At 42.1% G+C, this 143761-nt stretch overlaps 5 protein-coding genes across 7 annotated transcripts; 3 read left to right on the top strand and 2 right to left on the bottom strand.

Annotated features, from left to right (window-relative positions):
• The first annotated feature begins 25820 nt into the window (after positions 1-25820).
• CERS4 (ceramide synthase 4) lies at positions 25821-81358 on the top strand. 2 transcript variants are annotated; one of them, XM_084302740.1, is made up of 12 exons: positions 25821-25922; positions 30930-30984; positions 47213-47386; positions 63078-63195; positions 66617-66735; positions 69098-69155; positions 70241-70291; positions 73452-73544; positions 74160-74288; positions 74571-74677; positions 75076-75232; positions 79410-81358. In XM_084302740.1, exons 2-12 carry the CDS (start codon positions 30965-30967, stop codon positions 79599-79601), a joined length of 1218 nt encoding a protein of 405 aa, XP_084158866.1. In that variant the 5' UTR covers positions 25821-25922; positions 30930-30964; the 3' UTR covers positions 79602-81358. The 2 variants fall into 2 exon arrangements, with proteins under 2 accessions (XP_084158866.1, XP_084158867.1); XM_084302741.1 differs by lacking the exon at positions 25821-25922 and adding an exon at positions 26028-26105.
• Positions 81359-84126: 2768 nt separating this feature from the next.
• Positions 84127-94478, top strand: LOC311219389 (ceramide synthase 4-like; the record flags this gene model as incomplete). Its single annotated transcript, XM_084302509.1, has 10 exons — positions 84127-84293; positions 86958-87075; positions 88031-88149; positions 88648-88705; positions 89192-89242; positions 90010-90102; positions 90664-90792; positions 91077-91183; positions 93599-93743; positions 94397-94478. 10 exons carry the CDS (start codon positions 84127-84129, stop codon positions 94472-94474), a joined length of 1065 nt encoding a protein of 354 aa, XP_084158635.1. The 3' UTR covers positions 94475-94478.
• Positions 94479-96395: 1917 nt separating this feature from the next.
• On the bottom strand, positions 96396-102685 carry LOC311219388 (kelch-like protein 23; the record flags this gene model as incomplete). The annotated part of the gene is made up of 3 exons (XM_084302508.1): positions 96396-96715; positions 100616-101027; positions 101764-102685. The coding sequence occupies 3 exons, from the start codon at positions 102683-102685 to the stop codon at positions 96403-96405; spliced, it is 1647 nt and encodes a 548-aa protein (XP_084158634.1). The 3' UTR covers positions 96396-96402.
• A 1804-nt stretch (positions 102686-104489) lies between these two features.
• LSM7 (LSM7 homolog, U6 small nuclear RNA and mRNA degradation associated) lies at positions 104490-108509 on the bottom strand. Its single transcript, XM_084302463.1, has 4 exons — positions 108448-108509; positions 108145-108235; positions 106652-106723; positions 104490-105538 (listed from the first exon to the last, which is right to left on the bottom strand). Exons 1-4 carry the CDS (start codon positions 108502-108504, stop codon positions 105396-105398), a joined length of 363 nt encoding a protein of 120 aa, XP_084158589.1. The 5' UTR covers positions 108505-108509; the 3' UTR covers positions 104490-105395.
• A 131-nt stretch (positions 108510-108640) lies between these two features.
• Positions 108641-135366, top strand: SPPL2B (signal peptide peptidase like 2B). 2 transcript variants are annotated; one of them, XM_084302920.1, is made up of 15 exons: positions 108641-108729; positions 115452-115571; positions 116564-116746; positions 117784-117873; positions 118538-118677; positions 119448-119590; positions 120399-120495; positions 120650-120766; positions 124150-124231; positions 125025-125099; positions 125234-125296; positions 126587-126686; positions 128403-128480; positions 130289-130449; positions 132046-135366. In XM_084302920.1, exons 1-15 carry the CDS (start codon positions 108673-108675, stop codon positions 132331-132333), a joined length of 1794 nt encoding a protein of 597 aa, XP_084159046.1. In that variant the 5' UTR covers positions 108641-108672; the 3' UTR covers positions 132334-135366. The 2 variants fall into 2 exon arrangements, with proteins under 2 accessions (XP_084159046.1, XP_084159047.1); XM_084302921.1 differs by having other exon boundaries at positions 130289-130517; positions 132046-132121.
• The last annotated feature ends 8395 nt before the right edge of the window (positions 135367-143761 follow it).

Raw genomic sequence — 143761 nt, 5'->3', positions numbered from 1 at the left:
TCTTTCTGATCTCAGCCAGCAGACACTCCAAACTCACCAGTGCTGACTGGTAAGGACCATACACATTTCTCTGCCCTTGCTGCCACAGCCTCTCAGTAGGATCGTGGCATAGGCACACATTTGGTAAGAGCACACTGATTTCTTGAAACAGTGCAGTTGACTAATTGGTACGAAATCACTTAATTCTTTGGTAGTTTACTTGCTGACTCTGAAAGGTGAGACACAATGTATAGTCCTGGGCAGGAAAATCCCTTAGGAATCTTGCCTGACAAGTAATATGTGAGAATCAGGCAGACCCTCGCCTCCTCTAGCAGCAGGGCTGTGGGACACTTTCTGCAGGCAGAGCAGCTCATGTGGGAAGAGATATACCTCCAGTACCTGCTTCAGGTGATGTAGCTAAACACCATGTCTGTTCAGAGATGATGACAAGGACATTCTCCCCTCTGAGCATAAACAGAGGCAGCAGGGGGGGTGAGCAATCCTTCTTCCCTTTTTCATGAGACTGGCAATGGGAATGCCTTGGGCTCCCTTCCCATGTCTCCAGGCCCAACTCAGGGAGCAGATGGGCCTCAGTCAGCATGCTTTTCCCTGCAAGGAGTGGCCGGAGTCCTTGATCTGCAAAAGGATTGCCATATATCCATTTTGCATGGGCAACGGCCAAGTTCTATGCAAGGAGCAGGCAAAAGTGTTTACCTGTATGAAGCATCACAAGGACTGCTGTCACTTCTCCCTGAGTGTGCAAACTGGTCTAGATGTGCAAGTGAGATTATGGACAGGGCTGAGCAAAGGCTATGCATTGGCTAGTGGGGGATAGAGATCTCCCCAGAGCTCATCACGGTGACTTTTATCTCCATAGGCCCACATGCTCCTGCAACAGTCACCATCTAACTACATTCGCCTTACCATGGAAACAAATGTTGGACAGAGATCTGGGGATCTACTGAGACCTACTCAAGGTGTAGTTGCAGGTATTAACATACCTAAAATAGCTGTTGCCTAAGCCCATCAGGGTGATTCAGAGTAAAATGAGTACTTGGGGTTTCTGCATAGGCAACAGGGAGACCTAGATCAGGACCTTCTGAAATGGTGCACACACAGACTGCACATAAGGATCCAGATTCCTAGAAATACTCGAGAGTATGCAGCCTTAAATGGATGCTCAGATAATAAAGATATTTCAGGAATTGAGGAATCTACCAAATATCCTGCAACTTGCTCATCCCCACTGAAGCTTAGTTTTATGTTGCAAAGGCCAGCTCTTTCTCTGCTTGCTCCTAAATCACAGAATCACAGAACTGAAGGGGTTGGAAGGAACTTCGAAAGATCACCGGGTCCAACCCCCCTGCCAAAGCAGGTTCCTTAGAGCAGGCTACCCAGATAGGCATCCAGACAGGCCTTAAATATCTCCAGAGAAGGAGACTCCACAACCTCCCTGGGCAGCCTGTTCCAGTGCTTGTCATCTTCACTGGGAAGAAGTTCTTTTGCATGTTGTTGCGGAACTGCCTGGGCTCGATCTAAATCCCACCATATGGATCATTTAGCTCTAGACGTACATACACACAGACATAGGGTAGTCTTGTAACTATCAAGAGTCTAGCTGAGACCCTCAAGTATCTCTAAGATCTTGGCCTGAATTCTGAGAAATGACAATGAATAACAAAGCCTGGCCAAGCAGAAGCACATTGTAGTACCCATTCTATGGAAAACTACCAGCAGAAAGCAAGCACAGTGGGATAAAGAGCTCCTGGGCAGGTTTTCAGCTTGATGCTATTCCCAAGTGTTGGTTCTCCATTCAGCTGAAAGCCATTAAGAAGCAAAGGATTCAATTAAAATTCGGGAAACTTCCCTTGCAAAGTAATTTGGGGCCATGTCCGGACCATACTTCAAGAAACTGAAGTTCGCTTAAGGTCCTACCTTTGTGTTTACAGACTCTCTCCCAGCCTGAGCATGCAAGAGTTAATGTCTCTAGCTCTTCCCTCGATGGAGTGCAGCCCAGCACTGTCTGAACTGGCATGAACTGCTGCTTAATGCTCCAAATGGTTTCAAGCACATTCCAGCTAGGCCCCCAGAGCTGGGCTGTGTTCTGGCCAGACCAAACACCACAGTCTGTTTAACAACTGCAGTGCAAGGCACAGATCAAAGGCAGCAGCCTGAACGCCTGCTGCACACTTTTTGCCTTTTATCTCCCTGCCTGGGAAGCACATCCTACAGCTACTCCCAAGAAGAGGTTGCAAGTCAAATGTTCCTCTCAGTATATTTCTTGCCCTAGTGACGACAAGTGCATTATGAACATGGGCTGTTGGTCTTGCTCTTGTCAGAGAGGAAGAATTAGTAAGGTAAGCAAGAGATGATAAAGGACATTAGATATTCTCCTGCCATGACTGCTAGAGAACTCACCTTAGCCTTCCAGAGACGTGATACAAATGGCATGAATTTGCAGGGTTGGAGGGGGAGACAAAACCCTGAATTTCCCTCATACTGAGTGACAGACAGTCTACCCTGGGAATGGTGGGAGGAAGAGGCAGAAGGGAATGGCTGGTGGGCTGGGGCCTTGCCAAGCTTCGAGACTAGTGGCTGCCAACAGCTCTTAGACACCTTCTAGGCCAGACTATAAAGAGGTAAAGAGGGGAGAAATTTCTTTCCTTTTCCTCCTTTGTACTCATGGAAAAATCTGTTGTCTAAAAATAAGCCGTAAGATAGCTGCTGCCCAAGGGACATCATGTACCCAGGCCAGGAAGCAAGCTCAAGGAAGGTGAATTAATAAAGTTGGGATCTAGAGTGTAGGAAGGAGACCATCTGGACCTATCAGTATACCTAACATCTTCCCAGTATCCCAAGGTGCCTCTGCTGGAACTCTTCAAAGATACTGGCATTCTGGCCAGTCACAATGGAAGCAAAATGAGATGAGAAAATCACGGAAGAAAACTAAGCCCTTTCACTCATCCAAAGGTTTAATTTTCTAACAAAGAACGAAGTCCATCTCTCCTTACCCTGAGCTGAAAGTCTTTGGCAATGCCCAGGGGTTTGCATTGCACTGTGCTTTGGAGGGTTCCCAATACGGTCTCATGAAAAGCTTAGGGGTGAACAGGGTCCTTTTTTCCCCCTACTCTCTCCTGTAATGCATGGAATTGAAATTACTTCTTCCTTTTCGTTTTGTTGTCAGTGGCTTCTTAATAAAAGAAGATGTTAACTATTTTAACTATAATTTCCCTCACTTTGGTAACTGATAGTTAAAGATTCAATTTCCAAAGTTTTAGTCAAGTTTGATAGTATCTAGTCTTAAACCTTGATAAGCACCTTCATATTTCACTGAATTACAGGAGAGAGTTCCTATTGGTGCCCTCCAGGGAAGAAAAGGTGGTGGCGTGAGCTCTTGTGCTATTACACAGCACAAACGGGAAAGAAATGTTGTGTCTGCCCTAGCTGCAAGGGAAATACTTGGTTTTGGATCTCACATGTTATTAGGCACCGGAGAATCCAAACATGAGATTCTGATCCATGGGAAACTGTACTTCTCTAGTCCAGCTGCTCCTGGAACAGCACCATTTATCTAGGACCAGGAATGCCTTAGCTACTCCCACATGGGGATCCTGCAAGCTTTTGCATTTCCAGTCAGCTGTTGACAAAGTATCTGTTTCTCAGCAGCACTGGAGTTCAACAGACTGTTCTATGTTGCTCACTCAGTTGCACAAGTTCACAGGTTTGTTGTTTTGCTTTACTATGTTCCTGCTGAACTTTGGGCTCACTGATAATTTTGCATGAAAACAGTTTTTCAAGAAAAAATCTATTAACCAAATTTTTCACAGATAGTGTCTGTTCTCCATGTTCATTTTCAATATTTCACTGAAAAAAAATGAAAAATGCTTTGATTTCTCCCCCTCCCCCCTCCCCCCCCCCCCCAAAAAAAAAAATTAAAAAAAAATCCTAGGAAATGAAAATTTACTGTGGAAGAAACATTTGCTGAAGAGTTCAGCAGAGAAGCAGGAATCTGTGCTCCTGTGGCCAGTCCAGTCCTGAGCTTTACAGCAACAATAATATACAGCTCAACTGACTCCAGCTATATCACCTCCCAAAGAAAAGTATTAGCTACCTTTTCTCCAGAGCCAAAGAAAGTCAGAAAAGTCAGTTGTTTGTCACAGTGCTGAGGTTGAGGAACTGTCCTCAGCTCATCAAAAGCCTTTGGAAATGATTTTTTTGAAAAACAAAACGGAGAAAGATGAGAGAAGGCAGATTTCTAGATTTACTTTTTCTTCCATCAAGAAAGAATGAGACTTTTGGAACATGAAAATGGAAAGCAACTTGAGTGAATAAATGTTAACTGAGTGATTTTTATAATTCCAAATCTGGAAAGAGGAAACAGAAAAACGGAATAGATTTCAGTCAAAGACATGGTAGTTCCCCTCCTGGATTGGAAGTGTGAAAGCAAAAGACATTCAGGAGAACTGGCAGTTCCTTAAAGAAATTACTGAGAACGTAAGTGCAAACTCCCCATGCAGAGGAACTACAGGAAATGTGGCTTCATTGCTTCTTACTTGCATTTGAAGTTGCACAAAGCTTGGAAACTAGGTCAAAGTAATAAGGACAAGACTAAAAGAACAGTATGAGCTTGTTCAGGCAAAACCAAAAAGGCACAAAATGAAATCAGTTAAGGGACACAATGCAACAAGAAATGTTCTGTAAGTACTTTGTTAATAAGTTGATGAAGAACCTTCTGTTTGACTCCTCAGAGGAGAAAGAAAGGAAGCTGTAGACAGATGATGTGGCCAACATATTTGATGCTTTCCTTGAAACTCCTTCTGCCTAAAAGGGCAACTGCAAGCATCATCAGGAACAGGACAAATACTTACAGGTTAGAGTGTATGTGGAGAGGTTACATTTCATAAAATACCTGGCTTAAAGAACACCATCCCAGTATATTCAGAGGTGGTAGTTACACCCAGGGCCACCAGCAGTTGTCCGGACAATTAGGCAACAGTGGAGGCATGAAAAGGTTTAGAAGACTTCTAAGAAAGGAGATAAATGAGAGACCCAGAATTCTGTCATTGATAGAATTAAGAGTTGCTTGGATTCTATAGACTCAGCATCTAAAACTGAGGAACACAGCTAACAGTTTTCTGAAAATAATACTTAAATTCTTAAAAAGAATAAAAAAAAAAAAAAAAAAAAAAAAAACCATTAAATACTAGGAATTATTAAGAAATGACCATAGAATAAAACACAATGTTAGATGCTACTGTGAAAACTAATGGTTTGCCCACGTCTTTTGCACCTATGGTCCTCAACTCCATCTCAAAAAGGATACAGTAGTACTGGAAAAGTGTCAAAGAAGGACAATAAATAAGGATGTTGAATCCATCTTTGCTGATAACAATTAAATAAAGCAATGCAAGAGGTAACTGATGGATATGTAAAGTCACAAGTGTCATGGACAGGAAAAAGATGAAATATCTATCCCCAGTGACTTCCCTGGCAAGGTTCAGAATATATCAGATAAAGCCATCATAAGGCAGATTCAAACCTAATACAGAGAGATGAGTGTTCACACAACAGAGTTTATGTGTGGAACTTCTTGCCACAGGACACTGTAGATGAGAATATTATACACACATTCAGGTGGTGATTAGACAAATTTATGGAAAATGAGGACTCCAGATACAAACGCACTGCATTTTGCAGAGGAAGTGTCTAAGCTGAAAACTGCTAGAGGCAGGGTATATGGGGAAAGTATAATTTATTCTTCCCCATTCCTACATGCTTTCCCTAGGCATCTGTTGTCAGATGCTGCTAGAGAAATTTATTGGGCTGGATAGACTTATTTTTTGACCCAGAGCAACTGATGAGATTTACATGTAGCTCAATACCCAGAACAATTCCTTAATAAAATTGCAGACAGTCCTCTTGTAAGTATGTTATAAGCTGACAAGATGAGAAGCTATGAACATTTATTTTTTTCCAGGACAAATTATGACAATCCAATTTAATTTCCATATGCACTGGGTTTCTATAGATAGGGAAAAAAACATCTGGTGACAGTTATTTTGACCTGAAAATGGCTTTAGACTTTGTTTCATATACATTCTCATTAGGGCTTAGGGGAACTGGGATGATCAAAAGCCATACTGAGAGAAGAGATCTCAAGGGACAATTGTCACTACAGAGGAACATAGAAAGTAGACTTTGCAGTGGTTTCTTGGGTCCACTTCTATTCAGGGTTTTTACTAGTGTCCCAGATGGTAGGAAGGAGAAAGTGGTGTTTTTTTTTTGTTGTTTGTTTGTTTTTGTTTTTGTTTTGTTTTGTTTTGTTTGTTTTGGTTTTGTTTTGGTTTTAATTTGTAGTTGACAGGAAGTTAAGACTGTCTGTCACTGGTGCTCTGGGGCTCAGGCATGGTGTTGCTGGCATCCACATGTGAAGTGTCACCTGGGCCAGGTTGCTGAGAAGATCCTCTGAATCCAGGAGTCCTATAAGTCCTGGAGAAAAGGCAGGACCAGAGGCTCTGGTCCAGTCCTTGAGTAGCTCAGGGTTTGGAGGTCAGGCTGCAGGAAGAGAGGATGTAACAAGCACAGGTGAGGTGCAGAACCATCCCATCACCTCTCTGATAGTGGCATGATGGAAATGCCTAAGATCTTGTCCTGCTTGGGTCCTTGTGGTGCCACCTATTTACACTTCATCACCATGGTCTGGTGCAGCATCACAAAAAGTGTTCCCACAGATACTCATTTGCACCACCTGCCCATTCCACTACTGGGGTAGCCACAGACAGTGCCAGAGAAACTTTGGCCAAGACCAGGCAAGGAGAAGCCATTTGAGCAGGCAACATGGGGAAAAGAGATCAAGAATCAGAACAACTGGTGCAGAGGGGTGATTCTTCCATCAAAATGTGGACACAAGAACAGTCGAGTGAAAATAAGATGATCCCAAGAGACTGTGTGATGAGCATTAGGATGCTCCAACTCATGGGAGCTCTAATCAGGCTGTACCATCATGTGTGGGTCATTGGCGCCACTGAGTGGTAAATCAAGCCTCCTACATTGTACAAGTCCCAGCTTGCTGTCTCCATCAATTTATTCTCACCTCAGCATCCCTACAGGTGTGTGTGACCAAGGAAAGCTTCAAGGCACTCTGCCGCCCCTCCATCCCACAGTGCCTGGTAGGCAAGAGATTCATGAGGGTGCACACACAGAAGCCACTCTGGTTTTCTGAGGTACATTTACTGCATATGTTCTCCTCTCCACAAATCTAATAACTTGCTGGGTCTGAGGCTAATTGGGTGGGGAGCTGGGGGTCAGCCTCTTCTCACAGGTGATAAGACTAGCGATTGAGGATGATAGGCCTCAAGTTGCACCAGAGCTGGTTCAGGTTGAAAATTAGGAGACATTTCTTCTCAGAAAGAGCAGTCGGGCGTTGAGACGGGTTCTCCAGGGAAGTGGTGGAGTCACCATCCCTCTGGTTTGCCCTCTGGCTTGCCCTTTAGAGCACATATTGAGCAAGCACTTCAGCCTTTCATGTTTCATTGTCTCCTCCCAACCTGCTTTCCTCTCCCTTCCATCACTACTTCATTTTCGCAGCTCCAGCTCCACCCCAGTTGGGCCAGTCTGACTTGCTCCCTACAGAAAGTCTTCCTCTTGGATCTGCTGGCAGCCTCTTCTTAGCCCTCTGCATGCTCCCAGCTTCAGCATCCTACAGCTTCAGCTCAGTCCTCCTCTACAAACACTTCACAGGAATCTGGACCCCAGCTCTCTTACTTCAGTTGGCACAATCCAGGATTCAACTATTGCTAATAATGTGTTTGCCACAAGACAATCTAAGTCCTGTTCTGAACACAGAATCAATTCCCCTGGGTGATTTCCTGCAAAATTCGGAAATTTGAGAAGGGTGATTCATGTATTTTCATATATGTGCGTACACACACACTTGTAACTAGCAGAAGTGTTTACATCTTCATCTGAGGAACTGTACCACAGCAAAAGTAACACCAAACCCTCCCAGTAACTTGGGGTTCCCCTAAAAACAAATGAGGATTGCTTATTTCCAATAAACCTCTTCAGTGATTTCAGGTGCAGAGGCTCAGCACCACAGGATCTCAAACTCCAGGACAGGATAGCAATCCAGGCACTGTGAAAAGACACCATGTGTCTCTGAGACCACCCATGAACCACCTCTACAATATTCCTTCTCTCTGTGTCAGAGATAGGAGTTTGTCATGGTAGCATCATGTTAAGCTATGAGATTATCTTTTTCCTCCTTGCTACTTTCCTTCCCACTCCTGAAGTGTTTGTTGGAGGCTCACACCTGGATCACAGTTGCCACAGATTGGGTGTGATGGGAAGCGAGTAGCTGCACATCATAAAATGTGTCACTTGAACAATGGGTGTGCAAGCAGTAATGAAATAAGGTCATGAAAGCAGTGATGGAATAAGATCATGAAGAAACAGGATGACATTTGATGTCATCATTAATAATGCTAATTTAATTCTGTTTTCCTTCCTTCTCTCCCCCTCCCCACCTCCCTCTCCTCCCAGCCTCTATTCCAGATGATCCTTGTCCCTACTCCCCACATTCTCTGGATCTACTTCAATATCGTTCCAGAGTTACAGGTAGATCACCTTTGAAAGTAGTTTTTGTTTCACACCCCCACAGACACATATTCAAAGTTTGGGGCATTATAGCTTCTCAAAGAAAAGGCTGTCAGATTGTTTTCTTCATATGTCAAAACAATAGTTTTTTCTTGGCCTTATTTCAGAAATGGCCCAACTGTTTCAGCCCAAACTTTTCAAATAATTCAGCCACAGGCAGACAGGGAATGTGGTGTGTTTCAGACTGTGTGGTTAATGCTGGCAGAAGTACAAGGAACAGAAAACATGGTGCTACAATGGAAAGCATCAGGAAAACTTAGCTCTAGGCAATGCTATCAGCTCTGAATATAACAAGCTTCTTTCTTTTAAACTGAAATAATTTTTCATGCAGGAATTTTCATCAGTTTAACTAAATGGCACTTTTCAGTTCCTAAACCAGAAGCCTACCATCTGCACCACCATTCCTCAATGTTCAAAGTAGGCTTCAAAAAGGAACAAGGAAAAGCAAACACTTTCTGCAGTTCTGTCCCTCTCTGGAAGCCCTTGGAAGAAATTGCACTCCAAAGTTGTTGCAAGTTGTGCACATTCTCTCCATATGCCCTGGATATGCCCTTAGCACTTTCTTCATGAACAAAAACACTGCTGGTCAAATACCCTCAACTGAACCATCTCAAAATATAACAAGGTCTAACAAAAAAGAGTGAAGCAACTGAACTCTAGAGATGTTATTTGATTTAACCAAAGTCGTCTTCTCTCCAACATCCATCCACCACACAAACCTCTCTACAAGCTGTCCTGTGCACACACAGAGCATAGGGTCACAAACCAGCCCTTGAGTGGAGTATGGAGCACGGTGTGCCAATATTTCCTCTGTGCTGAAAGACTGCGGCAGGCAAAGAGCCAAAGCAAGCGTGCTTAAATTGCTGTTTTACAGTCCTGTGGAATGGGATGAAAAGGGAATGAGGAAGGTGAAGAATGTACTGTGCACACACCACTTGCTCTGCTCAATGGCTCCACACACTGTATGGAGCTGTGCCAGGGGTGACGCCATGGAAAGAAGCCCGTAGCACTGGCCAAGTGGTACAGAAATTGTGCTGTTCCTAGCGGGCTTCTTCGTCCACTGCCCACTCAACTCACAGCTGAACCTGTGAAGCTTGGTTTGGAGTCAATACTCCATCCCACACGCAGAGCAAGTTTTTGTCTTTCCTGCCAGCAAGGTCTGAAAAACACTTGATTCATCCACTTTTATGTGGTGTCAGCCAATATCTGCCTTGAGGGTTTTTTTCCATAAAAACCACACAGAAGTCATATGGTCATGACTCAATAAAGCCCCTAGCTGGCATCAGCATTGCCAAGAGCCCACCCAAACATCCTCTGCAAGTACATCTGAACTAGGCCCTCTCATACCTGATGTGGAAAAACAAACTCCTAGATCATTCCAAAAACACTTCTTGTTGTCCCTTTCTCTGTGACCTGGCCACCTTTCACCATCAGACATCTATCTAGCAAGATAGACTGCAGAAGGTGTCATTCATATAAGTGTCTACCATTGACCTAACTGAATCTTCAGGGCCACTAGGAGCAAGTTTAGGGACATGTGATGATGTTCACAGTCGGTGAAATGTGAACATGCATGTGTGTGGCTCCTTCTGCTGGGAACTGGATTTTCCTTTGATGTGTTCTTCATAGCTTGCTCACCTCGAAGGGAAATGAATCTCCTTAATCAGTAGTCATCACTCACTCCATCAGGCAGCAACAAAGTTGGGGTTACTCCACAAGAGAAGATAAACCAGGAGACCACAGCACAGACAGAGAACCCACCATGTGCATTTCTATAGTATCCGGGCAGGACTGGTGACAAAAGGCCCCACTGACAATCCCAAACAAGGCAAGGGTGTGAATAAGGTCCAGGGTCCGTCCAGGGAGTCTGGTCAGGAGCTGCAGGAGATGAAGCCAACCGTGCCCTGGGGTACATCAAACACGGCATTGCTAGCTGGTCAAGGGAAGTGATTGTCCCGCTCTACTCCACATTGGTGCAGCCTCACCTTGAGTACTGTGTGCAGTTCTGGGCACCACCATATGAGAAAGATATAAAACTGTTAGAGTGTGTCCAAAGGAGGGCAACAGATGAGGTAAAGGGTCTAGAGGGGAAGACATATGAGGAGCAGCTAAAGTCACGTGTATTGTACAGACTGGAGAAGAGACTGAGGGGGGGCATCATCATGGCCTACAGCTTCCTCATAAAGGGAGCAGAGGAGCAGGCACTGAGCTCTGCTCTCGGGACCAGAAACAGGACCTGAGGAAATGGCTTGAAGCTGCGACAGGGACTGTTCAGGCTGGATATCAGGAAAAGGTTCTTCACCAAGAGGGTGGTCAGGCACTGGAACAGACTCCCTAGGGGAGTGGTCACGGCACTGAACTTGCTGGGCTTCAATAAGCATTTGGACAATGCTCTGATTGTCCACGATCTGATTTTGTTATTATTATTATTTTTTGAGTGGCCCTTTGCACACCCAGGAGTTGGACTTGGTGATCACTGTGGGTCCCTTCCAACTCGGCATATTCTACAATCCTTATGAGAACCTTCAGCTAATCCTAGCCCCTTTACATTGTCAGATGTAAAAGCACATAAAACCCTTTAAAAGAGACCGCAATATTTCTTTTCAACCCCATTCTGCCTTACTTCAAATGGTCTGAATACATAGTATGGAGCTCATCTTCAGTCTGGAACTTATTGCATGGATTCAGATAAAACTTGATGCTCCATGGGACTGCCTTCCCTGTCGTTAGCATGGTTACAGCCGTCATTTTCTATTACAAATGTTGTTGTACCCATTGCTTCCTCCACTGACAACCAATAGATGGAGTCAATGTCTAGCGATATGTTTGAGACTTTATCAGAAACTCTCTCATATTCTCCTTAAGTGCCATAATTCTGAATTGGTCTCATTAATAAGTGGAATTAATAACTGGAATCTCCTTTCTAAGATATTTCCTTAAAAGTGGCCTAACTACATTCAAACGAGGCACTAATAGATGTGCTAACACTTTCTAATTTGGCATGCAAGTTTTCCTGAGTTTCTTTTGGGTTTTCTCCCTTTGCTCTTGTGCTATTTAATTTCAAATCTCTATACATAATCAAATACACTTTATTTTAGGGGACATACTCTACTTGATACCCTACACAAGAGAAAAGCTTCCAAAAGTATCAGATAGACAGAAAGTTAACTGAGAGGAAGTTAAATGACTTTATCCAAATAAACTTGATGATTCACTTGAAGCCCAAGTGTCCCATTGGTTTCTCCTTCCCTTTGTGAATTTGTAGAAGAGCCCCTGAATACCCCAGTGTCCCTAACACTGAGGTCTGAGCTGTGTGCTTCACATCTGAGTTATTTTTAGAACTTCTTCAAAACTTCAACATCAGGCTGAGCCAAACCCAGGAATTAAGACTCAATAATGCTTATCTGTACATGCAAGACTCTGGAGGTCTCCCCCTAGGTCCTGAAGGCAGAGTGAGTGTCAGGGATGCAAGAGTGCCCAGCTGGATGAGCTCCTCAAACAGGTGGCTTTGTTGCAAGAGGAGCTCACAGGACAGCATAGCATTTGGGAATCTGAGTGGGAGATTGACAAATCGTATTATGTCTGAGCAACAAACCTGCCTTAAGTCTTGGCAAGGGGAAGGTAAACCAGCTTCCAGCCCTGAACGAGCACATTTGAAAGACTCACAGGACAAGGGATCCTTGTCTCTGCATGGACCCAGAGGTGGGGTCTTCCCCTTGCACCTGAAGTGCCCCTGTGCAACAGATATGATGCTCTAGGGCAGGATGGAGGAGACTCCCAGAGAATTAGTAAAGACCTCAGAAAGGCCAGCCAAACAAAGGTGGCTCAGTCTCCCAACTCAGAATTGGGAAGTGGCTCCAGATCAGATGATACATCCCCCAGAGGTGTCATTTTCTTTTCCAGCTGTTAAAGGAAGGTTTATTGGCTGCCTAGTAGGTAGACATCTACATTTGTAATGAACTCTGCCCACATAATCAACAACCCCTCCACCCTACAGGCAGGAGTTGCAGCATTTCCCCTACCCAGGGCCTTAGGTAATGGTAGGAGCTGCCCGGGGAACTCTCTGCACACCCATCTGGCACCACCAGGAAGCACACCTGCTCCTGTTACCCTTTCCTTGAAGGCCATCCTCAACACACAGGAAAGAACCATCAAGCAAAAAGAGCAGACTCCTTCCAGATGTCTTGTCAGGCAGTGACTGCACAGCCAGGCTGTCCCAGTGTTAACACCTCAGCCAAATGAGCAGAGATGACAATTATTTATGTGGGGGAATTCATCTGTTTCCTTGGCAGCCGTGTATGACTGTAAACCAGGTGCTTGGGTCATGGCCAGACTTCAGAGAGCTTCTTTGGAAACCTGATCTGTAAGGCAAAGTCTGCCATCTAGTTTCTGATGTGTGATTAACTCCAGTCTCTCAGCCTGGTAATATCAAGAAGAATTTGAGAATTTGTTCCACGCTCTTATCCCAGGGCTTTACATGATTAATTTCCCTTCCCCTACTACTCTGCTGGCCATTTTCTTTGGTCTCTGGGGAACTGCTTCAGTGACAGACCAATTTTCCTCTGTTGATGCTGGGGAAGAAAAAAAAAAAAAAGAAAAAAGAATAAAAGAAAAAAAGAAAAAAGAAAAAAAAAAAGAAAAAGAAAGAAAAAAAAAAGAAAAAAAAAGAAAAAAAGAAAAAAAGAAAAAAGAAAAAAGAAAAAAAAAAGAAAAAAGAAAAAAGAAAAAAGAAAAAACATAAGCAGCTTCTGCAGCTGCTGTGGTTTGCATGGAACTGAATGAAGAGCATTCTTCTTTGGGGCCTATCTGCAGAGCATGCAACCACTTTTCAAATTCTCTCTGCTCTCATAGAGTCCAGACTAAAGCCCCAGGAAGACTTGCAGCAATTATGCTTTTTTTTTTTTTTTTAATTATTTTTTATTTTATTTTATTTTATTTTATTTTATTTTATTTTATTTTATTTTATTTTATTTTATTTTATTTTATTTTATTTTATTTTATTTTATTTTTATTTGTGTGTGTGTGTGTGTTGAGCCTGCTCTCAGAATAGTAATACTGTTCTGTTCACGACTCACTGTGCTCCTTTGCCCAGTGATGATGCTAGTGGCCATTACGGTGTCATGTCCATGAGGGCATATTGTTCTGAAGCTGCCATTTCTTTTGGGACATGTACAGCCCTCCTGTACTTGCAAGACTGATGTGTAAAATGATTTTTCATACCCTGAAGGTAACAACCATGTGGTGAGGGGCAGTATGGCAGTAAATGCCATACTGAAAAATGTTCCACTGAAAAAAGTGAACAGTCACAAACCTTTCCACTGAATTTGCAAACTTGACTCAGTCTCCAGATAAGATGCTCTTGGTTTCTGCTCTAACTGAAGATCAGACATTCAGGCTAATGACCCTTAAAGCCCAAGGATGCGTAGCTTTTGCTGTATTACTATACATTCGTGTTTTTAAAGAACCAAGACCCTCAGAAAAACAATCAAGTCTTTCACTTAAGCCTGTAAGTCTCAATTCCAACTATAGGTAAAAAGTTTAATGTTTCAGTGTTACAGGCAATGACCAGAGGATAAGACAGGCTTTTTCTTTGCAGTGCTCCACTTTGCTACCTGTTACCGCAGTGTTTAGTAATGTTAGACCTGGCAAACTAAATGCAAAACACAGATACAAGTAGATGCAACCATGCAGCTTATGGAAATGGCCTGGCTGATGTAACAGATGTTTTTCTGACAAAAGGAAAAGGAAGCAGAGCAGTACCTTAGCCGTGAAGCATCTCTGAGAAAAGCATCATGGCTCCCAGACCATCAGATGTCACAAGTCAGGAGGGGATTTTGCAGAATAAACTGTGGTCAGGAACAGAAGAATGCAATATTCCAATCTGGATTTTCCATCTGCTGTTTGAGGCTGTTTTCCAGCACCTTGCAACTGGATGAGTAAAGAACAGCTTGTAACACAGCTTGTAAATATGTAACAGCTTGTAATATATTTATCATGTCTTTGGTTATATCATAAATGTTGGTTACTGGAATAATTGATTAGAATAAGGCCCAACATAAACCATATCCACACCCCAGTGAGATCTCCTGAATGGGGGACATGTTCCCTATCGAGTGAGATCTGACCCAAGGTACTCGTGGGCCTGAAGCCTTTCCCGCTGCCTGATAAAGCCTGCACAACAAATCAACAGATGTGAGACTGATGCCCATATGCAACCACACTCAAACTGTCTCATTCAGGCATTCAGCTTAAGTGATACAAGACCTAAAGACAAGATGGTTGGCCTGGCAGTATAACTCAAGGCTATCAGCTAAGAAATTAGGCACTGGGAAGTTGAGAGTCAAAAAATGGCAGCTGCTTTTGGTCTCTGATTAGTTACAACTCCTTCACTGAGCAGGAGAGACATGAAGAGGCCCTAACCCAACTTCCAGCACAAGCTCAGGTCTTTGTACATGCTTCAGCTCTGGCCTGGGCTCTCTGTGCAGGAGCCATGTAGTGGGTTTACGTGGCAAGGTTTTGGTAGCAGGGAGCCATAGGGGTGGTTTCTGTGAGAAAGATCTAGAAGCTGCCCCATGTTTGGGAAGGGCCCCATTGTTTTCCAGATCCGAGCCAATAAGCGATGTTGTTTTGTGCCTCTGTGAGAGCATATTTAAGACAGGGAAAAAACGCTGCGCCACACAGCAGCCGGGAGTGAGAGAACAGCCTTGCACCAAGGTCAGTGTAGAGGGAGGGGGAGAGGTGCTCCAGGCGCCGGAGCAGAAGTCCCCTGTGGCCTGTGGTGAGGACCATGGTGAAGCAGGATGTCCCCCTGCAGCCCATGGAGTACCACGGTGGAGCAGGGTTCCACGCTGCAGCCCGTGGAGGAGACCACGGTGGAGCAGGTGGCCCTGCACCGACGGAGGCTGCCGCCTGTGGAAGACCCCTGCCGGAGCAGATTCTGGGCCGGACCTGTAGCCCGTGGAGAGGAGCCCACGCAGGAGCAGGTGACCTGGCAGGAGCTGCTGCCCGTAGGGGAGCCAGGTTGGAGCAGTTTTCTCCTGAGGGATGGACCCCGTGGTACGGACCCATATCTGGAGCAGTTCTGGAAGAGCTGCTGCCTGTGGGAAGCCCACGCCGGATCAGTTCATCAAGGACTGCATCCCGTGGGTGGGACCCCACAGCACAGGGGACGAGAGTGACCGAGAAGGAGCGGCAGAGAAGAAGTGCTGTAGACTGACCATAACCCCCATTCCCCGTTCCCCTGCGCCGCTCGGGGGGAGGAGGTGGAAGAGGGTGGATGGGGGGGGAAGGTGCTTTTGGTTTTTTTTTCCTTTGTTTTCTCACTTCTCTCGCTTGTTAGTTGTAGGCAATAAATCTTACTATCTCCTTATGCCGAGTCTGTTTTGCCCGTTACAATAATTATTGCGTGATTTTCTCGTCCTTATCTCAATCCTTGAGCCCTTTTCACATATTTTCTCCCCATTCCTCTTTGAGGAGGGGGAGTGAGAGAGCGGCTGTGGTGGAGCTCGACTGCCCACTCGAGCGGAACCACGACAAGCCATGGCACACAAGTGTTTGTCTAGGTCATGTAATGTTATTGCTGGCTTGGGTGATCATTATTGGTTGTGTCTGTTTAAAGTATCAGTTAAAGTGCAGATTTTGATTAACATCCAATTTGGAAGTTTTCATTTTGTTAAGTGGTCCCTCAATACAACTTAGAATTTCTTTATTTAGATGCATATTTGGGGATAGTTTATTTTATTTTTGACATTATTTTCTGGAGCAGAAATGCCCTGTGAAAACAATAGATAACACAACTTTTATCACTACTTCGCCAATTTAAAAGAGAATTTTAAGTTCCAGGATTTGTTCCAGGGATTTATCACCTACCATATATATTTAAATGCTTTTCTTTCTAAGCAAGAGCATTGTTGTAACCTCTGAGGATGGACCTCAGATGGATTCAGCTCCCTCCAGTACAGGCAGTTTGGATGAGGTTTTTGGTAAAAGGTAATATCACAGACAATATTTTAGAAATCAGTGATTTGGGGAGAAATTGGCAAGCATAAATTGCAGACACGTGTATCTCTATCTCTGACATCTGTTTGGTATATGTTCTTGACACAGCCCAGAACGATGTTTTAAATCAATTGGACTTAATGAACTGCATTTTTTCATTTTTTATTAATCAAAACTAATATAGAATTATGACAACTGGAGACGTGTTTTGTCCACATTCACTGCCAACTCATGATGGGTAGGAAAGGTAAATGCTAAAAACAGCACAGCCACGAAATCACAAAGAACTGGCAGATGTTGAGGACTCCTTAGCCAGTGTTGCCTATTCTCCATGTTACTGCAAGTGACCCTGTCCAAACCACTTGCACACATCCATACCAGTACTTGTATATGGATATGAGAGAATCAGTAAATTAAATTCAAGAGAGGATGAATATGGATGAATCAATTTTGTTTAAAATAAAATAACCTGTACAGTGTGCTCTGAGTTTTGCTGAACAGGCTGTGTAAGGGGAAGGGGGGAGGCAGGATGCTCTGACATTCTCATGGCATGCTAGGCACTCTCAGGACACTTTTCTCTCTCAGAGTGGAGGAGGAGGGACCAGTGACACATTCACCCTGAAAATGGTGCTGCAGGTTGAGATCACAGCAGGACAGGGCAGAGCCTAGTAGTAGAGAAAGGGCATGGGATTGCTTGCTGAAGTTGCAATACCTAATAATAGCCACAGATCATATACTTTTGTAGCTCTGTCAAGAAAGACAGAGATCCCAGGACAGCTTTCCTCTCTAATCCCCTGGAGCAGCACAGTCCCTTGAGGTTTGTAATTCAAATCCTGCCAGACTATACCGGGGAGACAAAGTGGTTGTCGGGTACTTTGGTCTGTCCTTAAAATAGGAACAAATCTGCTCCCATGTGGCTCCCCATACAGCCTTGGACTGGGGGGAGGGGGTTGCACGTCATCCAAGAGCACTCACAGTGCCTGCATTTCTCTTTTTTCTATTACCCGCCCAAAACCATAAATTTGGCTCAAGCTACTGAGCTTCAGCACCAGGCAGTAAGCCAAGTTCTCCTGATACCTGAGGCCATAAGGCCCAAGGACTACCAAGTCAGGCTGACACACAGCAAGAAAAATGTGCAAGTGAGGCCATGCAGCAGACACAGGCAGCAGAGGTGGGTAAGTGGACTGTGGGAAGCACTGAGACACGCACAATATGTTCGAGCCACTCTGTGCCATGTAAATGGCCCTGATGCATGTACATTTGTTTCTGCTGGTGGTCTTTCTGGGTCTTCTGGTGGTCATTGATAGTCTTCCCCACTTTGTTCGCTGGTTGAACCCAGTTCTCATGCATGCTCAGGCTCAGGAGGGATGCTGCAAAACAGCTGTGAGAAGGGGCTCTGCAGCTGTCTGGAGGCTATCAGTATTACTTAACGGTATTGGTATCATAAAATTGTTCACCATTGCCTGCTATGTGATTGTAGTAATGATAAAGACACCAGGAAAGCATCACATTCTCAGTATTACCATCAGTAATATCATCAGCATTGTGAGTATTTTTCCTTTGGCAGAATAGAAAGCTAGCATCATCTCTCAGGCTCACATAAGGAGAACAGTCTGCACAGCTCAATGGCCTGGGTGTCCAAGAACAATGCCTGGTTTTGCCCATGCTGCAAGGAGACTGCCTGTGAATGTACCCTTCCCATCCATTTATCTCTATTAATATCCCACTGTGGGATTTCTCATCACATTGGCTATTACAGCTGATTTACTTTAAATAACTAAGACTTATCTTTGGAGACTTTCCTCCAGCAACAGAGGGCCTTAAGCCTTTGCCTAATCTTCCCAGATGCAGCTGCGGAGCAGACTTTCTCATGTCAGCTGTGTGATTCTTGAGAAGTTATAATTTAAAGTGGCAGCACTCCTTATTTAGTCAAAATGTCATTCTCTGATGACAAATAGTGTCTCTGTAAATTTTCAGTACAACTGTTTGTTTCTAAAATAAGCTGTCATATCTTAATCGACCTCCTGGTTAAGCTGTGTCCTCCAACAGCAATACCTAAATCAAAATGAGATAAAACAGCTTTACTTCTGAGAAAATAATTGTGTGTCAGCGTCTAAGCCTTTGTCTCTGCAGTCTTAGAGAACACTAATATATACAAGTTATCCAAGTTATCTTCAAGAACAGGGTTGAAGCTGTTTTCATGCTCAGAGATGAATATACGATATCTTTAAAAAGAAACGCTGCTGACATCCCGAAAGCTGGGTCATAAAACGTTTGTACCAGATACTTTGCTGACAGTAGAGAATGCAGACAGGACTGCAACACTTGTTTCATGAGCAAACTGACTGTTTGAATTCAAAAAAGCAGCTGACAAAATTCAGCTAAAGGAATGAGGTAAGATAGATGGCAGGGTCTGAGGGCTTCATCTTTGCTTGCACAAATCTTGGCATCAGAGCTGTTTCCAGCATGCTATTGCTTCTTCATTCTGTGTGGCATGTAACACGCACACCTATCAGATTTTTCTGCTGGTCATTTCAGTTACACAGTTTCCCTTGTAACCCTGATTTCTGCAGCTGCTAGTTGGCTAAAATCACTTATGCATACTGGAACATCATCAAGGCTGAAATAATCTTTGTTAAATTAGGACTAAGGAAAGAGAAAATCTTCTTTTATTTTACTTTCAGTGGCATTGCTGCTAAATTGCAATGCCTCTACATGAGTGTTTGTGCCGGTACACTAGAAGTATGAGGACCATGAAGCCAGGAATAAGGTGTGGGCCAGGTTTGTAACAAGCTGGAACAGATCGATTTAACCTGCTGTTGAACTGCACTGCACTGCACGAGCTGCTGCCTCTCTTCAGTCACATGCATCTGGCTGAGCCAGTTTAAGCAGCTAAACTAGAAGAAAACTAACCCTGTATAAGATCTTTCTTACAGTGGTTTAATAAAAATAATAATAAGTTTTCTGGTGGTTTAGCTCCTCAAACTGGCCCATCAGAAGGTAAAATGAATGGCAGGACTGTGCCTCTGTGCCTGAGGGAATACAGGCTGAAAAAGTCAGGACAGCCTCTTTCTGCAGCAGGTAGCTACTGGGTAGATTTGTTGTAATTCAACGCTGCTCCCTTAAACAAAGGAGTAAGTCCGGTGTGTCTCAGACTGAGTAACTCAAAACTGTGATTTAGCCCTCAGTCCTTTCCAGGTGCACCAGGCCCGTGCTCAGTTCACAAAGATCTGTTCTCTCTGTCACAGTTTTACTTTTAGAGTTACAAAAAATAACATGAACTTTTATGTCTTCCTTCCTGAAGTGTGACCTACCCAAGAGCAGAGTCCATTGTGAGGGGCTGTAGTGGCAGTGGGTTCACCATGCAAAAAGCACCTGAGTAACTTGTCCGCTTTTCTGCTACAGTACTTTGCCACTGGGCCCTGCTCTTCCTTAAAATGCAAGGGGAGGAGAAACAACTGCCTCCTTGCCCACTGCTGTGAACAATAGAAACTTTGCAAGAAGTGCTCCAGTATGTGCATGAACAGCCTTTCACACCTTGGGTCACTTACTTGCTGCAACCCTCCCCGACTGCCATAGCACTAGGAACATTATCAACACTTGAACTGCTGACACAACCTCCCTCTGAGACCAAAAAAGGTCACCGGAGGGCACAGTGAGGTAAACAGAAGGGAAAGTAATTGAGAGGAAAAGAATTCAGTTTTGTTCCAAAACAGTCCAACATCACTGCAAGCTGCAATGTTTTGGATCATTAGAGAAGATTACGGCACTTTTTTAGCGCTTTTGGGAGCTCCTAAAAAGTGGAAGTGGATCCTGTTTGAACGGTTTGTCACGCTGTGATGTGAGGAAGTTCAGTTCTATCTGCATTTGAACACCTGAAATCAAAGTGAAAGAAGCATTTTAACAGCAGGAAAAGACTGGCATTTGTCTTATTACAGAGTCACTAGCAAGAAGTGCACAATTCATATTGCATTTGAATTTTTGCAAAAGTGAAGCTTCACACGTATGTTATTGGAAAGATAAATGCATGCTAAGATATCAGAACACTGGTATCTGCAAGCACAATTCCTGAAACTTCACCTTATTGTTACAGCCCTGACATTGCATCAGCAAGTTTTTGTGAATCTGAGGTTGTGCTGCTGCAGGTACCCAGAGGTGCCACTGCACTAGCTGAGCAGAGTTTCTCAGCACCCTTTTTTCACCTACACAAGCCAGATATTTCTGTTCCTAAATCCCCTGAAAACCAATGCAGGGAGAATTTTTTTAGAGTATGCCTACCCCTTAGAAATAACACTGGGGTCACTATGAAGCTGAGTGTTCATGAACACACAAATTAAAAAGCTGTAAAATAAATTGAATCGATTAAATTAAAAACATTAAATGGTATCTCCATTTATATCTAAATACATGGCAATGCTTTCTCAGAGGGGAAGAGGACTTCATTCCCTCCCTGTTTCTCCCTCTCGAGGTCTGTAAGAATGGGTTGGGGCTGGGGATTCCCTGGGGGTCTCTGGTTCTGTATTCCAGACTGCAGGGTTTACAGGAAGAGGTGAGATGATGGGAGACAATGGGGAACTGTGTATCCCAGAGAGGAATGTGCTTTCCTTCTGTGCTGCGGGTCCTGGTGGACGACAGGTTGATCATGAGCCAGCAGTGTATCCTGGTGGCCAAGACAGACAATGAAATCCTGGCGTGCACTAAAAGGAGCGTGGTCAAGGGAGGTGATCCTCCCCCTCTGCCCTGGTCAGGCCTCACTTGGAGTACTGTGTCCAGTTCTGGGCTCCCCGGCACAAAAAAGACAGGGATCTCCTGGAAAGAGTCCAGCAGAGGGCCACAAAGATGATATGGGGCCTGGAGCATCTCCCCTGGGAGGAGAGGCTGAGAGAGCTGGGGCTGCTCAGCCTGGAGAAAAGAAGACTGAGAGGGGACCTTATCAATGTTTATAAATACCTGAAGTGTGGGAGACAGAAGTATATGGCCAAACTCTTTTCAGTGGTCTGTGGGGACAGGACAAGGGGCAGTGGCCACCAAATGGAGCCCAGGCAGTTCCGCACCAACACGCCAGAGAACTTCTTCCTGGGGAGGGTGCCGGAGCGCTGGGACAGGCTGCCCAGGGAGGCTGGGGGGGCTCCTTGTCTGCAGATATTCAAGGCCCGTCTGGACACCTCCCTGGGCAACCTGCTCTGGGGAACTGCTTTGGCAGGATGGTTGGGCCCAATGATCTCTGGAGGTCCCTTCCAACCCCTACAATTCTGTGAGTCTGTGATTCTGTGACCTACTGTATATTCACCAGTACCCATTTATGTTTGAAGTTCAGTTGTACCGAGTGGGACAGACTGGGTGTGCAGGGACTTTGGTTTTCCACTTGAGGGTGCTGTCCAGGCTGACACAGTTCACCTTCAGGGTGTCCAGCACATCACAACCAAAGAGATCAGAGACAAACTGCCCACCAGATCTGGTCAGAGATTTATTTGGACTCGATGAACAGGATGTCAGAGGGTGACTCTTTCATAGACTATGAGCAGAGGACTTGTTCAACATCTGGCCCACGTTAAGCAGCTAGTGTATAAATGATCACATTCAAACTACCAGTTTTTCTTACTCATAGATATATTGTAATATAAATAATAAAATGGGTTTGTCAGCCTATGTTTTAAAGTTATTTTTAAGTACCTCAAATCCTAATTATTTCCTGAAAAAAAAAAAAATTGAAGAAGCCTGATATTTAGAGACTGAGTGTCCATCTTTGTGTTCCAGAACCCTTTGGATGTCTCAAGGTGCATATTATAAAAAAGAGTGGTAACTTTTAAGTCTTTAATGGAGCACCCTCTATGGTCAGAATGAGGGGCACTGTTCAGCACTCATAGCCAGAGTTCAAAATACATCATGATTCATATAAAAGACAAGGTATTCACAGGTCATGTCCCTGTGCACCAGGGCTCCTCACCAAGGCTTTGTGTCCCAAATTGCTGTGGGGCATGGAGGTTTGTGCTGTGTTTTGATGATGGCCCTGTGTGCTGGTGACTGGTGATTAAGCAAAAATTTCTGTTCCAAGTGGCATGACTCATATTCTACCTCTGTAACTGAGGAAGTCACAGCTAACCGGGGTGAGGGGGTGAGAAAGACAAATAACACCCTGAGCAAAGCCCCTTCCTTTGTTCCAGTGTTTTTAAATGTTTCTGTTTTATTTACCCTCTGCTCTGACATTAGCAGATTTTTGCCCAAGGAAGGCCCAATCCAAGTCCTTTGGAAGTCAGTGGGAGCTTTTCACTCAGGTCAGCAGGCTTTGGATCAAACCCAGAAAAGCTGGATTTATAATACAAAGACTGCTGGTCAAGCACTGTTTTAAATTGGTTTTGGTGATGCCATTCAACTAGCTACAGGAACACTAATGCATGTAGGAGCGTTGGGGTCCACCCAAGGGAATATGATATGGCTAGAGATTCCTGACATTATTACTCCATGGCCCAAATACTTTGTGCAAATATTCACCAGTATATTTGTACAGATGCTAGTACATTCATGGCAATCTTGAGCAGAAACCATTTTCAAGCCATCAGTCAGTTACATGTTTGACTGTGTATTGCTTGATTGGAACTGAGCATGTGAAATACAATCAGTAAGCAAGAAAAAAAAAAACTTTAACAAGTGACTAAATTTGGTTTTAAATTCTTAACAGCTCTATCTACACAGGTATTTACAGCTATATTTATCAAAACCATACTGGCTACAGCTTTAGAAAAGTCTGGAAATAAAGAACTGATGGAAAGTGTTTTAGTAAGATGAGAGAACAGTCTTAAGTGCTCCAAGAATGCATTATAGCACACTGGCAAACAATAATAGTACACATGATCTGTACTCTCAAGACTTGAAAGCAAGAATGATGGGGTGGAATTTTTTTTGGCCTACGTAATTCAGGAGGACAGAATAGATGAGCTTAACATTTTTTTTCTGGCCTTAAAATCTACCCAGCTGTACTGAAGTGATTCCAAAGCTGTAGTCCACCATATTAGCTCTTCCTCCTTGTTTTGACTTGCCTCATCAAGAGGCTGAAATAACATGTAGTACTCAATCCTTGTTTTTTCATGTAAAGGGCAGCTGCAATTTGCTCAGGGACTTTAGTTTGTCTCCTTTTTTATAATGTTTACCAAGAAAATACTGGGTTAAACTAACCAGGTTCACTGTTGGCAAAAGAAACATGGAACTGTAGAAATGTGCTCCAGCATCATCCATTTAAGCATTTATAGGCTGCTGTATGTCCTGCTTGATGCACAATGCTTTGATTTTAAAACATAATGGCTTATACATACTTTCATATGTGTGCATTTTTAAATGTATTTTTACACAAGTGATAGAGCAGGCATGAAATTAGCAAATCTCTGATCTAAGAGAGTAGTGGAGGTAAAAGAGGTAACTAGCAAAAGAAAAGGGGGAAACGTATGATGAGAAAAGGAGCAGGATCTGGTTCATAAGGTCAGTGGCAGGAAGGCTGTCATTACATCAAACTGCAGCAGGAGCAGGAGTATCATGACGAAGATTCCCATGACACCTTCCTTATCTTTTAATTTGCACTCATGAAAAGTGCATGTAAAGTAATAGTTAGGCTAATTCTTTAGCATTTAATTCTCACTTTGACAGCTATAAATGGTACCATGCAAAAAACAGTATTGCCATGCAGTGAAAAATCAGAGAAAATAAGGAAATGAGTGTCTTTGTTCCCGTGGTACTCCATCTGATCTTGGAGGTCTCTTGCAACCTAGATGATTCTGTGATTCTGTGATTCTGTGATCTGTATTACAGGTGTCACGGCATCTCTGTCCTAGCACAGCTGTTCCTTCCAGTTCATGACACCTGCTTCTCTTCCTGGAGACATTAATTCCCTCTTGGGGAAGGCAAACAGGCCAAATTTTCCTTTTAATGTTGAAACACACGTGGACATTCATATAATGGTCCTGTCATCTCCTAGGTGCGTCACACCTGGCAAGGCTCATCCAGGGTCACCAGAACCAGCCTCTCCTCCCTTGCTGGTACCCCCACACTCTCTTCACATCCTGGCCCCTGCAGTCCTGGGTGCCCCTGCTCATGGCCTCCTGGCTTTGGATGTCCATCAAACGGCCACAAGTTGCACCTGGGGACATTTAGATTAGATATCAGGAAAAACTTTCTCTCTCAAAGAGTGGTCTAGGGAGGTGATCGTCCCCCTGTACTCAGCTCTGGTGAGGCCGCACCTCGAGTACTGTGTTCAGTTTTGGGCCCCTCGCTACAAGAAGGACATCGAGGTGCTTGAACGGGTCCAGAGAAGGGCGACGAAGCTGGTGAGGGGCCTGGAGAACAAGTCCTACGAGGAGCAGCTGAGGGACCTGGGCTTGTTCAGCCTGGAGAAAAGGAGGCTCAGGGGCGACCTTATTGCTCTCTACAGCTACCTTAAAGGAGGCTGTAGCGAGGTGGGGGCTGGTCTGTTCTCCCACGTGCCTGGTGACAGGACGAGGGGGAATGGGCTTAAGTTGCGCCAGGGCAGTTTTAGGTTGGATGTTAGGAAGAGCTTCTTTACCGAAAGGGTTGTTAGGCACTGGAACAGGCTGCCCAGGGAAGTGGTGGAGTCACCATCCCTGGAAGTCTTTAAAAGACGTTTAGATGTAGAACTTAGGGATATGGTTTAGTGGGGACTGTTAGTGTTAGGTCAGAGGTTGGACTCGATGATCTTGAGGTCTCTTCCAACCTAGAAATTCTGTAATTCTGTGATTCTGGTCAGGCACTGGAGCAGCCTGCCCAGGGAGGTGATGGAGTCACCGTCCCTTGCTGTGTTCAGGAAGCGCCTGGACAAGGTGCTGAGAGAGATGATTTAGTAGCTTAATGGTAGCATTGATGACAGGAGGACAGTTGGACTAGATGATCTGGTAGGTGCTTTCCAACCCTATGTTTCTCTGATTCTATGATCAAAGCCCTCTGGCCCCTGGAGACGCTTCCCCGCGGGGCTCAGCACAGAACCATCCCACACGGCTCATGGAATAGAATCATTAAGGTTGGAAAAGACCAACTGAGACCACCCCGCGGCAGCTCCTCGAGGCCGGGAGGCCAGGCCCGGCCGCCGCCCGGGGTCCTCCTCCCCGCCGCGCTGGGAGCAGCGCCCGGCCCGGCCCCGCCCCGAGGCCGCCGCCTCCTTCATCGCGCCCGGGGCCAGGCAGAGCCCGGACGCCTCTCGGGTCTCCGCGGAGACCGGGACGGCGCCGCCCCGGGGGAAAGAGAAAGAGAAAGAGAAAAAGAGGGGGCCGGGGGAGGTGGAGGTGGAGGTGAGGGGCGGATATAGCCCGGCAGGTGGCGGCTGAAGGAGCCCGCGGGGGTGTCGGGGACGGGGGGAGAGTGCGTGAGCGCTGGCGGAGCGGGGCTCGGACGGTGCCTGGCGGGGGAGCGGGCAGTGCTTTTGGGGGGCGAAGGGACAGTGCCGGAGCCATCCGGCAGCGCCCGAGGGTCAGGTACCCATGCAGCCGGCGGGGAGCCGGCCGTGAGCGGAGGGGTGGCGGGGGCGGAGGTGGGGGGCACCGGGGAGCCGCGGGGGCAGCGCGGGCGCCGGGCCCGAGCAGCGGGCGGCGGCCCCTGTGTGGCCGAGGGGTTGGGATCGCCGTGACGGTGCGAGGGGCTGCTGAGGCACGGGTTCCTGCTGGGGCTGCAAGGAGCAGCCAAAAGGGTGCCCTCACGGCAGCCCCCAGCCCCAGTAGAGCAGTGCTGCGGGAAGAGCGGGCAGGATCCGTGTCTCACCTGCTGCCGGCTGGGGTGCTGGCCGGCCTGCTGCTGGCTGCCGGTCCGGAGGGGAAGAAAAAGCCTTGGTGCCGTTCTGTTGTAAAAGGAGGGCTTGCCGTTCTTCTGGTATAGCACGGCCAGTTAGTATGAAATCAATACAGAAATAAGGGGTTGTGTTGAGCTGTGTTTGCGGTGAAGAAGGTCAGAGCAGGCAATCGCAATGGTACTTTTTGAGAAACCATTCTGCCTTCCTCTAGGTAGCTGCTGGTTGAGTCTCCAGTACTTCACTCTTAGCCCTTTGCATGAAAGGAGGATGAAATTAAAGAAAGATTTTCCTTGGTGGCAATGAAAACTATTCCCAGAAGAAAAAAAAATACGGCAAAGCTGCCCACAGGGCTGCATGAATGCATTTGTAAATCTTTTATAATTATAAATCTTTTTAAAGATGATATGTTTGTTCATCAAAATTCAAGTGGTAAAATAAAGGAAAAAAAAACAGCTTAGGCTAAAGTTGAAACCAAAAATAATTTAGATTGTACTTTGCACTTCTGGAGTCATTTAAAGCCAGCTTGTATGGTAAGTTTATGAAGCAGTAATGGTTCAGTCTGAATCAAGTTAGGTATCAGAGCATGAAATGAATGTTTCCAAGATAGATGATGATGAATTACATGAATTCAGACATCTGAATTTTAGCTAGCAAGATTTGAATATGGTTACTTTCTTACCTACACCTTTATCTACATCTGAAGACAAAATTTTCGGGTTTTGCAATTTTAACATGAAGTCTTATTAAAGTTTTGCAAAAGTCAGACAGAAAGTGTGTTTGAGGGGACAAACGTGGAGACTTCTGTCCTCCAAAGGAGCCAGTCTTTCTTCTGACTGACCAGAGACAACTGCAAGATATGAAAATGTGCTGGTGACTCATCTATCTGCAAGCTCAAGTTTATCAAGATATTCAGGAGATGTATGGAGACTTAAAAACACAAAGGAACTTTTTTTTTCCAATTTCTTTTATATTGTTAACCCAATGCTGTATGTTGGAAAAAATCAGACTGATATGCTGATGCTTCAGTGCATCAAAGCTGGCAAAACTGAACAGTGCATCTGATATGAAGCCAAAATTTCTCTTTATCTAGAATCAATGCTACCCCGTGAGGAATACCTGTTCTGGGTTATTAGCTGTAACAAACGGATGAAATTCATATAAAATATTAATTTTATTAATTCCCTTCTTCTACTAGAATTGCATTAAGGAGATAAAGCAAAGAGAAGAGATTTCTCAGTTTGATAGTTGCTTCCGGTAGGAAGGAGAGCAAATAAATGCACTGAAAAGTAATTATTACATTGCCCTTCCATTGCAGTCCACCTAACTCCACAGAAATTGGATTTATTATTGTAGCCTATCACTCACATAATTCAGAGAGACTCAGCTTCTCTATGCACAAGTGAAAGATGAGATTCCTGCTGCAATCTCTACAGGCAGTGGTTGAGGAATTGATGATATATTTCAGCTCTAATCAAAATAAAAATGTCCCTTCTGGGCTGGTGCCTTTTCTGCTTGTTCTTAGAGGATGTCTAAGGACACCCTAGTCTACAAAGAAATGAAGACAGTGGTGGTGCTTGGGGGTGTCTAAGCTATCCACTCTTTCCTCCCAAGTTTACCTGTGGACACTCAATGACCTGTCTGAAATCTGAAGCCCAGAAGTTGGGGCTTCACCTGAGGAAGTCCTTTTTCTTCTCTGCACAAGGTCACAAGCGTGATGGAAGGCATTTTTTTTGTGGTTTTGAAGGTTACTTGTGGTTTTCTGACATCCTTTTCTATTCAGAATTTAAATAGTATTTGGTCTCAAGGAGAGAGCAAGTTCTGAAGGGTTAGTATCACAAAGATAGCCAATTTTAGTGGTGTCCAGTAAACACAAGAATCACTTTATCAATCATTCCTGAAATTGAGAGTTTTTCAGAAAGATGATTGATGTGGATTATGTTCCTGAGCCTAAGAGGGCTCAAGAATTAAAAAGGTTTCAGGAAAGTCTAATGGCTTTCTGTTTGAGATAGATACCCATGTTAAAAGTTCAGCTATCTTTTGTTCATAGAATCATACAATGATATGTATAGGAAAGGACCATCTAGTCCTTCCCCCCTGCCATGAGCAGGTACATCTTTCAGTAGATCAGTGAAAGTTATGGATGAACAGCTTCTGGAAGTGTTCAGGGCCAGATTGGATAGGGCTTTGGGCAAACTCATGTCTTACCACCCTCATAGTGAAGAATTTCTTCCTTATATCTAGTCTAAATGTACTCTCTTTTAGTTTAAAACCATTGTCCCTTGTTCTAACACTACACACCTTTGTAAAAAGTATCTCTCCATCTTTCTTAAAAGCCCCCGTTAAGTATTGTAAGGTTACAATAAGGTCTCCCCAGTCTTCTTTTTTTCCAGACTGAACATCTCTAGCTCTCTCCTTCATAGAAGAGGAGTTCCAGCCCTCTGATCAGATTTGTGGCCTTCCTCCAGACCTTCAAGTCCGTGTCCTTATATTGGGGGTCCCAGAGCTGGATGCAGTAGTCCACATCAGGTCTAAAGAGACTGAAGTAGAGGCAGGGAATCATCTCTCTGAGCCTCCTGGCAACTCCTCTTTTGATGCAGCCCAGGGTACAATCACCCTTCTGGCCTGCAAGCACACACTGCTGGCTCATGTTGAGTTTTTCATCCACCCATACCCCCAAGTCCCTTCTCCACAGGCTTGCTCTCCATCCACTTGTTACCCAGCCTGTACTGATGTTTGGGATTGCCCTGGCTCAGATGCAGCACCTTGCACTTGGCCTTGCTGACTTTCATGTATGCCCACTTCTCAGGCCTGTCCAGGTCCCTCTGGATGGCATCCCTTCCTTCTGTTGAGTCATCTGCAGCACTCAGCTTGGCATCATTAGCAAACTCACTGAGGGTGCACTTGATCCCACTGTTTATGTTGTTAATAAAGATATAAAGCATCACCATGGATGTCCACCTGAACATAGAGCTGTTGACTGCAACTCTTGCCATCCAGCCAATTCCTTATTCATCAGCCAATTCCAGTCCATCAGATCCATCTCTCTCCAATTTACATGTAAAGCCAAGGATATTGTGTTGGAATGTATCAAAGACCAAACCGAAGTCCAGGTAGATAACATTGCTCATTCTTCCCTTGTCAACTGACATAGAAGGCCTCCATCATAGAAGGCCACCCGGTTGGTCAGGCATGATTTGCCCTTGTTGAGGGCTGTCTCAAATCACCTCCTTGTCTTCCATATGCCCTAACGTTGCTTATCTGATCCATGATATTCCCAGGCACAGAGGCAAGGTCCACTGGTCTGTATTTCCCAGGGGCTTCCTTTCTACTCTGTTTTAAAGCAGGTGAGCTGTTTCGCTTTTTCTACTCATTGTGGACTTCACCTAACTTCCATGACTGTTTCACATGTTGTTCCACACTATCATAGATTTGGGAATACATGTAATATGTAAAGAAAGACCCAAAAATAAATTTCTACCTGTAGCAGGACCTTTTGACAGCTCTTGCTGGCCCGTTAAAAGTCTTTCTCCCAGATGTGGACATTTTATTGAGCATTACCTCAAGGCAGCAATTCAGAGCTGTGGCAGATGAAGATGCATTCTTAATTCCTTGGACAAATGTGTCATTTGTCTTGCTACTTTATCACTCCGCTAAGTTTTCATTGAACAGAAATAGGATCAAGCTAGGATGTACCATCCAGTAACTACTTTGTCAATTGCTCGTACGTTTTTTTTGTTTTGTTTCTGATCATTAACAAAACTTTGGAAAAGTTGAGTGCAGAAAAGTTTCTCTATGCAACAAAGAATCCACCTGCTTTTGCATACTTGTTGACAAGGTCCTTTAGAAACACAGTATTATGAGACAAGACAACTAACACTGTTTTCTAAATTTTTATTCTGTATTGTAACACCAGCTTCTAAATTATTCTAGAACCTTCCCATGCAAAGTTTTTGGGGATAAATTTGCTTTCTGTCTCATAGATCTAGACAAATTCGTATTTTCTGAAATAGGTACAGCTGAGGACAATGCTTTACAGACTAGTGTAGGAACAGAAAATCTCTGTAGCAGATGGTAAGGCTATAACCATGTAGGCATAGCTCTGACTTTTGCTTATTTTACAACTCTTTTGTGACCACTGCAACAGTTTCTAACATCCATCCTCTAGCAGCTGAGTTGCCATGTTAAGACTTCGGAAGCAATTATTTAAAATGAAAGATCTCTCAGGGAATTTTAAAATCTTAATTCATAGCCAGAATCTTAATTCTTCTCACTAAGAGGATAAAACGCAGCTAGGGTGTTATCATGTAGTGTTTGTTTTTCCAAGTCAAACATGAGTAAGGGAAGGTCTTGTAAGCTTCCTACTCACCTCTAGGAGAAATATGGGAGGAATATGGATGGAGTGATGTGATGCTGAGATTCCCTGCAATTTATTTGAATATGTACACTCAGAATTTACTTTTGGCTATGCATATAGAATATTTAAGCTTTTTTGTGTTTGTTTTTTTTTTTTCAGGTTCCTTTTCCAGAGGGCAATAAAGACTTGATGACATGAATCCAGATATTACCAGGTATGATGTAGCAGTTGGAGGTTTTTATTGTTCAGCAGAGACGTTTTCTGCAGCACTACAGTTTGATCAGATTGAGGTCAATGACAAATGAACCCCTTTGTCCTGCCACAAGCCACTTGGGCTTCTCTTCCCTATCTTGTTTAGCCTGCACAAATGATCCTGAAACCATGTGGTAAATTGCACTGAGGAACTGGTGTGGGGTGAAATCAACCCAAGTACAAAGAAAAAAAAATGTTTTAACACGTTTATTTAACACATAAATGGGAGTGCTGGTCAGGAATGGGTGGAGGCCTGGGGCCTACTCCCAGTTGGCAGTGTTGGTTTCAGTTGGCAGTGTTGTTAACACTGTATGGTAAGTTATCAAAAACCTGTGACAGCAGAGGAATCTCTTCACTCTGGACAGAGCAGTAGATTCATTTCAAAGTTTAAGAGGTTGTGTTGAATCTCTCAACCCATTGATATAATCTTAAAGGAAACGTCTGATTCCTCCCTCACTGTGGTCTCCTGTGCTGCAATCTGGCTTTGTTCAGGTGAAACCAAATTCACAAGAGGGAAGATTATAAAATTTCAGAGGACTAACATCCACAAATCAAAACAAATAGTCTGTCTTGTTTTCTGTACTCTGGGCACTGATTAACATATATTTGCCTTTGAAATGCTGAAGATTGAGTCCATAACTCACAGCACTATCTGGAAGATCGCTTTTTTGTTTCTTTTAATTTTGACTCTTTGTATGCATCCAAGCATTACTATGATATAACAAGTTCACAGTAATATCCAATCTAAACAGGTGAGAGCAGTTTTGAGCTGACTCTACTTCAGTTGTGAACTAGATAGTATATAGATAGTATATAGCCTGTTGATAAGAACAAAATTGTAATGAGATTTACAGAGTCAGGACAGTTTATTGTACCCTGTGTTTTATCTCATGCTTGTATTCCTGATGTCCATTCCAAATTTCTTTCCTGTAGCAGAAAACCTGTGCCTTCACCTGAAGAGAAAGGGGAAAGCAAGAGTCTTTATCTGACACAAGAACTTAAAAACAGATCATGTAATTATTTCTTACTAGTAAACTGAATTATTCTAGTTAATATATTAATTGAGTGTTGCAGGCACATCTGCAATGTAACATGTCACAGGTGAAGAATTTATGTGATGCTTTTGATGGCAATGCAACATACTGCAGGTTGTGTTGTAAAAGCTCCAGCTAACACAGTCTTTAGATCTGGAGTGCATCTGATGAACAGGTATGTAGGAAACTCTACCAAGAGCTGGGGTACTGCATAAACAGTGCAGGTTCTTGTATTGTTATGTTGGGTTTATCAGTTTCAGGAGCTGTTACCTAGCCTGGGCTGATATCTGTTGAAAAGCTACCAAAGCTAAGCTGAGCAAGCCAATCCTCTCCACCAGGTACATCCTTTCTATCAGAAGGAGACAGAGCTACTCTCCTTGGTCCTGCTAGACAGTCATGGTCCAGACCTCACACACAGGCTTTCTAGCTGTGGGCTGTTTTCCTCAGATTGCTGAAATATATTGCAGGGCTTTGTTCCACATCCTTGACTGTCCTTCTGTTTGAAGTAAAGGCTTTAATTTTATTGTGGGTCTCTATTACATATATATATCACAGAATCACAGAACTATCTAGGTTGGAAGAAACCTCCAAGATCACCGAGTCCAACCTCTGACCTAACACTAACAAGTCCTTCACTAAACCATATCACTAAGCTCTACATCTAAACATCTTTTAAAGACCTCCAGGGATGGTGACTCAACCACTTCCCTGGGCAGCCCATTCCAATGCCTAACAACCCTTTTGGTAAAGAAATTATTCTTAATATCCAACCTAAACCTCCCCGGCGCAACTTTAGCCCATTCCCCCTCGTCCTATCACCGGGCACACGAGAAAATATATATTATGTATGAAAAAAAAAGAAAGAAAAAAGAAAACATGAAAGAGGGAAACAGGCTCTGTTTGGGTTATTTTTCTGTAACAAGGGTTATTTTTACCGACTGGGGTACTGTCACAGTTTTTCTGGGGAACTGCTTCCTTATTGTCCATCTGTCTTCATACGGTATATGAAAGGTAACCTTCTTCTGAAAGATTTGAAAGATGTTATGCCAGAGATTGTTTTTAATATTTTTAAAGAAAAGATCATTGATTTTTTTTTTTTCTGTTTAGAGATGATACTAAAGAAAAACAACTTGAAATCAGAATTCCTGAAATAATTATTATGTGATTTATCTTGTAAAGTTTTTTTCCCCAGTATTTACATCGATTTGTGGTGAACTGAAGAAAGGAGAAAGTGACCCTGAGTATCTGTATTTTAAAAATAAACCCTGAGCTCAGCTAACATGAATCAGGGCTGTGCTGTGACAGCCAGAGATGTTAACTTTGTACAGGGAAATTGAAATGGCTGTGGCTGTCACTCTGGCCTGGTTTATGTTCACTTATCCAGTCACTGTAACTGGTAGAGGTGTAATTGTCTGAGCTCACATAGTTTATATGCAATTTTTTTAAAAAAACTAAGTATCTTCATATGGTAGATTGCATTACTCATTAAGCAGTAATGATTGTGAAAAGTGAGTCAGTTCTTTTAGTTGTGGAGAAAGGGAAATCTTTCTGTTGGTTGCTGTTTCTCAGACAATGTTTTAAATGTATTTTGCTTTTGCTGTAGCGTTGGGAATGTAGATGCTATTCTCAGATAAAGTTTTAGGTTTTATGTTTTGAAATGAAAGAAAAATAATGAAAACATACTAGTTTTAGAAGTATAAGGGTGTCATTTTTAAAATCTTAATTTTAGTAATTAAAATTTCATTTTTCTCTCTAAGCTTTGAAACAGCCTGGGGAGTTTGTGGGAACAAATAACCTGGGAAACTGATGGAACTGTTGATACTGAAATTCAAAGCCAGCTGGTAGAAAGTAATTAAAGCTTGTGTGTTCCTTGCGTGAGGGAGGAGAATGGAGATTGTGTGAAAAGTTATGATCTGCATCTGTAGGTGTGCTAGGTTATAATAAAGGATGCCTCCCTCAACCTAATGCAAACAAGCTCACCTAGCGTGGATGATAGATAAGAACTTTTCTAGTCTCTGTTGGCATTCAGAATGATCCAATTCCACTTTGATGTTTTATCTTTGTTAGATCTGTGGCATAGAAGTCACATGTATTTGTTCCTTTGTCTTACCGTTTCCTTATTATCACAACTGTTTCTTTCATTTTGTCTGAAGATTAACAGTTCAGGAGTTCAGTGCTTCGCTTAGCTGAATGTTCTTATTGCTGGGGGAAAAATGAGAAACACATATTTGGGGAAATGCCCCATTTGTGGTAGAGTGAAGGGTAACATAGGGCTTGACTCACTGCAGGGACTGACTGTACAAACAAGCAATGGTGAAGCTTTGGACTTCAGGGCAGTAGGAACTTTGGATAATACTAGGGATGAAGACCTTCTGAGAGCTGCTACAAGCTGTGCAGAACTAACCGTGTGGCCAGAGTGGCAGAACAGAGCAGGAAGGCCTTTCTGTTCCAGAACAGAACACAAACCCCTTCTGCCAAAGGTGATTCCTGGAGAACAGATTGGGAGAGGGCCATCAGACCAGAACCATACCAATATTTGCTTTGTAATGTGCTTTGGAAGTGATGAAGAATCAGATGACACATTGGACAAGCATTGCATTGTCACATGAATGTACATGAAAAAGACTTTGACAAGGGTTGTGCAGGATTTTAATTCTTCCTTTCAAATCCTGACTTAGAAATTGTGTTGAAATTTCAGTTTATATGGCAAGAAAATTTCCTAACAAATGTGGTTACATCAAGAAGTTTGAAGATATGACTTAAGATACAACCTTGGAAACCTGAACCTACTACCCTCTATTTGTTTTTCACAGTTTTTCAGTTTCACTGTTATAATTAAACATTTTGAGGCCTGATGTGTAGTTGTTGAGTAACAGGAACAGTGATAATCAGTTGAAAAATTTCATATGGCAGTAGAAAAGATGTTTGGGGTATGTACATATTGAAAGGTATGGGCTCATGGTTCCCATTTCTCCAGCATACAAACATCATGCACAGGACTTTAGGTTGTATAACAAGAACTTGCCTTTGGAAGAATTTTGTGTATCTCCCATAGCTGTCACTGTTACAGGCTTAAAATTTTGAGCCTTACTCAGTGTGTATTCTCAGTGTGTGATTTCTTTTATTTTCTGTTTCCCTCCAAAACCTGTGAAAATGTCTCTATCAGTGTACAAACTACTTGTTTGTACAGTCTTTGGGGATAAGTAAGCTTAGAGAGCTTTTTGGCAGTTTTTTACTGTCTTTTATCTCAGTTTGAAGGAAGATGCCTCACTAAGAAGCATCTAACATACTCTTGCTTTATTGAAATTGAGAGAAAGGAGATGAGTAGTTAAGATCAAACTAAGTTTCCTCTTGGTTTCTTTATGTGATCTCCCAGCGTGAATTCTTAGCTTACTGGCCTGAGTCCAATAACTTGATTTTCTTCCTTAGTTCTCTCAAGTGATGTAATCCAGTGAGTCCTATTTCTACAGAAAGACCAGAGGAGATAGCAGGCATTAGAAGAAAGAATGAAGGAAAAAAATCCAAAGAAATTGCTGAGTAGCTGGTCTGGATTTTATAAGTGCCTCCTTCTTGCATTTCATGTTGGTAAATGTATGCTTTCAAGAAACACACATAAAGATGTTAATACCTGTGTATATATTTTGGGGGGATGTTCTAGCTGGTACTTTGGATGCCTGAGTTGCCTTACTTGGATACTAGTAGTGTCTGATGTTCTTGCTAAGAGGTAATCTGTGTGTAGTCTTCTATGCACTGATGGAAGAACATGGTTTTCTTTACTCAGAGGGTGGTGAGGCACTGGAACAGGCTGTCCAGAGAGGTTGTGGATGCCCCATCCCTGAAGGTGTTCAAGACCAGGCTGGATGAGGCCCTGAGCAACCCGATCTAGTGGGAGGCATCCTTGCCTATGGCAGGGGGGTTGGAGATAGATGATCTTTGAGGCCCCTTCCAACCCAAGCCATTCTGTGATGGTTCTGTAGTGCTCTTATGCCTCACCGAAACAATCAGCATGCAGGTTTTTTTTTTGTTGAAAAATTGTTTGTAAACTTAGCATTCAGTAGCAGAATAGTGATTGTTCCAAAGTGTCAGAAAAACAAAGTTGATGTTACCTCACCCCACCCAGGAATTAAAAAAGGAACATTATTTCATTTAATAGTAGAGACCTAGGGTAAGTGCCAGACAGAGTCTGCAAAGGTCTTCAACTTTAGTCTCTGCTGCTTTTTACGCTGGTGACATACCACTTTATTTTTGTGACTTGTTTGACTAACAGGTGCTGCAGTTCACCATGAGTTTCTTCAGCCTTAGCAGGGAAGCATCCCCAAGGGTCTGGAGAAGCAGTATGGATGAAACAGCCATGATATTATTTCTAACTGTGCATGTAAGGATGACAAGTTCTTGTTGTTTTTTTTTTTTACGATTCAGGAGGACAGTTTTGGCTTGTTTGGGGATCTGCTTGGTAGGATTTCATGGGGGACTGTCTTGGTAGGTAAAGGGGTTGGACAGCTGGTTGGTCTTCAAGGTTGGCCTCCTCTAAGCACAAGTGTAGTCTATTCCAACATGCAAAATGTCAAACAAAAATAGCAGGAGGCCAGCAGGGATGAACATGAAATTGTTGATGGAGCTCAAACACAGAATAAAAGTATCAGGAAGGTGGAAGTGGGAGTGGCATGCAAGAATTGAGATGGGAAAGTCTGAGCTGTGCTGGGACTATGGATGTGAAGGGCAAATAGAAGGGCTTCTCTAAGTACACTGTCAGCAAAAGGCATGCTAAGAAAAATTTGGGCTCACTGTTAGAAGTACCTCCTGACCAAAGACCCGTAGAAGCCTGAGGTCCTTAGTGCCTTTTTTGTTTTTGTTTTTTCCTGGTTAAACCAGTACTTGGTTTCTACTGAGTAAAATCAAGGAATCTTACTCATCCACCTCAATAAGGAATAATAGAGTGAGAAGAGCTGTTGATTTGCATTCTGACGTGGATGACTGACATCAGTCTGTAAGCTGTGCTGTCAGTCAGACCTGGCAGTTTGCTTTGGAGTCAAACAGTCAGAAGTCAGAGAAGCCTAACAAGCAAGAAGCTGGCAAGCAGACCACAAGGTACAGCAATTAGTAGTTTATATTGGCTAGGGAAGAAAAGTGTTTTTCTCTGGACAACTAGGTAGTGAAGTTTGTTTATTTGCTAAACGCTGATTTGTAACTTCTAGCACTTCTTTTGTGTTTTTATGCTTTTTTGAGGGGGAACAGGGGACTCCCAAAAGAGCGTGTAAATGAAAATTGTTGCCTTTGAACAGAGCAGCACATGACCAGCCCACACTGAAGCATGAGGTAGGGCTAAAATTGGTGAAAAGTTGGAAAGTTTAGGAACCCCAGTGAGTTGAAAAGAGATGTTTTCTTAGTCAGAGGGTTGTGGAAGCAAGTTTTGTCATTCAGCTTTTAAAACAATGAGTAAAAAATTAAGCTTCTGTTGGACTAGTAATGGAACTAAACAAATAGAGAAATTCAATTCAAACAGATGAATTGCAAAATTAATTTATTCTTGAGTGGGCAGCAGACATAGTTGAGTATAACTGATCATTGGTGGCAAGACAAGGCTGCATAAATCATTGCAAGTTTTCAGCCTTTTTTTTTTTTATAAGCCTGTGAAGACTTAGTGTTGATGATTACAAAAGGAGGAAGATTTTGTTTTTTTCATTTCTAGTCACAGTTGGAAAAGTCTTATTTGACAAAAAAAAAAAAAAAAAAAAAAAGGTGGAGATTCTGCCAGAGCTTGAGGTTTTAGAGAAAATAAAAGCTCATTCAGAATCACAAGAAAAAACGATGAGAAGGCTGGGGAACACAGGAGAAATTAAGCAGAATTAGCTGCAGGTAAACAGAGATTCATACTCAAGATTCATACTAGAATCTGCCTGTGTGTTTGGAGGAGGTTCTGTGTCAGTTATGGTCAGAGCAAGCAGTCTTACAATGATCTCCAAAAGAGGTTCAGAGAAATGGTGGTGTAGAGGGCAATGGCATTTGTAGGAAATATAACTTTGACAAATAAAATGAGGAGAAGGCATACCAAGAGAGTGAAGGTTAATAAATTGTTCATGGACTGGTACGATAAGGAAAGATTTTTATTTATTTATTTATTTATTCCATCAGAGGACATTCTTATGCATTGTTCTTAATTAATAAATATCAGCTGAGTCCCTTGGACACTGGCAGGCTGTTGTTGAATTCACTTGATAGGTAAGGAAAACTTTAAATTAAAATGGGGAAGAACTAACAGAGGGAAAAGGGAAAGGGAGCAATCTCTGGGAAATGAAACATTGATAAGATGATATCAGAAAGCAGGTATATCCCTAGGGATGAGGGAAAGGAAATGAACATATCCAAGCTGAGATAAAATTTGAAAAGTTTAATGTATTCCCCTAAGGGAACTAGAACTTAGGTAATCTTTGTCTCAGCATGCTGGAAATACTAGTACATGTACTTAAGAATATTTGAGCAAAGATTTCTTTTTACCTATACGTTTTTAACAAATTGACAGTACATTAATAGTATGTTAGATGGAAAAATCATCCCACCAACTGTAATCCCAGTATTGTGATCCTAATGTGAAATTTTTACAAATAAAATTGGGGACAGAAAAACCTTGGAGACTGAGATGAAGACGTTGAAGGTAACATGGGTGTAGAAAAGATAGCCTATGTCATGTTAATCTAAGTTTTCTTTGTTAAAATTATTTCTCTAGAAGAGAACTGCAGTAAATTTCAGGTCTGAACTTGTAATTTATGTAACTGTAGCAAGTAGTTCGATGGGGTACTTAGGGACATGGTTTAGTGGGTGACATTGGTGGTAGGGGGATGGTTGGACCAGATGATCCTGGGGGTCTTTTCCAACCTAGTGATTCTATGATTATGGGAAGTATCAAATAGGTAGAAAACTGTCTAGAAAAGCTATTGGAAGGGAATCAACCTATGGAATTTTTGAATAATCGATTTCTTAGCTAAATTAGATAAAGGTTCAAATGCATAACATATAACGATAACCCAAATTTAGAAAGCGTGGATAAGTGCAGGACTGCAATACAATGGCTCTTCCTATCTGAAGTAACAGGAAACCTTTATGAATATGCATAGGATATATATGCATCTGTTTCTACACCCCAGCTGCTTCTGGAGAGCAGTGAAAGGGAGAGGGACCCGAGGGTCCTGGTGGACAGCGGGATGACCATGAGCCAGCACCATGCCCTTGTGGCCAAGAAGACCGATGGCATCCTGGGGTCTATCAGAAGGGTTCCTCCCCCTCTACTCTGCCCTGGTGAGACTACATCTGGAATATTGTGTCCAGTTCTGGGCCCCTCAGTTCCAGAAGGACAGGAAACTGCTTGAGAGAGCCCAGCACAGAGCCATGAGGATGATGAAGGGAGTGGAGCATCTCCCTGATGAGGAGAGGCTGAAGGAGCTGGGGCTGTTTAGCTTGGAGGAGGCTGAGGGGTGGTGACCTTACTGAGGATGTTCTGCTTAAATATGAGCCAAAACTTTTTTTATGGTGTGACAGGCTGCCCAGGGGATTGTGGAGTTTCCTTCTCTGGAGATACGCAAAACCTGTCTGGATGTGTTCCTGTGTGACCTGATCTAGGTGTTCCTGCTCCGGTAGGGGGATTGAACTAGATGGTCTTTTAAGGTCCTTTCCAATTCCTAACATTTGGTGATTCTGTAATTCACAGAAAAATAGGGAGAGCCTCTTCATTTTGCTCTCCAAAATATCAAGATTTAAGAGGCTTTTTTTGGATTTTGATTATTTCAGTCATAGCCCCATGCAAAAAATAGAGCAAGTTGAATCCAGAAGCAATATAACTGCATCCGTATGGTGGTGTGCTTCCACATTAACTAGTAATTTCCCCTGTGGCACTAATGTGCTGCTGGGGGTTAATTAAGTCCTAGGAAAACTGGCTATTCCAGGAAGTCTACTACAGGAATACCCGTGCTGCTTCTGGCAGCAATGTCGTTAGCATGATGCTGCACTTAAGCTAATAAGACTTGACAGACCTAAACAGCTTGGCCCAGAGGCACTTGGTGGATGTTTGTACCTGTGGCATTATCCACCCACAAACTCAGCTAATCCACCTCTAGACAATAGACCATCTGCGGTATCATCAAGAACTGGAAGGCCTTCCTAGCCGGAGTAAGAGAAGCCAGGTGGCATTTAATAGTAAAAAGTGCAGAGTTGTGTATCTGGGGACTAATAAGAGAAATTTGTATTAAAAATGAGGGTGTTAAAGCTAGACACTCCTCTCAGAAATCCTGTTCACAGTCTAGTCATAAACAGAGGAATGTGCAAGGAAAGGTTTTCTGTCTTTTCAACTATGGCTAGTTATATTAGGAGAGAATTAGAAGCCATGGACTTATTTAGCCTAGAAATAAAGGATTAGATAAAAGTACTGTTCTATAAACAGTAAGAAGAACTTGCTCGTGGTAAAATCCTGTGCTAATACAAAAACAAATGGCATTTAAATTCTTGATTGTAGTTGGTTTGTTAGTAGTGCAGTACCATAGTAAAACTACATTGCTGCTGGAACTAGCACTGGCATTCCTATAGTAAACAACCTTCCAAGGTATTTGCTGCAAAAATGTTGAGACACCTCTAATACATCTTGGTACCCTTCAGTAAGAAGATATTATTTTTGCCTCTTATAGCAAAAAGCTGAAAGTGACTCAGCACAGTCTTGGATGTTCCTAAGATTAACTGCTTCCTGAGGTAGAGAGGAGGAGGAAACAAGTTCGTGAGTTGTATTTAGGAATCTTGAAAGAAATTGGAAGTTCTGTGCTATTTTGGGCCAGAATTCCTATAGCAGAGACCTAAATCACTACTGCATCTATGTTCCCAGTATGTGCTGCGTAAACATTAAGGCAGGGGCAGAAGGGTTTAGGGGAGGAAATATTGATCAAAAAGCAAACTAAAAACTCCAGTGTAATCTCTTTTTTATTATTATGGATTTTTATATTATCTTCCTCCAAACGGTGGCTAATGCAATAACATCTAGCTTGACACTGCAGTTAAAAACTGGACAGCAGATACCTACACCTAGTTTTCTTCAGAGTGGGTAGGTAATTACCCTGTTCGTTATGAAGATTTTTAAGTCTTTTCTCTCTCTTTTTCCCTCACCCTTATCTCCCGTATTCACATATGCAAATTTATCTGAGTATTCATGTAGCTATATTCTAATGTTTTGCTTGGGAATAGATTCTGTAAGGGAAGCAGCAGAATGACTCTTTGAAGATATAAGCAACAGTTATGCTTTCTGGGTAAACCTGCTTGGCCATTTTAACTGTGAGACGAGGAGTAACCTTTCTAGCCAGATTCCGTGCTGCTTCTCAAACAGTTCAGCTTTGAAAGTGAAACTATATAAATACATCCCTACGGGAATTAAGTGTAGTGGTGTTACTGATCCACGGCTCAGATTTCATGGAGCCCTGTAGTGCTGTTCTCTGCTGCGGTGCTTAGATACTGCAGTTGCATTCGTCCTGCAAAGCAGAGTAATTTCTGCTTTCCCAGCAGCAGTTCAAGTGCAGCCTGATAGGAGAGACCTTTGTCACTCTAAAGATTCAGATAGAAATGTCAAGTTAAAAAGAAAAAATCAAGAAAGGTAAGATTTAACAATGTAAATGCAATTGGCAGGGCTGCTGGACTGTGCTAAATCCAGTTGCCTCAAGACCTTCTTGTGTTGACTTCAAGGAGCCATGTTCATGTATATATTGAGTGCCTGATCTTGTCATGGTATAGACTCAGCCTTGTTCTAAGCCTTGCCCTCCCTGTCCCCATGGCATAACTGTGATAATCCTCTGTTTTTGATTTCATTTTCACATGCATATTCTACTTCAAACTTAATGCTGTTTTCTCAGCATTTACTCTTATGCTCACTGTGAAATCCTAATGCTGATCTGTTCAGTGTCACGTATGGGGGAGTGTTTTGCAGTGTTGTTTTTTCCTTTGTTCTTGCTGAACTTTTCTTTGTAAAAGAAGCTTTTTGTTTCTCTTGTATTCAGAGCTGGAGGGCTTCCTCCTGTATATTATTACAAAGCTACAACTAATAACACAGGATGTTCTGTGAGGTGTAAAGGACTTTTGAAAAAGAAGTAGGCCAGTTGATGCTCTTCTGGGGGCGCTCAGTGGGCATTTTAGAAGCACCATGGTCTTCAGCTTCCCAGCTGCCTCAACTTGAAAACTTGTCCTGTCTAAATTGCAAAAATATAAATATGTTGCTTCACACTGTACCTTCTTCTATATTTTTGTGATGTATAATGATAGCTGCTGAGATAAAGAAAACTTTGAAGAAGGTGATCCTGACTGTAGTTTGCACATGAGAGTAGATTAGATAATGGATGTTTACTTCTTTAGTATTTTGAATCTTAGAATATTCCCCCTAAGCAAATTGCAGGACTTACTTTAAATATTCCCCACTTGGCAGAGTTATGTTGCTGTCCTCCACCAAGCCTGTGTTTGCTATCAGATACATAGAGTTCTGGAGGGAGAATTCCTGGTTGTGTAATACACCATGAAGATACCATTATACATCACAAAATATAGAAAAGGATACAGTTTGGTTTAGTGGAGGACTTGTTAGTGTTAGGTCAGAGGTTGGACTCGATGATCTTGAGGTCTCTTCCAACCTAGACAATTCTGTGATTCTGTGATGTGAAGCAACATATTTAACTTCTTGCAATTTAGACAGGCTGAGTTCTCAAGCAGAGGCAGCTGGAAAGCTGAAGACTGGAAAAAAGCTGTGTTTCTAAAATGCCCATTTGAGCACCCTCAGAAAAGCAAAGCTACTTATTATAGCATCTTTCCCTAACATGCCTATTGTCTGCCCTTTGGAATAACCCCGTGGTACTGAAGAAATGTGTTCTGAAGAGCTGAGGAAGGGGCGAAACGTAATTTCTCTCTAGGGTTCTCTTGGGTATTCCTGATGTCCTTCTTAGTTACAATAATCTAACTGCAAGCTGAAGCTGTTCCCAGGCTATGTCACTAAATTATCACAAATTTACACTCCATTTCAAGGATGTAACTCAACCTTTCTGCTCCATCCCAGGATGGAGTAGAGGAATCGGGTGCCTTGTCCCCAGGCAGGCATGCAGCAGCTGCAGCTATAAGACCCAGGCTTTTTTGGCCACCAACCAGATAACTTCACGAAATGCAGCCCGCTATGTCCATATGCTAGAAACTGCATGCGGGTTATGACAAGATAAGCCAACTGTTAGATCTGCTTTTTGCTGTGCAGTGTCTGTGGTCAGTTGTATCACCACAATTCACAGCTGGATGTGTTTAATACTAACTGCTAGCTCATGTTTTTCAGACACTACCCAGCTTTTCTGAGAACACAGTCCTGTGTGATTATGATAATGGGCAGCCAGAGGTCATACAGCATCTTGGTAGCTGTTTGAGAAACCCAGGAGGGCGTTTTCCAGAAACTATTGTCATGGACAACTCAAAATGCATGGCCTCTGTGCTCTTGCTGACTACACTTCCTAGCTTTAGTATTCTTCATATCTGTGTGGTATGTAGGTCATTAACTAGTCCTGTGACTCTAGCCTGCTCCAAGAGAAGAAACCAATAACTTATTTTCCAGACTTCAAGCACAACTGCACCACTATAGTGTTCTGCTTTTGGTAGCACACGTCATGTTATCCAAAAGCTCATTGTTTCCCACCATGAAATATGTTTGTGTTTTTTTTTTAAGATAACAGAATGTTTAATTTGCTGCTGGCACATGTAAATCTTTTGACCTATAGATATTACAATAGAAAATTATCACTTCTCTTCATAGCAATACTTGGAACATTTGTTCTGCCTTTGCCCCCATTATGCTGCTGATCAGTAACAACTGAAAGGATGAAAACCATAACAAGGATGGTTGGAAAATATAAATAGTACAAGCCCATCACAAGAAATTATGTTCCACTTCTGGAATCAAAGAAATACCAGCTTCTTTCCTGAATGGTTGTGTCTTAACCCACTTGCTAAATATTCTGAACTTTCCTTTGTTTTGTTAACCTTAGAATCACAGAATCATAGAATGGTTTGGGTTGGAAGGGACCTTAAAGATCATCTAGTTCAACCCCCCTGCCATGGACAGAGATACTTTCTACTAGATTAGGTTGCCCAAAGTGTCCTTGAAAACTTCCAGGGAAGCCTTATAAAGCTTATTTTTCCTCCATCACCTCTTGTAATTCTTGTGTCTTAACCGAAACATTTTGCATGTCAAATTGGATTTTGAGGATGGGAAAGCCATTTAAAATTTGACTCAGTTTCATATCAGAGAGTCCCATTATTGAAAGATGTGTCCAATGTATTACTTTTTCTGACTATGGCTGAGATTTTTATCAGCTAAGAACATTTACCAACACTGTTGAGGATGGTGTCTTTCATGCCTTGTGTAGCTCTTTCTAATTCAGACACCTTGCTTAAGTTATCTGACTTTTCTAGCTGCTGTCAAGTATCTATCTGAAGTGTACAAACTGTTTTGGAACATTATCACCACACTTCATAGTGACAACATGCTGAATTGATTGCCAGCTAAGTCAATACATATATGGTTTGCTTCTACATACACACTTTCTGGTCTATAACTATAGAATTTTGTGCAGAAACCTGTATTCTCACAGTCTAAAGGAGACTTAGGGACATCCTGAAAACTTGGTTCACTGAGGCTCTGATGTTCAGTGTATTTGACAGCCTGTCCCAGGGGCTTGTATCTTTGTCACCCAAATGGAACTATGCTAGTTAATAGCATGTTTACCAGGCAGTCTGAAAAGATTTCTCTAGCATTAAAATCACAGAATCACAGAATTTCTAGGTTGGAAGAGGCCTCAAGATCATCAAGTCCAACCTCTGACGTAACACTAACAAGACCTCCACTAAACCATATCGCTAAGTTCAGCATCTAAACGTCTTTTAAAGACCTCCAGGGATGGCGACTCCACCACTTCCCTGGGCAGCCCATTCCAACGCCTAACCCTTTCGGTAAAGGTATACTTCAACTAGCTTCTCTCTTTTTAATGTACAGTGAATCCTGTCGTGACTCTTCTGTGGTCCTGGCTTCAGCTGCCTTTGCTGAATCATCAAAGGCAAGACAGAAAGGGAATTATCTCTGAAGCATCCTATGGCAAGGGGACAGATGTGGATAGCAGATTGTTCCCACCTTAAAACACCCTTCATGCGGGAAATTAGCTTATAATCTATGTCCCAGAGAGTCAGAGAGATTCAAGAGATTTGGCAGGCACTTTAAAATCTGTTACATCTTGACTGGCAGGTTCTTAAAACACATTCTGAAGAGTCTATAAAAGGTGTTTATCTTCATTTTAAGTAACCAATGATCTTTGTGCAGACATTGCACTGGAAGAAGGGCAATTCCACAGACAGACTGGAGAACGGCCTGGAATTGGGAAAAAGCCAGCAGTTTGCAGAGTTCTGGAAGCTGCACGAGAAAGAAAATGCTGTGATTATTGTCAAACTGAGATCTGGCAAAAGAACTCTGTGTTCTTTTCAGTGCTGGTGAAGTTGGGTGCTGCAGCAAGAATGGATATCGTTTTTGTGGCCATACTGCTTCTACTCAGCTACACACCTACAGGGTAGCAGGCTCCAGATTTTTCAGAGTCATTTTTGTGTTGTGCATTTAGGTATCAGATGCTGAAATCAGGGAATGCAGGGAGGAAGAAGAGAATGCATTTTTAGTATGTTGTTTTTCCTTTTTCCTTGTGGAAAAGGGGAAAGTGTTTTCCTGCTTTGCATATCTTAAATGCTCTGAAAATTGCATACACTTTGTGTCAAATACACATATACATTTGCAATCAATTTTGTCATCATACTGAATTGGCTGTGAATGCTTCAGGAGAAATGAGAGTCAAATGTGAAGAAATAGGGTCCTGTTCTTCCCTGTTATAATCAGATCAGAAGACACACTGAGCTGAATAAGAAAGACCAAATCAAGAAGGGAGGTTGTGCTTCAGATGATATCCCTCAGACTCTCCAAAATTCTGGAATAAGCCATATCTTCAGTTTAGCTAACAAATGAACTAATCCTGAATTAAAGGTATCTTCAAAATAAAATGTATGATTTGTTTTCAATCTGTTAAGCAATTCTCTTTGCAGAAAATGGGCCAGGGTTTGGGCCTCTCCTGCATGAGATGTCTTATGATATTCGGGTTAAAATTACATGTTTTTTCTCATTGCTTTCGTAAGATGGCATTTCCTGTGTGCTGTTAAAATAATCTCAATGGGCATCTAATTCCCTTACGTAGTTTGTACCTACACAGAGTCTGTTTGATTTACATTCAGAACTTGTGTTCAGGATATTTGTTGTTACCAGTCAGAGTGAGAAGCCTGTGTTGGAGAGCAGCGCAGCTCCTGTTTGTGTGTGAGCTAGAATTACCAAGCAGCAGTATTTTCATGCTGAATGGTTTGGTAAACCCATTTCACTCTTTTATGCTCCTAAACTCTCTGATCATATATGTAAATCACACCTTCAGTCATGGTCTTTAAGATTCATTGAGATTTACCACTTAGCACAAAATTCTTACCTGGAAGTACTTTCCTTAATCATGTAAAGCAGAATATAGATTTTTTTTTTTTTTAAAGGACAAGCCTCAGAATAGTATTAATTACCTCACAGATGTACACATACACGCACAGTGGAATTGTAATATGTAAATAGAAACAAACAAATACAAAAGATCAAAGACTAAAAAGTAGGGATATGTACATATAAAGGAGAACTGGTAGCCAGCCTTGGAACAGACTTGCCAGATCTTCATAATACCAAGCTGTTGTTCCTATAGAAAGGGATCTATGAACCTGAGAGGTTACAGTACTCAGATTAAAACTTTCTGATACATCTTGCTGAGCATGACACTGGTGTGCTCTTTTGAATTTTTGGAACACTTTTCTCCATGTTAGCCTTTTTTGATTCTGTGCCAGGAATCTGCAGTCACTGAGCACCTGATAAAAATCTGTGAGTAGCTTATCAGGTCCTTGGGCATTGATGCATTCCACACCTCATCTACTTTCATAGCCAGATGCAACCTCAGCTAGGGTGTAATCCTTCCTCTGCTTCGCTGGCTTGTGCTGACAGGTTTGCTATGTGCTAGACTATCCTCAGTGTATTCTGGTCTCTCTTCTTTCCAGGATGGCACGCGCTCTGAATGAATGGCTATGGCAGCATGAGTTCTGGCTCCCCCCAGGAATTACCTGGGAGGACATGAAGGAGTCTGAAGACATCCATTATCCTCAGCCTCGTGATCTCCTGCTCAGTATTCCTTTTGCTCTAATCTTGGTTGTCATTCGATACGTCTTTGAAAGGTAAGTTATTTAGTGCTCTTTGGGGTGTTTTAGGGATAATACTGTCAGTTTGGGTCCAAAAGCTGGCTTTATTGTCTGTATCCAATCTATCATTGTGGAGGTTCATGGAAACTCCAGGTCATAAAGTGTGCTGAGGTAAATGTTTCAGCTCTTTCTATATAGCTCTGTTTACTTACTAAAGAAGCGCGTTGAATATAGGACACAAATCCTACCCTTAAGGTCTAATTAGAAGCAGTGTGACTTCCCACACTCAAAACAAGCAAGCCCTAGAATTAGGTTTACGCTTGTGCTCTAGAAGGCAGACATGCAGTTTCTATTGCACATTACTTGCTATTTCTGGGCCAGGTGCAGTGGAAATAATGCTTAGACTACCCAAATATAGTTAAATCTCCTTTATGTTGGCAAATGGGGATCTGGGATATCCCACCTTACAGAGGAGCCTGAATAAGATGCAGTAAGATAAGCTGAGACATCAGACCTCAGAATGAGTACTGGCATAGCCCATGAATGTATGCATTTCACTGCCCACTGTTCTGGATTCAGGAAGTGTAATTTCCTTGGGAGCACCATGTAAAGATGTTTGTAGCAGCTTCCTCTGGGTTGAGGCCTGCCACAGCCACTTCCAGCACTAGGCTACCAGAATCTCTCTTCCTTTTCTCCTTCTGCTACCAAAGCGGCTGCTTTTTGCAAATTCTGGGATATGACCTTCCAGGATCAGCACAAGAGTAACTCTGTCTCTAGGATTTTTCTGGCCAGAACCATTTCAGTATTTTACACATTACTATTCAGCACAGAAAAATTGGGAATTATGTGAAAGCATGGCTAGAAATACCACAAGGTTTGCTGGCTGTGACTTTCATTAAGGTCTTGAACTACTGCTGTTGCTATAAGCAGTTTAACCATAGTCAGTATTGTGTACTACTGAATATAATTTGCTTGTGGATTAACTGAGTGTTACCTTAGTGTCAGCCATTGTCAGGGCTGCAGAGTAAGAGCCCTTTTGAAAATTGTCTCAAATGGTCTTCACTGGATTGAAAAATTGCTATTACAAATTGTCTGAAGAGGTGTTCTTCTGAAATAGCTTAGTCAAAATCTATAGTGGTTTTAAGTTCAGAAAGATCTTAAACAAAAAAAAAAAAAATTAAATGAAAATTTTTGAAAATTAAAATTAAAAAAAAGCTTTTTTTTTTTCCTTTTCAAAAAGAGTCTGCACAAGAAAATGGTTATAGACCTTTCTGAGGGCTTGAAACATGTTTCTTCTCCAGATTCTCTGTGATACAAGGACAAATTGAAAAAGTGTTTACAAGTAGAATTCTGAGCTCTGCTGTGAGAATATTTTTACATAAAAATACTGACATTAAATTGGGTTTTTACTAAAAACAAATGCATGAATGATTACTTAAAGAATCTTCTTTTGATTATACAAACTTGGAATCCAAGTCTTTTCTTTGTAAATAATATGTTTAGTGTGCATTCCATTAATTCCATGGTTTTTATCCTGCATTTCCCTGAGGACATAGGTGTCTCAGTTACCTCCACTGATGTGGGAAACAAGGTGCTGTAGGTAACCATTAAAACAGAAGTGAATCACATTTCTTTCTTGCTGACCTGCAGGACATGGCTGTATACAGTACTTCTTTAGGCAGGTACTGTCCTTTGGTCACTTGAACACACTTTCAGTGTGAAGCTAGAGATTAAGCCCCAGTGTTCTGCATTGGCTAGAATAGTCCTATTGTGAGCTCTTCAGTACAGGGAAGACATGGACATGAAGAAGGATCTAGGCTTTTCTCAGTGATGCCCAGTGACAGGACAAGAGGCAGTGGGCACAAACTGAAACATATGATATTCTATCTGAACACAAGAAAACACTTTTTAACTGTGAGGGTGGTCAAACATTGGAACAGATTCCCTGGAGAGGGAATGGTCTCCATTTGTGGAGACACTGGACACCCAGCTGGACACAGCCCTGAACAGCTTGCTCTAGCTGACCCTGCCTGAGCAGCAGAATTGGACTGGATGATCTCCAGAGGCCACCTCCAGCTTCTATGATTCAGTGTTTTTGCAACTCTGTCCCTTTATTCCTCTCCCCCCGCCATACTGGTCCTAGTCAGCCTACATATCTTTACCATCTCCTTTAAGATGCTCCTGACCAGATCAAGAGATTCTTATATTTCCTTTCCAAGTTCTACCTAAGTTGGGAGAGTTTCCACAGGCGTAGGCCTACTCATGCATTTTAAAACTGTTTTGATTCACAGACTTCATTAAATAAAAGCTTCTTGTCACACCCTTAGGAAAGATAATATCTCAAGCCCATTTTACAGGTCCAGGAACCCTGTAATCATACCACCATCTTACCTATGCAAATTACAAACTAGTGTTCTGAGCTATATTCTTGTTTGTCCTAACTCTCCACAGTCATTTATTTCAGCATGAAGTTTTCTCATTCTTAATAATTACCATTTCACATTCAGTTCATCCTGGAGAAGAAAGGTTCCCTTAGAGAATGGGAGGTATGAATCAAGTCCTCTGTTTCTCCGTTACCTTGCGTATACAGTAGGGTTAGGACCGTTTAAACTCATTTGCACAGAGTTTTGAGAATTGCAGATTGAAAGGATGGGTGTTATTCTCCATGTAGATGGCCATAACTTTGTAGCTTTATATACCTGTGGGTCAATATGAGTGTGATTTCGGAGAACATAAGTAGGCTAACAAGTTTAGATTCAATGGCCTTAGCTTGGCCTCTGGCAATTGATTCTACCCTCATCTGTTACTTGCAACTGTGCATCAGCATTTTTTTCTCTAGATGTGCACCTTCTTCCTTGTGGTGCCTGCCCTAGGATTTCAGAAATGCTGTAAACTGTTACCATTACCTGGGTCAGAATTTCAAGAAAATACAAAGAAACGAGAAGTTCAGAGAAGGTTCTGCACACCCTGATTCACCAACTGCATCAGACCATGCTTGGCAGTTTTTAATAGTGCCATCTTCTTATTTTGGAGATTAAACCCAGGAAAGACCCTGCTACCTTGAGCATGTTTATTCCTCTCCTTGGCACCTGCTGGCTGAACTTGGAAATACCGAGACAACAGCGTCTGACAACCACTTACTGTGCATTAGGTGGTGGCTGTGGGAAGAGGCTATGCAGTAGCTGGGTGGGGCCTGGGAGAGCTAAGGAGGTTGTGGGTGCAGCCCTAGGGGAAAAGAAACAACTCACACTTCTGTGAAGCAACTCCTCTGTGAGCTTGTTTGCTCTGGATAAGTTGGGAAAATATGGGGCATTCGGTGCTGATGAGAGCAGAATGCACACTCCTAGCCCCTGCCACAATATTGAAGCAGATGCTGGGGGAGGTCGGTAGTTCTGTCCTGACTAGAGAGAGGACCTGGAAGTTGAGAAGCCCTTTCTCTAACAGTTCCAGATTGTGTTTACGAGAATGAGGAATGTCCTGCACCTGTATCTGGTGCCTGAGTTTAAACTCTTGCATACCCTTACTTGTGCCTGGGATTGCCCCGACCCAGATGCAGGACCTTGCACCTGGCTTTGTTAAACCTCATGAGGTTCACACAGGCCCACCTCTCAAGGCTGCCCAGGTCCCCCTGGATGGGCATCCCTTCCCTCCAGCGTGTCAACCACACCACACAGCTTGGTGTCATCGGCAAACTTGCTGAGGGTGCACTTCATCCCACTGTCCATGTCCCCAGCAAAAACGTTAAACAGCACCAGTCCCAATACCGACCCCTGAGGAACATCACTCATCACTAATCTCCACTTGGGTGTTGAGCTGTTGACTGCAACTCTTTGGATGTGACTATCCAGCCAATTCCTTACCCAGTGAGTGGTCCATCCATCAAGTCCATGTCTCCAGTTTAGAGACAAGAGACAAGTTTTATAATGTTTGAGACTTCACAGAATTGTAGGGATTGGAAGGGACCTTGAGAGATCATTGGGTCCAACCCCCAAAATGAGACTTCTTTCAAATGATGGACTTCTTTCCATCAAAGTCAGTTTCTTGGAGTTTGTGGTTATGAAGAAATCACAACTTTTATTGCAGTGTTTCTTGCCCATGTTGTTAAGAAAATATGGAAACTGAAGTGCTTTCAGGCTAATAAGGGAAAAAGTCAGTAAACAAAATGTATGTACATTTTAATAGTCCTGATTTGGGACTTGACCTTTGATTTTTGGGAACTGAAAGTCATTGTCAGTGCATTTGAATCCCAATAGCTTCCAAATTGTAGTACAGGAGGATTATATCTGAGAAGACTGTGTGCAGAGGAGGGTTTTCAAGACACCAGGTTCAGTGTCAGCCAGGAGACACTCTTGTTGCAAGTAAGGCAAACTGCATCTCGGGCCGTATTAGAAGGAGTTTGTACAGCATATTTAGAAGTTGTTTCCCCCTCAGCTTGGCACTGTTTGGAGTGTATCTCTGTACTGTGTCCAGTGTAGGGCCCCACTTAAAGAGGGAGAGTACAGAGACTGGAGAGATTCCAGGGGTGTACTGCAGGATGGTCAGGACCTGAGGCACACGTCTGGTGAGGAAAGGTGTAGGGAGCTGGGTTGGTTTAGTTGAGTGAAGAAAAGGCAAAGGATCAATCTGATGGTAGCCTATAGCTACTTGAAGGGCTTTACAAAGAATTTTTAACTTCTTCGGAAAACAAAGCCAAACTCTTCTTGGTGTTGTCAGGTGGTATGAAAAATGGTAAAGGCTAGAAAATTGCATCTTGGAAAATTCAGTTTGGGCATCAGGAAGAATTTCTTTTTCCAGGGAGGGTAGTACAGTCCTGGAACTTAACACCATAAAGGTGAAGGATCTCTGTGCGTGGTGTCCTCCAGACTCTTCTGTGTTGCATTTACAAGACTTAATGTTGTAGTCTCTTTTGCCCTGATCTGATGTTAGCAGTGGTCCTGCTCTGAGCTGGAAACTGGACTGGAGAAATCCATAGGTCTCTTCCAGCCAGCGCTATGATTTCTTGGGTACTGTGACACCCTTATACCGTGTCTTGGTGTGATGGTTGGCAGCCTCATAGGTACACTCTAGAGCTGTCTCAGTCACTCATTTCTTAACTGCCTGGGAAATACCTAATGAATTTGCAGCTTATGACATTAAAGTTTCCACAAGCACCATGTTGATGTGTTTTGATATGTTTCCGTGGTGGGGGGGGAGGTAGTGACTGCATTTTCATTACATTTCGTATGAGGAAAGAACTATTCCAGTAAATGTAGAAAAAGGTTTTTAATAGGAGAAAATGATAAAAGACATCTCAAACCTTACACACCCCAAGGTGGTTCTAGATTCTCTGAGAAACAGCTGAAACACCAATTTTCAGGCACAAGTACAGAGCCTGAAATTCTAGCCTGTGAAGCACTTTTCTGAAGAAAGCTAAGGGCTAAAACAAGCTCTGAATTGCATGGAGTTCTGTTCAAATTCACAGCAGGTGTCATTGCTGTTACAAGTCCTCAACCTAAATTGCTTTTTTTTGTCCATTCATTTCTACATTTTCTACTTGGACTGCAGTCTCTGAACCCATTCATGATTCATATGTGTTTCTTAAGGACTTGGCTTGCTTTCAGGTGTTACACAAATATCAGTCATTATAAAATATATGTCAAAATCAAAGCATTCTGTCTGAGCAAAAACCTGAGGAAACTCATGAATCTTTAGTTGTCACCAGCACAAAATAGAAGACTAAGAAAATTATTTGGTTTTAAACTTCTAAAACCTTTGGTAAATAGAACCATAGGTTCTAGTCCAGGTTAGCTACAATCAGCATAAATAAATTATCTGTACTATATATATGCATACATATGTGTGTGTTTGCATATATGCATACATACTTTGATACTCTTATATCAGTTTAATCCTGGGCTATATAGCATTGGTAATAATTTAGTACTCATTTAAATACGGTTCTATAAACAGCATTGATGTTTTTAAAGGTGGTGATCATAGATTTCACTGCCTGTTTGCAGAACAACTTTGCTAGTGGGAAGTGAGTGTTGTAGGTAAGGATGTTTTGGGGAGAAGAATGAACATGTTGCCAAATACTGTTGCTTTGGAAGGAGATGCAATGACAAGAGCCAAAATGGAGAACTTCTGGGTGGTTCCCCTACTAACTGGTCCTTCAAATGTTTGGTAGCATGTAGAACAACACTTGAGAAAAGGCTCTCTTATATTTGTTAAGTGATTCTGTCAAACCTTCAGGTGCACTTGTATATTCTGCTTCCTCTGAGCTGCATGGGCTGTGAAGAAATGTCTTAAGTCATGGAGAGACTGATTTTTATTTTTTTTTGCATTCAGTTCTGAAATAAGTGAGAGGAGAAATGGGTGCTGTTCTGAATGCAGTGAGGGAGAGCCAAACCTGCTAAAAATCAGCAGCTGAAAGTTAGCTTGTTACATCCACAGCCTGTCCCCATTAACTTCACATAAAGCCTTGCATTATTGTCAAAGCTGTATGTGATACTATCTGGTGCCTTTGCTCATTTTGTACTCTGCCTGCTGATTCTCCTCTGCCCTGTATTAAGATCAGCAAATTCAAGGTTGCTGTAGTCCAGGTTATAACATCTTTCTCTCTTCTGTCTGTTCAAGGACGGAAGTGGTGCACAGTAAGCCATTGAATAGGAGCCAGAGACAATTCAGTTTTAATTAAATTATTTGAAGTTGCAGAAATGAAAAAAGGCAGCTTCAGTTATGGAGCTCCCTCTGTCTTGATTATCCTCTGTTAGGCTGAGTCTGTGCTTCTGCCCCAAGTTTGGAATGGAAACGGTACCAGTAGAGCAAATTGTGGCCTTCTGAAAGTCAAGTGTTCCTTTACTGAATCCATTTCATCACCAGGGGTTGGGAGACACTATCTCACAGTGAGATATTCTCACTATTCTCACAAGTGATTCTGCTTCTTTACCTTCAAGATCCAGAGTAAAGTGTTAAGTGATACGTATTATCACTCAGATTAGTGAGAACGTGGGATTCTGGCATCCCAGTATCTCTGAAGGCAGTAGATGTGAAGAATTGGGTCGTTTTTTCAAAAAAAAAAAGTTTATGAATGTGGTAGTATTTAGAGATAACCTTATCTCAGGTTATCTTCAGATTTCCTTCAGGCTACTGCTTCATGATCCTATTCTAATATCTACATTCTCTTACCATTTCCCTCAATTCAAACAAAATATTTTTGTTGTTTTGTGCATGTTCACCGCAGGTTGACACAGGATGAATCTAATGTTGTGTAAGCTGACAGGTGAGGTTAATGAAAAGGTAAATGATGTTTAAAGCACAAAAGACTGTAACAAAGATCTGCCAGTTCACAGTCTTGTGGTTTAATTTTCATCCATCTTGCCAGATGGTGAACTGCCAATTAAATCCTACCTAGTGGATTTCAGAAAACTGGTTTGCAGTCAATCAGAAATGACATCTTCATCTTCGTTGGCGGCTGTGGTTTCCGTGGCTGAAGCCACACTGCTTTAGAGGTTTCCTTTCAAATCTTGACGTTAGTTCATGCTCCATCTTCACAGGACACCAGGGAGAGCAGCATAAAAAATCCAGATCAGTAATTAGGTCAGATCTGCTACTCCCCTTGATCAGCAGTGAACCCCAGTGTAGGTGTTTGGGGAACTGAAGTTCTGGTTCCTGAACTTCCAGTGTCCTGTTGAGCCATCTTTTCAAGCAATCTTCTTCAGCCATAAAGGTTGGAATCTTCTGGTTTTCAATGAAAGGTTACCTTCTGAGGTGGCTTTCTGATTTCTTTCTGATCAGTTTTGGCTTCATAAGACATCCAACATCTTCAGCTTTTACAACCTCACTATAAATGCATTTATAGTAAGGACAGAAGTATTTCATGGAGATAGCTTATACTTGCAGATTGTAGTGTGAATTTCTGCAGAAACATCCACTCAGAATTTTCCAATCCATTTGCCTTCAAAGGCAAACCATGCAACTGACTTTATTATTACAACAAAGTAATTTTTATTATCTGGAATAAAACCTTATGGAAAACAACTACTCCAGTCTTTAAAAAAAAATAATGATGCAATTTATTTAATTGTCTACTAGCACACACTCAGGTACAATTGAGATGAGTACAATGTATATACAGAGTATAAAGGTACAGAGCTTCAGAATTAGCACTCAGAATTAGCCCATGGGCAGTTGGGGATATAGAGGACCCTGGTCCACTGTGCTGCTGGGTGAACCTGGCTTATAGAATATCACTGTCTAGCTCCTCAACTGGTGAATTTGTTTGTGTACTGCTCATTCTTCATCTGGTGGAGAATTCAGCTGATGTAGACTTGTTTTTCAGAACTTCTTGGCTGCTGCTGGGGACAATAGATGTCTGTCATCACTGCTGTTACCAGTGCTTGGCAGCATGAATGGGAGAAGTGAGAGAGAAAATCAGTAAAAAGAATGATCTCTCTTCAAGTTGAAAAGCGGCTTCTGTCTTCCCTTTTGCTGATCCTGTGACACAGATTCAAAAACAATGATGAATTTTGGTCTCCTTGTAGCAAAAAGTTACAATGATGCTACAAAACTAGTAATAATTTATCCAGATTTTGCAGAATTCAAGATAAATGGTGCACAAAGTACTGTTTGATGCCTATTTTAAAAGCACATTCACTCTCTGAGACACAGTAGCTCATTCAGCTGCTGCCTGTCTCATCCTAGCTGTAGCTGCAGCTTGCATAATTCAAAAGATGTGAGGGAGGGGAGCCCCCATAGCAATGGTTTCATTCCAGTCCCATATGGTGAAGAAATGTAGGGAAAGGTACTCTGAAAGCTATAGAATTAGGGCTGCATATACACTTCCTGTGGTCCAGTGATTTGGGTCTGTTTGATTTCCAAAGATAAATATACAAATCTGACCAAAGCTTTCTTGCATTTTACTAGAATTGAGACAAATGAGCACAAATGCCTTAGCAACTTCTTGCTTTTTGAAAGTATGTGGGAGATAGCCGTGCTCTGCCGTGAGTGCTCCACATCTGAACCAGCACTTGTACACTCTGTCCTGGTTAGAAGGACATCCCGGGAAACTAATGCCAATCCTGTCTGGCCTAGACTAATTTCAATGCTCCTTTATGAAATTAGCCTACATGACTTTCTCTTCCTCAGCTTTTGAAGTGGTAGGTGACTAGTGGCTAGCCTAGGGACTCTGCCGAGCAGCTACAATGGAGGGATGACAGCACAGATCCTTGTGGTACTGTTTTTAGCCATAGGGTGGACATCAGGGGTACCTAAAATGTGGTGCTCTTGCAGTCACCTCATGTGACCTTGTTCCACCAAACCCCCTAAGGAACACCAGAGTGTTTTCCTTGTAACCTGGCCGTTGTTTTGCTTTGTTTTGTTTTGTTCCTAACTCTAGAAGACCATCCATAGAGATCACGTCACCCTTTTGCATGCACTGAACCATGAGGGTGGTTGCTCCTGTGCCTGCTCTCTGTGTGAGGATAGCTCCTGGTTTTTCCCTCTGCCTGTGGTCATTCTCAAAGACCTGTTCCAATGCAATCTGTATCCAGCAACAGGCACTTCTCAGGCCTGCTGTGAGGTTTAAGGGGAGGTGTCATTGCCCTCAAGGAACAGGCCCTGCCTCAAGAAGACCTTACAGATTTCTTGGTAGTTCCTGATCTGCATGAGTCCATGGCTCCATCTCTCTCCAGGGTTCTGCTGAACCGTTCAACCAAGACAGTTGTATTGTTCCTTTTATTTTGTATGGTAATAACTTGCTTTGTTTCTTGCTCTACCAGATTGTTAGGCAAGTTTATTCCTAGAAAATCTGTGTTAGCATATTGCTTTACATGGGTGAAGAGCCTTTGGGCCCTTCTGATAAAGGATATGTAGTGAGTACAAGGAATTGCTTTTTCAGTTAAGCTGTTGCTCTGAGCTTGCCCCTTCAAAAATGATTCAGAGGCCCTTTTAATAGCAGTCTGGCTTATGTTCTCTGACCTGTAGTGTCTGTGATTCCTGCATTGACACTGAGATATTTTTATACACAGAGACAAACAATTGGAATATGTACTACCCACAGACAATAGCCTACAGATAACGTATCAGGTTACTGTGGGCAGAGCAGGGGAAACAAAACACTGTGTCCTGAGCTTCTTCAGTAAGAGCTGTTAGAACAAGCTACATGAGATTTCGCTTTTTGTTCAGAGAGAAGTTTGTTCCCTCCCACTCTAACATTTGCCCTAGAATTTCTATGCCTGTTTGGGCAGCAGCTGCTGAACAGCAGTGAGCTGCAGCTGAGTTTGTTACTAGACATCTCCCCTGGCTGGGTTCAAAATGAAGGCTTACAAGATTTGCAGCTGAGAGTCACAGTGAAGCACAGACCAGTCTGGCAAATGGAAAGGGAAGCTGATGTTAAAACGGGAAGGAGGCACGCACAAAGCCTCAAGGAAGTCTAGCTTGGGTATCCTGAAAGATTCACTTTATCTCGGAAATCACAGGTATAATGCAAGAAGTGTTGTCTCAGTCCGGGACCTGGTTTATGTAGGAGTCAAGCTGCATGGAGACAATTTAAGGACAGATTGATAATGGCAAGGAATTATTCTCCTTGCTTCGATTATCCTATTGGTTCCTTCTGTGGCAAAATCCATAAATCTGCTGATTTTCTGTGCTTCTTTCCTTGGTAACCTCATGGGACAACATACTAATTGCAGCCTCTTAGAAAACAAGCTGAACTACTTAAAAGGCACAGTGAACTGCTCTGTGTTTGTGATTTGACATTAGCTTTAACCATCTTGCTGCAGAGAGAGCTGAAATAGCTCACTTCCTGAGTCTTTCCTTGTGAGATTCCTGCTTTTCAACAAAGCAGGGTGGGAAGAGGAGGATTTGGCATCAAGTTTGCATATGAAAAAGGGAGCTCCCCTGCTGATGCACATGATAAAGCAAAATAAAAAAAAATAAGAATTGCCTCTACCCTGTTGTGCAATAGTGGAAGTTAAGAACAAGCTTCTCAAGCTCCTTAGTAATTTAGGGCAAGTTTTGTTGGCCTAAATCTTGTCAAGAAGACTTAGGACCAACACATTAATTTACAGAGGATCAAATGCTAGGGAATGAAAGAAGAGATCATAAACAGTCTTACTCACAGATGAAATATGTTATTAACAGATACACAAAAATAACAGTATAACTTTGTTTCCTATCCATATATATTTTTGTATTCATAAGCTGTTATTGTAAGACTTTACAAAATAATTATTTTAATTAAATTGTGGTGTGTTTGTTTAGTAAAGTAGATGGAAGTTACCTGGAATTTTTTACCTCTCTGTCTCAATCAATATTTAAGTATTTTCCTCCAAGTGGAATGGTATAAACCTGAAAAACTTAGGGCAAATGTTCCAAAATACCAGAACAGAATTCTCCAGTGTCCAAGAAATCTCCAGGACCCTGTTAATTCAGACGTAGCAGAGCATATTGCCAAAGAAGGGCAGAAGACTGTAGCCCATTGAATATTAATTCTCCCAAGTAAGTAAATGATTGATAATTTCTATTTACGTACAAAACAAAGTGCCTGTTGTAAACTGGTGCATTTCTCCATGGCTACTACCTCTCATGGGAGCATGGCTGTAAATCAGGATTATTAACAAAAATAATAATAAAGGACTATTTTAAGTTATTTTAAACATACTCCCAGTTTAGTCAGAATGATTAGGTCTTTTCTTTAGGAGGGTTGCAATAGTATATGAGCTATGTTTTGTGCGTTAAAAGAAAGGAATACCGTTGAACTGCTGAGAACAGATGAACTCAGAACCAGAAGAAAGGTGGAAGAGAAGACCATTTTCAAGTATTTAATTTTGAAATGTATTTTTCTGCGATTCATTTTCCACAGAGATTTTTGTTACTGAATAGTAATCAAGAAGCATCTGAAAACAACTTCCTCTTAGGTGCTTTAGGCATGTATTTGGTGCAAAGATTTAAGCTGGCTATTTTGTGTAATATAGCTTTGACAGCTTCTTGACAGCATCCTCTTGTAACCACAAGAAAGTTGACGATATTGTAGGAGCACAGAGATAACGCTTTGCCACTGGAAAGTATGGGTCTTCAAGAGATTGTGCAGTTCGAAGAGTAGAAGTGCTGGTTCCTACAGACACTGGTTCTCCATTTCTTGGTGCTAGAAGATATTTGCAGAGTGACACCCTTATAAATTCAAATACATTTGTGGAAAATAAACTCACAAAAACTAAATTTTTTCCTGTGTCTCATACTATCTCTGAAAGCCTCTGCAAAGGGGCAAAGCCCAGTCTTGCAAGGTGAGGGAGTGTGGACTTAGGCCCCTCCATGATTAATCCATTTAATTTCAGCTTCAGCAGGTTTTGCACAAAATAGTTTGTTCACTGGTGATTACTGAATTGAATTCCTTACTATGAACTTCCCCTTGTAAACCTTGAAGTTAGAGAAGCTATCTTCACCAGAACCTTTCTGAAGAAGGAATAGGTTTGAGATAAAAGACATCTCACGGTCTGTGTCTTGCCTTACCTAGCTATGGAAAGCTGTACAATTTAGTCCTCAGGCTTCCTGCTTCCATATTCCGGACAGATGATAAGCTTCCATGATGAGACCATCTCTGCAACTGAGGTGATGAATCTGTGATGTTGAAATCAGTACAAACATCATCCTCTTTGAGTTTGGAACAAGATTCAACTGAAAAGTGAGTCAGAGCATACATCCAACATGTACAAACCTCCCTTAGGAGGAATTTCAGGGTTTGATTTCCCAATTGTGTTCATAAAAGTAGGATTGGTCCTATAATTCATGGTTAAACTCAAAACCTCAACAACAAAGTAATTGTAGCTCTGGTTAATCACACCCTGTCCTCATCAGCTGCAACTGGCTTGTTTCTGTTACAGTGAGATTTTATACCATGACCATAACAAACCAACAGGAAAGAAAGAGAAAAAGATTAATCTAAATTAAGGAGTCATGCAGAATAGTTGAAATAGTTTTTAAAAAAAAAGAACCAAACTTGTTGGCAAGCTGCCCTGACACCTGGCAGGAACGTTCTCTTTCCCTTTAAGGTGCTTGGAAAATTTTAGACCAGTTTCCGATGTGGACTGATAAGAAGCTGCAGTAAGTTTCTTCCTAAGCAGCAGAAATTTATTACATCTTCGTCTTCAGAGGAGCTTCAGAGGAACCACTTAAGAACCAAGACCTAGTACAGATCTTAGGGCAAATGTTTTCTCCATTTCTGTATAGTTATGGATATCCTTGAAATACTTTGTCATTGTTCTTAGCACAGGAGGGGCTCTCTAATACCACTGTTAACTGTTGCAGCAATGCCAAGATGCTGCTGAGTTTCACTAAAACTAATGAGAGCTTACACAGAGCGTGATACGTGTGTGTCTTGTAGTTAGAAAGTAGCTAGCAATCACACTTAACCACTGGACCCCCTCTTATGGTAGAAATACATCTTTTTCAGTGGTCTTGGTACATCTTTGAATGGTTCTTTAGCCAGTGATGTTAAAGGAATTTCCCAGAGAAGATGGAAAAGAACAACTGGAATATGGAGCTGGCCATGGAAAAGAATGGTTGAAATCATCTGTTACATGAGGGAACTAAGTGTACAACCATTCTGTGTTCTATGCCTTAATATAATAGAAGTTACAAAATTCCTTAGGTAGGTAGTCTCTTCGGAAAATTGCTTCTGAAACCTGTTTATTAAATGAAGATAAAAGTCAAAAGAACGCTCTGGTAGGATACTTGATCTAGAATAGTCCCTAAGCACACAAATGTATGGAGTGGCTATATGGCTAGAAGAGATCACAGGCAGCCATACCATATAATCCCAGTTATAAACATACCACATACAGTTTTTAAGTAAAAAGTCTTTAAACACCTACATAATGATGTAACTTCCACAACTTTTTTGCTCCCATGGAAAAAAAAAATGTTGTTTGGTTTCTGAATTATTAGGGATAACTGATCAGAGCTGCTGCTTGTACAGAATGAAGATGAACCAGGCAGAGCAGGCCTGCATCTCAGCACTCTCTACCTTTGCATGGTATTCATCAGCTCGTAACCACCCTCAACGCCAATTTACAGTTGCTAAGTTCAAGGAACCTGTTAGCACTTAGAGCAAAATTTTCTTTTTTCTCCAAAATGCAGAGAGAAGGTTTTCCAATGATTTTGCATGTATGATGATCAGTAGCAGGAATATATGCCCTTGGTGGGAGAGGGTCAGGCCAGGGAAAACATAAGCAAACTGGACATGCATAAGACCTCATGTGATGCACCTGCAAGTGCCAAGGGGAGCTGGCAGATGTCATTCCAAGGCCAATTTCAATGTTTTTTGATTTATTGTGGCAACTAGGAGAAATGCCTAAAGACTAGAAGAAAGCAAAGTCACTCCTATCCTTGACAAGGGCAAGAAGGAGGACATGGGGAATCATAAACTCATAGAATATCCCAAGTTGGAAGGGACCCACAAGGATCATCAAGTCCAAACACAGAAGGTTCCATCTGAACATTAGAAAGCACTTTTGCACAGTGAAGGTGACAGAGCACAGGAACAGGTTGCCTGGAGTGGTGGTGGAGTCTCCCTCCTTGGAGCTGTCTGGAAATGGTCCTGGGTGACTGGCTGTAGGCCAGAGATCCTTGCCAATCTCAGCCATGCTGGGATTCTATGAACAGTGCTGAAAAGTTCTAGGCAGACACTCCACTCTTTTTGGCTAATGAGATTAATTGCATGCCAGTGGCAATGTGTAAACGGTAGTGACTTATAAGAAACAAGTAATTCTATGATTCTGTGAACTAATTCTCCAGAAATGTGAGGAGCAGGCAGTTAAACTGGGCCTTTTTTGCAATTCTGATTTGCCAAGTTTCCTGTTTGTGCAGTGTTCATGTGGTACCTCACTTCACACCATTTATGAAGCTATTTCCTATGGTTAAAGAGGAAAAGAGGGTTTGTAGTGGAGAAGTTTAGTTGTTGAGCACAACAATTCTATGCCTAGTCTTGCCACCCGTTTGAAACTTTTTTCTATTTATGCAGATATTTTTCTTTGCATTGTTTCACCATGAAAGGCTAAAGGTGCACAGCAACATAAGCAACTATGCCTTGTGGTTATGTTTTTAGTTGTTATGCCCTTATGTTCCTACTGTCTGGCATGCTTTAAGAGAAACTGAGGAAAGTTTTTCCAGTAAAGACCAAGGGGCTGTGGTGGTTTTACTGTGCTAGGCAGCTAAACACGACAGGGGCCTCCTGTTTCATCAGGGTATTTATTGATCCTCTTGATCCTGAGCCAAGTCTCTAGTTCACATGGGTCCTCTGTATGTTTAACATCAAAACTAAACAGTGTTGAGGCCTTGTCATCAATGTGGTACTCTGCATAAGCTACAAGCAAGCCAAAGACCAACAGCAGGTATGACGGCTGTCTCTACAAGCCTGGGCTTCGTGCCATAATCTGGGACGCCCAAACATAGTTGATTTGAAAGCTGACAAAGCAGGATGTAGCATTTCCAACCTCAGTCAGTGTTGTGTATTGCAACACTGACCTCAAGGCCTATAGCATAGAAGCCCCACTGTTTCTATTGTAACCTTTTTTACTCAAGTTTCTTTATTTTCCTTACCTGCTTGACACAATACTTGTGCTTAGACCCAAAATTGTGGGAGATAACTGTGAGACACAACTGTTAATGTACTACACCATGTTGTACAGTGCTGCAGTATCAGAAATCACTGTTCTATTTTGGGCTGAACCTTGAATCTTTTCTCTTGCAGAGCCATAGCCCTGCCCCTTGGTGCCAAACTGGGTGTGAGGGACAAGCAGAGACCAAATGCTCAGCCTAACCCCATACTGGAAACATTCTACAGTACGCACTGCAAGAACCCTAAAGAAGTGAGTCTTTCTTCTTTGCTTTCCTCTAGATTTAGCCCTTGTATCTTTACCTAAATAACATCAGATTTGGAATCCTGAAGTTTGGTGATGCCACTTGGAAACTCAACAACGCAGCAGGAACCTCTGTAGCACTGGCCGCCTGACACTGACCAGGCATGGTGATCTTCCTGCAAATGCCATCAGCCATCAGCTCTGCTTCTGAACATGTGGGAATAACAGCTTTCCACAGATAGCACTCCAAAAAAATTAAATCTCAAACTTGTTTGGACAGGAAACTCCTCTCCCAAAGGAAATAATTACAACTCCTGTTTGTTCGTTTGCCTTCTTTTCATATATTAGCAAATCACTGTCACATCAACTCCCTTGAAGTGACTTCCCTTGTTGCTAGTCCTTGAAGCTTAGCACATGTGGATGGCATGATTCTCTTAGTTCAGGGAGGCAGGTCATTCTGTTGCTGTGCAATCCACAAGTTTGAGATTGGCCTTTCAGGAAGCCAACTAAAATCCTGTCTGTCGTTAGAGACAAAGTAAGGAGCACCAGAAAACTGCAAACACAAATGGTAGGTAGTTTTCCCTTGGGAGAGAAAAAGAGATCTTGAAGATCTTGGAAGTATAATTCAGTTATAATGGCTGCTGCTGAGGGAAAAAGCATTGGAAGGATAGTGTATAGTCAAGCTGTATTTGGATTTAGCCTTGTCAGTGGAGACCCTGGATGTAACCACGGTGGTAAGTAAGCGAATCACTGTGGTGATTCCACACTGATGGCTAGCTAAACTCCACCCCACCAGTTTCTCACTCCCCCTCCTCAAAAGAACAGGGGGAGAAACTATGATGGAAATGGGCTCAAGAGCTGAGACAAGGACAGGGAGAGGGAAATCACTCACCAACCACCATTTCAGGCAAAATAGGCTCAACAGAGGGAGAGAAATGTAATTTATAACCTATTACTAACAGGCTAGAGCAGTGCAAAAATAAACTAAAAACACCTCCCTCCATCCACCTCTTCTACCTCCTCCTCACAGGCAGCGCAGGGGAACAGGGAGGTGGTCAGTCTGTAACACTTCCATCTCTGCCACTCCTTCACAGTCATTCTCTTCACCTGCTCCAGCGTAGGATCCCTCCCACGGGATGCCGTCCTTCTCAAACTGATCCTGTGTGGGCTTCCCACAGGCAGCAGCTCTTCAAGAACTGCTCCCACATGGCTCCGTACCACGGGGGCCATCCATCAGGAGCAAACTGCTCCACCATGCATCCCCCATGGGCGGCAGCTCTCCCCAGACCCCCTGCTCCTGCGTGGGCTCCTCTCCACGGGCTGCAGCTCTGGCCCAGGGCCTGCTCCTGTGTGGGCTCTCCATGGGTCGCAACCTCCTTCAGGGCACATCCTTCAGGTTTCACAGGGGGCTCCTCCATGGGCTGCATGCATGGGCTGCAGCATGGAAATCTGCTCCATGTAGGACCCATGGGCTGCAGGGGGACAGCCTGCTCCACCAGGGGCCTCTCCACAGGCCACAGGAGAACTTCTGCTCCATTCCTGGGGCACCTCCTGGTGTCCTTCACCAACCTTGGTGTATGCAGGGTTGTTTCAGTCACTCACTCCTCTCTCCCAACTGTTGTGGCAGAGTAGTTTTTTTTTTCTCCTTCTGCAATGTGCTATTTCAGAGGCACAACCAGCATTGCTCATGGCCCAGCTCTGGTCAGCAGTGGTTCCCTTTTGGATCCAGCTGGAGCTGGCTCTGATCTGACCTGTGGCAGCTGCTGGGCTCTGCTCACAGAGGCCACCACTCCAGCCCCCCAACTACCAAAACCTTGCCATGTAAGCCCAGTGCAATCACATTTATTTTCAGTGCCTTTTTGCAGGCTTTCTTGGCCTTGAAGCAAAAGCTATTAGCCACTACCAAAGACATATGAGCAGGGGTTCCAGTCCTAGTACAAACAAGTAACTGCCTTGATGAGGCTGGTGCAGCATGTTTCATACTGCAGTGGGGCATGTGGAGCCCTGGGACATTCAGTACCTGCTTAAAAGTAAAAGAATAGAGGCTAAAATAAAAATGAAGGCATTCATCTTGGTCGTGCTGCCAGCCCTTTTCCTTAGCAGATGGAAGGAATGTTCTCAGAACACTTGCCATAGTCCCTGATCTTCCTCTTGCCTGTCTGAGCGATCCACAAGTTTCTCAAGAGAACTACTCCCATTGCAGAGATCTAACTCAAGGCCTACCTTTGGAAGCAGGCTTTCCACACAGCTGTCCCTGCACTCACATTGCACTGAAGGAGCAGAAGTCTGCACTTTTATCCTAGAGAATGTAAGGATATCAGAGTGAATCCTGACTGTGAGACTTCTGACATCATTCTGACTTCCTGACATGAAGAAAGAATTGTGCAGCTGGCTGATGTTTTACTGACTCAATTCACTGGTTGCATCTCGGTCTTTTAGCTTCCTCCCTCTCCTGTGAGCGCTCAGACTCCTGCTTATGATTCAGCTTTTACAAGATGTGATTTTACTCTTCTCAGCAGCCATCTCCTTGGGAGGAATACTGCATTATGGAGCAGTTGGAGAATATAAATCAATGTCTCCACTTGACTCCACCGCAAGAACAAAAGTCACTAAGTAAAAATAGAAAGGAGTATATCTGAAAATGACTAACGGGCACACTTTTTTACAGCACTCTCAGAGTATGTAAATCACTGTCAAATGATACCATTAAAGTAAACACATTCCATGAAAACCTATTGCTTTACTTAAAAAATAAGATTATCATTGATGACACTTAAGAAAGGAATATAAAACATGATGACTTCTTCTGTGTCACACGCCAAATTCTTTAAGAGCCTAAGGACAAGAAGGAAGGTAATTGCAGTATTTCTCTGAATAACCTATTGAAAAATTATCCCTACAGGTTTACCACAACAGGATAATATCCGGTAGGAAAATGGTGTTGCCTCTTCTCATGACATTGGTCAGGTTATTCCCTGATATTGCATCAGAATACTGAAAGGCATGACAAGATTCAGTGTAGAACTTCAAAAGTTATTTAAGCTGCAGTAAAACTTTCTTGGAGTGACAGATGTAAGGGACTCAGTCTCTTAAGGCCGAAAGAAGAAGTGATTGAACAAGAAACACCTGTGAGAAGGGACCAGAGTTTGAAAGTTGAAACTGGAGATGTTTACATAAAACAATAAAACATAAAGTTTTAACGTTTAGTATTAATAACCAGTTGCTTACAAGGGGAAATGAAAGATTTTCTATTATCTGAAATCTTTATAGTAAGGATGGACAGCTTTCTGAAAGATGCTTCAACTTGAACAAATTTGGGCTTGCTGGGAATCTCCACTGGTTGTTCTGTGGTGGCTCAAACCAGATGGCCGTGTGCCCATGATGACTTTCAAACCTGAATCTGAACCCTGCTTCCTCGCCTGTTTTCCAGAGTGAGCTGATGAGTTTAGCCAAACAGTGTGACCTGCCAGTGAGAAAGGTGGAGAGGTGGTTCCGGCGCCGGAGGAACACTGACCGACCGAGCCTATCCAAGAAGTTCTGCGAGGCCTGGTGAGCAGGAGCAGAAGCCATGAGCTGCAGGCGCCTTTCACTGGCACTGAGCTCAGCGGGCAGTTTGCTGCCTCCCAGCCTGCCCTGCACTCCTCCATGGAGAGCATCCTGAGTCTTCCCTGCCCTACCTGATTCTTCTCTGGCTCTGCTGCTGCTTCTCTATTACTGAATCATTCCTTGCTTTTCCCCTTTATTTTCACTCCCAAGGCTCCTTTTACTCCTATCTCAACTTAATCCTTACAGAACACCGGTTTCTGACTTAGTAAGACTGATGCTCTGCTTCAGAACACTATCCTATCTGAAAAACTCCCTATTGTTTTGCTTCCTACTGCTTCCTGCTGCTTTGCTGCTGCTTCCATGCCTCCAAAATAGCCTACCATTGCCTCTCGCTTTCTCTCTTTGCTTCTCTGTGAGCTGATTCTTTCTGCTACATATTTTTTGCAACTGTTCTCCTTTGTATTGCTTTTAAATGTCACAGACACTGGTCTAGACTATATTCTGCTGTCAGTTGACTTCAGCTTCCCTGAAAGTCACAGAACAGAACCCCTTTATAATAGCAGAAAAGCCTATGTGAAATCTTTTCCTGGGAGCAAAACTTGGAAACAGCTGTGTGGAAATCCTCATTATATGGAGGCACAAGAAGGTTTGACAAAAGCAGATCATCATCGGGTTCCTCACTTTTTAGGTACTTTAACTTCTGCAGATTAAAAAAAAAAATCTCACGTCAGCCACTTCTGTAAATGTTAATCTTGACTGAGCTTTCCACAGATATTGCAGAGCAATAACCCTAATAGACTTCATCTAGACACACGTTTACTTGTTCAGTGCTACACTTGGAGGCTGTGGTGACTTGACCCATGACAGCCTGTTGTACAACTGAGCTGTAAGCTCTTGTAGCTCTATGGCTGTCAGTCCTTATTCCTGTGCCTAGGCAATCTTTCTGAGCTGGGATTACCTCCTCGCAAGACGCCAAATGAGTCACTGTCAGGGTCATTTTACACCAAGAAATCAAAGTCTGCAAAGCTCTTCAATAAACTAATGGTCTACACTAATGTCCATACCCTTATGAGCAGGTCCCAGATAGTTACCTGAGTCTTTAATTCCCACATCCCTTGTGGGGGCCCCACTAGGTCCTCGTGCTGAGGCAGTGGTTTAAAATCACAGCCTAAGGTCTTTACAGATCTCTATCTCATCACATGGTAGACCATCACCCAGCAACTGGTGTTCTGCACAACAGTCAGAGCAGTTCCTGCATGTTGGGGTTTAGTGGAAGTAGAAATTAACCCATAGTACAGAATTGCATTCAGAGGAATGTCAAGAATCTTTTGGTAAAAATTCAGAAATTGGCCCCTCTTAGAAATGTTAGTTTTGTCTCAGCTTTCCACAGAGGAAAAGGATTCTCCTGATCTTAGTTGAAATGCCTTACTTAGAGTGGCTGCTCTGCTATGCTTGTAAGGAAGTAGATTCATCCAGGAAGGCCACAGAGATGAAGGAAGAAAATACCTACAGTGTCATTCATCTGACTAGAAGTGTGTACCTATAGGGTAGATATCACTTCTGAGCTAATCACCTCGTTGTCCATTTAATATTCAACCTCTAATTCAAAAATCCTGACTAAAAACCCTAGTGGAGAAAACAAAACAAAACTTCTGCTCTCACTGATTATGTTTTTCTTGAAGCTCCTGTTTCACTGACAGATTGAGTCTCTCTCTAAAAATGTTGTATCTTCTGATTTGTTATGGAGATTTTTGGTAATTTAAGGGTTGTTGCAGGCATTTTAACTCCTGTAAAGATTTCCTGTCTTTAATCTATTATTACTCATTTATTCTGTTGGGATAAAATTCCTCTAATTTCTTAATGTACGTGTATACATTCAGTACCACGGGTTTCTGTCCACTGGACATGGCAAACATATTTTATAAGTCCTCCTGTGTGGATTTAATGTGGATAAATCATTAGCAGCTCTGACTGAGATGAAACATGACAGTAATCAATTGCTTTACATGATAATGAATTTAGCACGCCTGATCTCCAAAAGCCTATGAGTGAAGTTGGCACTGTTTGAATCTACACATGCCTCTACTGGTACTGTGAAGAGTTGGGATGATTATCTAGGTGACTTTATTCAGAGATATTCTCATAGTTTCTATCGTCTAAAGCAGAAGAATTGCTCTTCATGGAATCTGTTGAATGTACCAGCATGGAAAAAAAAAAAAAAAAAAGTTCCTGTTATGATCTGCACAAACTTTGAGCATATTGATGTTTTTCTTTTATTTAGTAGTGTCATTTTTTGAAAAAAAGTAATACACAGAATTGTAGCTTTGTGGCTAATGGGGTACTAACACACTTTGTTTGTTTGTAGCTGGAGGTTTACATTTTACGTCATTGCTTTCTTCACTGGACTTGCTGTCCTGTACGACGTGAGTATGCAAACAGTGCCACCTGCTGTTCTCCAGGGAGTGCCTGCAGGAATGGCAGATCTTGTTGCCAAACCTGTGTATTCAAACTTTCTTTCAGAGATTTTCCCATCATGTCTTTGTCCTCTGCACAGCACACAATCTTCTGAGATCTATCTATCTATCGAACCATGCTTACTTTAAGAACTCCAACTCAAAACCAAGAGTTTTGCTCTTCCTCTGGAAAAGCAGTAGACAACGAGGATTGTGAGATGCTGTCAGCAATTGTAAAAATACGTTTCTGTGGTATGGCAGATAAAACATTTATCTGAGACAGGAGCTGCAGGGCCTGTTTCTGTGTTGTATATAGTACTTGTTTAAGGTAAAATGCTTAGGCTTCCTTTGGAGCATGGTCTGCATTTTAGTAATTTTATGTACGTGTTTCCTCTTCTTTACCCAAGATGTGAGAGGGTAAGGTTAATGCCTCTGCCTTTTCTCTGATTTGATAAATAATGATTTCTCTTGATACAAATGGAACAGCCTCAACAGGAGAAGACTGAGACTTGAATGATATGAGTTTGAATCTCTGAGGCAGAAGAGGTATACCATATGCTCTAATCCAGACCTGTGGTCACTAAGCTGGGACAAAGGACACCTGTTATCCTCTGGTTGTATTTTAGAGGTTACCCTGGCTCTTTTGCTGAACCCAATTCCTTGGGTGGGCTTTGCAAAAATATTCTACACTGAGACCTCCTGATGTGGTAAATAATGGAAAATCTGCTGATCCCAAGACAGGAGGCATAGACTATACTTGCACCTGCTTGTTTTTGTAACAGCTGAAGAATCATTGAACTTAGCAACTTTTAAGACAGAATTTAAGGTACTCTGTGAGTCTGCAGATTCCAGGATGAGCTAGCAGTGGAGTGGAGGTATCTAAATCCCACCTGTAGTGCTTTTTGATTCTTTACATCAAAATAAAAGGTTATTTTCTATTTCTCTGTTTCCAATAAAACACAACAAATCTGTAGTAGTAACAAGCTACAGGAATTAGGTGGTTGATAAGAGAATTCATCTGGGATCTTCCCATTCATGTTATATTTTCTTTCCAGAAGCCTTGGTTTTGGGACCATAGAGAGTGCTGGACAGGATACCCACAACAGGTGAGTCATCCAGGAGTAAAAATTGTTGTAATAAATCATGTATTCTCTTTAGATATCTTTTAAAAATCAGATTACTTTAGGGACAAAAGAGAGGGTACTGATTGAAATTCAGATTGATAAACCATAAGAATTCGAAAACAGATCCCTATCAACAGAGAACATCTTAATATTTTGCTTACTCTAGACACAATAGAGGAGGAGTCAGTACAGCAGAAGACAACTCTACAGTAGTAAAGGAAAAGCAAGCCTTCTGACCGGGCAAGCTTAGAAACTGAAAAATAGGGATGCTTCAAGTTTAGTTTATAGAGGAGACTGAAGTTAGAGTAGGACCTTTTGTCCAGGGAGAAGCGAAGACTTCAGTGGAAAGCCTGTAGAGCAGAGGACACGTTCTGAGTGATACGCTCCAAAGTAAGTTCAAAGAAAATTGTCGGCTAGGCACAAAATATGCTCCTAGGTCATCAAGGAACAAGGACAGCAACAAAAAGTGAAGTACTGTTTACCCAGCTGCCTCCATCACTATTCTATCATTTAATTCCAAATCCCCTTGCCATGGGCAGGGATGCCTCCCACCAGACCAGGCTGCTCAAAGCCCCATCCGTCCTGGCCTTGAACACTTCCAGGGATGGGGCATCCACAACTTCTCTGGGCAGCCTGTTCCAGTGCCTCACCACCCTCAGAGTAAAGAATTTCTTCCGTATACCTGATCTAAACCTACCCTATTTTAGTTTAAAGCCATTGCTCCTTGTCCTACTGCTGCACTCCACAGAATCTCTCCCCAGCTTTCCTTCAGCCCCCTTTAGGTCTACATGCCTATTGGAAGGCCTCTATAAGGTCTCCCTGGAGCCTTCTTTTTTTCCAGGCTGAACAAACCAAATTCCCTCAGCCTGTCTTCATAGAATGGGGCTTCATGCACTGACACAGGAACCATTACCTGCTCTACTTTTCCCCCTTATGTTTTTATGACTTGTGTATAGCAGCAGCCTTCCAATATAAGATATTACAAAGAGATAAATGTCATTAAAGTGAAAGATCTGATTTTGGCTTTGGAAAAGATTCCTTATCCTGTTAGAACAGCTGCCTTCTACAGGCTTAATTAGCATTATGAATAAATTGATGAAAATCCTGGGTACCATTTCATTCCTGCTTTAAGAACAGACAGTTTTCACTGGGCTGCATCAACAGAGAAGTGTCCAGCAGGTGGAGGGAGGTGATTGTTCCTGTCTACTCTGCCCTTGTGAGGCCCCACTTGGAGTGCTTCATCTAGATCTGGGGTCCCCAGCACAAAAAGGATGTGGATCTGTTAGAATGGGTCCAGAGAAGGGCCACAAAGGTGATCAAGGGGCTGGAGCACCTCTCCTACGAAGAAAGGCTGAGAGAGCTGGGGCTGCTCAGCCTGGAGAAGAGAAGCCCCCGGGGTGACCTCATTGCAACCTTTCAGTACTGAAAAGGGACCTACAGAAAAGCTGGGGAGGGACTCTTTGTCAGGGATTGTACTTACAGGACAAGGCATCATGATTTTAAAACAAAAGAGGGTAGATAGAGATTAAATGTTAGGAGGAAATTCTTCACTCAGAGGGTGGTGAGGCACTGGCACAGGCTGCCTAGAAAAGCTGGGGATGCCCCATCCCTGGAAGTGTTCAAGGCCAGGTTGGACAAGGCCCTGGGTAACCTGCTCTAGTGAGGGGTTGTAACTGAATGATCTTTAAAGTCCCTTCCGACCCAAGCTGTTCTATGACTCTGTGATGATTCTGTGATTATTTGCCCTTTCCAATCCAAAAGCCTGGTAAGTGTTTCTAGCAGGATAGCAGTTTCTCCTAGTATCATGCATGGATCTCCTGTGCATGGGATTTTACAATACTAGAATTTCCTGGCTGGGAATTTAATCTTTCATTAATTGAAGAAGAGGCTGAGGTACAACTTGATCACAGTAGCATAACAAAGTGAAAACTACCTGTGCTTTAGGGCTTTTTGGTCTGGTAGTCAAAGTTAGAACAAGACCCTCAGATTGTACATAAAGATTTGCAAACCTGTTAATTGTAATGCACAGTTTTTAACTGTGATTCATACAAACAGGTGGTGTTTGAATAGGAATGTAAGGCTGAGAGGATCTCTTGGGTCCTTATTTCCTGTTTTGTACATTTGCATTCCATGTATTTTCCAGAGAAATCTAAGCCATTGTAACAGAACACTTTCCTACACCTGTAGTAAGCAGAAAAGGCCCAAACCACAGCTGGTAACATCCCACTGGAAAAGAGCAGGAAAGGTCAAGAACATACCTGTGGCACAGCAGGAACAATGAATATATTAAACACAATTTCTACCAAACAAACCATGTCGTATGCTACAGACAAGGGTAAAAGAAACATCAATAATCTAATCTCTCTTTGGGAAAAAAAAAAAAAATCCCTTCAGATCCAGAAGATCATTTGGATAACTCCCAGAGCATGAACAGCACATACCAGCCTGCCAGATGTTAATATCCCCTCTGGTAGGACCAGTGCATCCAGCCATGCTTCCTCTTGTGGCTAATCACTGGTGCATCAAAGAAAAGCAAACTAAAATCTGTCTTCTAAGGACAGAAATCAGCACTTTGGGTAGAGGAAACCTAGATAAATTGGTACTTGGGAGCACCATACTCCAAGATTCTTTGGAAATGCTTGTTGCAAAGCCTCTGTAGTCATAGTACTTTTTTTTTTTTTTTTTTTTTTAAATCAAATAGGTTCTGGTTTAAAGATGCCATCTAGTGCCACAACAGAAAAATTACTTGTTAACTAGCACATGTCTTTGGTGAGTGGGTCTAAGCTTTTAGTTTTCCAGCTGTTAAACCCCAGAAAAATTAGCCAGAACAGCACAGAGTACTGTTCACACTGAGATCTACAGTGACTGCTCAAGAATTTTCCCAGAAGAACGCCTGAAAATATTCAGGATCTTCCCCCTCGTTCTTTAAATGTTTCACATGGTATGGCAAAATGGAGTTTCCCCTGCTATTTGTTCAGTTGAGGATTTACCCCATGAAGCTGCAGGAACCAGATCTTGTCATTTTGGTTTATCTGATTTTTGTTTGTTTGTTTGTTTGTTTTTATAGGTAGGAGTTTTCATTTCCAGCCCTTTCTTTACTTTATCTGCTGGGTATACCACTGTCTCTTTCTTGCTCTTACAGCCTCTCCAGCCTTCTCTGTTCTGGTACTACATGCTGGAGCTCTCCTTCTACTGGTCTCTGGTCTTCACCTTGCCCTGTGATGTGAAGAGGAAGGTGAGTGACAACCCCTGGGAAAAATGAAGCACAAACATGATCCAAGCTTAACACTCGGGAGAGCGTTCTCCAAGGTTGTATAGTGTATATAATGCTAGTCTGAGGTTTCAGGGGACTCGTCCTTGCTTGTTCCCAGGAATTTCCATTACCAGTCACTGTCTTCCCTCTCCTCTGGGAGGTGGAGAACACAAACCTTGACATGGAAAGGAGCAAACTAATTCAAAAGGTTCACTTCCCCAAGCAGAAATTCCTCTGCTGGAGCAGAGGTGAGTATGGGCATTGCTTTGTGACCGAAAGGAAGCTCTTTTTATGTTTGTCTGTACTGAATCATCAGCTCTCATGGTTCTGTCTTACAATTTGCACTAACACCGGACCATTTCTGGTAGAGAGCGGAGTGTTCTTTGCTCAAGATTCTCTGTTTACTCCATAAACTCATAATTCGTGGGTTCCTTGATTGCCTACATTTTGGCATGCATTTTGTTAAAGATTAATGTGGATAAAACTTTACAGTGGGAGGTTTCTTGCCCCATTGAGTAGACACATTTTTTAGCTACCAGCATGCTCTAACTAGAACAGAAAGTGCAATGTATTTTCTGCTGTCCCCTTTCTCATCAGGACTTCAAGGAGCAGATAGTCCATCATGCTGCAACCATCTTCCTGATCAGTTTCTCATACTGTGCCAATTACATCCGCATTGGGACACTGGTGCTGGTGATTCATGATGCTTCTGATTGCTTCCTAGAGGTGAGCTCCACAGTTTAAGTGCCTGGCAAGGCCTAGTTGGCAGTGATGATCTTTAGCCAAGTGCTGTCTTTTGATCTAGCACAATGAGGGACAATCATTGTGGGGTTTCACTGATAACTCATTGATGATCTCCTCACCCAGCTTAGGGTGCCCTACAGAGAGCCAGGAGGAGACATGAATACCTGCATGTGGATTGTATCATATCTGGCTTGTTAGCATCTTGGAGCATATGCAGATGCACTATCTTGACCTGCTTTGTTTTATTGTTCTTTCTCCTTCCAGCCAACTAAGATATTCAATTACATGAAGTGGAAAAAAACTTGTGACAGGCTCTTTATGATCTTCGCAGCTGTTTTCCTCATCAGCCGCCTGATCATTTTCCCCTACACGTGAGTTTGCTGCAGTCAAGGGAAATGAAAAAACTGTCTTCTCAGAGGCAGGATAATTCAGCTATGGGCTAAATCTTTTGCTGTGGCCTTTACTTTTCAATTTTGAGCTCATGTCCCTGCCTTCTGCATAGGCTGCATTGCCACATGGCTGTTGTACCTACCTTGGGCTAAACAAGAGTGGTCTTCCTTGGAGTTCAGAGAGTAATAGCAAAGACCTGAAATATACTGCAGAGGAGTCTTCGGCTTACGGCTCTACTCTGCTCATTTCAAGTGGGGAACGGAGAGTTGTCTAACGTGTTATGTATAAGAAGAAAGTGATTGAAGTGAAACTTCTGTGACAATAGCTTTTGGGGGCTTACAGCCGCTCTCTCTCCAGTGCAATTCTGTCTCTCTTGCAGAGTGCTCTATAACACCTACTATTACTCCATGGAGATATTCCAACCCTTCTTTGGATACTACTTCGTGAATGCTCTCCTGATAACTCTTCAGCTGCTCCATATCTTCTGGTCCTGCCTAATTATTCATATGGTCTACAAGTTCATCCTCCAGGGCACGGTATGAATCAGTTTGTAGTCCCCTGTACACCATATGGGGAGGGAGGATCCCCTGAGACTGCTTGGGAGCACAGGGAATACATCTGGGATGGATTCTTTTTTGTCCTAGTAAAATTATACATGTGAACTCCTAACAGTGAGGTAAAAGGGTCACTCGATACTAGTGAAAGTTGACAAAAGAAGTAAAGTTTTTATGAGTTGATATAATATTTGGGTTCACTTATGAAGTGTGTATTCAAGAAAAAAATGTGTATTGGACTCCATGGGAGATTTCTATGAACAAAGCCAGTGACATCTGAGTGAGGATCCCAACGCTTGGGTCAGTACTGTGTTTGTAACAAAACTAAAAAATCAAGGCAGGGAGTGTTGATGCGATTGATGAGGCCAGTGCAAAAGTGCTTTCCTATAGTTTCTTCTCCAGGGGATTTCCAGTACAGGATTTTTAATTACAGTGTTACTAACATCACAGAATCACAGAATGGCTGAGGGACCTCTGGAGGTATTGTCCAACCTCCCTAGCTCAAGCAGGGCCACCTAGAGCAGCTTGTCCAAATCCATGTCTGGATGGCTTTTGAGTATCTTCAAGGAGGGAGATTCCACAACTTCTCTGTGCAGTCTGTTCCAATGCTTAGTCACCATCAGGGGGAGAAAATGTTTCCTAATGTTGAGATGGAACCTGCTGTATTTCATTTTGTGCCCACAGCCTCTTGTCTTGGCACTGGGCACCATTGAAAAAAGCCTGGCTCCAATCCTCTTTGCACCCTCCCTTCAGACATTTATATATACTGATAAAGTCCCCCCGAGCCTCCTCTAGGTTGAGCAGTTGCAGCTCTCTCAGCTTTTCCTCACAGGAGAGATGCTTCAGTCCTTTAATCATCCTCATGGCCCTTTTGTTGGACTCTCTCCAGTATGTCCATCTCTCTTGTACTTAGTAGCCCAGCAGGGCTACTGCCACAGGACGCAGTACTCTAAACATGGCCTCACCAGTGCTGACTAGAGAGGAAGGATCCTTTCCCTTGATCTGCTGGCAATGCTGCTCCTAATGCAGCCCAGGATACCGTTAGCTTTCTTTGCGTCAAAGGTACATTGCTGGGTAATGTTCAACTTGGTTTCTACCAGGACTTCCAGGTTCTTCTCTGCAGTGCTGCTTTCCAGCGGAGCAGCCCCCAGTATATATGAGCGCATGGGGTTGTTACTCCCCAGGTGCAGGACTTTGCACTTCTCTTTGTTGAACTTCATGAGTTTCCTGTCAGTCCACTTCTCCAGTCTGCTGAGGTCCTTCTGCATGGCAACATGACTTTCTGGCGTATCAGCCGCTCTTCCCAGTTTTGTGTCATTGGCAAGCTTGCTGAGGTTGCACTCTGCCCCATCACTAAAGTATGTTTTGTCGGGGTTGTCTTCCAGTACTTTAGATGTCTGCAGAGTAGATGCATTTGTCTAAACTAGCTGTCTGGGCTCCTTACATACTAGCAGACAGGCATGTCCTAAGCATACTCCATTCAACGTTGCGCCAGGCATTGCCTGTTTGTCGCTATCAGTAACAGAGCAACCTTGGATATCTGAGATGCAGCTGTATAAACTGAAGTGACATGCACCCGACTCTTTCTGACTACAGCCTGTAGTATCTGCTGTGAAACCAAACTGCTGCTCAGCATGAAATTATTCTCAGAATCAAAGACATGACATAATGTGGCCACTTGCCAAGGATGTAGTCCAGCAGAAACAAGTCCATGCCCTGTGGGAGTTGACCTCATAGCCTGGGATGAGTTGTTTTATTACTATCCAGCTGGGAAATTCTGTCTTATGGGAACTGAGAACAAGCAGGAAAGGTTCATCTTCATCCATATTGTCCACAGCTTCCATTGCAGTTATTACAGTGTCAAATGATGAGGTAGTGGATAGTGTTATTAGAAAGAAATGATCCATCAGGAAAAATATACTGAAGCACATCCAGATTTTTTCTTATTTTATCTATAAAAGCTGTGATTTAACCCCAGCAAGCAACTAAGTACCTCACAGACTCTCGCTCACTCTCTCTCATCCCCTCACCACGGGATGAGGAAGAGAATGGAAAAGATAAAAGTATGAGAACTTGTGGGTTGAGATGAAGATAGTTTTATTAGATAAGGCAAAAGCTGCACTTAAAAGCAAAGCAAGAAACTCATTTGGTACTTCCTATCAGCAAGCCTGTGTTCAACCACTTCCAGGAAAGCAGGGATCATCACATGTAAGTTTCTTAGAAAGACAAACACCATCACTCTGAATGCCTGCCCCCCCCTTCCTCCTTCTTTACCCCAGCTTTTATTGCTGAGCATATGGCCAGTCTGGGTCAGCTGTCCTGGCTGTGTCCCCTCCCATCTTCTTGTGCACCCCTGGCCTCCTCACTGGCAGGGCAGCATGAGAAGCTGGAAAGTCCTTGGCTCTGTGGCTCTGTGCAAGCACTGCTCTGCAACAGCTGAGAGCAGTGGTGTGTTATCAATGCTACTTTCATCAAAAATCCAAAACACAGCATCACGTGAGCTGGAAATTAGGAAAATTAACTCTATTCCAGCCCAAAACCATGACAATAAATTATCTGCCATATTTGATGCAGAATATATATATTTGAGGTCTTTCTGTATTGAACCATAAGTAGCAAAGAAAAACAGTCCCAGGCAGATGTTTCATGATCATTTCAGACATATGGCTTAATTTTTATGTAGTCCTGTGTTGAGCCTGATTCAGTGATGCTTGTGGGTCCCATCTAACTCAGGATATTCTATGATTCTAAGACATTTAGTAGCCCAAAGCAGTATCAGCAGAAATACAGAACATTCTCCCCTTTTGAGAGCCATGAAATTCTCACTCCAGTCAGAAGTTCAGATTGTTCTGATAGGTCTTTCGGATCTCTGTAATTTTCCTCTGTGACTACAGGATTATCTGCACCACCTTCTCACTTGATGTTTCCTAATCCCTAGTACTTACAGTTCAGCCTTGATCTTGAAGTAAGGGGTTTCACTTCCTTGTAGAGGCAGCTGTCTTTTTAATTCATGCAGCTATCTAGTTCCTTTGTGAATCTTGCTAGGTTTAAGACCTAAACCATATTCTAAAGGCACTTAGGAATACTGATTATTGTTTGTGTTTCTGCTGCAGAGCAAGAGACTTTGTATATAGTTTCTGAACTGCCAACTCTAGAACAACTTGGGATTGAGATTGTTCACAAAATGTGGCATCTGCTGTTTCTATTGTCCTTGCAGGCAGTTTGACTTGAGTACAACTTCACATTCTTACAAATCCTATCTGCTTTTGGGTGTGGTGATCTTTAGAAAAGGCATCAGACTAAATAGTCTGCTTAACATGATCCAAGTGCTATCCCCAGAAGAATGTATATAATAAATGGAGACTACAGAGCACATCCAGAACTAACAAGCTCCTGAGGAGTTTCCAGGCCTCAGGTCACAGAAGGGGTTTGCTGCTTTCCTTCCGTGTTCTTTCCAACAATGGGTGTGGACACTGTGAATTTGTTCCCAGTTTTGGCATCTTGTATTGCAGAGTAGAAACAGCCTGAGAAGCCAGCAAGTGTTAAGCTGCTTTCTCTAACTTGCCTTTTTACTGCATTATTTCTTTTTTTGTCTTCCTTTTAAGGCAAGGAATTAAGTATTCACAAAAGCGGACTACTGATCTCTTCATAGCAAGAGAAAAAACCTGAATATAAAACTACATGTAGAGTCGAGCAGCTTTGTGTTGGGCTATTGGATTGTTTGAAAGCATATGCTGTCCAAACCAGAGTGCTCAACTTGCAGCCACCCAGAATCTAGCTCCTTGTCCCTTTTGGAAAATATAAGAGTTTGATTAACTGCTTCTTCCCATCCTTCTTTTGTATGCAAAAGACAACATAAATCTCTTCAGCTGTATACAGTTGTCCTCAGTCCTGGGCGTATATGATTTGGTGCTTCTTCTCAACCTGTATAGTAGTTATTCATGTTTATCAGGATCACAGTTAAGATACCACTGAGACAGAAGCCAGGTAGATGAAAATAAAATGTTTCCAAAGGTGATGTAAAAAGACATCATAGAAATGTGTGCCAAAGGCAGGCGGCTGAAGTAGCAGCTGCAGTCTTTAGCCTGTGTATCAGCTAGCACAGCTTCTTGTGCAGACTTCTGCATTTGTATTGTTTCTCATTTACATATTTCTTTAGATGGAAAAGGACATGAGAAGTGACACAGAAGAAAGTGACAAGGATGAAGAAAAAGAAAAGGTCGTGGAAAAGGAGAAAAATGGGATCACGTGTTTCAGCAATGTCACTAGCAGCAATTATATCCAGAGGAATGGGTCTGAGACACTGACCAACAGAGCCCATCTCACCAATGGCCACGTCAAGGAAAGATAGCTACTGCTCACGTTCTGTCTGATCTGGTCTTTAATGAATCCAGTCCACCGTCTTTAGAAAATGTTCTGCTGATTGCGTAGATATAAAGGATTGCCATTGCAGTATCATAGTTGAATTCCTGCTTCCCATAAACATAATTGTTTATAGTCACTGATATTTGAGGGAAGTTTTTGGTCTTTCTTCAAGAAAAGCTTACTATAGGTTGTTGCCTTGAAGCATATAGAAAGGGATCAAAGTGGTTTGACTTGTATTAGACTGTACCATAATAGCTGTTAAATGTGTTAATCTTGAAAAATACTCACAACAGTGGATAAACTTTGGCAATGTCAAGTCTTAATTGCCTAATGTTGTTTGGTAGGAATCTGTTTATTCTTGATCAGCCTCTGGAGGCCCTGGCCCATTGCCACTAATGATTATGGAAAGTAAGTAAGTGTGAAACTCTAAATCTTATTATAGGAACACCTCTTCCAAGAAGACAAGTGCCCCATACTTACTCGTAAAATTGAAACTGTGCATAGTGGAATAAAAGCTTTGGGAAGACATAGGAGAAAACTTTTCTTTTTCTGACAGGAAATGCTCCTGTGTGCCATATACGTGTGCCAGTTTTGTAATTGTATGGAACTCCGTCCCTTCTATTGTCTCAAAGGTGGAAACTCCAAAGCCCAGTCTGATGACAGTTCCCACCCAAATCATGGTTAGAAGAGCTGGAAAATCCAGGCAGCTGTGTCTCAATTGCCAGGTAATCCGTTAAACCTGTCTTGGAAAGGAACACTGTCACAAGGGAGGGGACAAGAAACTAGATGCTCTAGAAGACAACACTGATTAAGTGCTCATGTTTTTATCTAGTGTAATTGGCACAGTGGAAGATGTTTACAGAGTCAGCTTGGTAAGAAGGGAATCGATTACCCCTGTCCTCAGAGGAAAAAGGATCCAGAGAGGATCTGCTGAACTTCATGAAATAATGCTTTAACTTAGCCTTCTAAGTCTAGGGCCTTTGTCTAGATGTGTCAAAAGTAGAAAGTTTAAAGCAGTGGACCATGAAGTTATGATGCAGTTCTGATTTAGTTCCTTTAGATGTTCTGTATTTTATATCATCCAGTGTAGTACTAGATCTTTGATTCTGTAATCTCTTAAAAGAGTTAAATTAGTATGGCATGGATTTCTGTCTTATAGATCAATTAAACTATGAAACCAAAATATTAACAGATTCACTGTTATGAGAGTAGGGACTTAGATTGCCAAGGCCATGCAGATACTTCCCTGTATATACCTGGTAAGGTTCAACACTAATGGGGGGACACGGACCAAGAAAATGCCTGATTCAAGGAGATGGCGCACATTGTTAAAGTTAAGAGGCAAATGACAGTCTAGAAGGACAAGAGCATTTTCAGCAGCCCACCAAGTTCACCTGAAATGCAGGAAGGATTTGATCTGAGCCTTTGATCTTACATTTTAGTCAAAATACATTGGATAATTTCAGAGGAAAAAGTGGTTCTAGCACAGGTGATGCCAGGGCAGCAACATGCTCTGGAGCAGACCATCATCGTTTAAATTCATATTTGTTGAAGATAGTTTCCCTCTGAAATGTTGGGCTAATTCAAAGTTCAAAGTATATGTTCTGTATTACTGTCATGTTTCCTTAATCCATACGTACAATCTTGCCACTCCTCTGCAGGTGATGTGTTCAGGAGGAATGGATATGTATCATTTTGTACTTCTGAATGTAAAAGATCTTTATAAATTACTTTTGAAAAGTTTGATTGTCTGGGCTCTTTTCTATTTCTTTGACTAGCAGGGGGTAACCTGGCTAGTTGCATCACCTGGGTGGATGAGGGAGTGACACAGAAGACACATACGGATTCCTTTGCCATGGCTCTTACACTTCCATGGAGAGGATGTTGCATACCCAAAGCATTCAGCCGTAGTAAGTCACGCCAGTGAAGAACAGCAGCTGTCTTGTTTCACTCCTACTAGGTAAAGCTGCATGTGGCCCTGGATCAGGACACTTTGGGGCACCCCTACATTAAAGCTAGGGGCAGTCCAGGTTACCTGGCACTGCCAAGGCAATTGCAAGTCCATGACTGCAGCACTGGGAAGATGCTTTGGAACTGCAAGGTCATGGGAAGGGAGAAGAATGCCTGGTCTTCTTTTTAATGAGGTTTCTGAAGGGGAGGAAAGGTCTATGTTGTAAAATCACATCTCACCTGAGAAGCAGAATGCTTCCCGGAGACTCTGTGATGCACTGTGGAGCCAGTACAAATATATACTGATGTCTGCTGAATTTTACCCTCAGGGCTATGCTATCCCCCTGAAGATGGAGATAAGCTCTTGCCAGGCTCATTAGTAGGTAAATCTGTTCATTGTGAAAGGATACATCAAGGATTCAGGAGGGCTGTTGGGGTTAATTACAAATGTTTTTAACTGAATAACTGAGTATGAGTGATGAGTCACCAGGGCAGATCACACTGCAGAATTTGTTTTCTTTCCTATGCTATTTGCTATGGCTTAAAGAAGCTGTGTGCAATCAGTTTGCTCCCCACAATGGCTCCACCTTCTTTCCTTACGTCTGCTCTGGTATTGGGAAGCTTATGAGTGCTGCGTAACAACTCACTCTGCCACCACCATCACCTACTGATTCCTCTTGGAGTATCACAGCCCCCTGCACAAAGAAGCTGCTGTAAAAACCTGCAGCGAGAATCCTTGTGATTTGTCTGTTAAAGAAACCAGCAAAGCAGCTAAAGCAGTGGGCACCAGAGCAGGATCTACTTTCAATGCATCTTAATCATCCATGCGCACAGGAAAGGTGTGCATCACATAAATGTCATCAAGCAGTTGTGGGGATGGGGTTTCCAGCAGCAGGTGAGCTATAAGAGATGCATTGAAGAGTGTCAAGGACTGGCAAAGTATGGCCCCCAGGGCTGGCAGCTAACATGGATCTACCAACTCCAGTGACACAGGTATCTAGTACTATTTTGGATCTTGTTTTAAGAGCAGTTTGCTTCATGCCTTCCCTTGCACACAGGAAACATGGGCAATGTGCATCCACCATGTTTTTATCATTCAGACATATGCCCAAGGGAACCTTTACTTGGATGACTACACTTTGAACACCATTGCTTTTCTCATTTGCACGTGTACAACAGACACAGTGCCTGCAGGTAAGGGCGTCCCTAAGAAACAGCAAGGCATTGTTCAAAAAGCCAAAGTCATGTCTAAACACGGGAAGTGGAAAGGACCTGTAACTTTGGTAGATTAATCTGAACAGGCAGTAAAGCAGGCCAAGAAATATATTGAGAAACAACTTAAAAGGCAATGACAATCTCTGAAAAACACTGGAAAGACTGTAGGAATCATAAGATTATCAAAGCTGAGACAAGATCAGGCTAGAAAAAGAAAAAGAAAAAAGAAAAAAAGAATAAAAAGTGCTGCCTGCGACTTCCCTGCTTAGAAGCAGAGGGGAGCCAATATCAGATGTCTTCTTGCTGAGGATGTGTCTCTAGAGGATTTATCCAAAACTGATGGGTGAGAAGATGTTATATAGCAAAGTAACTGAGTAACAGCAAGCCTTCCAGCTTGGGTGGTATTTGCTCAAGTGTCAAGAGGAAACTTACACAAGAAAAAGTTAAACCAGGCATTGTGGAGTACCATTTTGTTGTTGTTGTTGTTTCAAATCATCTTGTTGTCCAAAATTTAGGGAGGTCCCAAGTGGGAATGTGAGGAGCTTCTGACATCTGTAGCTTGACACCTGTACTGGTCAGATTGGTTAAAATATCATGAGTAATGTAATTATAGGAAACATGTATGAACATAACATTACGGCAAAAAATCCTCCTGGTTCGTGTATGAGGAGATCATGTCTTTACTGGAGTTATCCCAAAGTGTCAGTGAACACAGGCACAGGAGAAAACCTGTTGATAGTGCTTGGCTTTGAAGAGGCATTTGGAAAGATCTCTCACCAGAGATTTCACAGAATCACAGAATTTCTAGGTTGGAATAGACCTCAAAATCATCGAGTCCAACCAACCAATTTAATGAAATCCACCCCAGGTTACCATGAGAGACCAACAAATTTTTTGCAATTATGAATTGTTAGAGAAGCCCCATAAATGGGGAGCTGATTAATAGGTGAGAGCTTTGCAGCCTGGGAAGGAAAAGGTTGGTACGAAGAGGGGGTGGGATAGGTGCCCCTTCTGTTATTGTCACTAGGAAGAGACTTCAGCTGTCTATGCACTGAAGTATAATTGAAGACAGCCACCTCCTTGACACCCACTGAATGACTTTCTTGTACTAGGACATCTTACTCCACCTCTAAGCTCATGGGCAGGTCAGAACAAGTGATGCTATTTCAACTAGTTTAAAGTCGTAGTCATGGATTGGAGTGAAAGGTGTGGAGTGTGAGTGACGAGCTGTGGGGCTGGGTGTCCCGGAGCGCTGGAGTCCTGGCTTAGGAGTGAATTTTACGTCTCAGCTGTACTTGTTTTTTGAATCCCTGAGCCTCTGCTGTGCTCCCACAATCTAGATCAGGATGGGACTGTTAGAGGAGTTCTGGCACCACAAGTACTGGCTACCACCTGGAGCTACCTGGGAAGACATGAAGGAGTCTGCTGACGTTCGCTACCCAAAGCCTCAGGACCTCTTGCTCTGCATCCCTGGTGCCCTGATCCTGATCATTGTCCGATACATCTTTGAAAGGTGAGTGCAGCAAATCCAGCCTCTTCTGTGCTGTCATCTGTGTCTTGAAGGGTTGCTCTGGACTTCTCCTTACCCACCTCCTAACCACTACAAAGGGGACAGGGAATTCTCCCCAGGAATACTGAAGCTTTCTGCTTTTTGTGGTTTATGGCATTTGTATGTCAGCAATTTGCCCTGCCATCTCTCATTCCCATACCCGTAACATAACCTGTACTACCGGGAGTGAAAAGACAAGTCACTCAGCTGCACCTCAGCTGTGTGGGGGAATTCACCCTGGAGAGACAGATTTGGGCTCTTGAGAGACCAGCTGGGAGCATGCAGCACAGGATAAGGAATTTGCTGGGTACATCAGGGTTGGGAGACCCCAGATGAGCCAGGCTTCAGCCTGGTCTTAGAGGGTACTCCCAAAGATGCTGCATGAGTCCCCAACTTCAGCATAGAGGAAGGAGAGGGCAGCCATGGTTCCTGCAGCTTCTTGTAGGACCACCCTGTTCACACCACTCCTTCCCCTCAGCCAGTTCTGCCCTCCTCGCTCCTCCTGGCACCAGGGGTCCCCAGTTCATGTACTACAATGCCCTAGCTATGGGCATTCACACCTACCCAGCTGAGGGAAATGGTACTCCCAAAGGGGACCCTGCAAACTGACAGGCATCTCCTTGGAACCTACGTGTGGGAACAATCTAGGTCCACATGGCTGAGCGCAGGAGATGGATCCAGATTGGGCTTTGGGCCCCTTTTCCAGAAAGTGAGACAGACATGTGGAGAGGTCCAGCCCTCACCCAGAGGAAATCAAGGGGTTATCAGTTAAAGCAGGGCAGGGGCTGACACGGGCAGGCCTGACAAGATGCTGCCAGCCAGGCAGAACAGGACAATGGTGTGTGTGAAGCAGGAAGGCTGTGCTCAGCAAACCTGCCCTCAGCTGGAGCATGGGCCTTCTCCTGTGGCCCAGAGAAGCTGGGGGAGCTGGGGAAGCACTGTCCCACCTCTCTGGAGAGCTGGCTTTTGGCTGCTGTGTTCAGCTTTGTGAGAAGCTCTGGCAAAAGAGGCTGTAGGAAGAGCCAGAGAAACACAAAGCAGTCAGACCCCAAGGAAAGCTCTGTCCTGGGGATTATCAAAACATCTCTCCACTACCTGCAGGCCTGCAATGGCTTAGCAAATCCCATGTATTTGTGGGTCTCAAGAAGCTTGAAGTCTGGCCAATGGCCAGCACTGCACTCCCAAACAGGGTCTCACTTCCAGGTTAACTCCATATGTGGAGTGTCTTAAGAGCTATAAGGAAAGACAATGAGAGCGTAGCAACCCCCTCCCTCCCCCGCCTGGGTATCAAGTCAATTATTATTATAATTAATTATTGCTTACTGTTATTAATTGTAGTATTATAGAATCATAGTATCGTAGAATCATAGTATCATAGAATTATTTAGGTTGGAAAAGATCCTGAAGATCATCAAGTCCAACCATCCATCTAACTGCCAAATCCACCGCTAAACCTTGCCCCCAAGCACCATGTCCCCATATCTCTTAAATATGTCCAGCGATGGCAACTCCACCACCTCCATGGGCAGCCAGTTCCAATGCTTAACCACACTTTCGGTGAAGCAATTCTTCCTGATACCAATCTAAACCTCCCCTGGTGCAACCTTAGACCATTTCCTCATGTCCTATCATTTGTCACCTGAGAAAAGAGACTGGCATGCACCTCACAGCAACCTCCTTTTGGGGAGTTGTAGAAAGCCACGAGGTCTCTCCTCAGCCTCCTCTGCTCCAGACTAAACAACCGCAATTCCCTCAGCTTCTCCTCATATGTCTTGTTTTCTAGTCAGCTTCACTGCTCTTCTCTAAATGCATTCCAGCAACTCAATATCTTGCTGTGAGGAGCCCAAAACCAAGCACAGCACTCAAGGTGTGGGCTCACCAGTGCCAAGTACAGGGGGACAATCAGTTGCCTAGTCTTGTTGGCTACACTATTTCTGATGCAGACCATGATGCCCTTGGCCACCTGGGCACACTGCTGGCTCATGTTCAGCCAGCTGTCGACCAGCATCCTTGTCTGCCAAGCACCTTTCCAGCCACTCTTCCCTCAGCCTATGGGACTGTGTGGGGTTCTTAAGGCCCAATTGCAACATCCAACATTTAGTCTTGTTGACTGCACATCCCAATAGGATGTGGCCCATCAGTCTAGACTATCCAGATGCCTCTTCAGAGCTTTCCTACCCTCATGATCAACACTCCCACCCACGTTGGTTTAATCTGCAGACTTACTGAGGGTGCACTCAATCCCCTCATCAAGATCATTGATTAAAATGTTAAACAAAACTGGCATCAATACTGATTATATTTGTTAGTGTTGTCTCCACTGCACATCCAGCATTCCTCAGCATTGCCTTGGTGCCATTGTGTCTCTCAAAGAAGAGCACTGACCCAGTAGAGGCACTAGGCTTTGTATGTGCCCCTGAAGCAGTGCTGGACCCCTGGGGTTGGGTAGGTTTGCACCCAGTGGGGCTTTGGACTTCTCTGGCAGAGTGTGTGCAGCCAGAGCAGTGCTGAACCCCTGGGGTCCATGCACAGGATACGGAGCTGGCACAATCTTGCTGTGGGCTGGCCCTAGCTCACAGTGAGGGTGCCTATGTTCTCTCCTGTCTGAACTTTCTTTTTCTCTTCTAGAACCATAGCTCTACCCCTGGGCAGGAGGCTGGGTGTGAGCAACAAGCCGAGGCGCAAAGCTCAGCCCAATGCCACACTGGAAGACTTCTACAATCTGATTGGCAGGACCCCAAAGGAGGTGAGTGTCACTTGTGTCCCAAGAGCCCAGCTAATCAATACCTTCTTCCCCTACAGATACCCCAACCCAAGCACACCAGCCGCACAGGCATCACAGTTACTGCTAACCACCATGCTAGGGAAGAAGCAGATACTTCTGCACCTTCCAACATGTTGAAGAGCTACAATCTCGGCATCACCTGACTGACAGTTTATCAGATAGAGCAGATAGTGTGAGAGGTGCTGGCTTTCCTAATGAGCCATTTTGAGTAGTGCCTATAGATAGGACTCCTTTTTAGCAGAACTGCAAGTCCTTCAGATCATTATTCACATTGTTGCATGTTCCAGGATTTTTAAAATAATTATTGACTTAAATAGGTATGAAGCTTTGTCAACTTAATTCAAAAATGCTCATGAGCTCATCTCTACATTAGTTTTAATCACTGTTTATAAATCATAAGACTAGGTAGTTTTATTTGGACTTTATGCATAAAATAGAGCATGATGGAAATGGTGCTTTTGAGACTGAATACACAGTTGATCAAACAGCTGGATGTTTTATCTGACATTACTGAGTGATTCCTTATCACAAACCAAAACTTTTTTTAATCTTCATTTGTCATCTGTAGCTGATAATCATGTTAAACATACATCAGAGATGGAAAAAAAAAAAAAAAAAAGGTATTTAGGCTTTTACTGCAGATGTTGAATCCCATTGTGCATAGCTAGCAACATTTAACCAGGGAGAGCCTGTGGTAAATTCTGAACCTGTATTTACGTATTGCTGGATTGGAGTTTTAAAATGTCCAAAATGATTTGGGAGCTCACAACTGCAAATACAGCTGATCTATTTTTTTCCAAAGCAATGTGGTCTTCAGGGAAACACAAGCCCACAGGGCAGAGGTGGCCTCTTCCACCCACATGGGGGCAGAAAGCATCAGGAAGGCTAAGTCCTGTTTTCCTGACCTGTTTTCTAGGAGGACCTGATTTCTCTGGCCAAGCAAAATGACCTCCCAGTTAAAAAAGTGGAGACCTGGTTCCGGCACCGGCGGGCCCAGGACCGTCCCAGACTGATGAAGAAGTTCTGTGAGGCAAGGTAGGTGAGCCAGCTGAGGCTTTTGATCATGGAAACCTCCAACAAGGACTGCATGCCATAATGCTGGGAAAGGAACTTTTAAAATGGCCAAATTCCTTCTGACATCAGGAATTTGGGCACAACATGGACCACAGCAGAGCCTGGGTGGGCTGTAGATACCCCATTGCCTTAACAGCACATTTGTGCATGTGCATACATAGCTGAGGTACTGCAAATCTTTATCCAAATGAGTAGGCTCTCCCATGGGCTCTGCAGCTGCTGGGAGAGCACCTGGGAAGACATGATACCACATTTGTTTGTCTGCACCTCATCCTTCTCCAGCTGTTTCTGGCCTGCAGCCATTGTGCCTAAATGTGCCAAGTTTAGCCACTTCCACACAGTTGGGTGCTGGATGCAGTGGCCTGGGCACAGCCTGGTGAGCTATCACAATTCTGGAGGAAGTTTTAATTGCCCGTGTTTTTGTTTGTTTGTTTGCTTGTTTTTCTTTTTCAATTTTAGCTGGAGATTTATATTCTATTTCACATCATTCTTCTCTGCGCTGGCTCTTCTGTATGATGTAAGTATGTCAGCTGGGAGACACTGTGACGCGACACCTTTCCAGAGTTCCTCATTCATGGAAAATACGTCTGATGGTCCTCGGCCATTTCAAGGAACCCACTGACCATTTGTGGCCATGACTAGGGGTTAGACCATGGCTTCAGAACCAAATAAGGACAAATTTCAGGGATGTGGTATGGAAACATACCCAATCTAAATCCAGCAGAACAGCCCCCTTATCCAGGTACAAACCTGGCTAGGTGTCAGTAATGTGACCATGGTTTTCTTCATCCGACCCACTGTGTATCAACACCCTCCGTGGAACATTCTGTACATTCACTAACGACAACTGCATTTTGCCAAGCACTTTCACAAAGTTCAAAGGCAGATTGGCCCTACCACAGGCACACTGACATCATGTGTTTACTTAATGGCAACATGAAAGAGTACTTTATTATATGTTATAATGGCTATGGGTTCTTACTGCTGCCTTCTCTTTGCACAGAAGCCTTGGTTTTGGGACCACACTGTCTGCTGGCTGAGCTTTCCACAGCAGGTGAGCTGCATGTATATGGTATAATTCAGTTTGGAAGGGGGCTCAGGAGGTTTCTTGTCCAACCTCCTGCTCACAGCAGTCAGCTGTGAGCTCAGATGAGGTCACCCAGGTCTTTTCCAGTCCAGTCCTTCAAGGATGGAAACTGCAGAACCTCTCTGGGCAACCTATTCCAGTGTGTGACTCACGTGATGTGTGACACTGTGTGACACTCATGATGAAAAAGGTTCTCCTAATATTCACCTCCTGGCTCCAAGTATGCCCTCTCTCTCTCATCCTCCCACCATGCACCATGTGAACAGCCTGACTGTCTCCTTGGCCAGCTCCTTGTAGGTGGTCCATATGAAAGAGCAGCAGGAGATTCTCTCTGCCCTGAACAGTCCCCTCAAAGAGTTTCTCTGTAATACAAGCCTGGCTGGAAGCTGCTCCATGTGTGCGGCCTTGAAAGGGACCTGGCAGTCAGGACATCCCCTGAACTCTTGAACAGGAAGAGAAATGAGAGATGAGAGTAGTCTGACCCGCCGTAGAGGGGAGATCTCAGCTCCTCTCAGTCCCTCTGAGAGAGTCTGGGGCTTGTCCTGGCTTTGGAGCAGGCTGCCAACACACCAGCAAATGTTTCAGTCACAAAGGACAGGAAAATTTAGAAATGACCAAGCCCTGCTGACCTAGATGCAGTTTTCATGAATGCATTTTGCCTGGGAAAAGATTTGCCCTCTCCTGCTCCCTATGGCTAAGCAAGCGTGTCACGCTGCCTTTTGCTTGTGTTGCAGCCTCTCCTGCCTGCACTGGGCTGGTTCTACCTGTTGGAGCTCTCTTTCTACTGCTCACTGGTTGCCACCCTGCCTTTTGATGTGAAGAGGAAGGTGAGTGACAGCAGCACAGCAGCAACCCACTGGCTCGGTCAGTCTCCACCATGAGGCTCCCCCCTCCCACTGTCAGCACCCCAGGGACTCACGGAGCTCTGCCAGGCCTCAAGGCAGGCAAGGCCCCAGGCCACGTACACTCTCTTGTATCCTACCTTTGCATCTCATGACAGTCCCTGTGACTGGCCAAGGGACACCAAGAGATGGTCACTAGGTGGACATGGTAGTGTGGCCCTTTCCTGCCTTGCTCCCAAGTGCAGCCTGAACCAGAGGACTCTGGTTCAGAGTATTGAGAGAGGAACTTTGTAAGGAAAGTTTAATTCATGGAAAATACAGAAAATCTGTCTTCTAGCACACTTGCACCTATGTGTACCTCACTGGTATTTATCTGCATTTCTGCATGTAAAGTTGTTCCTTTGTCTTGGCTTTATGCATAACACTAGAGAACCACAGAACAGTGGGGTGCACTACTGTTTGCCATGTCCTAGATGCAGCAGCATCTTTGAACAGGTGCTGCCAGGTCAAGCTCAATGACTGACACAACCTCTCTTCTCATACCAGGACTTCAAGGAACAGATCATCCACCACATCGCCACCATCACCCTGATCTTTGTCTCCTACTGTGCCAACCTTATACGGTTTGGGATGATAGTCATGCTGGTCCATGATGCTTCTGATTATATTTTAGAGGTGAGTTACCTTCGCCTAGAAATGCTCATCTATTCTCTTGTCTGTGAGTAGCAGTGGGAACTGTGCTGACCCACACAGGTGGGCCACATGTATGTTCTAGTGCTAGGGCATTTAGGAAGTATCAGATTTACTGTTCTTGGAGAAAAGTGAGTACACAGGGGTGGGACAATCTCCAACAAGTCCAGTAACCCTTGCAGGACATGGGAAATCCCTGAAGTCTTTCAGGAGAGTGGTAACAGAAGAACACAGCCACATGGTATAAATGGCAATATGTTTCTCTACAGCTGGCCAAGATGCTCCATTACATGAAATGGAAGCGGGTCTGTGAAGCAGTCTTTGTTGTTTTTGCTGTGGTGTTCATCAGTTCCCGGCTTGTCATTTTCCCGTTAATGTGAGTTACGTTTTAATGTTCTCTAACCATGGGTGTCATGGACTATTTGTACTTCAGGAGAGATGACCCTCCATGGTGAGGGCAGGAAAGGCAGGGAACAGGACACTACAGGTAAGCTTAAAGATGAATCCAGATAGAACTGAGGAACCCCAGAAAAAGCCAGGGTTTTTACATATAAATTAATGTGGAGTCACAGTCTCTGCCTCTCCATTTCCAGGCTCTCACTGTCTCCTAGGCAGGGACTGTCTCTCCTCTGGAGCTGTCTCTCTTGCTGGGATAAGATGTCTATATACAGCTACAGCAACTGACAATTCATGAGCTATCATAGCATTGGGAATTTTTTATGACTACCTTTCTCCATCCTTGTAAGGTCACACCCACCACAGTCTGAGGGTAATCCTTCATCTCCTCTAATCCTGCTCAAGACCTGGTGTGACTCTTCCATCAAGTAGGAAGTGGCCTCCTTCTGTTGCAAACACTGGTTCGTACAAGAGAAGGAAGGTACAAAGTATGCTGGTTAGAATTTCCCAAGAATTTCTTCACAGACTAAGAAAGTCGTGCTTAAAGCATTATTAAGATAAAACTAATATAGGGAAAAAAAAGAAAAAAAAAAAAAGTAGGAATTTAAGGTGACCCTGCATCTATTTGAAATAAAACAGGACAGTGATGAGTTCAACCTCAGGATTCAGGAGGTCAGACACCGGACATGCTGGGAGTGTAAGAGCAGCATTATCTCCAGAAGTCACAGACACCAGTCTTGGAGAACGGTGTTTGCCTATACACATTTGACCACACTCCCAGCCTTTAACTATGCTAAAATTGTTCCCCCTTCTTTACCACTTCCAATTTGCCTAGCTGATCTGACTTACCTTCCCACAAATTCATTCCACAATACATGCATTATATATACTCTAAGGTTTCAGTTTTCTTCAAAAACCAAACGCTTTTCTTAGTATGCCTAAAAGGAGTGGGACATGTTACACATGCATAAGGACAAGTCTGCATAGGTGTCCTCTGTTCCTGCCTTGGCTCTGTACCAGCACTGACTATGCTGGGTTTTGAACATTGGTCCTGCTTCCCTTTAAGTCTGGATGCCTGTGAAGCTGACTTTGCATAACAAATCCCCAACTCTTTGGCAGTGAAACAGCTCCCTCAAAGGGAAAAGCAATAAAAGTTTGAGGCAACTTTTCTGAGAAGCTCAAATAACACTGATTTCAGTTGTCTACAAGAAGTCAAACAAATCCCAGTGACGTGCTGTATTGTAATGGAAGAACAAAGCAGATGGATGTTCAGGATCAGACCAAGGGTCCGTCAAGGTCAGACCCTGTTTCCAACAGCAGCAAGAAGCAGATGTTTAGGGAGGAGCATAAAGGCAGAGCAAACGGATGTTATATCCACCAAATGTTTCCCAGCTTGTAACATCTTAGATTTCATGTCAAAGATACTTGCAGAGGAGCGCACATGCCAGTGTTTGTTATTTCTCTCCTGCACCAAATTCTGTTCTGTTCTGTCTGATTTCCACTTCCAAACCAGATATTTATAAACATTGATCAGATCCCCACTCAGTCTTCTCTTCTCAAGGCTGAACAGACCTAGGTCTCTCAGCCTTTCCTCACAGGGGAGATGCTTCAGGCCCCGTATCATCTTTGTGGCCCTCCACTGGACTCTTTCCAAGAGATCCCTGTCTTTTGTGCCGGGGAGCCCAGAACTGGACACAGTACTCCAAATATTTTCCTCCCAGTCTCTCTGACTACTACATTCACAGAAAAGCTTTTAAAGCCAGTATTAAAATGACAGTAAGTTGCCCTTGGCCTCACCCCACGACAGAGGCAGTGCTTTGACCTCCCAGTGCTGCCCATGAAGAGGGACCCGTGGAAGTGGGCTGGAGATTCTGCAGGTGAGGAGCATGACTTCTCGCAGAGAGAGCTTCATGTGAACAGAGGGTCTTGCAGGGTGGTTTGTGTCTGCATGGTCAAGCCTGTATGTATAAAAGCAATGCCTTGGGGTACAAAAATATGAACCCTGAATGCTCTGTGGAGGTCTTGGGAAGCCAAGTTCTGTCTCTGGCCCAGGGAGGACCACTGCCAGATGGTGGCTTCCTGCTGCTTCTGGGAAGAATTGCAGATACACTTTGCAAACAGACCTATTTGCAAACACTATTGTATGGTTGGCAATTTTAATAGGTCTTCTCCAGGTCTTCTGGGACCTGTGATATGTTTTGTGAAAGATGGGTGAAGTCTTTTTCTGGGACAGAGCAAGAAGTCATTGAAGTGAAGCATGATTACACAGGCCTAGCACAGACTGGTTCTTCCCAGGGAACCCATGAGCCAACTATTTGCCCAGTAAGTCTTTTGACCCTTGTAATTAAGAAGACATGCAGACTAATTCATCTCTCCCTCTCTCTCTTTCCCCCAGCACATACTATTACTTTGTGACAAAATTTCAGATGTTCCTCCTAAGCTGTCTGATAAATGCTTTCCTGATGATCCTGCAGTTGTTGCACATTTTTTGGTCCTATCTAATCCTCCAGATGGTCTTTGGTGTCATCCTCCACGGTGCGGTATGAAAAATCTTTTTCTCCTCTGTGCCACCATTACTCATGAGCAAGCCTGAGATCCACAGTGATTCCTGCATGCCTGCAGGGAAGGGGTGGGAGAAGTGGGACTACTCAAAAAAAAACAGTCCAAAAGCTTCTGAAGGCACATGGTGAGAGTTGTATTGATACCATTGTTTATGGGATGTCATTAAAATTCAGTTTTCAGTGCACAAGAAGTAGCCATGACTATCGCCTTCCCAAATAACCAACTGCCCTCAGCAGAGGGCAGTAGTAGACTGAACAAATATATATTGACTTTCAGAGCTTCAGCAATACAAAAATAGAGAGGCATATATGCGGAATAACTATATGTAGAATTAACACTAAGTTATTTTCAGAAGGTCACATTACAAGATTATTATAAGGATTACAAAAAAAAAAAAAAAAAAAAAAAATTCAAAAGTCAGGAAAACACATAACAAACTCCAGGTAGTTCAAGTCAATCTCCCAAATTCAGGGACAACCACACTGATTTCAAGGATATGATCTCAGCTATTGTTTTTATTTTACCTCTCAGGTTAACATGCCAGTGCTCTGAATGAAAGCAAAACCAGTCCCCTTTAATGTAGCAAGACATCAGATTTGCAGTTTATTTAAATCATCTTTCTCTCCTACAGAAAAGAAAAGACGCAAGAAGTGACACCGAGGAAAGTGACAGGAGTGAAGCAGAAGATCTGGCAAAGAGCAAAGAGTAACGTGGGGCTCATTGCAAAATACCAAAAGCCAGACAGACTCTCAAAAGCAGGAAGGCAGAACAGGCCTGAGGGAGAGGCCAGACAGGCTCACAGAACCCTTTGCAGCAGTATACCTGAGGCATCATCCAACATCTAGAAGAAAGAAAATTTCATCATAGAGTTTCCAGGCAACAAGTAACTTCAGAAGATGTTTTCTTCACCTCTCCTGTTGGGAACATCACTTTACTAACACTCTATCCAGAAAAAAAATTGTCAATCAGCCAGACTCTCACTAAAAACAGGATAAGAGGGATTAAACAATCTGCTGAAGTAATAGCACTTAGCTGTGGTTATCTCAAAACCTTCCAAAAGGTTCGTAAAATAATAAATTACAACTGCTGAACATTTATCTGAACCACAATTTCAGAATATGTTGGCAGTCAGTGCTAACCACCTTATGAAAAAAAGTTGCATGTAAAAAACACTTGTTTTAACTGCCAAATAAGCTTCTAGTTGTATAGTCCAAAACTGTCAGGTCTGGGGGCAAGGATAGACCATTTCCACACATAAAGCCTGGCCAAGTGAGACAAGCTGTGTTTGCTGCGTGAATTATACAAAATAGCTCATGCATCTAAAAGGTTTTGCTAACTGAATGTGTACTTAGTGAAAATGGTCATAAAATTGAAAGCAACTGAAATTCTTCTGAAGGCACACTTTTCTACTAGTCTAAATGGAAACTTTCCATAGGGATGTATTAATGTTGTTGAGGTTTCATTTTTAAAATCTGAAAATAAGTGTTACAATGCAAACATTTTAATGGGATATTTTAAGGGTTTTCTCTATTTTGGATGACTCTTCACTTTGTAATATATTGTATCTGATGTCATTTTCAGAATTTATACTATAACATTGGATTTAAAGTTTATGTAGAAATGAATTATTACACCTAAACAAGCCCGTTTTACCTTGATTTTGCATGATGCAGATTTTTTTATCATCATTTTTTGAAATATCAGTAATGTCAGCTCATGTCAATCAGCAAATTTTGCTGATTGTCAATCAGCAAATCTTTGAAACCTGCTAGAGGTCTGATATTACCGATAATTCAAAGGCCCAAAAACTACAGAGAGACAATATATCATCATATACGTTTGTCTACAAGCAATATATAGAAACCTACAAATGTTGTCTTTAAAAGCTGTTTTCTACATAGGTTTCGAATATGCTTCCAAGGGGTCTGATATATTTTGCACAAACATTAGGGAAAATTAAACCATTTTAGAGAACTGCAAAGAGGTTGGGAATGAAGGATGGTGTCCCCAGAACAGTTTATCATTAAGAACCGTGGCCTACCTCCCAGATCTGACCCATCAAAGAAAAATATAAATAATTCAGGAAAGATATGTGAGAGAAAGGCAGAAGGAACTGGAGCCAACATGCTCTTGTCCTGCTGTTTCCTACAGCAGTGCTAAATCCTTAGTCCTGCCCATCAATCCCCTCTTCTTCATAAGCGATCTTTAATTAAGGGTATATGCAGGTCATATACTCCTACATTAGTTTTTTTAGTTGTTTGTTGTGTTTTGTTTTGTATCTGATGCCATGACTTTCCTGTCTCTCCCAACTGTTCAAAGGACAGAAAACTAGAGAACTTAGAGGACAGAACAGCCTTTTGTGTAACATCAACGCTGAGGCATTTGTGTACTCTTGTGTACACTGACCACTATTTCCAGTAACAACCTGCAAACTACATGTAGTCGCAAAGGTTTCGCTGGCTTTTGCTTCAATATAATTGCCAAGTAGAAAACAGAACAGCTAGAAATGAAACAGATCTATTTTTAAAATTAAAAATTAAAAAATAAAAATCGCAAATCAAATTTGATACAATGCAGTTCCCGTCATCTGTAAAGCACATGACTTTTTCTTTATGGTTATGTTGGATCTGGTATCACTCACACCCATGTATCAAACCTTCGCACAGAGACACAGCCACGAATAGGAAGGGGGCAAGGCAGTTTGTTTTCTATGACCTGGCACATATCAACATAGGGATCAAAGAGGACTACAATTGGGAGTGCACTGTTCCCCTTTCTCTGTCCAAGGAGATAAATTTGTCCATTAACAGTGCTGCATCCCATGAAGAACTTCTTGGTCAAGCATTCCTCATCCACACGAGTCCATTCATCTGTTTCCACATCGAATCTAAAAGCTCCCCCTCCTATGGTGTACAGAGCACTATTCAGTGATGTGATGCAGAGGTCATACCTGAGAGGGAATCACAGAATTACAGAAAAATTAAAGTTGGAAAAGACCTCCAAGACCATTTGGTCAAACCATCCCCCGACCACCAACGTCACCCACTAAACCATGTCCCTATGCACCAAGTCCAACCTTTCCTTGAATACCCCCAGAGATGGTGACTTGACCACTTCCCTGGGCAATCCATTCCAATGCCTGACTGCTCTTTCTGAGAAGAAATGTCTCCTAATTGTTTAAATTGTTGAAGAGTAGGGGCATGACGTTTCCATTTTTCCACTCACCAGGGACATTGCCCGAATGCCAGGACTTTTCAACTCAGATGGAGACAGGCTTGGTGACTCCATCAACCAGTTCCCTCAGGACCCTGAGATACATGTCACTAGGTCCCATAGACTTGTACCTGTTTAGAGTCATCAGGTGGTGTTGAACCTGCTCTTCACTTACAGTGGGTGGGACTTTGATCCGCCAGCCTCCATCTATGGTTTCAGGGAAATGAAAGACTTGGGAAGCCTGTCTACCAGTGCAGATGGAGGCAAAGAAGTTGTTGAGTACCTCAGCCTTCTCCATGTCAGTCGTTACCAATTACTCAGCTATAGAAACTCACTCCTAATATAAGAAATTAGCCACCTATAATTGCTCATACACTATTTTCACCCCTTGGTTTATTTTCACAAATGTTAAAGGCACACGGTGGCCTTTGGGGACTCCTCCTGTCCCCCCAGTGCAGCAGCCCGAAGGAAGCTGGGTCCTCTCTCGTGCTCTTCCTCAAGGCTCTGTGCAGAAGGGCTGCCACCTCTCGCACAAGGGCTGGGGGATGGGAAAGAAGCACTCACACAACCCCTGAGAATTGGCAAGAGTTGTTTATTGCCAGGACATCCTGCAGGTGAGCCTGCGGGATGTCTGTGGTGTTCGGTGGCCCCAAGCTAATGCTTGGGATGGAGCCTGAGCAATGAGTAGGGAGCTGGGCGGGCACTCCTGCGCTGCTGTTGGTGCTCTCGGATGGAAGAGAGCAACGACATGCTGCGGTAGTCCCAGGTCTGTTCTGGTGGAGGTGGATCCACTTCCATTTGTTCCTCCACCTCCTCTTGTGGACCCAGCTCCATGGGCTCCACAGTGCTTGGCAGAAACTCAAGCCAGTCTTTGCCCAGGACCGCCCAAACAGGTTGCCTTCCATTCCGAATGTTTTCAGGCCAGGGTGCCGAGCCAGGTGGTCGTCCAGTTCCGCCTCCAGGTCCCATAAAACTGTCAGCTTGATTTTCACACATGGATTTGAGGCTGCTGACAGTCTGATGGCCATGCCTGGGTCCCATGCTCTGTTCTGGACTGTTGGCACGCCTCTGCTCCCCGTGGCTATCTTCCCGATGCTCCTGATTTTGCCCCATGCCACCGTCACGCCTCTGGGAAGGCCCAGGCCCCCTTTTGCTGGGTGCTTGAGGGGCTGGCCTGTTCCCCGCGTCGTTGCGGTACCAGTGGTACCGCCGATATCTGTCAGTGGGCTGGGCAGAGGTCTCTCGAGCACTGATGTCTCTTGTGCTGCCGGCGCTCTCCCTCCGCCCACGACACATCTCCTTCGTGTTAGCTGCATTCCTTCTTGGTGCTCTTTCAGACGGCATCGCTGTCCTTGCACACCAAGAAGGGCCGCTTCTCGCTTTGATGCTTCTAGTCGTCCTCCTGCCGCTTTCGCTGGCTGTCAGAAGAGCTAGTCGCTGAGCGAGTGGTGGGCCAGTGGCAGGGGGCTTGTTTTATAGGGCCCACGGGGCAGTGGTGGCCACTGTGACCTCAGCAAGGCTCTGTGATGGAGTGGCCCACGCGTGGCCAAAGGCGGCTGTGTTGGGAGCAGCCTGGAAGATGCTCTCACGTGGAAGGAGGGAGGAGGGTTGGGGGGGCTGAGGGCCCCTTTTCTGGGGCTGGCTCCCCTGGGCCAGTTGGCCTCCCAGAGAGAAAGGCTGCCCCTCGGCCACAGGGACTGCCCTCCACCTCCCATCCTGTGCCATGGGTTTATTTTTAACACTGGTTTTTAGGTAATTTCATAGAATCATAGAATCATAGAATATCCTGAGTTGGAAGGGACCCTTAAGGATCATCAAGTCCAACTCTTGACACCGCATTTCATTCTATTATTTATGGAAAAGAACAGAAGCAAGGTGTATCTTCAGCCCTAACTCCCATGTGCGCTTTGTGCTCTGAGTGGAGGATTTTTTCCTCACATCACATCTAATCTAAATCTCCCCTCCATTTGTTCAAAGCCATTATTCCTTGTTCCATCACTACACTCTCTGCTAGAGCCCATCTCCAGCTTTCTTTCATCTGAACTTCAAGTTGCTCAGAGGCTCTAGAGGTCTAGGGACTCGAGACCTCTTCCCAAATAATCAGTATCCACAGTACACACCATTAGCTTCAGCTATCCCCTGCCCCAGTCTCCCCATCTCCAGTGACAGCAGGAACACTACCTACTCGTGTTTACTCAGGTTGCAAAGATATGAAGTGCTCCTACTCCTGCCCAAAAGCACAGCCGCTGTCCTATGACTACAGAGCATCATTACCACAATTATCGGCAAGCAAGAAATCAACATTTTATACTAAGCCTCATGTCAGTGAACAGCATTATCGGGGAAGCTTGCACAATTAAACCATAATTCAGTGGATGGATGTTAAGTACTTTACAGATGAGCAAACTAAGAAAGCATTAGCTGCAGGATTCAAGGGTGCCAGCTAGTGACCAGCGACGTCCTGTGTGTGCTCCCAGCACACAGGAGGGTCCCAGGCAGCCACAGAGGAGTCAGGAGGCCACCTCCTCCCCTGGATAATTCTTAAGATGTGGAGGAGGAAGTAGAGACTAAGAGGGGGAGACTTAAAGTCAGAGGCACTGCAGATAATGCAGGATTATGTTTGCTGGAAAGTGTCTTTATTCCTGCTGCAGAATGCAGAATGTTTGCAGTGCTGGCTCTGGACAAAACATCCAAAGCAGCACCAGCTACAGATGGGTCCTGCAGGGCCAGAAAAGCACCCAGGCTATCAGGAGATGCCATGGTTCACTCAGCTACATACCCACTTAGAACTGACTGAGAAAAAACACTCCTGATTGCTTTGCTGCAAGCTGCTAGAAATAGTTCCATATCTTGCCAATAAATCCCCACCACCAGACTAATGGACCATGGACAACTCCAGCAGTCTTCCATTGAAATGGAATTACTTGCACACACAAAAAATGACTGGAAATGGGTGTTGTGGGAACATCCATCTCCTGTCCAATGTGCTGACGCAGGGGAAGGAGGGAGGACAGGGACAGTTTGCTTCGAGATGTAATGGAGAGCTTGGCTCTTACACACTTGTGGCTGCATCAGCCCTTTACCACGGATCCCAGAGCTCAGGGATGGGAACCGGTCATCTCCTGGCAGCCAAAGCAGCAAAGGATGCCACTGGCTTCAGGAAGCTCTGCCTCAAGCTTTATATATTTCAAATACGGGTGACTTTTAGCTGTTTTCCACAGTCTGTGGATCGTTTCTCTTGCTCAAATAATTTAGCTTTAACCTGAGGCTGTGGGCTCAATCCTTGCTGTCAAAACCCAGCATGTAGCTTTGCATGCAGCCCCTGCAGGTATGGGGGAATACAGCATGAATCTCTCTGACTTTTAAATTCTAGCAGAGCTGCTTTATGTTTGTAGAAATCGACATAAATAAAAATATATCTGACAGGCTTTAATGTACATTTCTCCAGTATATCATCATCTGTGCTGGATTTACCATCTTATAACCCTCCACTGACTCCTTTCCAGGTTCTTTGCATCTCTCTTGTACTGGAATCCCAAAACTAGCCACTGTTCCAGGTGGTCTCATTGGTGCAGAGGGGAACAATAATGCCCCTCTCTCTCGAGCATCTCTCCTCATCAGGTCCCAGATTTCTTACCTTGGAAGCGGGGAAAATGAGATGACATCCCAGCTGTCCGTCTCTGTGTTCAGCCTTTGCACTCCACCATAGACGTGTCCATTTTCATCCAAACCACAGACCACATAGATCCTGGTCCCCACACTGACCGCATCTCCTCTCTCCACAGGTTGAACCATAGGACTCATGCTTTCCCACTGTGGGTCCACCAAAGCCATGCGCTCCACTTCTGCGATTATCCCTTCATCTGTGCTCCCTCCAAGTACATACAGGTAGAGCCCTGCTCCTACTGCACAATGGCTATTGCGAGACTTCTTCATGGCAGGCCCTTCCAGCCAGCTATTACTCAAACAATTGTAGATCAGCACCCAATCGACACTATACCACACAAACTCATCCCGGAAATATCCTCCTGTCACAAAAAGGAAGTTCCCTGGAAAGACAGCAGAGAAAAGGATCAGTTACACAAAGGCTAAAAATTGGTCCTGAGGGCTTTCTTTTTATTATTATTTTTTTTTCCTCTAAGCTGTACCAGTAGGCTGCAGGATGAGCAAAGAAAACGACTGCTCTTTGTATTAGCGGGCAATATTTGATTCCTCATCTGTCCAGATATGCTGGGCCCACAGGATGAAGCAACTCTTTCCAAGTTGGCTCCCACTATTGAACAGAAACATGAAAGCAGAAAAGAACCTCTGGGGATCTCACATCCAGCCTTCCACTTGAAACGGGACTATCACCAACACTAAGTAAGGGAAGTCATGGTTTTTGAGCTGTCTTGAAAGTCTCCAAGGACGAAGACATCACAACATTCACAAGTAAATTTATCTTAAAGGCAACTATAAATCAGCAGTCACCACCTGTCAAAACCAAGGCCAAAAAAATGCTTAAAGTCATTAGACTCACTCCAGATCAAGCTAATGTGAGGAGTCCAATACCAATACATTTATTGTTCCTGCTATAAGAAAAAATAATTCAGCCTTGCCTAACATTCTTCCAGGGCTATGGAAGACAAGGCCATTCCTTGAACACAAGCAAGGTTTTTGGTTATATTTTATAGGAAAAAGCAGCTGAATTTGCTGCATTTGAGACTCTAAATAAACCTCAGCTTTTCTTTGCGTTTGCTCAGTCCCACTTGTTGGCATCACTTGAGGTACAAGTCTGCAAGTTACCTACTGCTGCCACTGCATATTGCGTGAGGTTTCTGCGCTGCAATGGAGAACAAGCCTGCCAGGTCCCTGTTTTAGGTTGAAACAGAAATAATTCTTGTTGTTCGTTGTCATGCTTTCCTCCCAGGACATATAAGGTGTCATAGCTCCGACCAGCATTAGGACACAGCTTCAGATTTTGCCAGCTGGGTGGAGGACAGCTGTCTAACTTCCTTATTAGTCTGGAGAAGGTATCTGACTGTCCATGGCGCTTGCTGCGTTTCACCAAGACATCGAGGAAGGACAAACTCAGAAAAGCGACCCTGACTTCGCCCACCAAATCCAAGAAGTCTTCCTCCCTCGTTGCTGGGTCCTCCATTATCCACCTCATAATACTGTCAAAAACCACATCTTCTCGAGGAACAAATAGCTCATCACTTTTTAGGAAGTGCATCAACGTTTCTTTAGGTAGAGCCTTAAATTCTTCCTGACACATCACATCCCCCCAGTGGGTGAGAGCTACATTCATAGCAGATGCATGCAGCTCTACAAAGGCAAATTGCTGTGAGTAGGTCATCAGGCCCAGGCAGTTGGAAACATGCAGCTCCCTCTCCAGAAATTTCTCACACAACAGTTTCACCCTGTCAAACTGTAAAAAATCAGCTGTTTCCAGTAAGCTGATCACATTTTCTTGACCTATTAGCACTTGGGCTGTGCGAGTAAACTCAAGAAGTGCCTGAAAAGGTGCTGCATCGATCCCTCTGATCACTATATGGTGCTCGGTGCTCTCTCTTGCACCCCCAAAAAACATTGCTTCAAAATAACGGCTGTGCAGTGAAAGTGCCCTTCGGCTGACCTGAAAGAGTCTCTCTCCAACCTCAAGAACCGTGTCTGCAACCATTTCTGCCTGAGTTCCCAGCTCTTCCGCGTCTTGCATGGACTCCATGTCTGTTGACTGCTGACCAGTTAAAATTAACTCCGTCCCTACGCAGTCTTTACTCATGTGAGGTCTCTGGAAACATTATCCGCCCAGCTCCAGGATAAATACAAGATAAGCCAACCTTAGCCTAAAAATAGAATATGTTTTCCACCCTCCTGCTTTGCTTTTCAGCCTTTCCTGCTGCTTTCAGAGCAGCAATAGCAGGAAAGCTGTTTAACTACAAAGAGATAGATTTAATTGCCACCCACCTTTGCTAGGCAATACCAAAGTCAATTGGGGGAGCTGTTCTCCAAGCAAAAAGCCTAGACTAGGAGGAGGAGGGAGGTAAAACAATCAAAACCTTCCCAAGCACTGACTACACCTAAGGAAGTTATAGATTATCATTGAACCTGCTGGTAGAAGTAAAAAATGACTTATTACAATGCTTTTTATTTCTGAAAAACAAAAACTTAAGACTTTCCAAGAAAAACAATTTCCCAAAAGCTAGATCCTTCACCAATTTAACTTTGATATCAAATTCCAGATTGCTTGCAGTATTTGTTAAATATTTAGCTTTAAGCTTTAATAAGACATGGGGAGACGGAAAGAGCCCCCACGCAAATACCAAAGGCAGCCACGTACCTAGCCAGCCTCAACCTCGATGCACTAAACCAATAGTCATAGAATGAGCAACAGATCACTCGCTGATTCCACACTGTGGATTTCCCAGAGCATTTAGACCAAGCTGTTAAGTGGAGGGATTTGCACCCTGACTTTGAACTAGGGCTACTTACCCTAGTGGTTTTCAACAAACAGAAGAGTGCTACATGGATCTAGTACACCTATTTCTCTCTGCAGGTGAACAGGGGGAAGTGCCAATCTCTCCTGGTAACCAATGATAGAACAAGGGAATAGCACAAAACTGCACCAGGGCAGGTTCACACTGGATGTAAGAAAAAAATTCTTTACTGTGAGGGTGGTCAAACACTGAAATAGGTTTCCTTAGAGAAGCTGGTGATGGCCCATGCCTGTCAGCATTCAAGAGGCACTTGGACAATGCCCTCAATATGCTTTAACTTTTGGTTAGCGCTGAATAGGTCAGGCAGATGGACTAGATGATCTTATGGACTAGATGATCTTCGAAGGTCCCTTCCAACTGAACTATTCTGTTTTGCAGTATTACAAAAATATGTTGGAATGAGCATGACTCTACAGACAGCTATGGAAAACACTTGGAGAATTAACCCCTAGGAGCTGAAAATCCAGAAGCACTTGTTTATACAGGGTTTTATGTCACACTAGACAAATGGTCCCTACTGTCATAGCTCCCTGGACAACTCTGATGTACTGACCTTGCATCGACTTACTACAAGTTCCCAGTCATTTTAGAGTTGACCCAGGAAAAGCCATGAACAGGTTGTTGTTGCCAAAATGAACAGCCAGTACAGCCTGCCCTTGCCATGCTTTCTCAAAGATGTCCAGGAACAAGACTCCTGCTGCCACCAAAACCCTTCACCCAGCTACAACCTCCTTGTAAAGGGTCCACAGGAAACAGAAAGTAGCAGAAGCAGGTTGCCTACAGGCTAGATGCAGGCATCTTCTACAAGAGAGTCTAAAATGCCTAACAAATGCAGAAGTATTCACATAAGGGACCTGAAGCTATCATTTTTCATTGCTTTCCTGCCTTAGAATAGAACACTATTTCTGATCTGGTCACTTCTTGTTTTGCTGTGTTCACCCACCCCTTGAACAAACGTCTTTTAGGTTTAGAAATGTGGAAAAGTTGCAATGGCAGATGTAGACCCTTTTTTCAAACAAACAGACATTTAGAAACAAGTTAATTTGCATTTATTCACTCACAAGTCCTCAAATCCTGCTATTTGAAGTATAAAAGAAATAAAGCGTTCACTTACAAATCAAATTATTATAGCCATCCCCTCGTGGCTCTGTTATATAAAAATCAGCAGTATTTCCAGACACTGCCTACAACTGAACATGCTTCCTCTAAAGTTTCAGCTATCAAACAGACACTTCCGTAAGGTTCACATCAATCAGCTGAGACACAATCATGTGACAAGTTAGTCCAATTTTCCTGCAAAAGTGTGGGAGCCTTCCAATTGCAGATTTTTTGGGTTGTGATCTGTGCAACAAGTACTAGAAAATATCTTCTTAGCTATGTAGCTTGTATAGGTGATAAGGTACCATATGATGGAAGTATTTCTCCTGCATGCACTGGAACAAGCAGGAAAGAGACCAAAATCTAAAGAAGGAAGACTAAAACACAACACAAAATGCTTCCCAGCTGAGTCCTGAAAACTAAGAGGAAGAAAAACACAATCTAATCTATTTGGATCCATTTAGTTTAAAAACAGTTGTAATGTATTTAAAGATGCACAACATATAAACAATATTTGGGGCATTCTTTACTAATTTTAATGTGGTTGTTTCAAAATTCACAATATCAAGAAGATTTCTGACAATTCCTAGATAGCATATTCTCTCCTGTCAGCTCTAAACACTGTAGAGCTTCACATTTATTTGAAAAAAAATCAGAACTTACTTCTTGCATACCACACCCTATCCTGCACTTCTTATGGAAAACCACAAAAATAAAAGCTGTTTTTCACACTAACAAACACATGTTCAAACTCCTCCCACAAATCAGGGAGCTTCACACACACGGATAGTTTCCTCCATGATTTGTACCCCCGAAGTCTTCAGAGATAGCACAAAGCCATTAGCCATCCTGCTGCTGAATGAAAGGGTTTGGAATTGCTTCCATGCCATCCTGTGGACAGATGAGAACCACAGAAGTCCCTCTGCAGACCACAAGTCCCAGCTGACGTGTGTCTTCTGTTAATTTGTATTGATCATCTGGGTCTGAAAAAAAAGAGATCCATAGTTACAATGGCAACATAAGGAAGATAAACCAAATTTCCTCAACTTCAAAAAGCACAGATGTTATTTTTCCAGACTTCCCAGCTTGCTTTTTTTTTTTTTTTTTTAAATTGAGCACAGAAGACTACAGAAATAATGCAGTAACATCTGACATTTTCAGCACATTATTGCTTTATTAGCTTTCAAAGCAACAAATTTATCTTTTAACAAATTCACTCTTTAAGTCACCTAACCAAAAGCATAGATACAAAAGTTAAAAAAAAGGAAGAAAAAAAAGATCCTGATACCATTTCAAATGACCTTACAGACAAACACTTTCAGTGGATTGAAGTGAGACCTCATAGTGGCCTATAGCTTTCTCATGATGTGGACTGGAAGGGTGACAGGACCTGAGGAACAGCATAAAGCTGCTTCAGGGGCAGGTTGGGTATTAGGAGAAGGTTCTTCACTGAGAGACTGGTCAGGCACTAGAACAGGATCCCTGGTGAAACAGTCACAGTTTTAAGCCTGCTGGCGTTCAAGAAGATTTGGACAACGCTCATGGACATACGGTTTGATTTTCAGGCTGTCCTGTGTAGAGCCAGGAGTTGGATTTGGTAGACCTTGTGGGTCCCTTCCAACTCAGAATATCCTATAACTCTGGAAAAAAAATTATAGCTTTATTAGCTCTAAGAAGCTACAGAAGACTTTAGTTCCATGGGTATAAAGAGATTGCATTTACAGTACAGTTTATAAGACTATAAAATACTAATTCTTGCTGAAAAAATGCTTCTCATGCTTTGTGCAAGACTGGCAACCCTCCAGGTCAAAGGCACTCTGCCTATCTGAAAGAGAACGCTTCTTCATTCCAGCTTTATAGGACAGGAGTACCAAATAAAGGAGCTCAAACAAAGACTAGCAATGCTCTGCAACAGAAAATACACTTAACCTGTGTTATTTCATCCACTCATGCTTAATTCCTGTCTACAAGTCTCTGTTCAGGTGATGTCAACCTACCATTTTTGGTTATTCACTCACAGAGCCCTAAGTTTTCTGTTAAGCGAATCATTGGGGGGGGGGGGAAGAGATGCTTTACAGAGATAGTGTATTACTTACCTCTCATATATTCAATGGTACCATCAAGCACAAGGTTCAGTAGAGGGTCAAATCCTTTCAAGACACCGCTTGCTATTAAAAACCACACACAAAAGAATAATTAAAGACCAAAACCAGGAACACAGAAACGCAGAAGGTTGAGAACTCACTCAGTTCTCCAGATACATTCCCTTTCTCAAGCAAGAGGATCAAAAGAGTGACAAATATTAAACAGCACACTTTATCAAAATGCAGAAGCGTGAGAACCCAGCCTGTGTTGTATTCCAGTTTTTACAACTAATTACAGAACTGTTAATGCCTTAAAGATCATTTTGAGTTTTCAGCCAGTTTCATAAGCATTTTAAGAATATCTCAGCATAACAAATCAATACAAAGTCAAAACATTAAATAGGTAAAACAAAGACCCCTTACAGAAGTGGAATGTCAAAAAGGAGGAAAAACTTTTAATATCTGCCCTCAGACAATCCATTTTCTAGGTGCTTTTCTGGGATGTAACCTTTTCAGCATAAGCACTAGCTTTATAGGAATGCACTGCAGACAGTCAGTGGCTCTATTATAAAACAGAACACAGTTCTTCAGGACTGGTCACTAAAATTGCAGGACTACACAGATAGATCTCTCTTATTGAAAAATACTTGATTATCAGCATTACTATCATTGCTACCAGCCCAAACCAAGGAACAGACTCCTGTATCTGAGATGTTAAATGAAGATTATAAGAGTAATAGCATGATTTTTCTGAGAAGAAAATCTAAATCTTTAGACTCAACAGAATTGAACATTGCTCAAAAACTACCAAAAAACCACCCCCCCACTTAACAGTAGAGTACAAATAACCTCCAAAACTCTGTAAGCATCAAGGCCCAGCAGACTTTTAAATGAGATTTTTGCAAACAAATTCGCAAAGCTAACTTCCAGCATCTCCCACGCAGCATTTTGTTAGCTTTCAGACAAACAGGTGGCCTGCAGGTGGCACTATCAGATGGTCACGGATGGATAGCTGTAAATACGACAGGAGCAAATAAGGAAGGAAACATAACTGCTTTGGAAGTGATGGAGAGACATGGAAATACCATTAAACAATCTAAGAACTCCATGCACGTTTTAGCAAGCTAAGAGATGAGAGGGAAGCCAGGTGTGTGAATCATAACACCTAAGAATGTTTCTTTGTTGCTTTAAGAGCACTCTTGAAATGTAAGGAGTCGGGAAAAAGGAACGAGAACTAACAGAAGATGGAAAAAGGTGCACAGATGAAATACAGAGATAAAATCTCAGCCAGGGGATTAATAGAAAGATCAAAGGAGATACGCTTCGCACAAGTAAATAGCAAACTGTAATGAATGAAAGCACTCGTTATTCATTGCCTTTCCTCGAAAGAAAACAAGAAAGAAGAACGCAGCCCCAGAAGAGAAGGGAGTCATAACGTGAGGAGATGCACAGAGAACCTCACTCTGGGGGCACCCGTGCCCGGACCCAGCCCGGTGCCGGCTCACCTTCTCTCCCCCCTTGAAACTTCACCCGGATCGTTTTGTCGATGTACTTGGAGAGGTCCAAGATGCTCTCCTTCTTCTTCTTCTCCTTATCCTACAGCAGCGGAGCGGAGGCAAAGCTGGGTTAAAGAGGAGCCTCCCCCAACCCAACCCAACCCCCCTTCCCCCCCCGTCAACTTAGGCGCTTTTTACACCACCCTCTTTATAGCACCGCTACGGAAATCACCCCGAGGCAGCTACGGACGAGCGCGGAGCGAGGGGAGCGGTTGCCCGGCGCCCCCCGTGGCGGCGCAGCCCCCTCCTCACCGCCATCTTGCCCGCGCCGCCACCGCCGCCGCCGCCACCCCCGCCGACGTTCGCCATTTCATTTGCCGCCGCCAGAAGTGACGTTGCCTCCCGGGTAAACACCCATTGGCTTGCCGCGGGGCGAGGGGCGGGACTTCCGGGCCTGGTTGCTAGGTAACCGGTGCGGAAGGGGCCCGGCCTGGCCCGGGCGGAAACAAAAGCGGGCGGCGGCGCGGTGGGGCTGGGATGGCGGCGCGGTGGGTCCGGCTCCAGGCCCGGTTCCTCCTCCTCTTGCTGCCTCAGGTGAGCCGTCGGTGGCCGCCCCGAGAGTGCCATGGGCTCTCCCTGCTGCTGGGGGTGCCCTGCTGGGGTAGGCGCATTGGGTAGATAACGGGAAGGGGCCGTTACCGCAGCCCCCCCCCCCCCCCCCGTATGTGCTGTGTGTTCTCCGTGAGCTATCAGTGTCTGTGCGTTATTACTTTGTTCCGCAGTTGTCAGCGTGTTCTTTATCGTGGTGGCTTTGCTCAGCCTGAGCCTTCTGCAGGCAGCCCCTTGGGAACAGCGCGCGGGGCAGCGGATGGGTTTGGGGCTGGGGTCTCCCCAGGGGTGGGTTTTGGCGTTGGGGTCATCCCAGCCGATGGATCTTGGAGAAATCCCCCGTAGTAAAACAAACGGGGCTTCTGCTGAACCCACAGATAGCTTTGATCCCTGCGTTCTTCTCCTGTAGAAAAAAAATTTTGTGGGACAAACTTTCCTAGGTCTTACAAACATGTGTGACAAGTCGTGCAAGTAATCCTGACACAGGAGAGAATGGGTTTTCTAGCTGTTGTGTTGTGGCACAGTACATAGTTTGTGTATTTTAAGCTCGGGTGTTCTGCATTCTGAAAGTATCATTAAGATATCTTAACTGCTTACAAGTACTCTGTAGAGCAGCATTTCTTCTTGGATCTTCTTGGTGCAAGATCTTAATATGATGGTTTGATTTTTCTCTCTTACCTGTCTCCTTAATATTTCCTTGTAAGCAATCTTTGGTTACAGAATGAGCTGATTACCAGTTAACGTACTTCTTTTCTTACATCTGCATAATGCTTTCTCGTCCTCATTTTTCACCTGCTTTGTGTATTTTGCAGTTTCTAATAATGCTTCAAATGTACTGGTAGTGCCAACACGAGGCCCACAGATTAATAAGGTATAAGAAAGGGTTGAGGTCTGGCATGGAGTTCACCATCACCTTTGAAAAAGTGACCCCTGTCACTTACCTACTGTAAGCTACTAATGTTTCAGGTGTCCAAGATGGCTTGTTCAAAAACTATTTGAAGAGCTCTGATTTTGCAGTATTTTACATCTCCTGTACTTGCCTGTAGGAGTTCTAGCTAGTACCTCATCCTCAGCTGGAGGCAGGGAAGAGTGCTCTGATGCACTTGTACCAAAGTGAGTACAAGTGACTGATGGATGGGATTATTCCAGGAGGACAAAGCTGATGAATGGGATTATTTCAGGAGGACAAAGCTGACAGCTCTTACAATGAGTTGTGTGTATTTACTGTGTGCTAGTTCTACTTGTCATATATTTACACAGACCAAGATATAACCGTATATTTATACAGACCGAGGTACTGCTTATGATATAACTCTATGAACCAGTGTCCCTAAGGCAAGGACAAGGTAATAACTCGCTGTTCCTGTACCATGGTGTACCTTGTTCTTTTCTGCTGGCATTACTAGATTATGCTAGAAACTGGAGTGTTGGAGTGACAAACTTAATGCTCCAGAGATTTTTTTCTTAGTTTTCATTATTTCAGTGACCTGACTCAAGCCTAGCTCCCCAGCCTGTTATGTTGGCAGAACTGTGAAGGCTGTGAAATCAGAGGCAGGTCATGAATAAGTCCTGTCTTCTCCTCTAGATACTGCCGTACAAATTTATAGCCCTGTCTTGTAAAACTACCTCTCTATGTACATCCAGACTTGTGTGACCTCCTTATAGTATAATTTGCCCCTTTCTATGTTGCCTTACACTTTCACCATGAAATGTAATCCCTTAAAGTTATACAGACTGTATTGTCCTGCTGTGACTCTTTCTTCCTTCTGTGGAAAAACAAAGGTTTAGATAGTTAAAGGTGTATGGGGTGCCCAGGTGAGTTTGGAGACATGGCAGAGACGAGCAAACAGCGAGAATGAGCCCATCAGTTGGCTCAGTTGCTCATGTTGCAGTTTCTCAAGAAACTTGGTGAGCTGAGTTCCTCTTCTCCACCTTCTTCCATCGTTTAACTTAAAAGCCCAGCTGCTCGTCTGCAAGCTGCATTAGCTCACCATCATGGGCAAAATTTGGGAAGTGGTCTGCTTTTTTAACACATTAAATAGACCACGTAAGGGTCTGAGACTCAGAGCAAACAAGTGTGCTCTTCTGGTGCCACAAATTAATAGATTGGCTCAACTGCCTTTTAAGTTGTGCACTCAGACTTGATGCTTCTGTGTGAGAACCTTTACCTTGTTTTGCAGCTTTGTATTGTAAATTGTGTTGATTGTAGGGCAGTCTTCAGAAAGCCACGATTCTAGCAGGTTGCCATCTCTGCAGAAATCTAGCTTGTGGGGATATCTGGATGTCTGACTGTAAATGTTCTGTTACCATACAAGCATTATTTATTTACATATGGAAAATGGATAATTCCCTACTGAACTGGGAGGAGTTACTTCTATTTGAGGCTAAGAAGCCTATTCCATTTTAAGCTTGTCACAATCTTCTAAATCATATGTACTGTATGAAGCAAGAATCTGAAAACAATTTATCATACCAGCTGTTATTTTTTTCCTGCAGATTTGGATATAAAGCCCAGCCTTTTCCAAAACCCTTGAAAAAGTGCTTTTTGGGCTTGTGGGAAGGTTGTACAGGATCTGTGCAGGAGATTGTTTCCTCATAGGTTAATCCAGGATACAGAGTGATCTCTAGGAACCGTGAACAGTAACAAAGGTTGCCGCTGTCCCAGTGCATCAACCTCACTGCTTTGAACTTCCTCTGGCAATGTGATGCCTAGTGATGTAAACAAAAACAAAACTGGAAGCATCAAAGCCCTACAGTGCTGACAAAAAGGAACCCTAATGCCCATGACTCTCCTTAGGTGGAAGAGAATGAGAACAGGATCGAAGTGGTTGTTAACAGACTCCAGAACTATGCTTTGATGCTAAGTGATAATTGCATTGTAAAAATGTTTGTTAATCCCCGTTCATTTCTGTCCTCTGTGGACAATCTGTAACTCCTTACACCTTCTGCTTTCAGCCTTGATTGTATTCCATTTAATTCCCCTCATCCTTGATTTTACTTGTCTTTTGGCACACAAGTGCACAGCTTTCTGAAGTGTTTTGAGCACTACACAGTAGGAACCTTTTACTCCCCTAGTATTTCTTTTAAGAACCATTAAGTTGCTCAGAAAGCCTAACTGTGTATTGCTGTCTTCAGTGTGGCTCTTGGGGATTCTCACGAGTTTCAGTAATGGTAATGGAAATGAAGCAACACACCCTATGCCTATTCTCTCCTCTTAAAGATGTGTAGTTTCTGTTATAAATGCCAGATCTTTAACTGTACAAGCTGATGGTTGTTCAAATGCATAAAGCCATCCTGCTGCAGGTAGCTAGCACCTGCAAAACTGCCTGAAGCATTTAGAGATAGCTGTGCATGTAATATTCAAAACCGAGCTGTCCAGGTTTTGGATGTGATGGTGTAAGTACTGCTCAGCAATAACTAAAACACTGGTGTGTTAGCAGAATTATTCTCATCCTAAATCCAAAGCAAAGCACCGTGCCAGCTGCTAGGAAGAAAACTAATGAGGTTCAGGACTTCCCAGCTTCTAATGCTGTCCTGGCAGCGAGAGGACTGGAGGTGCACAAGAAGCTGGAAGGGGACACAACCAGGGCCAAAGGGATATCCCATGCCATGTGTTATGCTCAGCAATGAAACTGGGGAGATTGGCCAGAGATGGGGCCTTGCTGCTCAGGGACTGGCTGGGCATTGGTGAGCAATTGTGTTATGCATCACTTGTTCTTTTTATATTCTTTTATTCTTATTACTTATTATTTTTCCTTCCTTTTCTGTCCTATTAAACTGTCTTTCACTCAACCTGTGAGTTTTACCTCGTTCTGATTCTCCCACCCCACTGGGGTAGGGTGAGGGGAACAAATGTCTGTGTGGTGCTGAGCTGCCTGCTGGGTTAAACCATAGCAGTCCTTTTTTAAACCCAGACAGTTTCTGTAACAATAAGCAGGAAGCACTCTTGTTCTGACCATCTCTATATCTATGCTAGGGTCTCTGGCGTGTTACTCGTGCAAGACAAGTTCAAGATAATGACTGTGGGCTATTATTTAGCGATGCTTCCTTTTATTGAAATGAAAGTGGTTTAGGTGCTGTGGTTAAATAGCTCAGATGTGAGCTAAAGAAGCACACTGACAAGTAGGTATCTCTTTTTCTTGTTGTTTGGTTTTGCTAAATACATGTTTGGTTTTTTTTTCCACCACCATTCTGCATGGTGATATCTCCCTTTCCACAGCAGCTGTGTCTTGAAACTTGCACTTTGGTTACAGGGCCTTAATCAGCACTGAAATAGGCAGTGTAGCCTGCTATGCCCAGCACACTTCAGGACAAATCTGGTGTATTTTAGAGAACCGAATGAACACTAATACTGAAGAAGAAAATTGCCGCATCAGTTATCCAAAGTTAATTATACATAAGAGCTAAAGATCAAATATTTCTACATCCTGCATATTTGGGGTTGATTTTTTCTTTACCCCTTTGCTGTCAAATGGTATAGTTTATTCTCCAGGCAATTTGGAGTTTGTTTACAATTAAAGACAATTCTTCAAAGTGTTCCAGAAAGCATGCTCGCTGCGAGTGTTTCCAGGGGTGCAGCGTAGCATCCACTTAGTAGGTTTGAAATAAACGGGGAGAAATGTCTGAGGGATTCTTTCAATGAATTTTAGTACAAGCACGTTAAGATTCAGCTTTGCTTCCAGGTGTCTGTCATCTTGTTTCTCAGCAGCTACCTGAAGAAACAAATGTATAAGATGTATTTGTACAAGCGTATTGTTATCAAACCATTAATTTGTTTAACATATGAATGTTAGAAGGAGATGTGACAGGCTCATCTGTCAACACCTTTCTATCTAAAATTGTTAGTCTAAGCCAGCACAGCAGTGTGGTTAGGGATAGTCTGTTGTGTTTCTCTCATAATCTTGAAATCTTTCAATTCATCCAAGTTTAAAAGAGAAAGGGTCTTCCAGATGACACTTGTGCTTCAGATGCTGAGGCAGGTTTTAGGGTATCTACATGGAGGGATCTTGTGAATATACAGGCTGCTGGAAAAGCTCTGCTCATAGAGTGCTGGACAAGAAAAAGTAGCCAAGAATTGGAACAGGAGCTGGGTCTTTGGGTAGGGGGTAGTAGGACATGAAGGCAGTTGGTAGGAAGATAAAATGAGTTGGCTTTGAGTTGTTCAGCACAGGGCTATAAAAGCACTGCTAGGCTGGATTAAGGGAGAGAGCGTCTCTAGCTTTCCTCCTTTTGTCATGCTGGCTTTTGGGTTTTGTCTTGCCAGCCATTCTTCCTGCTCTGCATCTGCACTTTCCATGAAACCCCTGAGGAGCTGCATTTTAGGTCTGTGATCAGAACAGTGTAGGTGTTAGCTGTTGCTGATCAGCTCTTGCACGGTGTTAAGACCTTTGCTGTTTGTTACCATCCTGCATCCCTGGCAACTAGGCTGGGGGTGGGCAAGAGGCTCAGAGGGAATGCAGCTGGGACAGCTGAGCTGGCTGAAGGGTTGTTCCATGCCATCTAGCTTTGTGCTCAGCAAAAAAACTTGAGAGAGTTTTTCCAAAGCAGCTGCTGCTCAGGGACTGTCTGGGCTTTGGTCTGCTGGTGGTGAGTGACTGCTTTTGCATCATGTGTCTTTGCTGTTGTTGGTTTTGGCTGTATTTTTTCTCTTCTTATCCTCTGCTTCTTAAACCGTATATGGCTTGACCTACCTTTTTTTTTCCCCCCTCATTTCTGCCCTTCTTGTTCTCTCCCCCATGCTGCAGGGGGAAAGTGATCGATCAGTTCGTTGGGGGCTTGGCTGCCAGCTGAGGTCAGCCCACCACAGCTGTGTGATGGGAAATCAACCCCATGCTTTTGCCCTCCCTTCAGGGCACTTAAGAGTTTGTACAAGCAGTGCAGTGTCAATGCACATTATCTTTTTATAGTCTGTTACCTGGCAGCAGTACTTCACAGTCCTCTTGCAGAGAAACTTAAGTGCTTGAAGGCCTGAAGCAGCAGTTAAAGATCAAGACTTTCCAGCTTCAAAAAGAGGCATTGATCTGGATTTGTGCATTTTAATTAAAAAAAAAAAAAAAAGTGAATTGTTCAGAAAGCAGGACAAAAAGTCTCTTGAATGTGAACGAAGCATTTAAAGCTTTCTACAGGGACTGCAATGGTCAGAACTTGGCTAGTCCCTAAGCACCACGTCCAACCTTTCCTTGAACACCCCCAGGGATGGTGACTCCACCACCTCCCTGGGCAACCCATCCCAATGCCTGACTGCTCTTTCCGAGAAGGAATGTCTCCTCATTTCTAACCTAAACCTCCCCTGGCACAACTTGAGGCCATTCCCTCTAGTCCTACCACTAGTTCTCTATTAGAAGAGGCCGACCCCCAGCTCCCCACAACTTCCTTTCACTGAAGGTCAGTGTGACATGAAGTGGCACAGAAGGAAGAGGGACGGGAACAGAATCTCCTGGTGGTGGGATTGTTGTTTTTAAAGCCATATTCAGGGAGGCTTCATTTGATTCTCTGACCAGTTCCTGTGTAGGAGGGAATCTGCCTTATGTATCTGAATTCTTTGTTTGAAGTATGATGGAAGTGATAACGAATTCCACTGTATTCCCTGCACAGACCCGGAAACTTCTTAGTCTTCTGTTTTTCTTTTAAGTAAAAAGCAGATGAGCTGACAGCAAGCTGTTTCATGTATCCCAAGCTTCTTGTGCTGAATTTTGTTATACTTTCAGGTGTACTGCGAGTATGGAATGGTACATGTCCTTTCAGAGAAGGGGAGCAGCAAAGGAAAAGACTACTGTATCCTCTTCAACTCGCAGTGGGCCCATTTGCCACATGATCTGGGTAAAGCTGTAAGTACCTAGCTAAGTATTAAGAAAAGAATATATACAAAAATGCCTTTGTTATAGGGGAAACTTCTAATTCCTATCTTGGATTTAGTAGAATCTGAAACACCTAATTTGCTTGCTGTGCTTTGAAAAATATTTTCAGTCTGTTAAGATCTCCCTAGACAGTGCTGTGATGGTGGTACTTCTTTCCAAGCAGCATGCAGAGAGTTAACTATTTCAGGTTCAATCTTTCTTTTGCACATTATCAATTAAATGATAATAGAACTTACCTGTGCTTGGAAAGAAGTTTTTATGTTAGTGTGATACAAAAAGATACCACATGACCTTCCTGATATCCTAAATTCATAGTTCTGTTAAGTTTAGGAATAAATACAAACTGTCACATGTGTTCTGTGTTATCCAGAGCTGTGTAAGCTGATGACTTTTTTTCCCACTCAGTGGTGATAGGTGGCCACTTCTCACTCATGAGACCCTCACTGTTTACAAGCAACAAATCTGGGAGATCACCGTTCCTAGACAGTTCCTTTAGTACCTGTACCAAGCAGTTACCATCAACGTGCTTTTCAAATTTCCTGGATCTGTTGTAGCAGCTGTGTGGTATTCCCACTTAACATCTGGCAAGTTGAAGTCACCCTTAAAGACAAAGGCAGTTAGAGATATCCCTTAGTTCCTTATACAATCATCGGTGTCATCATCCTGGCTGGGTGGTCTATACTAGACTCCCACAATGACATCTGATCTGTTTACTTTTCCCTTAATCCTTACTAAGAGGCCCTCTGCTGGGTTGTCATCAATTTACAAACTCTGTACAATCCTGCCCCTCTGTTACAGAACCACCCCGCTATATTGCCTGCTCTGCCTACAGAGAGAACAACACTTGCTTCTCTGAGAATACTCTCACTTTATTGTAAATTCTAAGTTGTCTTTTAGAAACCCTGTGCTTTTTTGCTCTTGATTTTATTTTTATGTATATATAAAATATTTTTTCTTTTCAGTCACTCTTGCAGCTGCAGGATCAGACAGCATCTGTTTTGTGTTCTCCTTCTGATGTACCTGATGGGGGATTTAATAATCAAATCCCCATGGTGATGCGAGGGAATTGCACCTTCTATGAGAAAGTGAGGCTTGCTCAGATAAATGGAGCTCGTGGGCTGCTGATTGTTAGCAGAGAGAGGCTGGTAAGTCTATTTCTGTCTTCGCAAATTACTGATGCTCCTCTAGCGTTAGATACTGTCTTATTTTCAGTGCTTATTGCTGGTATCAGATGCTCCTCTTTAAATATACACACATGTTATCTATGTTTATTTTCATGCATCTTCCTGCCTTGCCTAGCCATGTGTGGAAATAATACAGCTGAAGAAAATATTAATGAAACAAGAGGATATATTAATTTAAGTAGGCAGAGTGCTGCATAGAGCCTCTGTAACATGAAGTCAAAGGCTTAGAATTTTCCTCACATCTTATGAAATACTGGAATCAAAAAGATTCCAAGCCATTCTATGGTTCTTGACTTCTCTGGGTGCCTTTACATACTGAGCTGCTAACTTCAGAGAACTGTTAATGATTTCAGGATCTATTTCTGAGTGGTAACCACCAATTCAGAGTTTAGGAACATACTGGCATAGATTATATTACTTTTTCCAAGTTGCATTACTTTATATTTGTGCTAAAGTGAATTGGCCATCTTTTTCCACTCACTCAGTTTGGTGAGGTCTTCAGGATTGGTGTGTGCAGGGCTGTTTCTCACTCCTCTCTCTCTCAGCTGCTGTTGCACAGCAATATTTCCCCTTCCTGCAATGTGCTCTCCCAGAGGCAAAACCAGCATCACACGTGGCTCGGCTCTGGCCAGCAGTGGGTCCCTTTTGGAGCTGGCTAGAACTGGGTCTGATCTGACCTGGGGCAGCTGCTGTGCTGTGCTCACAGAGGCCACCCTTGCATCTTCCTGCTACCAAGCCCTTGCCACGTGGCCCCAGTGCAGCATCTTTATAGTTGGTTTAAGATTTTTGATAAGGTATTAGCAGTATTTTTTTGTTTTGTACTGTGTTTTGGGTTATTTCTTCTGTGGTTTGCCTGTGTAAAGATAACTTTAGATTATACTTTTTCTTTGTCCCTTTTGCTTCCTTTTAATTCAGAAAATACTCTAAAAACCTTAACCCTTTTGATGTAGTCTTTGCAGAAATTAATATATTTTTGCCTGATCTGAACTGTCTTTCAGGTTCCTCCTGGGGGTAACAGGAGTCAGTATGAAGAGATTGATATTCCTGTTGCTCTGCTGAGCTATTCTGATATGTTAGATATTGGCAAGGTAAGCTCAATACTAAATACTCTATTTCATACCATCTCAAATGAGTTATTGATCAGCAGTATGTGAAGCTCATCTTAGGAGCTTTGGATCTGTAGAATTATACTCACAAAGTGTGTTATGTTATGTTTTATCTAGTTATGTTTTATGAAGTGTCCATCCTATACTTATTTTGGGGAGCCTTGCTTTGGAATAGTCCTTATCTGGTAGTGTACTTTGAATAAAGTACACTTTAAGGAAGGAGTTCAACCATGTGTGATGAGGAAGCTAACTTCACAAGTATGTTAGTGGTGTAAAAGAAAACAGGCGTGTGTAAAGCATGTGTAAGCTCTTTCACTGTTGTAGTATCATTATCTCTATCTTCTCTTGAACTGAGGCAGCAGAGGAAGACCTAGATGTGCCAAGGCGGTTTTGCAGAAGCAGAACTGCAGATGTCTGTAGTACTTCTAGATCACAGAGAAAGATGTCTCCTTAAATTGTGTTTATATTTGGAATCTCTGAAGGTGTTCTTCGCATTCCCTTGACACATAGCCTTTATTTTTTATTTTTTTAAATACCTTTCCTGGGAAAATGATATCAAAAACAAACTTGGGAGACTTAAAGAACAGGGTAGTTCTAACTGAAGAATGATCACTAAGTTCCTTTGAATTTGTGCTTGCCTCTGCAGAGTTTCGGCAGGTCAGTGAAAGGGGCGATGTATGCACCAAATGAGCCTGTGCTAGACTATAACATGGTGATCATATTTGTCATGGCCGTGGGGACTGTTGCAATTGGAGGCTACTGGGCGGGAAGCAGAGATGTGAAAAAGTGAGTATGGGGAATATAATATGCCAGATTTCTTCTTATGGTTTTGATGGGGGCGGGATGGAACCACGGTGGTGGTGTCCTCTAAAGACATCCTGGTAGCTGTGCAGCTGATTGGAGACTCTGTATAACTGGAATGGGAAGATACTAGTGTAACATCTGAGAGCCCTTAAGCATGGTGTATAATTTTAATGTACAGTATTTGAGTGTTTTGCCTTTTTTCAAAAAGCCAAGCATTTGAAAAACTTGAAAGGGAAATTGGATTGGAATAGGCTATTTGGGCATTTGCAAAGAGTCATTTTTAAAGGTCTTTTATGAAAATTATAGTGATTTGATTTCACTAGTATAGTGTAAAACAGATGGTTAACATATGATGTTTATTATAAATGTTTTACTGAAATTTTATGGTTACTTTTAGCAAGTAGATGTGGAGGAAATATATTCTATGCATTTCCAACATTTACTTCATGCAAGCTGATTTCAGGATTTCTTCTGAAGTCAGCAGTGTATTCTCTGGGAATTTTCAAGATTCATAGTTGTAAGTGAATGAAAAATAGTACTCTTGATATAACAATTTTGTGATTACTATTACACCAGATTATTCTGGTGTTCATACATACATGTAAAATGTTGAATTCCACTGACTTCAGTGGAAATCCGTGCAGGTATTGGTGTAGTGTCATCTTTTCCAAGTCCATGTAACTCTTACTGAAGTTTCAGTGCCATTTTCTTGCAGAAGTAATGGTCTGATTATAGCCATATTACTCTTTCAGGCGATACATGAAGCACAAACGTGATGATGGGGCAGAGAAACATGATGATGAAACAGTTGATGTGACTCCAATAATGATCTGTGTATTTGTAGTAATGTGCTGCTCAATGCTGGTCCTCCTTTATTTCTTCTATGACCACTTAGGTACTCTTAAGTTGTATTTCTATTGATACATTTTCAATACTACTAGGCTGCCATTGCTTCAAGAACAATTTTACTGTAGAAGTGATTACGAAACAGCTGTCTTCTACCATCTTTTCTCATTGCTATATGATTTAAACACTTTAAGAAAATCCTCAGAGTAGACCTCTGTACCTACTTTAGTAAGGTTGGATTTGGTATTCATAGCACTTCTTTCAAATATTAAAATCTGTTAAGTAGAATAAAAGGTGTAAGACGCTAAGTCTGCATTTTTATCAAAGGATTTCTCAAACCTATACTCTCCTTTCTATTATTATTCAAGTTGATTTTTCTAGCTTTATTAAGTAAGGTAATCATCTATTGATTACTTTTTATCAAATTAAAGAAAGAACTTGCAACCTTAACACCCTGAAACTTCCATTCTCCTATTTCTGAGGAAGCTATGAAAGATGCATACCAGCTGTGTTAATTCCTTTTGTTACTGAGTGATTTTAATTGTTCCCTTGTGACATTTATGTGTACCAATTGCGAGAAGATGAACACTTCACAGTAAATTGTCTCTGGCTTCTGATTTAAAGCTTACTTTAAAAATAGTAGCCAGGAGCTTTTGATCTGTTAAAGTAGCTGTTGCATAAAGTACCTGAATAAACTAACCTGCAATTAGATATTTAAAGAGCATAAATCTAATCAACAGTTATTTGAAATCTGTTTAATTTTCACTGATGAATTTTAAGCGTTATTCAGGCTTTTTCTTTGAAAGAAAGCATCTCATAACTTACCCTTTGTGGACTTACTATTTTTTATTTGTCAGTCTATGTTATCATAGGAATATTCTGCCTGGCTGCCTCAATTGGACTTTACAGTTGCCTGTCTCCTTTTGTAAGAAGATTTCCCTTGGGAAAGTGTAGGTATGTGACAACTTGTAAGTTCTTTAATGGGAAAAATTAAATTTATAGTATAGGGTAATTAAGGGATTTACAGGGTGATTTTGTGTTTCAAAACGTTTATGAAGGAGGAGGGCAACTACATATATGACTGTACCCGTTTGTGTTTCATTTTCAGAATCCCAGACAACAACTTGCCTTATTTTCACAAGCGTCCACAGGTCCGGATGTTGCTGTTGGCAGTATTTTGTATCTCTGTCAGTGTAGTCTGGGGAATCTTCAGAAATGAAGATCAGTAAGTGTATATTTTAATTTCTATGCAAGAAGACTGTAATCTGTGTTATACTATGTTATTGCTATCTGTAGAAGCTTAAACATATCCAGAATCTAGGAGTTGGAAGAAATTAGACTTCTATTGATTACTTTTTGTCAAATTAAAGAAAAAACTTGCAATCTTAACACCCTGGAACTTCCATTCTCATATTTCTGAGGAAGCTGTGAAAGATGCATACCATCTGCGTTAATTCATTTTGTTACGGAGTAATTTTAAGTGTTAAAAAAATAGAAATAAAATTCATAGTTGCTCTTGATGTACTTCATCTTTTTCTCATTGGTCTAGGTTACAGGAAACTGTCTCTTGCTATACCTGAGTTTCTTCCATAAAATTCAGGCTTCACTGGTTCTGGATTCCCAGCCAATATTCTGACTGGTTTCATGCAGCTTTTCACAAGTGGTGTAGAAGTTTGGGTGCAAGTTGTCTAATTTATTTCTTTAGGTGATGGTCCACATGTGAAATTTTTCTGAGAGAATAAGACCTATGACAATTGTCAGATCTTTAGAAAATGGTTTACTCATGCCAGACAGTTGAGGGGAGCTATGTCCAGTGTTGCTGTGGTACCTAATTACAGCATGCTCATTCTTCTTACTGCTTCAGTTAAAAGGATTCTATCACAGGTTCCATGTTAGAACTGAAATGTTGGCTTTAGTTTCTGCTGTTAGTACTGAACGTGTCTTTCTTGTCTTGAATGCCTTTTATTGCCTTTGTGGGGTCTGTTTTCTGTGTTAAGGCTTTGGATCATTCACTGACAAAACTCAGAAGGCATCAACTCTGAACCTCTTTTAGAGCAATAAGGAACCAGTGTCAGACTGAGAAGTACAGAAATGCTATATTGCCATTCCAATGTGTGATAATTAGGACTGGGAAACCCTTAATCTTCTGCCTCAAATCTGGAGTGGATTTGAAGCGTCCTGCACAAAGCTTCATCAGCAGGTACTCAGGTATTGATCAGAGGATCACAGAAGCATAATGTCTCATCTGCATCTAGTCTCTAGCAGTTACAGGGAAACACTAGTGTTCCATATCTCAAGTCCTACTTTTGTTTCATCCTAGCTATCGAGTAAAACAAAAAGCTTTAGTTCTTCTAGACTTAACTTGCAAAAATTTGCCCAGGAAAAATTCTTCCATTCACTGAGATTCCTAGACAGGAGGCTTTTCAGCAGTGTTTTATCCAAGGAAAAGACCACTAGCAGCCTCTGAAAGGATAAGTACATCTTTCTTTCTGCGGATGATTCACTCTGTGTTTCCTTTGGAGAGTCAAGTTGAACCAGTTTCTTTTAAGACTGGCATATGAAGAATTATTCCATCAGGAAGTGTGATAATAAGTAAGGTGATTCTTAATTACTAGTATTAACCAAGAATTAATCTGTTTTTCCATCCTGTTTTTTTTGTTGGTGACTATACCACCAGCAACCATAGCTGCATTTTTATGTTGCTATAATGTAAGAGCAGTGTGTATTGTAAATGTGAGACAAAGTATGTAGGGAGAGAGAAAAATGTTCTGTTAGAACTGTCACAGATTTTAGTATAGCTAGTTTTATTCTCTATTCACTAATTTCTTTAAAGAGTCAGGACGTTACTAGTTTATAATAAGTGGGTATAAACTCCAGTATTTTTCATCAGCATTATAAATCTAATCGTTCATGGAAAAAATAATTCCAGGTATTGAAAAGGATTGGAAAAAGTAGAATTTGAAAAGCAGCTACTGGCAGCAAATACATATGAAAATTTGCTGTGTGAGGTTAAATGCACTCTGAGGTAGTTATGTGTTCAAAGACCGTTTAATTGCTCTGAAGAAATCGGAACAAAGAGGATAAAGGCAATTAGCTTGTCCTAAACTAAATTGCTGAGTATGAATTACAACTTGTTTTAAAATCTTAGTCTTCCAACCAAGAGATTAAAGAATGTCATATCTATGTGCTAGATGATAGACTAAAACATGGGTAGTTTGGACCAAAAAAAAAAAAATGCAGAATTACAGAATGTTTGAGGTTGGAGGTCCTGTGATCCAACCACCCTGCTCAAGCAAGTCAACCTAGGTCCAGTTGCCCAGGACCGTGTCCAGATGACCTTTTTTTTTTTTTTTATATCTCCAAGGAGAGAGACTCCCTAGCTGCCCTGGGCAACCTGTGCCAGTGCTCATTCACCTGAACAGTGGAAAATGAGAATATTCTGTGATTCAGTTTTTGCTTGTCACTTCTCATCCTATCACTTGGTGCCACTGAAACAAGTACGGCATCTTTGCGCCCTCCCTTCAGATACTCATGTACATTGATAAGATCTTCCCAAGCCTTCTTTTATCTAGGCTGAATAGTCCCGTCTCTCTCTCTCTTTCCTCGTAGGAGAGATGCTTCAGTCCCTCCACCATCTCTGTGAGCCTTTGTTGGAGTCTCTCTAGTAGCTCCATTTCTTGTACCGAGGAGCCCAGGACTGGACACCACACTTAAGGTGGACCTAAGGCTGAGTTAGAGGGGAAAGATCACCTCCCTCAGCCTGCTAGTAACACCCCTCCTAATGCAGCCTAGGATACCATTGCTCACCTTTGTTGTAAGATCATATTTCTGATTCATATTCAACTTGGTGTCCACCAGCACCCCCAGCCTCTTCTCTGCAAAGTTGCTTTCCAGAAGGTTGGCCCCCAGCATGTACTGGTGCATGGGGTTCTTCTTCCACAGTTGGAGGATTTTGCACTTTCTCTTGTTGAACTTCATGATTTTCTTTTCAGCCTGTTTCTCCATCCTGTTGAGGTTCTTTTGGATGGCAGTACAACCTTCTGGTATGTCAGCCACTCCTCCCAGCTTTGTGTCATCTGTAAACTTGCTGAGAGTACATTCAGCCACATCATCCAGATCATTAATGAAGAAGTTCAACAGGATTGGACCCCATGTGGATCACTGGGGTACACTGCTGGCTATTGGCCTCCAACTAGACTTTGAGTCACTAATCACCACCCTCTGGGCCTGGTCTTTCAGCTGGCTTGTACCTCCTTGTCTGCCCATCTATATGGGCATATATAAATGTATCAACAGCTTTCTATGGGAAAATTGTGGAAGACACTGTGTAGAAAGCCTTCCTGAAGTCCAGATAAAGTATCTGCTGTTCATATAATGAAAGTCATTTACCTTGTAGAAGGTTATCAGGTTGGTCAAGTACAACTTCATATTTGTAAGTCCATGATGACTACAATATTGATTGCAAACAAGAGCTTGTAATAAAATTTTTATTTTGGTTTGGTGGTTGTTTTATTTACTTTTTTTTCCCCAAGCAGGTACTTAGTGAAAACAGCTTGGTCTGACTGTCCTGCTGCTTCCTGCAAAAATATAAATTTTCTCTTCCTTTAGGTGGGCCTGGGTTCTGCAAGATGCTTTAGGAATTGCTTTCTGTCTTTACATGTTGAAAACAATTCGCCTGCCTACATTTAAGGTATGGATGTTAAAGAGATATTAAATTTTGGTTTACTTTAAAATGGTTTACTTTACAGCAGTGTGAACCAGTGAACTTCTCATCCATACAGTGATGATTTCATGGTATAGGTCTTTGATTTAAACACAAAAAATGCTGAAGCACCGTATGATACAGATTTTACTAATTGTGATTACTTCATAAAGACTTGTTTCTTGAGATCTGTCAGCTGTGATTTTTCAGTCCTTCTCAATGTCATTTTGCTGGAAATCAGATATGAGTAGCTTCCACCACTCTGTTTTGTTTTTCCCTTAATTTGACATAAGATGGATGCAATGTTCTAATTTTCAAATCTTTTAGAACTTAATCAGTATTCCAAAATAAAAATTAGCGTTAGTCATTTAGTTGCTTCTTAGGCAGCTCTTCAAACTCTTTTCCAAGTTATCTTTACCTATAAATCTGTTCCCCTGTAGAAATTGGCTGAGATAGCGTAGATGCTGTTTCGAACTATGCCTAGCATCATTCAGAGAAAATGCAAAAGTTTTTAGTATCTCCTAACAAATTGAAACATAATTTTCAGATTTTATAGGATAAAGAATTTGAGGGACTAACATAACTTTGTATCTGAGAATTATATTCTTGCTACATGCAAAATGAGATTCTTCCATTTAAAATATTTAGGAATTGAGAAAAATTAGGGTGTCTTGTTTAGTCCTAATTTTTTATTCTGAATACTCAAGCTGCTGAATATATGCTGCTGGTAACTAATGCATAGTATATAAATACACACCAATTATCTTGTCTCTTCTTCCAGGGTTGCACCTTGCTCCTCCTGGTTCTTTTTGTCTATGATGTATTCTTTGTATTTATCACACCTTTTCTAACAAAGGTAAGTAAAGTATTTTTCTGTTGCCTGCTGCAGACAGAGCAAAAAGTAATGACATGTTTCACTGTGTATTCCTAAATAATCCCTGGCCTGCTGATTGATGTGCTGATTTAAAATTTTGCCATTTTTTTCTTTAGACTGGGGAGAGTATAATGGTGGAGGTAGCTGCAGGCCCATCTGATTCTGCCACTCATGAAAAGGTATTGTACGTAGTCTGAAAAGTATGCATTAACTTCTAGCTATTAAGCTTTCAACTTCTGTAAAACTCAAAGACTATGGGTCTGAAATGGATATGCCACTCAAAGAATTTTACATGGAAATAAGCACTCCTAAGCTCTCTGGAAATCTACAAAAGAAACAGGACCAAGCAGACTTCTAGTGACTCTTCATGATAGCTTTGGTCTTCCTTTATCTTGCTTTTAAAGAGTTTCAGTAAAAGGAAGCTGGTTAGCTCAGTTTCATAAAAGTATGTGAGCATATTTGTAATATAATTTCTAATGGAGCATATCCATTTTAACCTGAAGAGATTAAATGCATATGATGTCTCTTTCCTACCATCCAGCCCCCCCCAGTTTTGACAATTGTTTTATGAAAACCTGAAGCTAGGCAAAGGAGAGAAACACAAACTGGAGATAGAAAACAGAAGTCAGAATTCAACACTTCTATAACCTTTGACTACAGCCAGCTGCATGCACAGGGCTGTACAACGTGATGTGGCTGAGTTGAGGAAGAAAGTAGGTGAGATGTAGAAAATGATGAGTTACAGTGTAGAAAATAAATACGAAGTGAATCTGTAGGAAAACCAGTTTTGTTTAAATTACACTAGTCTTTTGCTCCCACTTTAGTTCAAATTTTACACACAATTGTATGAAAGAATAATTATACTATAAGTAGATACAATGATTTTAACACTATTATAAGCAAAATATCTTTTCTTTAATAGTCTAATATAGAAATATGTTTGCACTGAACCTTGTCATACTGTGCCTCAACACTGCAAGTTATGTAATAAACAGAAATGTTAGAATACACGCACAACAAAAAAAACAAGTCTCAAAGTGATTGGAAAAATTACTTTTTAAAGGGTTTCCCAAGTTTTTGCTCTTTTGATACATCCATTGCAACCAGTAGAACCAAATATAAAGCTATTTCTTATACATGTGGCAGCTTGTCTAATTTTGTTTCTACTGTTAAACCAGAGTTGATACCTACGACATGTGAGGACTTTGACATTAATATAGAGTATTTTGAGATGTGCATCATACTACAAGTTGTCTTGGCCATTTGTTTTTAATAGTATTTCTTCACTCCCATCTTAACTGTATTTTTATTGTTGTCAGTAATGAGATGTATAATGTTTAAAAAAAAAAAAAAAAAAGATGTTTTTGCTACATCTGTGTAGCCTCTAGGTCCAGTACAACAGTAACAAGTTCTGGTGTCAGTATGTAGAGAAGAAAGCTTTTCATAAGGATTATGTCTTTCTTTCTAAGCTCCCAATGGTCCTGAAGGTTCCACGACTGAACTCTTCACCACTGGCTCTGTGTGACAGGCCTTTTTCTCTCCTAGGATTTGGAGACATTTTAGTTCCAGGTATTTCTTGTTTAGTGTGTTAATTGTACTTGTTGCACTGTCATATTAGCTTATTCTTCTGCTTCCACTTCAAGTGGGAAGTTTGATTTGACATGTATAAACCTGATATATTTGTAAGTATACCTTTCTGTTTTTTTTTCTGCACTATTTACTCTTTCAATAAGAAATTAAATGCCTACTAATTTGATGGTTCAGTTTCACATGCAGTCAAGTCGAGAAATGTAGAGAAAACTGAAGAATTAATTCAGCAGCTAATATTACAATATAAACATTTTTAATAGTGAGATCATAGAGGAAGTGACTTGCCCATTTGCCTGTGATTTGAGTGCACATATACCTCACTATTCAAAACTTCATTGTTTTGTTATTCACACAATGAATGTCCATTGTTACTACCTCACTTTCTCTACTTACCTGCATCTCCAGCATCATAATGGTCTGTTTGAAGACTGCTCTGGTTCTTATAGGTTGTATTCTTAAAATGAAGCTTCCAGTTTGTCAGGTTGATGATCTAGTAAGCCACTTGAAGCCATCCCCATCCATAGGTTGCCAAAATGCAAAACAGGCTGTGATGACAGCAATTTACAACATTAACATTTAGAACATTAGGTTGGAGCCATCTCTTGTCATGTGGTCAGTCATCAGAGAGCTGTCTCCACCTTTACTGTGCATTAGCTGCCACTGAGTGCTCTGTCCATGTTTCTTCCAGTACTATGCCAATTGAAAAGCATCTCAATATACTACAGCACTTGGCAGAGTAGATTTGCAGTTGCTATTGGTTGGAAAAGCTCCAGAACTCATCTCTGGGTACATGTGGATGTTATGGACAATTCACCTGAAAATAAAAAAAAGAAATTCACCAGTAATTGGAGTTCAAGAAGTGCTTCCCATTTGCACTGTGACCTCCCTTCTGCCTGCTTTCTAATTCTTTGTACCCAGGATCATTTATTTCCAAGCTTCAGAGTTAAGAGTTGAACTAAATCTTACACAAGGAGCTTGATTATCCAAGGAACTTGGATAATCTGAGATTAAGAGAATTATCTACATTCTAGTGATGAAACATTCTGTGGACAATTCATCTAGCAGCATTCTTTCTGTGAATAACTTATTTTTCACTAGCTGCGTAATCTTCTGTGGTACAATTGTTAACTTTTGCTTCATTTGATTTGCCAGAGCAATTACTTTTTTTGTTGTTGTTTTTGTTTCTTGTTTTCTTTAAAATACATGAACAAACAGGTTCATGTGCATTGCTTTGAAACTTACTTTGTTTCATTTTAATCAAGAACTCTTTAAAAAAAAAAAAAAAAAGCACACAAAAGTACTGTGCATTTAGCCTTGATTTCTACAGAACCAAAGTTTCTGCAATCCCTGGTTTCAATAAAATTCAGCAAAACCTTAGACAATTATATTCCTACAAGTTTCATGGAAAAAAAATCTATTTAAATAGGGTGGGGTGGAGAGGGATCCTTCCCACAGGAGGGAAAGGCAGAAGCATGGTAATAAAAAGAATTAACTTAAGGGTAACTTTGACCATTTATGTAACTATTCTGTAAGCTGTGGGGCTTACTGAATGATGCTGTCATGGTTCTTAAATAGTGGAGTACCAAAGTATTGGAAAAAAAAAAATCTTAAAAGTTCATAGATAATTTGATATACATTTTCATTTATCTCAATGCATGAATGGGTTGAAAATGTAATTGTTCTTTCCTTTCCTAGGTTTACTGGTAGCCTACTGTCATAGATTTGATATTCAGGTCCAGTCATCCAGAGTCTATTTTGTAGCCTGCACAATAGGTATGTTTGACACTTAAACGTGATATCTAGAGGAGTCACTCCCTTCAAAAGCATACTATTGATCTCATACTATGTTGTTTTTTGATCATTCTGCTCCATTCATTATTAAACAGAAGTAATAAAGCAAATAAAACTCTGTTCTTTAAAGGCTAGACCTTCTACTACTGAATTATGACATCACTTTCTTGAGCTGCCTTGTCTGACATAAATAAAGGAAACTACTTCTGATCATGATTTGTGTAACTGTAACCCCTACATGTATTCTTACATTTGCTAAGCTACTCATTCTGGCTTCTTGATTAAAGATTTTTTTGAGTTGGTGGCATATGAAAATTCAGGTTCAAAGATATTGACTTTGTTCTTTTTGTGTGTTCTAAAAATCTGTGATTTATGATGTAATGAATTATTTTGTAATGGATATAATACCTCCAAATGGGTTCCAAATTGGTTTCAAACTTCAGTTTGTAGAATCCAGAGTTGTACACCATGGGCTTCAAGGTGACTGACAAATGCTATCTTAACTTCTAACACAGCCAACAGAAACCTGTATTTATGCTAGCAAAGACTTGGAATGTTTGTAGTTAATGTCATAAACTTAGGGGAAAATGCTTTAGAAATTCTTGCAAATATAGCTAGATTCTTAAAGACTTAAAGCAGCATTAGAGTAGAAAATTTTAGACAATTTCCTCTCATAGGTTCTTAAAGTAACCTGTTGTCTTGCCTGGTACTTTCAAAACATCTTTACAACATTTTCCTATCAATTTCTGTATCCGTGAAGAGTCAGTGTTGTTGAAGCAATAAAAACTAACCACATACTGCACTGTATTAGTAAAATTAGAGTCAGCAGGATGAGAGAAGTGATTATTCCCTCAGTTTGTCATTTAAGACTGAATCTGGAATATTGTATTTAGGGGGACTGGGCATCCTCAGAGCAAAAGAGACACTGATATGCTGGAGTAAATCCAGTGCAGGCCACTAAGATGGTTGGGTGCTGAAGCATGTGATGCTCAAAGAAGAGAATGCAAAGGGGAAATTCTTTTGCTGTCCAAAGCTACTGAATGTGAAGTAGCTGAGAAGACATAACGAGACTTCTCTTGCTAGTGTGCACGGCGAAGATGTGAGGCAATGAACTTAGGTCACAAAAACTAATATTTCAGTTAAATACAAAGAACTATCAATAATTTAAAAAAAAAAAAAAATGGATAAAACTATTGAGTATTCCAGTAATCTTACTTGTGAACAAAAATCAGTTAGTTTTAGCTTCCTTCTTCTGAAAATGCAATTGAAAATAATTACAATATAAAATCCTAAATGTTTCTGTTCTGCTTTTCTGCACAATACAAGCAGTAATTTAAAACAAAATAGTAAATTATACATCTGTTTTTTTAAGTAATGTTGCCATGTAGTAAGAAGCAGTCAAAGCCAAACCAAGTATATAATATAATATGGTCAAAATAATTGTCTCTATCTGAATTCATAAATATAATAGGAGAAATAAAATATTTATTTTGCTTCTCTAAAACTGTTTAAGATATTGATTTAATCACACAGCATGGACTAGGTCAATCACACTACTTTCACATTGTACTACCAATAGAAAGAGAGTAGTATCTCAAAGTAGTAGTCGAAGTTTATAGTGTATGTATAATGCTTCTGTTTAAAAGCCTGAAAAAAATTTGGAGAAGTTGCTTTATGTACTTATTGGGGAAAAAAAAAAATCCTGTTAAAATGCTTATTTAGCTATTTAATTGTTTTTTCTTAAGCAGAGCTATAGCTGAATTTTTTTTTCTTATTTTGTTTCCTTCCAGCATATGGCATAGGCCTTCTTGTGACCTTTGTCGCCTTGGCATTGATGCAGATGGGCCAGCCAGCTCTCCTCTACTTGGTGCCCTGCACTCTAATCACGAGTTTTGCTGTGGCTCTTTGGAGAAAGGAGCTTGCAATGTTCTGGACGGGCAGCGGCTTTGCGGTGAATACCAGTTTGATATGAGTGTCTTCAAGAAATACTATTATTATAAAAACCTAACTAGAATTAAAGTTGAGTAAAATATTGTAGTATTATCCACCAAAACCAAAGATTTTTGTTTTGCTTGATTGTTACTTTTTTGCTTCAGTGATGTTTTCATTTTCTTTCTTTTAATATTAATGTTAATATTAATGGCCATGTAAACTAGCTAGTGAAAAGTAGACCCTGTCTGTCCTTCATTCTGACACAATTTTTACTGGTTTGATCTTTGTTGAAAGTATTATTACTGTTGTGGTAAGTAACTCCTTAATACTTATCTTCATATCTTTTTAGTAGCCTACAGCTTATGAAGATAGAGATCTAGATCAGTTCATAATAGATTGCTTATAGTCCCTTAAATTTTACAGAAGGTAGTGCTTCTCTTTTCATGGTTCTTCAGTAAGAACATAAACTTTAGGACTGGTTGAGTTGGCAAATACTGTTTCTTATTACAGGAAGCTAAGTAGCATGCAGTTAGTTGAGTTGGGATTGCAGTCCTTTGTATGCCTTACACAGGTCATGTTTCTGGAAAACTGTCACAACTGATGAATCAAGAAATAGGGACTAAAACTGCTACTAATGTGTCACAGAAAGGTTGCAATCAAAGAAATGAAAGGCATTGTCAGTTTTTTACAGACATGTGATAGCAAGAGACCCAGGAGGATCTTAGCAAATAAAAGTTCTTCCTATTCAGAGAACACTTAAAAATAATTCAGAAATTCCTGCAACTCTGATTTAGAGAAATAGTATTTCCTGGTTACAAATCTTTTAGGCATTTCACTACTGTTCTGTGTTAGCAACCTAGCACAAAGACACTTTAATAGTATTAAGGGTGCCAATACATTGTAGCCTCATATCTGAATTTGGAGCTTATAAAAAGGCGGAGGATTTTTTTTTTTTTTTTTTTGGAAAAAAAATCCATTCTGCAGATGACTAGCTAGAGCTTTAACATACAAGGTTACCAGAAGTACAATGCAGATGTATAGCATAGCAAGCAGCTACCTCTTACCATTCTTAGAAATACATATTTTAAAAAAAAAAGTCAAATGTTCATCTGGAAGTTGTTCTCTATTTCTTTAGGACCATCTCATGTAATAATACCTTCCCTTCCTTAGCCTTAACAAAATTGTCTTGAAAGTTTAGACTAGAAGTCATGAATTCAAACAACAGTTTAAAACAAAACCTTTTTTAGAAGTTTAGTAACTTTTTTTTCTGTGTAGACGTGAAACTCTTTGCCAAAATTGTTGTGAATAAGAAAAGTTTACAGGGTTTTTAAAAATTATTAGACAAGTTCTTGGAAGAAAAAACTCCTGTGCACTTTAAGATGCAAAAATAGGATCACATTATGCATGTGTCCACTGCTGAAGAATAGTGAGAGATGTGCCTTTTATCTTCACCTTGTGTGACCATTTGATCTGACCACTTCACCTGATAACTGGAGGCAGTTGAAAACAGTTTTTACAAATCCTAGTGTATCTCTATATACAGTTAATACCGTTCTTGACAGCAGTGTAACAATTAATGATCTTCTTCATTCTAACTGTGATCTTCCATTTGCAGAAAGACCTACCTCAGCCTCCCTTGGTGATAGCTCCTGTCAACTGCCCTGAGCTTCCCAAAGATAGCAATGTACCAGCCTCTCAACAAGAGACAGAGCAAATGACCAATCCCACCCTCCATGTGAAGGAGCTGCATGGCCCCACCTTGACTGCAGAGGAGCTGGCTGATAATGACACAAAGACGGAACAGTCAGAAATTTCTATCACACAGAGTGAGGAACCAGCTGGGCATAACAAGGACGACCTTGAAAGCAAATGCCTAAACCTAGAGCAAAAACAGGTGGAATAAACAATGTGATAGGAACTCCGTATCTTCTGTCACAAACATCCATGTAAAGCCAGTATGTATTTAGACTGGTTCAGTAGTATTCACCTTCATTGAGGAACCTCATTGGGAGTCTGATCATCAAACACAATGCAGAATGTTCTGCCTCCAGCTTCGGTACAGCTATACACTTCAAATATATTTCTGAAATATGGTGCTCTACAAGGGTTCTGATGTATGGATTTCAGTGATCATTTTATAAGTGAATGCCTTTGACTGATGCATTTTCATTATACCGGGGTAGTATTAAGAGTCTTTATTTACACAGTACTCTGTGCTTGTGTGGCTATTATTGCTGCTTTAGCATAGTGTAGGTTAACATGGAGGAAAAGCATTGAACAAGTCTGCTACAATGCTTAGTTGAGAGAAACATAGGTTTTTAGCACTTTGCCTACTGTCACGTTTTACTCGTCAAAGCCATTGATGCAAGGGAATGCTTTAGTATAAGCTGACATTCAGGAAATGCAGAGGATGGTTAAATTATCAGCCTCTGAAAGGATTTATACTACCGTGGTGCATTAAATGCATCTCTTAAACTTTTTTGTCTTTGTTTTTACTTCCAGGTATCTGTGTTGGCTACTAGTCTAGTTTAAAAGGCAGGATTAATGGAGCTACAGGAAGCTCTCTAAGCACTCCTATGAACTCCAGGGGCTGTCTCTGAAAATAAAGTGTTTGTCACAGAATAAGTGTATTAAGAATGTTTGCTTTAGAATTAAAATACAAGCCAGATAAATAAGAAAATAGGTAATTATATAAGCGTTGTATACGAAGCTTAATAGGCAGTACTTTCACTAGGAAAAACGTTAAAGTAAAACAGCAAAAAGAATCAGTAAAAGCTCAAAAATCCAAACTGCTGAACTTTAAGGAATGTAGTTGTGATCATTAATTCTGAAGAAAAGGGTGTTTTCATTCCCAAGGGAACACATATGGTGCTATAGTCACTCGTGATTTAGAGCTACTTGCTGCTCAGTAACTAATCAGCTGCTTCAAAGAATGTTTTGTTTTGTCCCAAGAGTAGCTAAGTGTGGCCTGTCAGGTTCCAAAATGAGGCTGTGATCTAGCCTATTATTTTGCCCCTCTTGCTAAATGACGTTGTGAAAGACTAAATTGATGAATTTAAAACTATTTGAGGTGCAAAACTATTTGAGGTACAGCTCGTCTTAATTTATATTCCTGAAAATGTGCATTTTCTTACATAACATGGTTGAACCGTTTATGCATCAGCTTTGATACACACAGATGATGAGATTTGCATATCATTTATTCAATTTAAGAACACTTGGTTTCATCAAAGGTGTCTGTGTTCTACACTTAAATTGCAATTCCCTAAAATTTTGAACTTCAAATATTTTACATTAAAGCTGAAAAAGGAAATATGATGTGAATATCATATAAAGAATATGATTCCAAATTGCATGGAAGAAATGCTTTTCAGAGTATTTCAAGAGCCTAAAATGTCATTTACAAAAGCATCATCATTGTGTCATGATCTGAGGCAATGCTTTTAAATTAAGAGTCTCCAGTTGGCATGTTGAGTTGAATGCTGAAAGGCTCTCCTTTGAATGTCTGTCTGTTAAACTTCAGCCATTATCTCTTTGGCTAGGTCTTCCAAAAGTTTGCCCTATATTTTTTGGGTGTTTAACCTCTCTTTATCTGTTTTGCATTGGGTGGACAATATTCTTTCTCTAGAATGTGAAAGGCTTTCTGTAAAACCATACCATGGGTTCAGGATTTTACCAGCTTCTGCCTAAAGCTTCAAGCCCTGTCTGATAGATTGATTTTTAGAGGTGAGTTTCTTGAAAGGCTTACTGAGTCCTAAGGCCTGCACCACATTAATTTATGATTGGCCCAAATGGATTAGATAGTAGGATTAGAGAGATCTGGGTTATTTTTGTTCTTCTGTTTTATCTCCTCTTTAACAGACTATGTTACTTTTGCCAGGGGTAATCTGAACCAATTAGTGATTAAAAAGCAACAGAGACATTTTATTGAAAACATCAGCCAGCTGGACTATGCCTTAATTTAAACCATTGTACAAGTATGTATATTAAAAATACAATCCTGTGTTTAAATAATGAACTTGACAAATAGTGATAAAACGAATTTGGAGACTGACTCAAAGTTCTATGTTTTTTTTCTTGATTATATTTCAGTCATAATATTTTTGGGAGTAGTTTTTATATGCTTATGTCAGTAGTTTTTTGATGATGAAGCATTAAGATTTATCACCACCTTGAAAATGTATTTTAACATTTGTTCTCATGCAGTGTGGGGTAGGTAAGAGTTTATTTCTCAAGTTGTTTATAACTCAATTAAAATGGAATAATTTATAACACTGATTAACTTAAAGACATTCAGTAGTTGCTTTGTTCATATTTCACTCCAGATGGGTCTGCTTGTAACACATGCTTCACCTTCTTGTTTTTGATGGTTTTCCATCTAAGTGTAATATTTCTTCAAACTCCAGAGATCGATGTGGAAAAAAATAGTGCAATAATTCCAGTTGAAGTATGTAAATAATGAGTTATATACTTTGACTATTCTAGTACTGTACAAATCAGGAGACCCTGGTGCACTAGTCTGGCTGTGACTGTTTAGACCCTGATCCCACATAGTTCAATCACTTCCATCAAAAAACAAGGCTCTGCTTTTCTGTCTTTCAAAAAACCTCCCACAGCAACTTAATGTAAAACATAGTGCTTTATAGGAAAATGTCAAGATATATTCTATGTAGTTAATTCTGATTTTTTTTTTATGATTGCGGATGTACATTCTCCACCAACTTGAGTTAAAAGGCTGCTTTTTAAGTAATGTTAAAGTGCTTCTTGGTTAACACAAAAGCAACCAAAAATCTTTCTTTGGATAACCACAGTAATGAGTGTCAGATTCTTTCCTGGCTCTGAAATTACTAAATATGAGTCAGTGTGGTGGTCCAAGTGTTTGGTTTTGATTTGTCCTCCTGAAGGGTTCCACAAATTCAGCTGAAGGTAGAATGCAACCTGAAAGACCTTAGTGACTTAATGAGAGTGACAAATAAGGGAGAAGTACCCCAAATCCTGTTAGTTTGTGTGAATCTTCTTTTTCACTTGTCACAGATGAAGAGCATTTAAAACGAAATACAATAATATATCTGTTTTTAACAGTAGTAGCAAAAAAGCAAAAAAAAAAAAAAAAAAAAAAAAGTCCACATATGGAAGAACTATACTTGTTTATGTTTAATGATTTAATGTTATCTCTAAACTTGGACAAATGTCAAAAAAAAAAAATACTACTACCCATAGCACAACATTGTTCCTAACAGGTTTATTAATATAGTATTTAGAAAACATGTCATATAGAAAATTCCTCTTTTCATTTTGTTTCCTTTTTGTTTTAACCATATCAAATTTCTTTTTTTTTCTTTACCTGATAATCTTGATCTCAGTCCAGCCTTTCCTGCAGAAGCTGCTCCTTTTTGCTTACAGTAGCCACCAGTCTGTCTTTTCTTAAGAATACCTTGCAAGTCCTAATAGTGTTTTTCAGGCATGTCCATTTCCATGTTTCAATTTGGTTTTTGCATCTGTGATGCATTTCTCACTGAGAACATACAACCATAATGATAGTGCCTGTAGACTTCTAAGTATGCTGGAAAAATAGCACTGATGCTGGAGCCAGAAAAAAATAAAAAAATAAACAGAACTGAAATAATAACATTTTAAGCTTTGTTGAAGGTGACTGCATTCATCAGTCAATTAGCATGACATTGGGGGAGATACGTATTTACTTGCAGATATTTTTTCTGGGAGGTCTGATGGACAACAGAATGCTTAGAGTTGTTTTCTTTTTTCTTTTTTTTCTTTTTTTTCTTTTTTTTTTTTGGAGGAAAAAAAGTTTTGTTTCAGAACAAAATCCATGGAACACCGTGTAATGCCTCTGGATATATCACGCTCCAGTTTGTAGAACCTTTCTGACTTAGGAAGTTTCTCAGTTGCCTGCTTAACTGCTCTGCTTCCTATTAGATGCCTTTGGTCCTGAGGGGTTCCTTTGTTTCATTTAACTGTTTTTATACCTTCCCAGGCTAGCGAAATATAAATAAACTAAAGAATGAAATCACTCCTGTACTGGGTGTTGGCAAAAACAGTGTTGCCTTGAAGTAAATGCTTACATACAGGTCTTTTATTGTAAGACACTGCAGTTTTCGCCTGTGGTTTTGTTCCTTTCTCCCTTTTCTTTAGCCCTATGGTTGTGTAGTGCATATATTTTTGATTTCTTGCACTATACTGGATGTTTAGGATGTTAAGCCCAGTAATATTACTTATTAGTGGCAGCTTCATTGATAATTTTAAGTGATTAATTTATATACATATGCTTTCATCATTTGCCATGTTATTTGTAGTATATTCCTATGTGTACATAAGCTAGCCAAGCCATAATGCACAACTAGTGTATAGCAATACATGGCACACCTTACTTTGGCACAAGCACAAATAATGTATGCCAGATGTGCTGGCAGATCCAAGCATTTGTCCATAGCTTGGGGGGGATGCCTTTTTTTTTTTTTTCTTTTTTTGACAAATATAGTCTGTGATGTTTTTAAAATAAAATCTGTGTAAGGGCTGCACATTGAGGAAAAAATTAGGACATTTAGGAAAGCATTGTGATCGGAAGTTCAGAATACAGAATAATAGAATGGAATTAGATTGAATCATAGAATCTAGAGTTATAGAATGGGATGGGATTGGAAGGGGCTTTAGGGACCACCTACTTCCAACCCCCTGCCATGGGCAGGAATGCCACTCGCTAGATCAGGTTGCCCAGGGCTGCATCCAATCTGGCCTTGAAAACCTCCACGGCTGGGGCATGCAGAACCTCTCCAGGCACCCTGTTCCAGTGCCTCACCACACTCCAAGGGATGAATTTCCTCCAAACATCTAATCTAAATCTACCGGTTTAAAACTATTCCCTCTTGTCCTATTATTGTCTGCCCTAGCAAAAAGTTGTTCTCCATCATTTTAAGAGCAAAATTTGTATACGGAAAGGCTGCACTGAGGTCCCTCCGGAGCTCTCTCTTCTGACAGAACATCCCCAGCTCTCTCAGCCTTTCTTCATAGGAGAGGTGCTCCAGCACCTCTCTATGATCATCTTCATAACCCTCAGGACCCCTTCTAACAGCTCCATGCCCTTGTTTTGCTGGGGCAGCAGCCATGTGGAGCCTCACAAGGGCAGAGCAGAGGGGGACAATCACCTCCCTCCACCTGCTGGTCACTCCTCTGTTGATGCAGTCCAGGATGCAGTTGGCCTTCTGGGCTCCAGGCACCCACCACTGGCTCACATTGAGCTTTTCATCCACCAGAACCCCCAAGTCCTTCTCTGTAGGGCTGCTCTCAATGAGTTTTTCACCCACTCTGTACTTATTTCTGGAATTGCCCCAGCCCAGGTGCAGCACCTTGCACTTGGACTTGTTGAGCCTCATTAGGTTCAAATGAGCCCTCTTTTCTGTCTTGTTCAGGTCCCTTTGATGGCATCTCTTCCTTCTGTTGTATTGACCAACCATACTACTCAGCTTAGTGTCATTTGCAAACCTGCTGAGGATGCATTGGATCATATTGTCTATGTCATAGTTAAAGATACTAAACAGCACTGGTCCCAAGACGCATCTTCTCTTACAAAGAGTGTTTTGGTTTTGTTTTACTAATTTAAAAATCGCGAGTTCTGTGGACAGAAACCATGTCAAAACACTTGTTAAATAGATGCAGTGCTCCTACTACTGAGATAAATCTTATCTTTTGATTTAGTACATTTAAGTAACATGCATGGGACCAAGTCTATGGGAGGAGATAACCATGTTTCTCTCTAATTGGTAGTTAACGACAATGGTATGCATGTGCTAGTGCAAATAGCTCTTGCCTATTTGTCTTCAACTCGTGCTTTGTCACTGACCTCTCAAGATTGGAATAGAATAGTTCAGTTGGAAGGGACCTTCAGAGAACATCTAGTCCAACTGCCTGACCTCTTCAGGGCTAACAAAAAGCTAAAGCATATTGAGGGCGTTGTCCACATGCCTCCTGAACACTGGCAGGCATGGGGCATCAACCACCACACGGGGAAGTCCCTGTTTCATAGTGCACTTGAAGCACGCTCTGCACTAGTCCATTAACATTATCTTTTCAGATAATGTGTCTTAACCATCAGATACCATCGCCCACCCTGACTCTTGCATTACGCATTGCATTCATTGTGTGGGACTGTCTCATTCCAACATTTCCAACAAATCTTTTCCATCCTAGAAGTCACTGGCAGCATACAAGCTCCAATACATTCAGTTTGGCAATATGTGAAAACAGAACCATTTTCTGAAAGAAAGATACAGATTTTCAACCCTGACTGTGGATGATCTACTTATTATTTTTATCACTTTATTTCACTTTTTCAAATAGTGCAGTGCTGGAGGAACTGAGGATCTGTTAACATGCTAGCAATGTTTGAACAATGTTATCATTACTTTATTAAAAGTGAATTACTAGTGCTCTGTATGTGGAACATATGGGAGAATGCAGGCAAAAAGAGCAGCATAAAGAGAATTTATGAGATAAGACTAGAGAGGAAAATACAAATCTGTTTAACGCTAGTTTATTGGGTGCTTGTTAGTAGCTTCTTTTAGGGAGCAGGAGATAACAGTAGAATAGTTTAAAATGTCCAATGTCTTTGTGGAAGGTCTTTGCAATAATGTTCAACTAATTGTGTATAGACTAGTGTTATGAAGACTGCAAACTCAAACGGTTATTAATTTTAGTGCTTGCAAATGCATACCTTTATAGTCAAGAGGAATAAACTTTAATGCTCTTGTTTCATGAAGTGCTGAAGGAAGCTTTTGTGTTTCAAAAGCTGATACATTTTTGTTATTGAAAATCTTCTTTGCTATTGGCACCTAAATAAATAAATAATAAAAAATAAAATTCCAGCTAAGAAATTTTGCCAGGGTAGGAAGACTGTGGCATAAAAGCTCCATTCAAATATTTCCCCTGCACAGTGGCTAGGAATGTCACTGTCAATAGCTGTCAAAATAAAATGCAGATGGGACCTAAAGAACAAGGAATTTAGTTCCCTATAAAGATATAGTCAGTCCTCAATCGTTGCATCAGGTATGGTGATAAAATGAACATCCTTCCCTGATTTTATCTTGCCTCTCATTTATCTCGTCAGATAGGCAGTCACACACAGTATGAATATTAGTTCCACAGTTTTAATTCACTGAATTGCTGAAATGTAGACAGCCTGTTAGGAATTGTAATTCTCTCCCTTCAAGCAAACTGTAGCAGGCATGGTGTTTGCTAGATGATGATTTGCAAAATTGGTGCATGGTATCTACAAGGATAGATAAATTGGTAGTTTTGTGATTTGTATCTATGATACAAGTATCTAGTATCTATGGTACAAGTAAGATTTTAGTTGTTACTATTGTTTGCAAACAATAACAGAGAACTGAATATGTCATGTTACTACTGTCTTCCTCTGCTGACAGTAGAATAGAGCCATTGCAAAACTCAAGAGGATAAAGTAGTGTCCAAGTAGTAAAAGACACTTTTGGTGAACGTTTTCTGTTTTTCTGACGTTGTAGGTCTTACTGTACTACTTGCATCAGATCTTCCATTCAGTCTGGGTGGGTTCTTTCCCATATAACTATAGAACTCATCATGGTTTTGATATCAGCCTCTCCATCTGAATGATTTAGTCACGTACCCAATTGCACAGCATATCATAATATATAATTTTATATATTTAAATATATTGTAAGACACAGCATCTCCAGTGATCAATGTAGATTTGTTTCTTTCCTCTGTGATGTAACATGGGGAAAATCGTATTTCATAATTAACAGTGGGAGAAACAGAATCTGATGACAAGAGATCAGAAATATCCCAAGGGTTTCTGCAGAGTGATTCTTTTGTTTTGTTTTGTTTTCCATGGAGTAATTTAGCCTATTTCAGGCATACATATATATGGCAACAGAAAACAATCTGAAAAAAAAAAAAAAATCAACTGAAATTGCGGTGTTGTTTTTTTCCTTCTATTTTGCCTTTTAAAAACATTGGAATTTACCTTAGCCTGTTTTAGTTTAATAATGTAAAAATTTTCTAAAACTGTAAAATAAAGTTATTTAACTTTTGAACTGAATTTTGCATTTTTTTTAATCATTGTTATGTTTGAAATCCAGTTTACTTTTATTCTTTGCACTAAAATATGATATTTTTTTTTGTGTGTGAGATTTAAAAGATCTCAGAAGCTGCTCACAGCTTCAGTCTTGAGATGGATTACATGCAAAATTCTTGTCTATGGTCTTTCAAGTCTTGCCTGTTGCATTTCAAGTCTCCTGCTCATATGAAAGACTCAGAACAAATCTCTGTCTAAATGAGTAATCAAGCTTTCTTTCTGCCTCTGATTCTAACCCTGATGGGATTATTGTACAGATAAAACCAATGAGTTGCACATTGTGCTATTGCTTGGAAAGAAAGTTGGGTACTTTGCAGGTCCTTTTAAAAAATAGTAAGTCTAATGAATTAGATTGCAAGTCATAGAGGTATCTGAATTCTGCGAATTGAAAACAAGTGCATTTCCACTCTGGTTTTGTAAAATTGGAAAATCTCCTGCATTTTCCTTTTACATGTGTAGTATAGCTGAAAAGATAAAAATTAAGAAATTTCTTGTGTCACCTACCTTGAAAGAAGAAAGACAAGGAAGGAAGGAAGGGAAGAAGGAAGGAAGGAAGCATTGCAGCTAAACAGCCTTTCTCTTTGGACTGTTGCTGCAGAATGACAGAACAGCTACTTCTGTTCAGACAAAGAGGGCTCAAAACCAGAAAGACTGGTTTGTGTTAAAAAAAAAAAAAAAAAAAAAAAAAAAAAGGATAATAAAAATTAAGATTCAGTCTGGCTACAAAACTCATCCTAAAATGCTGACAGGCAGTATTTTCTGGGAACAAAACATAGTTATCACGTCAATACCTTTACCGTTTAGTCAATTTTTTTAATCCATCACATGTAACATCACTTACTCAACAAACAATTGTATCACATAAACCTCTACAAATACTAAACTAGTAGTGCCATCACTATTTTTGTTGTTGCTATTAAGCAAAGAAAAAGTCACATTTATTTTGTAGTAGCACATACAGTTTCCTGTATTAGTTGAAATTGTAATTTAGATTTAGATATACATCTGCATATTAGAACAGAAATAGAATAAGGAAAAAAATGTGTTGCTTTTTTATTCCTGTATCTGTTGCCTAAATATGGACAGAGCATTTGTTTACAAAATAACTAAATTATTGGTATTTTGGCACAGGGTAATGTTCTAATGGGGAATCAAATCACTCAAACAGAAGGATGTCTCAGGATGAGACCCTGAGCTGCTGTTCTGCTGAGTTCCTACAGTACAGCTGGTCTGTGGCTCTATGACCAGTCCTGCACATGCATATTCCGTCACTTTTGATTATCTCAATTGCATTTAAAACATTTCCAAAATATGCACTGCATAGTTTCTGCATCTGCAGGCACAGTTTCTGTTGACTACTTACAAGCATCTTATCTGCTTAGGCTTTGCTCAGTTTTGCAGCAAGAACCACCTAGGGGGATGTCTGGAAGGAAGGAATGAATTTTCCACCCCGAGTGACAGCTCCTTTGAGCACAGGAGTGGGTCTGTGCACAGGTGCCACCTGAAGGTTGCCCTCAGGGCAGTGTGAAATTCCTTCCCAGAGAGCTCCTGCACTAATTGCTCAAATACTTTTTAGTGAGGATTGCACAGTTTCAAGTCAGTTCGTTGACCGAAACCAGTCCATTATCTTACCCGTGCATGTGACTAAGTGGAGAGTTTCGGGACCACCAAGGGCCTTGATGACTTAATGGCACTGGATGTACAGGCAGGGACAGCCTTGATCACCAGCTATGCCACAGCTAGAACTAGAAGACAAACCTGAGTTTCATATTTATAGCTCATTGCAGCCTAAATTCTGTAGCTCTTGCCACATATTCAAAATTAGATGACCTATGTTTCTTTTGTTTTGGTATGGTGTTTTTTTTTGTTTGTTTTGTTTTGTTTTTGTGTATGTTTTCCTGTTTTAGAAGGAATACAGATTGCATATCACACATAAATAAGAGCTTTTTGCTCACTGTAATGAACTGCAGAGGTCCAATCTTCAGAAACCCAATGCTGTTGTTCAGTACAGGTTGGAAGAAAGTTACTTGAACAGAAAAACCAGTCATCAGTGATGATGACTGAAAATACAAAGCTCTGAAATTCGTTAGCCTTTTCAGGCTGAAACAAAACCAATTCTCAGTTTTTCACGTGTTTTTCATCTTTCAAGAGGTCTTGGCAAAAGGCTCAAATGTTAGCTTCAACAAAAGGCAATCCCTGTCTGGTTTTGGCCTCTGTTGCAAGTACGTGTGATGCCAGGTAAGCCCTGCATGTCCCTGTGCAGCAGGTACGGCATTTTCCTCACAGGGATTGTTATGACGATAAATAAAGTGTGCACCGTAAGTGGTATGGATGCCTGGCTGAGGGGGCTGAGGGACTTTTGCACAAGTGCTCCCCTTCAGCGATTTCCACGTGCGTGGCCCGTGCGTGTTAATCCACCACCCCGTGGTTTCACTGTGTGGGGCTGACAATTTGTAGCGACTGGGGCGAATTCAGCGTTGCCAGCGCGAATCCCCCATCACTGAACCACTTCAGGAGCCAGCTCCTGAGGGCGAGGCCCCGGCTCCTCCCCGCGCCTTTAACGGCCCGGTCAGGCCCGGCCCGGCCCGGCCGCCCCCCGCCCCTCCCGGCTGCGCTGGGCGGGAGGCGAGGCCCGGGGCCGGGCGGCGCCGTGACGGGAGGAGAAGCGGAGCAGGTGAGTTACCGCTCGGGAGGCTGCCCCTTGCCGATTTCGGTGCTTTTTGACGTTAAAATGACGGTGCTGAGGTTGGGGGCGCTTCGCACAAGTGACACAGGGATGCTGGAGGGGACCCGGTCTGCCCGTCAGTGCGAAGGAGCCAAAACTCTCCACAGGAGCGAGCTCACCGTTGAATCTCCACAAGTTTGGCGTGTTTCTGCCGGGTGTCCCCGGAATATTATATTTCTGTAGGGTGTTTCATCGTGTGGCTATTGACCAGTGGGTGTCCACCGACACCAAATGTGCGGCCGTGGTTTCACAGGAAAATAGTCTCAGGAACCTCCTCTCTGAAAGCACTGCGTGAGGAGGAATGCTTAATATCATCAGTACCATGGAAAACAAATGCAGACCGTGATTTGTGGTATTTAAAAGCTATAAGGACTTATGTTCCAGCAAGTTCAGGTAACTTCATGGGAAATAAAAAGTGCAGGTTTAGCAATGATGCAGACGTAAGCACTGAAACAGGCACTGCCATCACTGTACGAA

Source organism: Netta rufina (assembly GCF_964035555.1).
Source record: "Netta rufina genome assembly, chromosome: 28".
Classification (NCBI taxonomy): domain Eukaryota; kingdom Metazoa; phylum Chordata; class Aves; order Anseriformes; family Anatidae; genus Netta; species Netta rufina.
Note: the sequence above shows the minus strand (reverse complement) of the source record. Positions and strands in the feature narration are given on the sequence as shown.

Coding starts and splice junctions, on each gene's coding strand:
- CERS4 (XM_084302740.1), top strand. CDS start 30,965: ATGAATCCAGATATTACCAG. Junction 74,289..74,570: donor CTTCTGATTGCTTCCTAGAG/GTGAGCTCCACA, acceptor TTCTCCTTCCAG/CCAACTAAGATATTCAATTA. Junction 74,678..75,075: donor CTGATCATTTTCCCCTACAC/GTGAGTTTGCTG, acceptor TCTCTCTTGCAG/AGTGCTCTATAACACCTACT.
- LSM7 (XM_084302463.1), bottom strand. CDS start 108,504: ATGGCGAACGTCGGCGGGGGTGGCGGCGGCGGCGGTGGCGGCGCGGGC. Junction 108,236..108,447: donor GCGGCGCGGGCAAGATGGCG/GTGAGGAGGGGG, acceptor CCGCTGCTGTAG/GATAAGGAGAAGAAGAAGAA. Junction 106,724..108,144: donor GTTTCAAGGGGGGAGAGAAG/GTGAGCCGGCAC, acceptor GGTTTTTAATAG/CAAGCGGTGTCTTGAAAGGA.
- SPPL2B (XM_084302920.1), top strand. CDS start 108,673: ATGGCGGCGCGGTGGGTCCGGCTCCAGGCCCGGTTCCTCCTCCTCTTG. Junction 119,591..120,398: donor TTTCTTCTATGACCACTTAG/GTACTCTTAAGT, acceptor TTTATTTGTCAG/TCTATGTTATCATAGGAATA. Junction 125,100..125,233: donor TCACACCTTTTCTAACAAAG/GTAAGTAAAGTA, acceptor TTTTTTCTTTAG/ACTGGGGAGAGTATAATGGT.